Here is a 144,179-nt window from a genome sequence, read left to right as displayed (position 1 = left end):
TATTCTTTATAGTTTACCTTTTTTCCTCCCCTTATATAAACGAAGGCTTGGTGAGAGCCTCTCATACAGAGGTAGAGAAAATGAATGTGTCAGAGGAAGCAGAATCCAGAAGACTATTATGTTGACTTCATCCTGAAAAGAGGTTGGGGATGTAGTTAAAACAAACCACAGCAAAATCCCCCCACTGATATGACCAGGATATTCCTTTGGAAGTTGTAATCATTTCTCTAATTACTATATGACCCTCATATTTTTGGCCAAAGCTGTCAGTTTGCCAAAGAGTTGGTCGGGGGCTGTAATCCAATAAGTGTTTTATTTTCAATTGCACATTCACAAATTAAACCACAGCTGCAACCCAGATCAACCCTGTGTGTTCAGAGAGGCATAGGAAAAGTCAATTAGTTTTTCCACTCTCTAGGGCCAAATGGACAATTAGACTAGGGAAAATGGGGGTGGGGTGTGTGTGTGTGTGTGTATGCCTGTGCATGTGTGTGTATGACTATTTCGTGGACAAAATAAGACTGAAGACTGAAATATCAAGTTCATGTGAATCAGTCCAACCAAAGCACGTTGCTTTCTACAAAGACATTTTTACTGTATTAGGTTATAAAATTCCAGAGGGTAAGATTTATAGAATGATCATCATACACTCATCAGTGTCTTGCAAAACATTTATTGTATAGAAGTTTCTTAAATATTTGTTGAACAAATGTCTGAATGATTGACTGATCCTCTGTGAAAACATGCATTCAGGTAATCATATTCATTTTATCACTTGCTCCTTTCCCAGTCCGCATGTATAGTTGTCAGATCACACTGTCCTATATTTGGAATAATAGAGAGCTGTCAATGTAGCAGATGTCTGGGTTAGCAATCCAATTGCCTCACTCTTTTGTGAATGCTGCCATCAAACAGTGGGTGAGTTCAAAATTAGATGAATCATCACCTCTCTTGTCACTTGGTTTGCCCACCTGCTGACAGGGAGCGATTCACCCTTAATGGGAATCATCCCTAGTGAAGATAACACACCTCCATTTCATTAGAAGCATTGTTAGATTGACCTGGGGTAGGGTGTGAGGGTGTTTAGTGTTTATTATATCATTATTTGCCCCAAACAAAGATAACCTGTGTTTGGAAATGATGTGTGGAAATGGCACTTCAGCTGTAGGCTTTGAAATATTTTTGTCAGTGAATATCGTAGCAACCACAAAATTGCCATGGACTTTTTGTTAATGGAGGATCATCTCCCTACCTTTTGCAAAACTTTTAAGAAGAAATCATTAATCATAAAATAAAGTCCTAATACAGCATGCCATTTGGGACTTTCTGTAATTGCTTGGCCTACAATCTCAAGAAACTCTCTAATTCAGCCACAATGGGCATGTTACATTTTTTTGTGCCTGTGACCTCCGTTTCCTAGGTTAATGACACTCTCTCTCCACCTGTGTTCAACTTTTCTACTAATTCATCAACCCTTAGCTTGGATCATCAGATTCTTAAGTATTTCTCTAGTCTCCCTGACCATTATTAAATTCTCCCTCTCCTGAGTTGCTATACATTATTTTGAAATTTCATTTTCTTGTTTATTACCCTTCAGTAATTGTCCATTACTTATTGTAGAAAGGAGTAAGTGACAGATTTGCCTTTTGTCATGGCTGATGGTGCAAGTTTTACCTTTGAGAACAAAGATTGTGCATTTTGGTTTTTCTCCTACTCAGTGCTTTGCACCACCCCTTTGACAAAGTAAGAATGCAGTAACTATTAGTTGAATTGAATTGTACTGAACTGGCCTTATGAAGCTTTTAGTCTAATTGGGTAAAAAGACAAGCAGATTAAGCACCATAAAGAGAATGGCAAAGCATCAGAATTAAGACTGCATAGCAATATGGGATAAAATGAATATGGTAATCAGGGAAGTACACTATAAAAATTATTTTAGCTGAGTAAGAGGCAATCGGAAAAGATTTAGACATACCTCTTGTGCTAAATCTTAGAGGATATTGTTATTTTTTACTCTAGTGACTAACACATTCAACAATTCATTTAAAAAATGAAATATTTGAAATTCCAGAAGATAAAATGAAGGAGACAATGACATATACATTTTATAGAAACATAAATTGGCATAAAGTTTCTGAAAAGTAGTTGGGTTTTATTAGGAAAATTTTGGAAAGTCCATAGTTTTGCTCCAATTATTTCACTTCAAGCGATCTATTCTAAATGCATAATTGAATATTAGAGCGAAGGTTTATATACAATGATATTAATCACTCTCCTTTTATCTATTACATGGGTCAGCCTTTAATTAATCACATTCAGGGTACTCTGGGCTGCCTCAGGACCTTCCCTTCAGCAAAAGTATTCTATCTCAACCCTTTTCTCCCCCCAGCTAAATCCTATATATCTTCACTTCTTACTAAGCTTAAATATCCCTTTGCAGGACTACCTTCCTTCTATTCACATGGAAGAAGGGAAGAAGAGAAGTTAGGTTTACTCCACAACCCACTCCCCCTCTACTATGTTTATATATCCCTCATATTGTCCTTATTCTCCTCCAAACATGTACAGACAAATATTGAGACTCTGTCTTTTCCATATATTCTAAATTCCATGAATATAGGACCAGGTGTATCTTTCTTATTGCCATATCTAAGTGCCAAGCACAGTGCTGCCAGAGCAGGCATGCTCGGCTAGTATTTGTTGAAAAAACATACAAATAATCTCAATAACAAAAGATTAAAAAGAATCTAGAAATCTAAAAGGTGGGTACTTGTTTATGGACGATGATATAGTCATAAGGTGGCATATGATAACCATTAAAACAATGTTGACATTTGATAACCTCACATAATAACAATGCGTACAATTGTAAATGAAAACAGAAAGATGTAAGATAACAAAAACATGATGATCATCACTCTGTGGAAGGTGTAGAAGTGTTTGCATGAAGTGATGCATCACCAGACTGTTGACACTGATTATTGCAGCCTGGAGGGGTTGTGGGTGCATCTCTTCATTCAAAGTACAGGCTTGGGCTCTGGGTGTCAGCAATAAATAAGACAAATGAGATCTTTGATCTCATGAACTGTACTTGTTCATGGTCCAGGAAAGTGATCAAGAAGTGAATAATTAAATATACAGAAAAGCAATTCCCAGTTAGAATAATTTTGGGGGACCATGCAAATAAGATAAAATGATGGAATACATCATTGTGAGGGCTCCTCTTGGGCTTCTTCTAGGGAGCAATGACCTACCCGAGACCTAGAGAGTGAGGACCAGCCAAGCTTGGGCACAGTGTCTCTGAGAGAGCTTGTTGTGTCTTCCATTTCCTTCCTTGTGCTTTACTGTATCTTAATTTTTCTATAATAAGCATGAAATTGTCTTATGGTTAGAAAAAAATAACTCAATAAAAGGCATATACCTAGTCACAAAATTTGCATAACATAGTGTGAGCCACATAAAAAAAATGCCCAGTTAATTTTCATTATTAAAGGAAGAAAGGAAGGAAAGGAAGAAGAAGGAAAGAAGGAAGGGTCATGCATCAGTTTCACCGGACTCAGCTCCCTAGTAGGGACATAACCTCAAGATCTTCCACGTTGTGAATACCCATTAACTTGGACCCCATATGTATTGAGGATGTCAGCTGGAATCTACACTGGGATTCCAATGTGGGAGACTAAATAATACAGTACATGTAAATTCCTAAAATAGTGCTTGGTACCTAGAAGGTAGGGTGACTTATTTGCCTCAATTTGCCTACAACTGGTCCCAGTTTTTTAAATAGTCCCTGACAAACCAAGGGGGTTGGTACTCTGTTAGCAGGTACTTTTAATGATAAAGCAATGAGTGGGACTACCAAACATTTCTTGAATGAGTGTTTTTATCTGGAGAAGAAAGGAGGTTTTTGTTCTGGCAGCTAAGAGAGAAGCAGGGCTGGTAGCCCACCATCCATGTACGTCTCTTAGACATTAGTTCCCTACGCTGAGTTATGTCAGACCCCCACATAAAGGGGCTGTGGACAGAAGCTGAATGGGTGATTTTCACAAAAGCCTCATGAGGTAAGCAAGGCTTTGGCGACTGATGGGGTTGGGAAGGGAAAAATATTCCCAACTTCTATAGGGAATACTGCACAACGTTGGTGAAGAGAAAACACACGATAAGTTAGGGGTACATCAACTGAATATTTAGTTTTGCTTCTTTTGAAGCTGCCCAAATATTTGAAATTTAGGACACATGTATTTTCACCTTAGTGTAGTTTTAGTGATTTGTTTGTTTGTTCATTTATTTTAAGCAGATGATATATTACAGCAATATTAATGAAATTGAAGAAAATTAAAAATACACAGTCACAGGATTCTAACATAATAGATTTTATATATCGTCCTTCTAATATTTTTAGTATGCATTTTAAATAGTCCTAAATATAAGATGCATGCAAGTTAGCTATATGTATTATGTATACAATCCTTATCTTTCTTTTAAAATATTTAATTTATTTATTTGAGAGAGCACAAGCAACAGGGGAGACACAGAGGGAGAGGGAGAAGCAGACTCCCCACCGAGCAGGATCCCCTGTGTAGGGATCCCTACGCAGCCTTGATTCCACGGTCCTGGGATCATGATGTGAACTGAAGGTGGACACTTAACTGACTGAGCCACCCCGGTGCCCCAATCCTTATCTTTTATTTTATTTATTTTTTTAAGAATTTTATTTATTTGTTCATGACAGACACAGAGAGAGAGAGGAAGAGACGCAGGCAGAGGGAGAAGCAGGCTCCCTGGGGCGGGGGAGCCCAACGTGGGACTCAATCCCAGGACCCTGGGATCATGCCCTGAGCTAAAGGGAGACACTTAACCACTGAGCCACCCAGATGTCCCTCAATCTTCATCTTTTAAAAGCAATTTTAGGTTTATAGCAATATTGAGCAAAAGGTACAAAGATTTCCAATAAACCCCCTACTCCCACATGTGCATAAACTCCCATATTATCAACATTCCTCACCAGAGTGGTATATATGTTACAATTGTTCAATCTACACTGATACACCATGAACACCCAGTGTCCATAGTTTACATTAGGATTACTCTTGGTGTTGCATTTTCTGTGGGTTTGGACAAATGTGTAACGTACATTCATCATATAATCAATCATATTGAATAGTTTCATTGTCCTGAAAATTGTCTGTGCTGCACCTCTTGATCCCTGCCCCTTCACCTGATATTTTTACCATCTCCAAGGATTGGTTTTTCCTAGACTGTTATATAGTTGGAATCACACAGTACATACTTTTCCCAGATTGGCTTCTTTCATTTAGTAATATGTATTTAGGATTCCTCCCTTTCTGAGTCTTTTCATGGCTTGACAGATTACTTTTTTTAGTACTAAATAATATTCCATTACAGGATACATAGTCTGGATGTACCACAGTTTGTTTATCCGTTCACCTACTGAAGAACTTCTAGATTGTTTCCAAGTTTCGGCAATTACGAACAAAGCTGTTACCAGCATCCATTGGCAAGTTTTTGGGTGGACATAAATTTTTGACATCTTTGGGTTAATACCAAGGAGTGCAATTGCCAGATTGCATGGTAAAGTACATTTAGTTTTTGTTTTGTTTTTTATCTTTTTCAGAAACTGCCACACTGTATTTCAAAGTAATTGTACCATTTTGCAGCCTCACCAGTAGTGAATGAGAGTTCCTCTTGATCCACATCCTCACCAGCATTTGATGTTGTCAGTGTTTTAGATTTTGGTCATTATTACAGTTATGTAGTGGTATCTCAGTGTTTTAATTTGAATTTCCTGGTGACATAGGATGTGGAGCATCATTTCATACACTTATTTGCCATCTTATGTCTACCCTGGTGAGGTTTCTTGAGATCTTTAGCCAGTTTTATTTGGGTTGTTTCTTATTGTTGATTTTTTAAAATTCTTCGTGTATTTTGGTAACAGATCTTAATCAGGTATGTCTTTAGCCAGTATTTTCCCTCACTCTGTGGTTGGTCTTTTCAATTCCTTGACAATGTTTTTTTTTTTTTTTGCAGAGCAGAAGATTGCAATTTCATAGAATCCCACTCTTAATTCTTTTTTTCATGGATTGTGTTTTTTGGTGTTGTATCAAAAAGATATTGCCAAACCCAAGAACATCTAGATTTTTTTTCCTATATCATATTCTAAGTGTTTCATAGTTTTGAATTTTAGATCTGTGACCTAAATGTAGGTCCATGACCCATTTGGAGTTAACTGTTTATGGAGAGTATACAGTTTAGGTATAGATTTATTTTTTTGCATGTGGATGTTTAGTTGTTCCAGCTTTCCATATTTTTATTTAATATATCATGCATATTATTTCTGGTTCTCACATAACCTTTACTACCATTATTTTTAATTTAATTTATTTTATTTTAATTTTTTAAAAGATTTTATTTATTTATTCATGAAAGACACAGAGAAAGGCAGAGACACAGGCAGAGGGAGAAGTAGGCTCCGTGCAAGGAGCCCGATGTGGGACTCAATCCTGGGTCCCGGGATCACACCGTGAGCTGATGGCAAATGCTCAACCACTGAGCCACCCAGGTGTCCCTATTACCATTATTTTTAAAGGCTACGTAACATTTCATCATCAGTACTGTACTAGGGGACACTTTTATTTCTTATCAAAAGTAACAACATTTTTGCACATAAGGCATTTGTATTTCAGACCATTTTCTTAAGGCATATTTATAGAACTGCAATTATCTGGTCAAAAGGAAGAGCACCCTAATGTCTTTGATCTATTTTGCTACTTACTTGCCAATGCCCGTTGGTAATTTCAAGCACCAACAGTAGGTTATGACACTTAAAGACAAAACAGAACAAAAAAGTCTGATGTTTGATTCTGCTTGTATTCATACTGAACATTTTTATCATATTTATTTACTAGTTGTAGGTCTTCTTTTGTAAATTTCTTTTCAAATTTTTGCCCATCTATCTTTCAGTGAATTGTTTTCCCTAACAAATATTCTATTTTTAATAAGGTTTTTTAGCTCTTTTCTCATCCTATTTTGTAAAAACAGTTTCTACTCTGCCCTTCACCTTTACATTTTGTTATAATTTTAACCTGCATAAAGTTTACATTTTTACATTACAACCTATTGAAATATATTTTTCTTTTTTTTATTTCTTCACTTATCCATTTAGAAACCTATTTACCTTCTATGTCTTTAAAAAATATTCAATTCTCTTTCTATCTAGTTTTTATTGTAAAATATATAATTTACTTTTTTACATAGATTTGATTTTAAGTTGTTCTGTGGAGAGATAAGAGACATTAACTTTTTTCTTTTCCAGTCTGTTATCCTTTGTTCTACTACATACTTTACTGTGAACTCAATGATATTTTAAAATACCATAATTGGAGTTCACATTTACACCTTATTTACTACTGTTGAACTATGTTTTAAGCTAAATTAATAAAGCAATGGTTATCTTGATAAAACAAGCAATTTTATAAATGTAATTTGAATATTTTTGTATACATTGGATTACATACATAACAAATTTTGGAAAGAAATATCTGTCCCAAATTTGATAGAGAATGGCAAATAATTGTTTTGAGATTTTAGGTTGCTTTATGTTATTTCCTCCCATCCTTATTGTATTTGATGACTCCCTGATTCAAAGCAGATGTGAATTTTAATATATTTTGCAAACTTCTCAGTAAATAAATGAACAAAAAGCATATAATGTTCCATGCCCAGGGTGGGAGGGAGTGTAATTAATGACAAGACATAAGGCTCTGCTCATATGAATAGTATAGAAGAAATATATAAATTTTTCTTTAAAAATGGATCAAGGGACCATAATATAAATGAATAAGATTATAGGGGCTAGAAAGAGCCTGAGGGTACATCTAGTTCAACTGGCTCATTGAATTGTAATAAAAATAATAGAAGTGAATATTAATTTGACTTTATAACACAGAGACTGTACTAAGTGCATTATCTCATTTATTTATCAGAATCCTCTGTGTACTCCCAGCTTACAAATGAGGAAATTTACATGTGACGCCATTGCTTCAGCATGATCATGAAGAAACTTCCAACAAAGAGAAGTGACTTTTCAAAAATCACAGAATTGAGTCAAGACTATCAAACTCCCTGAGATATGCCAGTTCCTGGTACAATTTTTATTTGATGTGGTTTGTGCAAGACAGTACACAAACACACACACCCACACACACACATTTTCTAATAATGTCATTTATTTTTTTGCAATAGAATGTTTTCTGAGTCTCACTTTACTCTAAGTACACAACATACAACAGTACATTATTAATGCATTTATATTCTTTTAAAGATTCCATATTGTAAAGTTATTTGTAACTGTCACAATCATGACAGGGAGAAGTAAAATGAGTAATCATAATTAGTTGTTATGCTCATGCTTTCTTGCCACATCTGCTCAATGTAATTAGATTGTGCTCCTTGTGCTCCACTTTTCTGTGATGGGCTCAAATTCTGGCTTCATGTGGTGTCATCACATCCTGTAGTTATCATTGACATTTTCTCCATTAGCATAGCTCCCTGAGGGAGTCCCCTATGCCGGGCATATCATTCTATAAATTCTACTTTGTTAGTGCTGTCAAGGAATGCATCACTACCGCCTTTGTTCCTCACCAAAATACCATGAATCGCTGTATCCCACATATGATTTAAGTGGAGAGAAGATCTGGAGTAAAGAAACTTGTGGTTCATCTTTTGTCTCTCCTGCAAATAAGTGTATCACTTTTGGGCAAGTTACTTAATCTTTGTAATTCTCATTTTACCTGTCTGTAAAATGGGGGTGTGGATTCACAGAGTCTTAGGGGTTTTCTAAGAGATTTACATTTACAGCATGTAATTGTTTCTCAAGAAATATTGTTTGTTTTCCAAAGGCAGGTCTCTTTTCATAGACATTGGGCAGCTCTTAAGATCTTGCTTGCTTCCCTATCATGGCTGAGTTTTTAATTCAAGAACTTCCTTTACCCTAATTCCTCCTTGCATATTAATATAGCATTATTAGGTCTTAATTGCTTTGGGAAAGCTAACAGTAAGTACTAAGCTTTCACATAACACAATTTAAGTTTGCATATTAGTCTAGAGAAAGACAGCTATAACTTTCCATTCTTCTCTGCTGATTTTCCCCCATTAACATTATTTGTTGAAGATGGAATTTCATAGTAGGAACTGAAGGGGAAGGAAAAGAAGTATTTCAGCTTATGACAGTCACAGAGCCATCTCCGAAGACCTTGGTTTTACGCGTGTTAGGTGCCAAACTTTGGTCTTCATTCTGAACTTTCTTACACATTTACAATGGCGAAATATGATGGAAAAGACTCTGGGCTCATCATTCAGAGAAACCATCTGTGCCAGAGTAACTGTCTGTGGAGAGGGAAAAAATAAATCATTTTCAAAAATCCCATTGCTCCAAAATCTGGTCCAATGCCACCGTCTTGAGTGCCAAGTATTCCATCTGGCAAAAGCAAGTCATGGAAAAGCACAAAGGCAATTTACCCAATTGGCCTGGGCACAAAGTTTATTCTTCAATTATTTTTTGCAAGTCTTCCCTCGGAGTGTGGTTCAGACAGTTCTGCACTAGGATCCACGGTCGGGCAGGGTTCAAGTAGGCAAAAACACAACCCAGTGGGAGTACGAGTAGAATTTGCAATAAGTTAGTCTCACAATTTTATTGCTCCTGTTTAAAAATCCTTCCTTCCTAACAGGTTAACCCTATTTAGGGGTTTTCAAAGAGGAGCTTCCTGATAGTATCATAGAACCAGATACAGAGTAAGTTGATATTCAAACTTACTATTGTGAAGTATCAAGACCTTTGACAATTTATAATCTGACAGCCTCACTTCTTAAATGGGCTGCTGTGGTAATGCAATTAATTGGTAACTTCCTTATCTCTATCATCTTCTATTATTTTTAGGTAAAGGCTTCATTTTAAAACGAGTCAACTTTCCCTTCGGTATCCTTGGAAACCAACCAATCCAATGGTTTTGCTGCGTTGGTGAGACAATCTATTTCTTGGGAGATTGCCATTTAGAGGATTAAAATGATAAGGCCCCAAAGAAGGAATTTTTCTGACAGCAAATCAATTCATGTACCTTTCAGAGAGTTTTCTAGAAATTTGCTTCAGAACAGTTGAATAAAGGTAATGTCATTTCAGGACTAGAGAGCTTCTAACCAGCATACTTTCAGAGCTATCACCAGCTGGTTATTTGCACTCTGTGGAATGCATGTTCTGTACTCTAGAGACATGAATCACTTGTTCAATTAAAAATAGTATTTCCCTAGGAATTATTTGATCAAGAATGGGAATAAGTTGTGGGTGAAATTGTGGCCATTTACATTTCTCTCTTGGAAACAGGCCTGCAGTTTCATGACAGTATATACACATATTGATCAACTTCTCCCTCTGAAACATCAGCTGTAGAATTAATGACTGTGGATTTTTCTAGGATTTCCTTAAAACTAGGTCAAGCCTTTCCAATGTGGGAGTTAAATGCATGCTTTTCATTGTAGAATTTTGGGAAAAATTGGATGCCAAGAGAAAAGTGTATTAAGCACCTGGTCACAAGCAATTCTTTACCAAATTGTATCTGAGTTTTGTTTACTCAAAATGAATGTAATCACTCTGTAGGATTATAGTGTGGAAATTATCTGATCAATGACAACTTCCAATGTCGCAATCCAGCTTGAGGAATCATTTTATCTACATTATCAGACATATTCATCCTGTCAATTACTGCATTAATTTTTCAAATCTTTACTAGATATCTCCAATGTGTCAGTTACTCCATAAAAACTGGGGATACCCCAGTGTGATATAAAACTTTAAAATGTTCACCATTTTAAAGATGCATATAAATTAATACTTATAAAACAAAGAATATAAAATTGCAAAGGAAATGGAGAATAGATTAGCTAATTTTCCTGTTTAGATTTGATTTCAGCCCCTACATCTGAATCATGAAGGGCATCTGGGTGGCTAAGGGATTGAGTGTCTGACCTTGGCTCAAGACATGATCCCAGGGTCCTGGGATTGAGTTCCACATCAGGCTCTCCACAGGGAGCCTACTTTTCCTTCTGCCAATTTCTCTGCCTCTGTCTCTGTGTCTCTCATGAATAAATAAATAAAATCTTAAAAAAAAAAGATTTGAATCATGAAAAATTAAAAACAAAGAAAAAGAAATGAAGGTAATGCTAAACAAAGATAGGAGTATGCAAAAGTTACTGACTTGCGAAAGCTTGGAATATGGTGGGAAATATGTATATGGTGCAACATAACTGAGTGTGGGGATAAATGGCTGTAAAGGAAGTTAAAGGGGACTTTCTGTGTTAAGCAAAAGTGTTCTGATTTAATTGTCTAGGTTGTAAAAACTTATGGAAGGATTTTAAGCAGAAAAGTGCTAGGATCCCGTTTGCATTTTAGAAGAATAAGGTACAAGAAAGAGCTTTTAGAGGGAAGGCAGTGGAAGCAGAATAATTTAGACAATAGGAGCCCCCAGAGAATGAGGATGGGACCTGAAATTAAAATTTGGGCAGATGGAACCTAGAGAAATGATGATGAGGATGTGTGTCATTGCTGATGTCATTAACAGAAGGTAGAGAATAGAAGAGTCAAAATAGTTCTTTGCTTTTTGTCTACTCTTTGCATCCTGGCTTACTTCCACCACATAGTTATTTCCCTATTAATATTCATTTATTTATTTAGATGGAGGTGTTCTAGCATGAAGCCAGGTGGAAAGAGGGGAAATGATGTACAGTTTGGGCAGAAAAGGGCTGCATTATCCTTGTGGATAGCCATAGTATTCCTAACATCCCATGTCTGGGCAGTGAGTATTTTAAAATCAGAATGTTGGATTTTACATTTGGTTTCTTGAATGTCACCATTCCAGTCTGATGAGATTATTTGGGATTTTGATTCTGTTGTGTCTAATGTCCGCTGTATCTTCCAACTTCATGTCACAAAAAAGTGAAGGGCAGTATTTGTGCATAAAGATTTTCTCCAAGTCACAATACAGCTTTTACTGGATGATGCCAGGAAGACTGTGCTGTTGAACAAAACTAATTACTTCACTCCACAGAGACACCAAGAAACTAATCACTTCTTTCAGTGGAGTTATTCAGAAGTCGTAAATCTACAGCAAAGTGTTGTGATTTAGACCAAGGCTATAAAGGGAGATTATATTGAGTGTGTTTTGCTTAAATCAATAGCTTGTAGTTTCAGATTATATCTATAAAAATCCAGGACTGGTAGCTGTAAAAGTACCTCACATACCTATTGACTGCTTATAGCTTAACGTCCTTATGTAAAGTCAGGATGATATTTCTGCTTTCAATATTTATCTTTATATGGTATATTAACATCAGGGAAATCAGGTTTATTGTATTATTTCAAAAATGGTTAGGAATAAAGAGATACTTATATTGTAAGGTTGATCCAATGATCATCTAGTCATGCTACATTTTATTAATTAACTAAAATTAGCTGCAATCAACTGAATGCTTACCACTTTAGTTATTAATCATTTAAATTGGTGATTTCAGGTAATTTTCATAATAATGGCAAGATTTTAGCACTGTAAGCAGTCCGATCACATGGAGAAGGAAACTTACACTTAGGATATGGTAATTCCTCAAGACTTTTAGGTAACTCAGTATATATTTGAACCGAGAGCTGTCGATCTATAGAACCGGAACACTTCACTGAATAGTGTGATGACAACTGTTAATAATTCCATAGGAATAACAAATACATTTATTTTTCAGAGTTTCTGAACATAAGAAACTTGAAAACTCAAAGCCTAAAGTCTGACAAACACAAAATGAATTCACATACAAGCAGAGAGTGAGATAAAACTAGCTCTTTTATTGTGGATTTTAAAACCACAATGGGAAAATACTGGGGGCAATGAAGTTCTGCCATAGAAAATTTCCGACTGAGAAAAGAAGGCATTGGATTTTCTGTAGGCAAATGTGTTTCCAGTTGTTGACAATGTCTGAGGAAGTTAGCTCAACTGGACACTTTTGAGACTTTGTTCTTTACCTGGTGTAAATTCGATTCAACATCTATCTCAGCAGGGATTTGAACCTGCAGTACTTAACTGATTAATGCTCCTGCTCCTAAATATATCATAAGTCTTTGTTCCTACAGACTGAGTTTTGTAGAATTTTCTCAGGTTATACACTTCGCCTGTTACTCAAGAGGGGATTGGTGTGGATGGTATGATAGCTTTGTGGCTACTCATGAGTCAAGTGTTCAGAAGTTGTCTTCAGTATTTTATTTGAAGCTGTATCTTATAGCACAGGCCTATAAATACATTCATATTGTAGTGAAAAACCAAAGTTTTGTCCAAAACCAAAACTTAGAGAAATCTCATGCATGTACCTTTTCAATAACTTACTCCTTTTCATCTCTCCTTTAGAGCAAACAGCCAAAACCTTACTGGTGTTCATGTTCAGTGTCTGTGAAATTGCAACACGTATAAAGAAGACAACAGATCAATACCTACTTTCCCCAGGGCATATTTACTTTAGTTTAAAAAAATACCCTAGGGTGTTTTACTATTTCTAGTTTTTTCTTGTAAAGGGAGAACTTAAAAGAAACAAATCTGAACCACTGTGGACCAAAGAGGAAATAGTGTTGAGAAATTGCAGACTTTTGAGGCATTAGGCAATGAGCTGTCCGGAAAAATAAATAAATAATTTCACAAGGAAAAAAAAAAAGTCCTTGGGAATTGAGATGTATTAGACAATGCATCAAAGGGGATAAAAGGAAAAGAAAGTCAGGTAGTTTACAATAAGATCTAGGAAGATAAAGTCCCGAATGTCCCACTTCTCATGATTAAGAAATAAGGAGACAACATGAGGTGTCCTGCATTCAAGATACTTCATGAGGACAAACAGAAAAGTGTAGAAAACAAAACAACACACCTCAGTCCCAAGGCCTTATTTCCATCTGCTCACATTGCTCCCACCTGCTCTAGTTTATCAAAGTCACTCAAGTGTCATGTGAAGGGCACCCTTGTTGCTTTGGCTTGGCCAGCACAGAGCCATGTGACATGTTGGAGTGGTTTCAGTCGTTCTTAGCTTCCCAGTGCGATTTTGGAGTTACATTCATAACATTTAAGACAGACTCTCTTCCATCAGAGTTTTCCTCATAGATTTATGCCTTTGTTCCTTTCCTTTTAAAGCAGGAGTGACTTTAGCAGTTCTTCAGATCTGAGTTTTTCACACACCCAGAATTTGCTTTGGTAAAGACAGCCTGGCAAGTCAGGAAGGAGACCACTCGACACCTAAAGAATGTCACACACAGTTATCTTCCTACTGGTAGGTATCATGTCTCTGAGGATCACAGAAATGAGGATAATCTGACCATCACATTAAAAAAGAGGACAGAGTTTGTTCTTCAGAGAGGGTAGGGAATAAATAGAAAGTTATGACCAAGAATCAGAAGATCGGGCTTCATTCACAGCTTTATCTCAAATTGGGTGACCTGGATCAACTACCTTACGTCTCTGGGTTTTAAGTTTCTCATCCTTCCCCCCCCACCCCTAAAAAAGGACATCAGTATTTTTCAACTAGCCCAATTCAATTCCCATCAGACTCATATATTATTGTAGGTATAGACCACACAGATGTCACAAATATAGAGCTACATAAACATCAGGGATCAAGTTCTCTCCCAAGATTTTAGATTTAATTGGATATTAGGTGAAGTCCAGACATTAGAGATATTTGGATTTATTAAAAGCTATCCAAGTGGGGCACCCGGGTGGCTCAGTTGGTTAAGCATCTGCCTTCAGCTCAGGTCATGACCCGAGGGTCCTGGGATGGAGCCCCACATTGTGTTCCCTGCCCAGTGAGGTGTTTGCTTCTCCCTCTCCCTCTGCTCCTCACTCTGCTTGTGCTCTCATTCTCTCTCTCTCTCAAATAAGTAAAATATTAAAAAAAGAAAAGCTATCCAAGTGACACTAATAAGGAACCATGGTTGAGAGCCACTAGTATGGATAACATCTAAGTAACCCCCATTCTCTAGGTACAGAAACTATTTAAAATAATTTTTAGGGAATTTTCATGTACATGGCAATGAGGCAGAGGGAGGAGGAGAAGGAAGGGAGATGAGAAGAAAGAAGGGGGGTGGGAGGAGGAGAACTGTAAATCATTATTCTTGACCTTCATATTCTCATAATCTGTTAGGGAATACCCAACAATACCCACTACTGCTATAGCACAGGTTATGTTAAATCAAAATGACCAAATCCTTGAAAAAAATAGAAGTGAAATTAGCCATGCATAAGAGTTTTTATAAAGGTAGAAATCAACAGGAATTACAATTAGGGCATGAAAGAGACATGTAGGTGGGCCTTGGAGGACAGGTAATATGTGTTTAGCAGGTGTGAAAGAAGGCACTGTAAATACACTGGACTCTCTCTGTCCCAGATACACCATGGAGAGTCATGCCCCCAAGCCTTTGCTCACAACATTTCTTTATCATCTACTCTTAGATGTCATTTCCTATTTGTATATTTCCCTACCTCTAAAAAGATATGATTACTCCTTGTTTTTTTGCTCAAGGATTTATTCAGTTGACATTTTTAAAAATCACCTACTACATTTCATTATAGTTATTTGTTTTCAAATCTGCCTCTTTCTTTAGAGACTTTTAAGTGCTCTAAGTTTCTCTTTTATTGTCAATGTCTAACACAGTATTTTAGAGAAAGTGTTCTTGAGTTAAATAAGTATGGATAGAAGAACAAGAGTAAAGATTTTTACTTGGGGGATCCCTGGGTGGCTCAGTGGTTTAGCGCCTGCCTTTGGCCCAGGGCGCGATCCTGGAGTCCCGGGATCGAGTCCCACGTTGGGATCCTTGCATGGAGCCTGCTCCCTCTGCCTGTGTCTCTGCCTCTCTCTCTCTCTATGTCTATCACAAATAAATAAATAAATAAATAAATAAATAAATAAATAAATAAATAAATACATCCTTTTAAAAAAAGATTTTTACTTGACAATGGTTAGGAAATAAATATGGACACACAGTGAGGACAGAATATAAAATTTTTGGGTTCTGAGTAGTGTCATATTTGGAGACACACAATGAGGGGGAATAATTTGAAACCTTTGCAGTTGGAGTTCTCTGAGCAGGAAAATGACAGAGTTGGAGGCTTGATTGGAAAGGGAAAAAAATAAAGGTGAGAAATGTTCAAGAAGGATCAATAGGAATTGGTGATTGATTAGAAATGGGTGGAGGTCCGTCTGCAATTTTTGAAGCTGAGGGAACTGTGGCCTCATTAGCCCAGATAACAAGAGAGTTAAGAGTGAGAGCTACAGCTGAATTAAGTGTGTGATTGTCTGTCAGATAAAGTTGATGTGCTTATCTGAAGCACAGAAAGAGAGGATGGGGTATCTGCAGGAAGACATTTTACAGACACTGAAGGGGTGAAAATAGAGGATGAATTTTGCAAAAGAAGCTGAGGCTGGAAGTGGGGCTCTGAGAGCCATTGACACAGGAGTAAGGACTAAAGATCCAGAAGCCTAATAGAAAGAAAGAACTTTTAACAATTTTTAAAAAGATTTTATTTATTTATTCATGAGAGACACACAAGGAGAGGCAGAGACACAGGCAGAGGGAAAAGCGGGCTGCCTGAGGGGAGCCTGATGCAGGACTCGATCCCAGGACCCTGGGATCACGACCTGAGCCAAAGGCAGATGTTCAACCACTGAGGCACCCAGGTGTCCCACAGAAAGAACTTTGAGAAAGATAAGCAGAGGCTTAAGCATCTTTGGGAAAGAGCTTGGAGAAAGAAGAATCACCACATGAGATAGGAAAGGAAAAGGCAAGAAGAGAAATAGATAAGCTGAAAAACAAAACAAAACAAAAACCCTGGTTTTGTTTGTTCACATAAATTGAGTACAAAAATAATAAAAATTATTTCTAAATGAACCCAAATTCCACTCTAGAGAGAGAACAAAATTACTAGGAAGATAAAAATTATTTTCTGTCCATTTTTTTCTACTTTCCTTCTAATCTGGTGGTTCCCAAAGGGGAAGGGGGGAAACAAGAAGAGAAACTTAAAAATGTGGTATTAGAAGCTAAAACGAAGAAAGTTTCTAAACAGAAGAAGTGGTAAAGTCTATTTACTTTCCCAGATAGGGAAAATCAGTTTAGAGAGAATGCTGTCATTGGTTTAAGCTAAAAGAAAGTTCCAGAGAACCCGTGAAAGAGCTGCCATTTTTGTGCAGAGGGGAGAGAAGCTCCCAGGGATTCAGAAGTCAATTGGGTAAATCTGCTGAGTAACAGAATAGAGAGCATTGAGATTAAGGTTGAACCAGAAGTGAATTATTTTTCAAAGAAATGGGAATGAAATTTATCTAAATATAACTAACAAAATAAACATTTTGTTTCATCCATCTATATATATGTTACATTGTTAATACCACAAAGCCTAAATTATGAATTTCATAGTAAAGTTAAATATGGGATGTGTGTTCTCCAACTTTGTTTTTATTCTTCAAGTTGCTTTATTCTAGGCCTTTTGCATTCCTGTGTACATTTTTTATCAGTTTTCAGTATCTACAAAAAAATATGGAAGGATTTTTATATGTATTGTTTTCAACGTGCAGACTGATTTGGAGGAGAAATGATAGCTTTGATATCAGGTCCTCTCTCTGATCAATAAGTATATTTTCCACCTGTGTCATTAATTTTTGAAATTTGCCTTCTCACATTAATATTTTATGGTTTTGAGCATACAAGTATTGCACAACTTCTTTCAAAACTATTTCTAAGCATTTCTTGATTTTTTGTTTCTTTCACTAGAGTTAATGACTCGTCACTTATATAACACCCAGTGCTCATCCCAACAAGTACCTTTTTTGATGCCCCATCCCCCATCTAGCCCATCCCCCACCCACACATTTCTTTTTAATGTTACTGTAGTTTTTGATACTATTTTCATTTCTTTTTTTAAAAATATTTTATTTATTTATTCATGAGAGATACACAGAGAGAAGAGAGGTCAAGACATAGGCAGAGGGAGAAGCAGGCTCCCTCTGGGGAGCCTGATATGGGACTTGATTCCAGGACTCCAGCCTGAGCTGGGGACCTGAGTCAAAGGCAAACACTCAATCACTGAGGCACCCAGGTGCCCCTCATTTTAATTTCTAATTGCTCATTGTTATATAGAGAAATGCATTTTATTAGCCTTCATCCTCCAACATTGCTAAACTTAGTTGTTAGTCCTGGTAACTCTTTGGTAAATTCTCTGGGGTTTTTTATGCAAATTACCATGTATTCTGTAAAGAAAATTTCATTTTATATCTTCTTTTCCAATCTATGTACTTCTGTTTTCCTCATTTTATTAAAGTGGTAAAACCATCAGTACAATTTCAAATAGACAATATTGTTTTCATCTTGGGAGGGATATATTTAGTCATTCTCCATTAAAGTGTCATGCTTTCTGTAGGTTTTTTGTAAATGTCCTTTATCAAGTTGAGGAATTTTTGTCTATTTCTAATTTGTTGAGAATTTTATAATAAGTACACAATTTTGTTGAATGTTTTTTCTGCATTTATAAATGTGTGTTGTGTAATAAATATTTACTTTGCTTAAATAGCCTAGGACATTGGTTTTGTTAATATTGAACCAACTTTGCATTCCTAAGATCAACCCTAATATGTTCTATTTTGTTATCTGTTTTTTGTTATTGAGGGATTCAGTTTGCTCATATTTTGTAAAGGATTTATATCTTTATCTTAATAGAAGATACTGCTTTGGGCTTTCTGTTTTGTTTTGTTTTTTTTTTGTAATATCTTTAATTGGTTTTGTTAATGGAAAACTGTTAGCTTCATAAAATGAGATGAGAAGGGTTCTCTCTTTTATTTTCTGTATGATTGGTATTATTACTGTTGATTTTTATTGTTTGATAAAATTTGCTGAGGGAGCCATTTGGGCCTAGAGTTTTCTGTGGGGGAATATTTTAAGTTATGAAATGAATTTCCTTACTGGATATTGATCTAGTTCTTCTTGAATAAGCTTTGGTAGCGGGGTCTTTAAAAAAAAGTCCATTTCAGATAGGTTATCAAAGTTCTTAACATAGACCTTCTTATCTCCTTAACTTTTTAAAGTCTATAGAGCATGTAGTGATAAGCAAATTTTTTTGGCTCTAATATTGGTAAGTTATACCTTATTTCTACATTTTTTGAACAGTATTTGCTTTGATCTCTTAAAACAGTTCTTAGTTTCATTGAGTTTTTGATTGCTTATCTATTTTTCTTTACTTTGACTTTTGCACTTTTTAATTTTTTAATTTTATTTAGAAATTTCCTTTATTGAAGTATAATTGAGATACAGTGTTATATTAGTTTCAGGTGTACAATATAATAATTCAACAATTCTACGTATTACTCAGTATATATCATGAAAAGTGTAATTTTTTTTAAAAAAAGATTTATTTATTTATTTATTTATTTATTTATTTATTTGAGAGAGAGAGAGAGAGAGAGATCACAATCATGGGGAGGGGTGGAGAAAGAGGGAAAGAGAAACATGAGCAGAATCCTTGCTGAGTTTGGAGCCCAACTCAGAACTTGATCTCAAGACCCTGAGATCATGACCTGAGCTGAAACCAAGTGTTGGGTGGTTAACCAACTGTCTCACCCAGGAGTTCCCATGATGATAAGTGTACTATTAATTCCCTTTATTTTTTTTAAATCTATCTCTTATTTTTATTATTGATTTCTTCTGCTTACTTTGGGTTTAATTTGCTCTCTCTTTTTCAAGTTTCTAAGGGGAAACCTGGACCATTGTTTTGAATCTTTTTCATTTTCTATAAACATTTACTGCTATAAATATCCTCTAAAGCACTGCTTTAATTGCATCCCACAAATGTTAATAAACTGTATTTTCATTTTCATTCAATTCAATTCAGTTTCCTAATTTTCCCTGTGATTTCTTTGACTCATAGGTAATTTATCTTTCTCTTACTTATTTTTAGTTTAATTCCTATGTAGTTTAGAGGACATATTTTGCATGATTTCAATTGTTTTAAAGGTTTTGATATTTGTTTTCTGGCACAAAATGAGTTTTACCTCTGTGGATAATATATTCTTAAATTATAATTTGCATTATGCTATTGTTGGATGCTATGTTCTTTAAATGGTTATTAGGTTGAGGTCATTTGTAGTGTTGTTCAAATCTTCTCGTTTTTTTAAAAAAATATTTTATTTATCTGAGAGTGAGAGAGCACAAGCTGGGGCGAGGGAGAGGCAGAGAAAGAGCGCGAGAGAATCAACTATTCTATATGTTACTCAGTATTCATCATGATAAGTGTACTCTTTTATTAAAAAAAAATATTTATTTGAGAGTAAGAGAGAGCGAGCATGGGAAGGGTGGAGGAAGAGGGAAAGAGAAACTTTAGCAGAATTCTTGCTATGCTCAGAGCCTGGCTCAGGCCTGAAATGGGGCTCGATCTCACAACCCTGAGATCATGACCTGAGCAGAAATCAAGAGTCAGATGCTTAACAGACTGCACCACCCAGGCACTCCCATTGAATCTTTTATCTTTAGCATCACATCTGCTGAGAAGCTCATGGAAGTTTTCATTTCCAATATTATGTTGTTTATCTCCTACGCTTCCAGCATTCCCATTTGATTCTTTTTATACTTTCTCATCTGCCCAAACATGTTGTCTATCTTTTCCATTAGATACTTTAACGTATTAAATCATAGTTTTCAAAATTCCCTGTCTGGGATTTCTCACATTAGTCTAATGTCTGGATTTGGTTCTGCTTTATCCCTTCCTTCATTCCTTCGTTTCTTCTTCCTTATCTCTCTCCCCCCCACCTCTCTTTTCTTACAATTCATGTTTGAATAGTGGTCATTGCTTATGTAACCACAGACTGAGGTAACTAGTATGTATGGCCTAAAACAAGCACACCTGTTTCTCTGACAGGGGATTAGCAAGGGCAGTTGAGTCAATGCAGTTGGTAATCGATTGGGCTTTGCTGCTGTTAGCTACCTTAAGTGCATGCAGACTTTAAATTCCTTCCACGGTAGGTGGCCTCAGCCTAGTGCCCTGTGTGGATCCTGCAGTGCTGGATGGTTTTCTCAGGACTCTTGATCCAGCCTAAGCTTGCAGCAGGTCCTGCATGGCTTCATCAGGTGACAGTTCTCTTGTCCCTTTCCCGGTGATAAACTGCTATTGTTCGCTACTTGGTGCAAGACTTGTGGTGGGCCCAAGTTCTCTGTTCCCCTGTGCCTGCCTCAGAGCATGTGCCTGCCATTTGGGGATAGGGTTTTGCGAGCATTCCTGCTCATCCACTACGACATGCAAGCTTCACCTTGTATCTGTGGAGGGGAAGGTTCTTGGGTAGGAGGGATTTTCCTGTCTCACTCTCTCCTCCAGAAATGGAGGGAGTTTTGCTTCTATTTTTCCTCAGCAGCACTATGCCATTGCCTGAGACTGGGGGTAGAAATGGTAGTACCCTTCCCGCAACTGTGGACAATGTTGCCCCTACCTCAGGAGCAGACCTCTTACTTTTACTCCTCACTCAGTAGAGGTATACGTTTGCTTTGAACTTTAGTAGCTGATGCCCTTTGCTTTGTTTCCTCTCTGAGGCAGTGAATCTTTGTTGGAACCTTTGAGAGAGAAAGGTTGCCTGCCCCAGCCCCAGTGACTTAGGACCTTTGCTTTGGAGAAGAGAAGTTTCCAAGAAAGTGGATATGGCTTCATGCTGAAGGAGACTCTCGGGTCACTTGCCTTATCCCCTGGGTTTCTCGTGAATACCAGTAGAGGTCCATGAAAGAGAGGCTGAGGGCAGCCCAGGTGGCTCAGTGGTTTAGCACCGCCTTCAGCCCAGGGCGTGATCCTGGAGACCCAGGATAGAGTCCCACATGGGGCTCCCTGCATGGAGCCTGCTTCTCCCTCTGCCTTTGTCTCTGCCTCTCTCTGTGTGTCTCTCATGAATAAATAAATAAAATCCTAAAAAAAAAAAAAAAAAAAGGCTGCATGTGACAGTGGATTCTCCTCAGGTCTAGGGCTCCTGGGTATTTTAAGGTGACATATTAACCCATAACTGGCTTTTAGGTATTTGCTGAAATTTTGCCTGTTTCTTCTTACCTGTAATTATAGATGATTGATACAACATAGATGATTTATACATCTACAAACATTGATGATTTATTCAATGAAGTAATTGACCTGAGGCTTCTGGCCATCGTCTGCTGCCCCAGGTGAAACTGTTCTTCACTCTCTCCTTAGAGAAGCTATTATCCTTTGGAATTCAGTTCACTGGTTATTGTGCAGCCTCTGTTCTCTGATAAGGTCAAGAAAGGTTATGACTTTATAAATTATCTGGCTCCCCTCCCTTCAGTTTGAGAGTGGGAACAATATTCTTCTTTGTAGTCCCTTAAGCAGAGGCAGAGCACAAGGTTTTGATATTCCCTTCTAAAGTTTATATTTGGTGAGATCTGTCAAACCTGTCAGTTTACCTTTATGACTTTGTTGTGTGTGTGTTTAATTTTTAATGTCTCTTCCACATTCTGAGAAATAAATATTACAGTTCAATTTTTTATTCATCACATGGTGTTCTTTAGTGTAGCTGGATTTCTTTTTCCTAACAGTTAAACAAAGACTTCAAAACAATTTATTAAATACATCAGTTTCCCCAAGTATTTGGCTCCTACAATTTAATATATACTAAATTCCTACATGTATTTCTTCCTTTCTGTGTTTACACAGATGTATGATATGATAGGTGTGGTCAATTGTCTGCAAAGATGGCTGCCAGTAATTTCATTCTAATACATGGATGTTGCTCATCTACCAAGAAATGGAGAGTATTTCCTCTTCCCGTGAGCATTCTCTGGCCTGAGGATTGCTTTGATTGTTAGAAATTAGGAGTTAGACACACCACTTCTGGGCCTTGGGTTTAAGAAGCTTGGCAGACTCTGCCTTTGCTTGCTTAGGGTCTCGATCCACCATAACTGGGTTTGGCTACCCTGCTGGAGAGAGCAGATGGAGAGCATGACCTTCTGAAGGATGAAAGTCAATGGGGGAAAGGAGGACCTAAAAGATGAAGGACCATGAGAAGAGACAGACCTTAGTTTCCTAGCTGAGGAAGCAGGCATGTGAAGGAAGATTTTGAATCTTCCAGCCCAGATTGGGTCCACCTGACCAAGCCTACCTGTCCATCCAGGGAGAAGAAAAAAAGCTTTGGAGCCATGGCAAACCAAAACATAGAAACCTGAGCCAATTTAGATGGTGGTTGTTTTAAAACACTAAATTTGGGGGGTGGTTGTTATGTAACAATAGATTACTGAGATCAATCCAGGTCACATCAGTTAAAAACCAAAGATTTGTTAAAAGTGAGAGAAGGTGAACCAATTCTAGGAAATTAAAGAGAATTGAATGTGCTTATGATTAATCGTGGGGAATTCCCTAGAGGAATTTAATAGGAGATAAAGACCCACTACTCAGCACTAATGAGAGCTCATAGAAGATAGACAGCATTTATATGTAAAAGATTGGTACAAATTTTGGGGTCAGTTATATTGAAATATTCAACTGAAATAATTGAAATTATTTCAAGAACATCTTGAAACCAAACACACTTGCACTTGGTTTTTACATCCTCTATCATCAGGGAAGTCCTTTTTCAATTTGAAATCCTGAGTAATTCCCCACAAATACGGGCTTTTTTTTTTTTTCTTCCCCAGATAGGGTCTTACCTACTGACCACGGATGTCAGGCCTTGTTCTCACAATAATTGGGTGGGGTCCGTCCCTCTGCATTCAATGACCTTTTTAATACCAACTGTGTATTAGAATACCAGGCAAGATGGTAATTGGGTCATTTACAACTGTTTGACTCCCTGTTAGAGACTCAGCATCATTGAGGGATGGAAAGGCAAAGACAAGAGTTTATGAAGGCAGGTTTAGGAACATTAACCTCTCTCTCTCTCCCTGTTGTGTCTACTGTTGAAATTAGACAGCAGCCCTTGCAAGGCAAACCCCAGGCGGCAGCTGTCAGTATTGGACATCTGGCAGCTGAGCTGTGCTTTGGCACCGATTCACCTTCTCCACCTCCAGCCCAGCCCGGAACTTTCTGAAGCCGAGTATCACAGATGCCTGTTCTCTATGTATCAGTCTTCTTGCAAAGCAGCCCCAGAGACACAAAGGGAAGAACGATGTGATGGGGGAAGTGTTGGGGGAAGGGGTTGTCTCATGAGACATGTTCTGCACACAGAAGGTGGGACGGCTGTGATGTTTGACATCACTCAGGAGTTATTTCACATTTGTAAGCCTGTGATCAGATCCTGCTCATTTATTTCTACCTAAAATGACATGACAGGAACAGAGACTTACAATGGAAAATTTTCTACCTGGGTCTTTTATGATTTCAGCAGAGATATAAACATCCTCATTTTTCACGGGAGAATAAAAACTGTTAAACATACATCCAATGGGGCTTTGTGGCCTTTCAAGTGGAGCACTAGAAGCAAGTTTCTGCTTTGGAGTCTAAATCTTTTAAACCTGAAAGCTGACACTCGGAGGTGATCTACTTTTCATGTTAGTGAAAGCCTGGGTGAATCTTTAAAAGTAATAAAACTTGAATAGTCCCACTGGGAACTAGGGAATGGGCTTTCAGGGCAAGTTGATTCATTCAATTTCAGTCATGTGAAGTTTAAAGAGAAAGCAAGAGAAGGGAGCAGACAAGATGAACAGAGAAGGCATGGCTGACTTGAGAGGAATGACCCCTCACAAGTCATCCCCTTAGATGCAATTTCTCTTGAACCTATGAAGAGAGACCTCAAAAGCCATGCCATTGAAAGGCAAGTTCAGGTAAAACACACCCACAGTAAACTTCTCCCAACAACCACAATTTGTGCATCTTACTTTATTTTTTTTTAATACAAAAATGAGGAGAGCTTTATGGAAGACCAACACTTGTCACTTTGTGGTTTTCTGAATAAATTACTTGGATAAGGGGGGTGGGGGGCTAGAGCTTGATGCTTCATAATTCTTTAAGAAAGTAAAAACCCAAGTAGTCTGAGAATATAGTTCAGACATTTTTAGGTCGATTTTCGGTCCTTTATTAGCTACTTAATATGACATTTGTGAACATAAAAGTTTTTTGGGGGGGATAAACAAAAGCAAAAGATTTTTTTCCACTTATGTAGCCAAGTACCTGGATGTGAAAGCTACACGTGAGCTGGAACCCCAAGCTCAGTGACAAGCTGTGGATGGGAGGGTTTAGTGTCACATGCCGGTGGCTACACAGCTAGGCTCACCCCCAAGGACTCTGGCTCCCATATCTGTTCCCTTTATGTGACCTTTCGCTATCAGAGGGCCATGCTGGGAGAGAGTCAGAATATTATTTTGAGACTTGGGATTAGTACCTAAAACAGCAAAAGAGGAGCTGGAAATATTTGATTTAAACTTCATTGGCTGGAGGAGTCTCCTCTCCAAGAACTGTGAGTTGCCAGTGGCTTTAAGCTCTTTCTACTCTTAGCTCTATGTAACACAAATATGAACATATTTCCATTTCTTTACCCCTTGGGCTTATTTCCTGCTAGAGGGAAAGTGCTGACATTCAGAGACCTGGAGGAAATATAGAAAATTGGACTTTAATATCTCTCCGTTGCCCTCCTACTTCTTTTGCAGAGGTAATCTATTCTTTTCCTTCCACAGACTTTCCGCCTTCCAGAGGAGTAATTTTACCATATAGAACACAGAATACATACAATAAACATTCTATAGGAATGTAGAATAAATCAGTCTATATGAAATCAAGACAGAAAGAATTGTTAATATATATGGAGTATAGAGTAGACCTCCATTCTTAGGCTGCCAACTTTACTTTATGGCTAGGATTTTCTTTCACTCTCAAATGTGCTCACCAGAACCCTTCCTATTATCCCCATTTTTCAGAGGAAAACAAGACCCACCAATACAGACCATCAGATTTTACTGCACGTAACTCACATACATGTATAATTTGAGATTTTTGTCTCAGGCTGAATCTTTTCCACTTTGGTACCATTAAACTTGGTAAAGGCAAAAGGGACCCCAAAAGTAACACCTGCTCTAGTCTCTTTTCCCCTTCCACAGCAGATAACACCCCTGTCAAACAGAAGGAATCCATTCTGTGTTGAGCCAGGGCCTGGGAACGTGTAGACTTTGAGGTTGCAAGAATAAGTACTGATTTTTGTAGATGGACTGACTTAGTGGCTCCAAGTTGCTAGACGTTTGTCTAATCTTCCCTTCAGGGAAGGGCCTTGATTTACTTGCTGTAGGCTCAACCAAGTTTTAAACTTTGAGACCGTAATCCTGTGATCAGAAATCTCTTAATTGGCATACATCCCCCAAAGATCCTATAACCCTGCAGTCATGTTTGCATTCTAAACAGAACATGTGTTTCATACCGTGTGAAAATGCCAACAGAAACTGCCTGCTTAATTTTATCAACCTTCTTTTTTAGAGGGTGCTGACAGCCTTGCAGAGAGGCAGGCCTAGCAGCTTGGCCCGGCAAACCTGCATTCTGTGGCTTTTTTGTTAAGTGGTACATCAGGAGATTAATTCAGCCCAAGTTTTGCATTTGTATTTTGTACCAATGCCCAGAGGTCTTCGGAGCAAAAGCATATTTGATACCTATTTATCGTCGTCATGGGAGCCAAGGTGATATTGACTTTAGTGAGGTCCTTTGAGGAGAGATGATGAGGAACTGGATATATCTGCTCGGTTCTATTTTCACATCTATCTGCTGTTTGCCAAAAGGTTAAGTTTCTCCCACCTCTCTGTCAGCACTTCCCAACCTTTTCCTTCCAGTGGTATGTTTGGTATTACCAAAGGAGTTAAGGCATTGCTCATGGTAGTGATGACAAACATGGCAGAGATATGTACTTGTGTGTCCACTTGCTCTAGTTGAAGATTTCTTTCTGGGCCTTTTAAAATTTCTTATGTTGGTGGGTTGTGGCTTAGAAGGAGAAGCCTGAGTCTTCTAAAAGAATAATACCTGTGGCACCTGGGTGGCTCAGTGGTTGAGTGTCTGCCTTTGGCTCAGATTGTGATCTGGAGATCCTGGGACCAAATTCTGCATCAGGTTCTGCACAGGGAGCCTGCTTCTTCTTCTGCCTATGTCTCTTTCATGAATAAATAAAATAAAAAAAAATCTGCCTATTGTCAAGTGTGAGAGCCCAAAGACAGGTAATGAATGTCAAAGAAGTAAGGAAGCAAAAGAAGTATATGGAATCCCAAAAGAAAGAAGACCTCTAATAGCCCGGAGCCATCTATGAGGGCAAATACAGAAACCATGGGAAAGTGATGGTTTATTGACCAATCACTTGGATTCTAAGTCTTTTGTCATTTGAAACCTGTTATGGTTTCATCCATTACTTTAATACACTGCTGGGAGCAAAAAAGAGAAATGTATTTAAATGAAGTGTTAAATCTCAAGTTCCAAATTTGTAAATGAGCTTTCCAATGCTATATTTCCTAAGCTTAAAAATATCATTTTTCTGAAAGCAATGCCCAAGATAATTATAACGACAGATTTTTTTTTTTCCTGAAGCACTCTGGGCTTAAAACACACAGACACAGACACATACAGACACACACACAAACACACACACACTTGCCATCTTCCTTTTTCCTGATCGGTTTTTCTTTCCTACCTCTAAAGTTTGAGTTCCTAATAAGTGCCAAGCACCGTGCTAAACATGTTAGCTAGATTCTTTCAGTAATCCTAAAGTTAATACTGTCTGTATCCCCATTTTACAGGTGAAGCAACCTGTCATGGAGTCATGACACAACTAAAAGTCGAGATCTGTTCCCTGAGCCTCTGCTTTAACTTCCATCTTGCTGTCCTTCCCAGCTAATGAGATTAAATAATAATACATATTCTATAAGCTGCACTTGTTTTTATTCATAGCCACATCTTTTAAAAACAATTTAAGTAGTTTTGGGCAGCCCGGGTGGCTCAGCGGTTTACCGCTGCCTTTGGCCCAGGGTGTGATCCTGGAGACCCAGGATCGAGTCCCACGTCGGGCTCCCTGCATGGAGCCTGCTTATCCCTCTGCCTGTGTCTCTGCCTCTCTCTCTCTCGGTCTCTAATAAAAAAAAAAAAAATCTTAAAAAAATAAAAAATAAAAACAATTTAAGTAGTTTAAATGTTTTCCTTCTATTTACCTGGGGAAAACTAGATTTTTAGCCAAATTCCAGTGATGATTTTTTTTTAATGGTAATAAACTCTGTGTATGATTAGGTATACCTATGGGTAGACATATAGATATATAGGTATATTAAAGGATACAAAAGAAACTGTGATTGCCTCCAAAGGGGGGGGGGGAACAAAACAAGTAACATGGTTGAGGTAAGAACTTGATCTGTTGAAATTTCTTATATGTACTTCTATTACCTAACCAAAAGCCATTTTTTAAATCTAATCCAAATAAACAAGAATAACAGAAACTTATTCTCCTGGAAGAATGTTGGCTTTCAAGTGGATAAGCAATTACTTGTGAAAACTCTTCTGTACCATCAACAGAACATTATTAGCCACATCCTATTTTCTGCCAATTATTACCATTAAAAATTATTTCAAAGCCGGTGATCTGTTAATTACATTCAATTCCTCTAGCATGTGTCATAATTTCAGCCTTTAAATAAAAATAGATGGGTTTTATTTAGATGCATTGATGCATTCTCCAAGGAATTCATGCTTTCTTAAGTCTTAAAGGAAGGTAAAAGTTTGAAAGATCAACCTTATATTTTGGATTTCAACAAAGCAGCACAGACTGTGTGTAGTAGCAGGACAAAGTCACGACTGCTTTTTTTGAGAGCGCTAGCCAACCCCGAGATGCTGTATTTTGGATCTGGGCAACACTATTCACTCGCTCATCCATTCATTCCTTGAATTGTGCTCCATGTTAATTAGGTCCTTTTCAGATGTCCGGTTTCCCTCTGGTGCTGACGATATTTGAAGAATTATGGGAGCAAAGGAAGGCATTTCAACAGAATAACACAAAAGCAGTTCTAGTAACCTATTCAATTGCTAGAGTCCCAGCTGCTCATCACTACCGACAAAATTGTGGGCATGGCACTCTTGATAGTTGCACAAATGCCAGGGATTCTTGTAGACTCAGATGCATCTTAGTTGAGGTTTGTATTTGATCACTGAATCCTTTTTTTTTTTTTTTTTTTTTTTTTGTAGCCAGCTGGAGTTTTTGGCTATAATATGTAAACAATTCTTGGATGAATCATGCTGTGGTCATTGTAGACCTCTCACCTGATTGAATAACTAGATCTGTTTTTGTTTCCTTTTTAAAATGGTGAATGACACATCGGTTAGCATGCATAATCTGTGCCTATAGATGCATAATAAAGTACACATGAATAAAATATTCTGCAGGCAGTTAAAACAAACTGCAGGTCTGATTGTCAGGGGTGGCACTACGTAAAATGGCTAAGACTTTGAGCTCTAGGTTTTACAGCCTGGATTTGCCCCTAGTTAGTGCTGTGTCCTGGTGTAGGTTCATTAAATCTCTCTAAGCCTCCGTGTACTCTTGTAGAAAAGGTTTGTTGTGAGGATTAAAGTAAATAACACGAATAAGCTCATAGTACAGGGCATGGTGTTTGGTAATCAATAATGTGAATTTTTAAAAAGGATTTATTTGAGAGAGGGAGACAGAACAAGCAGGGGGAGGAGGAAAGGGTGAGAATCTCAAGCTGATTCTGAGCACAGAGCACCACAGGGGGCTCGATCTCACAACCCCAAGGTTATGATCTGAGCTTAAATCAAAAGTGAGATGCTTAACCGATGAGGCCGCCCAGGCACCCCATAAATGTGCATTTTTATTTTTGTGTTTGAGTCCCTCAGTGTTGCTGAAGACAGGCAGGAGGACAGGGGTAATGGAGGGACCCACGTAGCTGCTCTGTATGGGTGGGCTGAAATAAAAATTTCCTCTGAAAGTTCAGATTTCACCTCCTGCAGGCAAAGTCCTCAGGAACACATTCCTAATCTAGACTTCTACCTCCTTCCCTGCAGAAGCCGTCTGCTTTCCTACGAGGCCCTGAGGTCTGCTCTCTGAACTTTCCCTGGAGGGGGAAATGTTATGCCTTCTTAAACCCCGCCGGCCTACAAAACCAGCTCAAATTTCATAACCATGAAGATCTTCCAAGAAATTACATCCATCCCTCTCTTTTCCCAAATGCCAAGAGAAGAATTAAGTAATTTTTGCCACTCATCTTGGTGGTACATCAGTACTCTAGGCTGCTATGACAAACGGTCACAAGCTTTGTGGCTTCAAGCAACATAACTATATAACTATTATTTTATGGTCTTGTCAACTAGGAGTCTGATATGGGTCTCTTGTGGCTCAGATCAAGGTATCAGCGGGGCTTTTCTTTCCTTTGCATAGAAATCCTTTCCTTGCTCATTCAGGTGTGGGCAGGATTCGTTTTCATGCAGTTGTGGCATTAGGTCCATTTCCTTCCTGGCACTGGCTGGAGGTGGCCCTGAGTTCCTAGAGGGCTCTCTCGGGCCCTTATGCATGGCCTCGACATGTCAGTACACCAGTGGTCTTCTGGAACACTACTAGCCTTTCTATGTTGCTCTCTTTAGACTCTACTTTCTGCCTACTTCTTCCAATTTTAAGAAGTTGTGATTAGATTGAAAGCACCAGGCTAATCCAGGATAATCTCCCCATCTCGAGATTGGTCACCTAGATCACACTTGAAAAGTCTCTTTTTGCCATGTTAGAATGTGGACAATTTTGAGGAGTCCTCATTCTGCCTGCCTAGGTCTTTGACAAAATCAGTTTAGGATGGTAATTATACATACACATGCCTCAACTATATACAGTTTTTTTCCCCCCAGTTGTCTGTGTCTTGCCTCCTTATCAAGATTCTGGAAGGTAGGGAGGAACAAGGTGGGTGCCTCTTACTATTTTTCTGTAGCCCCAACCTGAGCCACCCCCGGTTTCTCAAAGCAAGACAAATGATGGAGAAGACACCTGACAGATTGCTGAGTCATTCGTTCAAGAGGGTCTTTGTAGTCCTAATCTTGTATCGTAAGTAGTCAAATTTATAAAGGATTTATTTTTAATTGGAAGACTGATCTAAGAGATTCCCTCTGATACAGATTCTTCCTTAGGCAAATGCCATGAACTTGACTGACCATGCTTGGAATGATCTAAGTAACAGGTGTCCTGATCTTGAAGCTGAGCTTCAAGGTTAAGTTTGTTGGCTTAGAAATAAAGTTTGTCCTAACAGCATTTATTAAAATCACGCATTCCAGCAATGGCAAAGGAGACAAAGTGCCCTTTGCACGACAGACATTTGTTCTCCAGGAAACAGTATTTAAATGTCCTTCATGTTTACATAACTTTATGAGTGGGGTGATTACTTTTTTTTAACCTGTATAATCTATTAAAATATTAGAACCTCCCCTCTTAGCTTTCTCTGATGATATTCGCTCATAATTCTTCCTACATCTATCCTGTTTTTCTAAGTAAAGCAAATTTTTAAAAAAGCAATTTCTAACATTTGCACATTTTTTTTTTCACTGGAATTTTCTTTCATTTCTTACTGGGAAATTGTCTAATTATTGAAACTCCACTCAAGTTCTTCTACAAGGAAGTCTTCCTTTATCCCTTCTCACCTACATGAAGCATGAAGCATGTCAGAGTATTTTGTATCCCTAGTAATGAGTGCTATGGTTGACATCCTAAAACTAAAATATGTGTATATCAGTTGACTAATAATGGCAATCACAGGAAAAAAAATGAAATGACAAGGTTACATCTTTGGCTCTAGAATCTAATCCTAATCAATTGCTCCTTCCCTCTCACCCCAGCACAATATTATTTAGTTTTGCTTGTTTGTCCAATATTTATAATGACTCTGTGGTATCTGACAACTTTGACTTTTTTTTTTTTTTTTTAAGATTTTGTTTTTTCATGAGAGATACACAGAGAGAGGCAGAGACATAGGCGGAGGGAGAAGCAAGCTCCCCACAAGGAGCCTAATGTGGGACTTGATCTCAGGACCTCAGGATCACGACCTGAGCCAAAGGCAGATGCTCAACCACTGAGCCCCCCAGGCACCCCAATGACTTTGACTTCAAAGAAACCTTTCTTCTGTTGCAGACCTCATAAAAACATTATTCTTGAAAGCCCTTTCTTGTGGTACAAATGAATGTTAGAATCCCCAAGTAAAAGTAGAACTATTTCACTCAAAGCTAGTGAGGAATTCTGACATTCAGCTGACTGACTCTATAACTCGAAGTCTCCACAGCGTGCTGCACCCCACTTACTACATCATGTACAAACGGTCTGCTTCATTACAATAGCCTTTATCACTCCAAGAGAACTAGCAGACCATGTCTCACAATGGTATTATCTACCTTTGGTCCCAGTTTAAATTTAAAAAAGATGGCTTTGTCCTACTACCAAAGCATCATTTTGCATCCTCCAAATGCAAACTACATCCACCATTTGCCTTTACAACGAAATTTAAAATTCTCTCAGTAAGTAGTAGTAAACCTTACATAAAGCCTGGGAGGTAGAATGGGGTAAGGGGTCACCATATATGAATGTGCTTATTCACCTATTAGTTTCTGTAGAACATTCTGTCCTGAGGCAAATCCTCAATATAATAAAATCATTTAGGAAAAAACAACTACCACCAGCCTGCACTTGGCTACTGATCACGGATTTCAATATTGTATTCTCCCGGAAACCAAAAAAAGAAAAATGATCTCAGAAAGGCCTGTTGTTTTGGCAAGCAGTGAAATGCAATTGCATTTCTACATATTGAGTAGCAGTTGGAATTTTATAAATGGTTAATGCTGGGACGACTCCAGGAGGCATTAGAAATATTAGAGTGGGTAGCGCATTACAGCTCAGCAATTCTGCACAGAACTAAATGTTGAGCAGCATCCATAGAGAGTATTTATGACGTAACCAGGCACTTGAGAATATGTTTTTGGAAGCAAAATGAGTTGATGATGAGGGAAGTTATATAACAAATGGTGCCAAGGTAGGTATAAAGGAAAATTATTCATCAGGAAAAACAAGTGCTTTTGGGTATGGAAGACATTTCTAACAATCTCTCCAACTATAGAAAGGAAGCCTGTTTAGACTTTAAGAAGAATGAAAGGGTATTAACAAAGGCCATAAAGTACAAGTCTAGTTGGTATTTGGTCATGCTTTTCTTTGAATCCTTCACTTTGGACCTTGGTTAGACATGTACACACACACTACACACCTATATACATATGTACCTGTGTTCGTGTGTATCATTATACAGTTTCAGACTCCTGGATCTTTATAATGAGATCTATCTTTTTTTAAGATTTTTATTTATTGGGCAGCCTGGGTGGCTCAGCAGTTTAGTGTCGCCTTCAGCCCAGGGTGTGATTCTGGAGACCCAGGATCGAGTCCCACGTCGGGCTTCCTGCATAGAGCCTGCTTCTCCCTCTGCCTGTGTCTCTGCCTCTCTCTCTCTCTCTCTCAGTCTCTCATGAAAAAATAAATAAAAATCTTAAAAAGATTTTTTAAGGCCTTATTAATCTTAAAAAGATTTTTATTTATTTATTCATGAGAGGTACAGAGAAAGAGAGACTTAAGCAGAGGGAAAAGCAGGCTTCTCTGCAAGGAGCCCAATGTGGGACTCAATTCCGGGACCCTGGGATCATGACCTGAGCCCAGAGGCAGACACTCAACCACTGAGCCACCCCAGTGCCCTGAGGGTTTATCTTTTTAATTGTTAACTGCCTATCTCCAATTGTTCCTTCTCCAATCCTCCAAATACAGAGATACACTGAGCTGCACACCTCTCCTGTTATTCCTTTGGCTGGCTTGGAAGCTTGGCTGCTTTCACGGCTCCAACTGTCCAGAGTGCGGATACTAGATGGCTTCCTGTTTGTTTTCTCTGGGACCTGACATCTCTCTACCACTTTTCTTCTCTGTATTCAACTGTCCATCTACGGCCTTTACAATAGATTCCCACAGCAAATTTCCATAATCTTTCTTCCTCTTGGAGATTTCTATGCTAGATTTCCCCATTTGGCTTCTTTTTCCCAGGTATCCAGGCTCAAAATCCTCACATTTTTAATCCCTTCCTTTCTCCCCCCAAGGACAGCTGTCTCGCTTCCAGAATCCCCTGTTCTCTCCCACATCTGCCTAGTATCTTTCCTTGCAAGTCTCTAACCTACAACTTTAGAGCTCAACTAGAGCAGCAGCAGCAGTATGATGATTGGTCCGTTTGGCTTTCTTCTTTCCCCACTCACCTTATCCTAGGCATTACTACCAAAAAAAAAAAAAAAAAAAAAAAATAGGCAATTACATGGGTCACAACCCCTGTGTGACAATATCTTCAGTGTTTTCATGATAAATCCAAATCTTGCCTGTCCTTTATCAGATGTACACCTTGAACTCTACTCTACCCTTATTCAATATATTTGGGGAGGGGCTACAAAATTCTGTATTTTTTGCTCATGTAATTCATCTTCCCTGAAATGTTTTTCCTCACACATCTTTATCCAAGTCCTACCCTTTTCCACAAAATGCAATTCAAATTTGATCATGTTTGAGGAAGACCAAAATAATTTCATTCAGTTTAAGTTGAAAGTATTTTTTAAAGGCCTTATTAATCAGACCCTTCACGTAGGAAACTTTTTCATAGGAAAACAAGCAGTGGGAGAAGTAGGGCAGTTGTTGTGTGCATCTCAACGTGGGAGGTGAGTAACTTGTATGGCATTTCCTGAATGGTGGGTGGCAGATGACCAAAGTCTAGGTCTTTGGACTCCAATCAACATCTCTACCTTACAGTGTGAGTGGAGGCATCGTGGCATACTCATGAAGTGCAAATACATAGCTGTCAGGCGGCCCGGATTTCCATCCTGGCTCTGCCATTTATTAGGAATGTGAAGTTGGACAAATCAGTAGACATATCTGTTCCATTTCCTAATCTGTGAAATGGGCCCAGCAGTTTTGTGTGAGGTCAAAAAAAGGTAATGCAGGTAAAGTATTTAGCACAGTGCTTGCAGTGAGGAAAGCTTTCAGTAATGCAGCTGCATAAGGCCCTAACTGGATAAAACGGACTTCTCCAAAGACTAGAATGACATCCCCAAATACCAGTAGCCTAAAGGTGGAGTTCTTTTCAACCTCATAACTCTGATTATGCATTAAGACTCAAGATGCTTTCCCCTCCCATTCTAGATAGGATGGTTTAATTATACCACTGCAATCAAATGAGATTATACAAGTCCATCAATCTATCGTCTCTTTGATATGTTTTCCTTGGGTAAACATAATTTTCAACAGTATTTTCTTAGTGGTTAACAGTGTTTTACTCCTATAACTGAAATTGTTTCTTTACTCTTTAGGTCTCTCACCAGGCCAGGAAAATTAGAGCTTCAGCTCACACACACTTCCAGAAAGCACTATTTCATACCATAGATCATTACTTTGCCTGGAAAGCCCGCAATTTAATTTTTGGATTAGCCACACTAATCATCTCCCTGAGAACCAGATGCCCCACTGCCAAATTGTACCAACAGAGAGAAGTAACATTCAGCTTTTGGAGAAATTCTAAGTAGTTCCAAGCAGTTAGCAGTAAGCAGTATATGCAATGGCTAAATGCTTCATCTGGACTCAACTTTCTGAGTTGAAATCCTGCCTCTTACTGATATTGGATCTTGAACAAGTCTCTGTACCTTTCTGTACTGGTTTTTATTTCATTTTTTAACTTGGAAGATTACTGTAATACATAAATGAAACAATGCATACAATCATTCAGATTCTGTTAATAGAAGCACATAAAACTTAAATGTTATCAATGTTAGTGTTATTATTTTGATTTATCCAAAGATGTGCTCTCTCTGATAGCAGCTTCTCAACTCTTTCCTCTGTGCTATCGACTTACGGGCTTCTCTCTTTTGTCTTTTGTTCAAGTAAACTGAAAAGAATTTGGCAAAGTTACAAGTGAGTAAACCCCAATCTATCAGAGGGCAGTGGTGGGGAGGATGTATAGCAGTGGGTTGGAGGTCTTCCTCAAAATGTCCATGACTAAAATATTAGCCATGGTGCTAAGTGACTTCCAAAAAACCTGAGATTGCACATACGATCCCAACTTGTAGCAGCTGCCAGGGATGGCATTTGAACAAGTATCTACTGAAAAATGACTAGAATGTTCTTTGCTTTTCCATAAAGGGAATCTTGTTAAGTGAATTGAATAACTCCTAGGGGTGTAATAAGACCTGGCAAATCAGTGCTCTTCTGGAGAACGTAATCATGCCTTCTGGAGCTATACCACAGGCACTCAATTATTTAGAGGGATCGTCGGGCACCCAGCCCATCGACTCTTGGATAGTGTTTTAGAAGTCATGAGGGTTGCCTATCTGAGCTGCTGAAAAGGGGAATGTCCTACATCACACTTTAAAATGGGTAACGCGTAATGCACTGGAATTTCTCCCGTCACCCTCTGGTCTAGCCTTTGCCTTAAGTCTGTAGAGACACAAAGATAAGAAGATACTTGCATGTGGAATTTGCAGTGCTTTCTATCACATGAAATTTCTCCTGTTACGTGTACTTCGGGGGAAATGTATTTCTGTAGAACTGTATCTGCGATACTAAAAAAATAAACTGTTACTAGAAATAGGATAGTACAGGGAAAGTAATCATGATCATTTTATGAGTATACTTTCGGTGGCCCACAAAACCCTTGAATATAGGAGTTCATTTGATTCTTAACTTTTGGATATGCACCAGGTGACTTGCCAAGACCACACAGCCAATAAATGTGAAACCGTGACTTGAATCTAGGACTTCTGACTTTTAAATTAGCTGTGCTTTATAATACAGTGTTCTACTTAAGCCGTAGATTATGTCACCCATAGAAGTTAAATTAATATTCAATTATTCAGGATTTTTATTTACTAAACAGTGTTTTTCAGCATACAGCATGTGCCAGTTTCAAATATCTCTCCTCCCCAGTTCCCTGCTCTCTTAATTGCCAGCCCTAAGCACTCCATTCATTTGGCCACACCTTTTCAGTGCTCCAATGGTCCTGAAATTTCATTGTACAGGAGACAGCCTTAGAGTGCTTAATAAACGGCAGGTGTCTGGGACTTTATGCCCAAGAGGCTGTGATCCAGGCTGTCTAGTACCATATTCTGAGCAACCTGGCACTCAGCTCGGATTCCAGTAGCTATCTAGGTCTTTCCTCCATGTAGATTCCTAAGCCAGCCATTGAACATTACCATCGTTCAACTCTCTATGCTCCTGATCTTCAACAACACAAACCTATAAACCTGGATCATCCTCTCCTCCTTCTTACCTCTCTTCCTCCTCTTTCTTCATCTCCATCCTAATATCTTAAAACAAAGCACCTCCTGAGAAAGATAAATCCAGACTCTACCTGTTGCAAGCAAAGCCCTATCAGCTCAGTATCATAGCTTATTAATTATAGTGCATTTATTATTGGCTTCAGAGTATCTTCCCCCAGGAGCCTATCTTCTCTTCCCCTGGGCCTTCACTAGCTCTACCTTAGAGGAAGGTTATTCTAGGGCTTCTTTTTAGGTTCTGTTGGAAGGTCCATGGAATATGCAACCTTTATTAGACATTACACCAAACTCAGAGACGCACAGAATTCTCAGCCTTAACTCTTGGACCACTCCAATCCTGGTCACAAAGTTTATGGTGTGTCCCAATTAGTCTAGTTTCCCTCCCTCACTAGCCTTTAGTCATTCAGCTTAGATCACAGGTCCTTTATTTGTGTGTTCTGCTAGACTGTAACTAAAACTGTTGAATATGTATCTAATAAACTGAAATGACTGCTGCTGTCTGTAGGTTATGGCTCTTGCAATTGCCGACCTGTGGGTCATCACAGGAGTAAGTCAACAACTTCATCTTACCAGTTAGAGGGATTTAGAGTTCTATTCCTAGATTTTAGGACATCCCAACATAGGCTGTGAGCATCTTCATGCCCATTGCATCACAGCCAAGCCATCATCTGACGTAGTAGATTGGTGATCTGACTAGATTTCTGCCTTTATATCTCTGCCTGGTACCCCCTGGGGCTATTTTTGGACCTTACTAATGACACCTGATGATTGAGCTGTGAGACGCTCTACCTCTCTGACTTTGGCTCTAAGCTACAGACTGCAATCATGTTTTTAATATCCGCCCTAAGCAGGTATGACTTCATAGATCAACCTGTAGTGACCAGAGATCTTCAACTTCTTCGTTTAGCCATGTCTTACATTGAAGATTCTGGCAATTCTTGTGGGGTCCTGCTTTAGACCCAGGTTAGTCTCCTTGAATCCTACCCTACCCAGGTTTCTTTTCTTTCCAAGTACCCAGAGCCTAAGAACACTTCTCATCTAATACACTGAATTTTGAGAGAAATCCTTCATCTTTCTCCTCCATCACCAGTAGACAGCATCAAATTTTGACTAAAGATAATTGTGTAACTGAAGTCTAATCTCTTCCCTCTAGCAATGGTGGGCTGAAGGTTTGGCCCTGCCTCATGTTCCTAGAGCTAGGATGAGCGTACATTTGGTCAGCTGATCATGGCTAAGAAATATGGAACAAAGGGCAAGTTAATTTATAGCCCAAGTGTGTGGGTGAACTGAAGGGCAGGGTAAATCTAAATCCTCTAGGGAGGAGGAATGAGTGAAATGCCAGAAAGGCATCTGAAACACATGGTTGGCTAAAACAAATTGAATTGCAACCTGAGGGGGAAAGGGTGGGTTTATAAGAGTGGATTTTGAAGCCAGTGCAGAAAGTTCCAGAAAACTAAAAAATCCGGAGGACTTTTAGCCTTTTATAAAATAGTCATGGCTGCACCTATGATCTGGGAGGCACAATTCAAGCACCATGACCAGCTCAAAGAATGCTGGATTGCTCTACTCTCATAGAAACATCCAATCGTTCTAGAGCTTTTGGTTACCTGTCCAAACTGACTTATTTCAGCTGAACAAACTATACCACTGGCAAGGGTACTTGAAAGAGCTCACTAAAACAATGCATGGAGTACTCTGGATTGAGTAAAGAAGTTTAATGTTTGATTAAGCTATAACTCTACAACCTTCTGGTACTTTGGTAGTGATATGCTTAGTAATTTTCAATGCAATGTTCTTGTGAACATGATAACTAGATTTATTTTTCTCTTCATTTGAGATGAATACTCTTAATATATCTTTATAAATTATTTTCTCTAGGATTATTGACTCCCTGTCCTCTTGAAAAATATATCAACAACTAGCAAAGAATTAAAATGTAGGAGCCATTAATCTCCAGAGAGACTACACACAGACAATTCTCCTCTTTCCCCTTCCCTCAAGGGACTTGAACATGAGGGGTTAGGAAAGAGCTACTAGTTTGTGCATGCCTTTATTGCTCTTTGTCTTGACAATATCTACCTATTTTATCACAACAGGTTCTTCACATCTGTGTCACCTATCCTAATTTCACTAGTAAAGGCTGCTTCCTCGGATTTCTAGCTCAGCCCTTTACCCTTTGCAAAGATCTTCTTGATCATTATAACCTCTTGGGGGGTATTTTTCTAAAAGATGTAGCTCACTCCCCAAAGTGAAAACCCAAGGGGAAATCTACCAATAAGCATTACACTCGTATTTCCTAGTCTCTTAAATTAATTTGCCAGAAGAGAAACTTCAATGGCAAAAACAATTAAACAAAAATGGTGGTGGGGGGGATGAGAATGGAGGTGAGTATATTTGTTTCCTATTGCTGTTATCACAGATTACCAGAAACCAAGTGGCTTAAAACAATATACTTATTATCTTGCAGTTCTGAAGGTTAGAAGTCTGGAAAATGGATCTTTTGGGCTAAAATCAAACATAACAAAACTGCATTTCTTCCAGGGACACGAGGAGAGAATCTGTTTCCTTGTCTTACCTAGCTTCCAGTTGCCACCTACATTCCCTGATATGTGCCCCTTCTCATCTCTTCAACGTTCTTCTGACCAACCTGTGCTTCCATCTTCAGATCTCCTCTCTGCTTTTGACCTTCTTGCTGCCTCCTTATAAGGACTCTTATGATTACACTGGGCCTACCCAGATATTCCAGGATAATCTCAAGCACTCAGTATCCAGAATTAATTCGCCCCTGCAAAGTCTCTTTTACCCATCAGATCAGGTCATATATTAACAGGTTCCTGGGATTAGGGTGTGAACATCTTTGAAGGAGCTATTTTTCAGGCTACTAAAGGGAGATTTTACATATAAACAGTTTTTGATGATATAGTTGAGCCCTTCAAGATTTATTCTCCTATTTTCATTTGATTCCATTGAAACCCAGAACAATTATAAATTGGGTCTGCCAGAAAGCCCAACTGGACCTTGATGGGGTTCAGGGCTCAGTGTTCAATTTACAGTAAACCACTCTTTTTCCATTATAATACAACTCTTTCATATATGAGACTTCATGCAAGCAAACTAACTTTGTGTAGTCCTTCCTGCTTCCCAAACTGACTTTGTGTAGTCCTTCCTGCTTCTCAAACTATAGGTAAATTTCTAAATAGTCTACAAGTTGCAATTTAAGAGTCTTTCATTTCCACCGTGCACCCGTCTCCCCTCTTCTCCCCTACAAAGAGCAATTAAGCAATTCTCAGAGCTCTTTGGCAACCCCCTTCCCATAGAAGACTTAGAGGTGAAAACATGATTACGGTTCGACATGACTCCTCGTACTCCTAGGGGTCCTCATAATGTCCCCTTTAATGTATAAAACTCCTTTTCATTATAAAGTGAACTACACAAAAATTATTTTTCACTATCCATTTCATTCTCATATGATTTTCTTTTTTTTCTCATATGATTTTCAATTCTTTTTTGTTCTGTACTGAGTTTTTACTAAAATATATTACTTTTGTAAATTAAAGGCAATAAGTGTATTTTTCAAAATCCTCTTCAAACCGAGTCAACATCTAATGTTTCAATTCTTTTCCCAAAGTGTATCACATCAGACTTTAATGATGTTAAATATAATGTATGTGTAATACTGAAATCTGAGAGGACTTAGTAATATTGCCCTGTGTAGACCTAACAATAATAAATCCTATTGTAGACCAAATAGCCTTCACCCTACAGTCTGTAACTTTTAAGGAAAAACCTAAGGAACTTGAGATGCAGATGATCCCAGATACGTAAGATTCTTGGAAGATGAACAGTCAGCCTTTCAAATTAAGAGATTTCTTTTCCAAAAGGAACAAAGATAAACCTGTCAGAAGAATCCAAAGGGGCCTAATGTCCTATTTCACTTTGCATATCATTTATGAGCCTCTCCTACTCTTGCTAACTCTTTCTCCCCAACCTTGGGATGGTAGTGAGATCAGTGATAAAAAGCTGAGAGATAAAGCTGAGAGATATGGTGAGAGAATCTCTCCTATACAAATTCTCTGTAAAACTTTGGAAAATTAAGAATCCAATAACTTATGTTTGGGCCATGTCAAAATGTCCCCATATAAACATAGAGACACCATGCCAATCATTAAAAAAACCATGTATCCCTTCTCATTTTCTTGTTTAGCCCATGTTTGCCACAATGCAAGGTACACAGGAGATGCACAATTAACATTGCATGAGGTTATAAATATCATGCTTGCATTGTTGCAAATTACTTGACATTACTGGGCTATAAAAGACACAAGATAGTAGGATTGTGTAGATTTTGTGGCAAGGTCTGAGCCGGAAGATCTATAGCAGAATCAGTTTGCAAGATTCCTTAGGCTTCATATTTCAGGATTTGGTGCTTTATACTGAAAGTAATTAAAAGTCAGAAGGGATTTGTAAACCAGAATCCCATAGCAGGGCAGTTAATACATTTGAGGAGGATGGGGAAAGAATGGCCATAAGTCTGCATTTCAGAAACTACTGCAATAATTCCCCAAAACTGCAAATATGTGATCTCTGAATTTAGCTTTTTGGAATATGTGCCACAACAAAGAATAGATATTCTTTGAATACTAGGTCCTTAGTTGCATTTCACTGAAATAGATCAATGATTAGGTGCTAGATGTGGAGCGGAGCCAAGGGCGGGGGGGGGGGGGGGGGAGGGTCAGGTTAATCAACCTATTATCTAATTATTCTATAGCATTTCCTCCCTGCACAGAACCTTGTTAGTGTGAATAATCAGTAGGTTTGAATCTATGTAAAACCATGTAAGAGCAGAAAAAATGTGTGTGTGTGTGGTTCTTTGTGCATGTGTGTCTGGATGTTTGTGTATTTCTGGGAGAGAAAGGTCTACCTGAGGCAGAAGGAGGAAACAATATTAAGGGTCAATGTCAAATTCTTACTCCCATTTTAATGTTGATTGACGATTATTAACACAACTCTGCCTTAGTATAAACACAGTCTGATTTTAACTGATTTTTATAGAGAAATTTTTCCCTAGTAGCTTTAAATCAGATTATACTTTATTCTTCAAACTCAGTGGCTGATCCACTAGGGATATTAAATTCACTTCTATTTGCATTAAAACCAATGGGACCTATTACATATAAACACTATTTCTTACCGATTAGTGTGAAGAAGGTAAGCCATTTCGGTATGCATCATCTAAAATGACTTGAGTGGGCCCTAAAATCTGAATATTAGTAATCGCAGGAAAGAAAGAAGATATTAGTGACATCTGTGACTATCTGGCGAAGGGTGGGATCATATAGAGCGGCTCTCGTCTAAGAAAAATATTGATTCATTTAAACATATCCTCCCACCTAGTCAGAGAGCAGTGCTAACTCTCAGATGTGTAGATTCAACACATCAAAGTCTGATCAGGAAGCCGTGCAGACAGCTATTCCTGCTCACTTACTGCTTGGGGTTCAATTGTAGATCTCTTTATTACAAAGAACAGCCAGGCTACTGTTGTATCATCAACAATCACTTGCTTTTAAAAAAACGTCCGTGCATATGCCAGAGACGCAATAATAAAGAATCTGACATAAGCCAAATCTTCCCTCTGCTGGGAGTTAATGTCTGAATCTGCAGTCAGAAGCAAGACAGGGGGCAGGTGGAGGCAATGCAAATGCAGCACCCCAGTGCCTTATTATAAAGGAGACCCCACTAGGGGCATAGGTGGCCTTAGTCTAAAAAGGGAAATAAACGAGTAAGTGATTTTTAAGCAAGGTCCTTCTTGTGCTACAGCTAAAGGATGAGAATGGGACATATATCTTTGCAGTTTTATATATTTCATTTTGCATCTAGTCCCAGCCATTGATGTTAGAATGTGACACGATCCAGTCTGCTGGAAAATACAGAGAACGATCTGCCTCTTTCTCTACTTAAGAATTGCCCTCGAGACTTCCGCTTTTCTTACTGTTACCCAGATTGCCCAGTCAGGAGCAAAAACACCTGCTATCTATGTGAGTTTCCCCAGCTGGAGAACACTGGATCTGTTAGAGGAAGACCATTTGCATCTCATGCCAGTCATATAGAGTTTTTGAGGGTTAAACGATCAAGGTACAACAGGATGCAATGAAATGAAATCTGTGTTTGCTGAAATTGCTGAATACCATAATGGCATTAGATGAACAGAGAGCTTTGATTAAAAAAAAAAAAATCCAAGATCAAGCCTCTTCCAGCACTTTCTCCTGTTCTATAATTTCTTGCTTGTTGCCTGTGATGCCAATGCCTTTATTTCATGCCAACATGGCAACTGATGGTAGTTGAAAATTTTCAACGATTCCATTCATTTTCATGGCCACTGTTGGATGTGAAAACCCAAACAGAAACATGTCAGCCTCTAATAGATACCTCATCACCCAAAGCACAAAGGTAGTATGAATTCAGTTACAATAGCAGCAAAAATATTTCGTAGAGGAAGGTGACCTGCATTCTGAGGGGCGTGTGCCAAGAGGAGGTGAGGTCCCTGGAACTAACCAAAGTCTTTCTTCAAGGGAGCTCATGTTCTCACCATTAACCAGGAAAGAGTTTACAAAGAAAAAGGAGGGGAAGACCTCTACTTTAAGATAGTTCACTTTTTTTTTCCTGCCCTTAAGTAAATTTTAAGTAACTTGATTACTTTCAGATATTTGTTTGCCTGAAAAATGAGCATCTTTTCGTGTGATTCTGTACTCTGTAAGGGGGCCTTCTTCTATCAACAGCCTGAAAGGTAAGCAGGATCAGCCTGGAGTTGGGTTTCTGATACAGGTTAAAAAGCCACAGCTCTTCCAGAAGGTGGTAAAACAATTACTGGCATATTTTATTACATACACCTAGGAGTTTAGAACACAGCAGAGACACTTCCTACTTCAGACTGCTTGGAGTTTAAAGGGACCCAGAGCTCCTAATCAGGGTGAGGAGATTGTCTGAAACAAGGCAGCGTCAGAGAACCCGCATTGCCACTCACCTGTATCAGGTTATAGCTCAAGCAGAAGAAGATGATGCACTAGATTTCCTGAACCAATGATGAAAAAGAGTTAGCTTGCGGCTGTGCCCAGTCATGCCTGACCTGTGTACAAAGAAAAGAATTAGCCTCCCTATTAGTCTTTCTCCAATTTCCTGGAAAAGGGTAACTTCTTGCAATAGAAACATTCAGGTTTTAGTCATGTTAGCAATAATTGTGGCAAAGATCCTATTAATATGTCCTACGACTTGGGGCAGTAGGTAGACCATGTCTTCTTTCGGTGCTTTTGTTTGGTTTTTTTCTGTTTAACTTTTCCTATCCCTTCCTGTGGTTATCTTTTTAAAGTTTCCAGTTGTTCTCTCAAAGCCTAGAGCAACAAAAGCAACAAGATTAAAGAACAAGAAAACAGAAAGGCAAGTCTATTTTTCATCTATGTCCCCACTGAAATACCACAGTACTTCCTGTAACAGGTTGAACGAGCTAGTTCGTGTCCACAGAGTTTCTAGTGCTTCGGGTTAGAAACACTAAATCATAAAGTAATTTCCCTTCGGTGATGATAATTAAATAACTTTACAAGAAGGAGATTTCTAACAGAGGAAGACAGCGGGAGGTGAATCCTTTGTCCATCCCTCCCATGTGGCTAACATGGCAACGATGTTTTCCTGATCTCCGAGAAGTGAGATGCTGTTATCATTGTTAGAGATTTTTTTTTCCCCATTGTTAGAGATATTAAGTGACACTTTGGATTTAAATCTTCCAAACTAATTGACAAGCTACTTATTCCTTAGAAGGCAAACTGTTAAAAGAGAAGGCAAATAGGTATAGAGATTTTCGTTTGGTTAATCATCTATAGTGAAATACTATTCAGTTGATAATGGGCATCTTTGAAAAAAAAAATCTTACCTTTTTACACAAGTTAACCGAATTCAATTTGCCACTCTGTAGCAAATTTTAAAATTAAAATCAGGACCCAAGTGTAGATAAAGAAGGGCCACTTCTGAGTAAGAGAAGTTGGCTAAGAAATACAATTTTGCTGAAATTGGGCGTGCTCTTGGCTTATTTGAAAACACTCAGGTCCACTTGAAAATATTCTATCTGGAAGCATTCTATATCCATGGATGCCACAGTCACATGGATTATATTCTATATAAAATGCTCACATTCACAAGAGTACCATGAGTACACAGATCAGGGATTGGCAAACCACAGTGCATGGGCCAAATCTGGCTTGCCACCTGTTTCTGCAAATAAAGTTTTGTTGGATGAAAGCTCCGGTCATTTGTATAGATGTGCTCTGTGGCTGCTTTTGCACTACAATGGCAGAGGTGGGTAGTTATCACTGAGAATATACATGGCCTAAAATATCCATAATCTAGCACTTTACAGCTAAACATTGCCCACCCTGTGTAGAAGGCTTCAAGTTGTAGCATATTGTTTACTATTTCTCTTTTCCCTGGGCAGAGATGATGGCAGAGGAGCCCTCCTGGCTGCGTGTGTATACACGAGGCAGACAGATGCATTGATTAGGGCCTGCCACTTAGGAGTGAGTTGATAAAATTAGTCGTTGTCACAGATTTTATTTCTTCCTGCTGTCCATATTTCACTGATTCATGCTGTTGCACAAAGGGAGTACACAATTAAACATAATTAGTTGCCTATAGAGTGAGCGACCCTCGCTTAGATGAATGACTTGAATTGCATATTTATCCCGAGCTAGGATCATCGCCAGCAGTATGCTATTGTGTGTAATGAACAAGCAGAGCATCCTGGGAGTCTTTAGATCATAGCAAATAATTGAACCATGGTCCAAAACAGAGTTCCCAGATGCCTAAAGTCAGGGCCTCCATCCACCATTCTTCAGACACAGCATGGCGCTCGAAGCCAGCAAAAATAGGTAATTGTTGATTCTGCCTTAAAAATAAAAGTTTAACTTTAAAAAAAAATTTTTTATTTAAGAACAAAAACTTTATTTTTTTCTTTAAGCTCTAGCTCTATGCCCAACATGAGGCTTGAACTCACGACCCTGAGATCTACCCAGGAGGCCTCACTCTCCCCACTATATTATCATGGTGCATAATTTTGACACTGCCAAGCCTTATTATACGTATATAATTAAGCAGTTACTGATTCCACTTGCTCTGCTGCAAGCCTGAGGATGGCTATTTAAACAAGAGTGTGAAGCTGTCATTAACACTAAACCAAGAGTAAACACAGGGAGATGACAGGTGGTTTTGGGTGCCGGTAGTGATGGATCACTCAGCCATAGTTGAGCTTTGTTTTGTTTTTAATGTACATGAAAGCGTAAGTGATTATCTCATGTAGACTTCACCTTAACTCTGAGAGGGAAGAGGAGGGCAAAGATCAGCATCGCTGGTGTCTGTTCATGGGACTCATTTACTCATCAACACTTTACAGTGAAATTGTAAACAATCAAAATATTGTAGAGGCGGGGCACCTGGGTGGCTCAGTGGTTGAGCATCTGCCTTTCGGCTCAGGTCATGATCCTGGGGCCCTGGGGTCGAGTCCCACATCGGGCTCCCCACAGGGAGCCTGCTCCTCCTTCTGCCTATGTCTCTGCCTCTCTTTCTGTGTCTCTCATAAATTAAATAAAATCTTAAAAAAAAAACACAAAAAAAACTATAGGGGAGAACTCACAACTCAGAATCTAAGATTTTATGTTTATTTAGTCTGCAGAATGACAGGATTCAGTGATCACTCAAAATCCTATAGTTAGGAACTGGCTCAGCAGAGATTAGAATCCAGGTAACAAGCTACATTAGCCTATGTAGCTAATGTCTATACTGACTCAGAATGACACCTATATATGGAGCACTTACTGGTTATTCCCCTCCAAACCCCATTTATTAGTTTCTGCTGTGTGCCAGGCATTGCAGGGAGGGCACGGAAGATGGAGCAGTAAGAAATGCATTAACCACACATTTATTTATTTAGTTACTTTTAACCTACCACAACTCTGATGGCTCTTGGAAGAAAAAAGAACAGGGTGCTACCAAACACGTAGCAGGAAGTCCTTACGGACGTCAGAGGAAGTAAATTTTCAGGTACGTCTAAAGGATGACTGGGAGTTTTGAGGAGGTTGAGAGGAGGAAGATGCGTGGATACAGAAAGAACATTCCAGGCAGAGGGGGCAGGAAGTGTGAACACTCCGGACATAAATAATCATGGTGAATACTCACCCATTCTCCCTGAATTCAAGCTCTACCCAATGCTGATTTCCTGGTTCTTGACACACATTCTTCCTCTGGCCTCTTTATTTTCTTCTCTTCCTACTTCATTTACCCCCACAGGGTCCTTTTTCTCTGTTTCTTTCTTCCTTTCTTTCTTTCTTTCTTTCTTTCTTTTCTTTCTTTTCTTTTTTTTTTTTTTTTTTTTTTTTAGATTTTATTTATTCCTGAGCGACAGGGAGAGAGAGGCAGAGACACAGGCAGAGAGGGAGAAGCAGGCTCCATGCAGGGAGCCCGATGTGGGACTCAATCCCAGGTCTCCAGGATCACTCCCTGGGTGGAAGGCGACACTAAACTGCTCAGCCACCCAGGATGCCCTCTCTGCTCCTTTCTTAATGTTGTTGACCCTCAGGGCTCTGTCCTTGGATTAATTTGTTCCTTGATTTTATTTTTTTGATTGTATTATCCTCCATGGACTTAATTACTATCTCTATAAGTAAGAACCAACTCTCCCTATCCAACTCTTATTATTTTTGAGAGCAAATCCTGTATATTTGGCTGGCTACAAGAAGATGGTTCTCATTCCAAGTGTTACGGGTATCTTCACTACCACTTGCTCCCCAAAAAATTATTAGTCCCCTCCAAAACTGTTCCTGTTCACTGCTGGGTACAAACTGACCTCACCTGAAACCTGAGCATAATGCTTTTGACTCCTTTTAACAGGTTCCTCCCCCCCTTTTAATGCAGTTCTGCTAATTCTGCTTTCCAAGCTTCTCTTGAATGTGGCCCTTTCTTTCTACCCCCATTGTAATTCCCTTGAGGTGCTTCCTCTGTGACACCTACATGACTACCTGTATCACCCCCATACCAGTCATCCCCACCACAGTCGGAATAATCCACCAAGAACACAAATCTGAGTGTCATTCCCTATTTACACTTCCATTGCCCTTAGGATAAGACGAGCACAGGACTCCATTCTGATTCCCACCTTTCATGACTTCAGTCTCATTTCTTGTCAGGCCTACATTCCATATATTCTCAACCACTTATCAGGCTGTGCTCTGGACTGTCTGCTACTCATTTTCCACGTTCTGCACTTGACCTCAGAGCATCTGTCACTCTTTAGTAGGTCAGACCATTCTATTGTGGCTCCATAGCTTTGTAATTCCCCTCCAATGTTGCACCCCTCACACTTTATAATGCTGCTTATTTGTGAATCCAGGACACCCACCCCTCTAGCTTATCATTATAACTACATCATCCAGCATGGTGCCTGGCATATAGTAACCATGTTATCAATACTTGTTGATTGACATGAATGGATACTATAACTTTGAGAATCATATAATTATAAAATCAGAATAACACGAGATTTCAGATGAAGGACAAGCCTGAATCTTGGGTTTGTTCCTTATTTTTTGTATGCTTTTGACAAGTTACTTCAAATTCAACCTGTAAAATAAGTTATGTCCAACTCCTAAGGATGTTAGAAAAATTAATAAGATCTATAAAAGACTGGGCACATTTAAGTGGCTAACAAATGGAAGCTTTTAGCTGATTAATTTATTGTCTTAGGAAGTGGAACTTGCATCAAATGCCCATGAGTTTGGAGAGCCCTGGTGGGATCTGACATGGCATATACCTTCCCCAGCTACTTAATTTCTTAAACTCTCAATTTTAAATTTGATTTTCTGAAATCTTCTGTCCAATCTGCCAAGGAAAATCTACTCACAAGGAGTCACATCAGATACCACAGATGTTTCTTACATAGAACTTACTTCACAGTTAGAAATCCCTTTGCCTGGTTAGTCACAATATTAGTTTTCGATTGCTGCAATAACAAAGTGCCATAAACTGGATGGTTTAAAGCATAGTTTTGGAGATGAGAAGCCTTGAAATCAGTTTTACTGGGCAAAAACACTGCATCAAGCAGCACTGAGCTCCTTCTGGAGGCCTGTGGGGAGAATGGTTTCTTTATTTTTTCCAGCTTCTGCTTTCCTAGGCTCATGGTTTGGTTCCCTTCAGACCTCAAAGTCTGTAATAGTGGATCAAGGCTTTTTCATACTGTCTCCTTCTGACATGGACTTTTCTGCTCCCTTCTTCTACATTTAAGGATCTCATGATTCCATCTGAGATCTGAATGACCCATGATAATGCCCTTCTCTTATATTCATTTAATTAGTAACTCTAATTCCGTCTCCAACTTTAATTCACCTTGGCCATGCATAGGGACATAGGAATGGGTTCTAGGGATTAGGATGTGGACATCCTTGGGAGGACATTAATCTGCCTACCAGGGCCACTCTATCAGGCACTGTACTAAGGGCTTTGGAAGTCCAGTTAATGCTCCCAAATGTACTAGGAGGTATTATTCCATTTTATGGATAAGGAAATGGAAGCTCTGCAAGACTTGCTTTCTCATCAGTCCTATCTGGCCATTGGCAGAACAGGATTCTGAGTATCTTTCTACCACCTGCCATTGAGTTGTGTTGTTGCATTAGGTCCTGAAACTTCTCTTGTAGAACCCTGATTCTCTCTTCTCCGCAGGGACAGACTCTAGAGGTTTGTCTAGGTCACTGTGAGATGAATTTATCTGTGTAGACTCTTGGCAGGTCACCTGAGATACATTTTACTCACTCTGCTCTGTGATACCAGCACTGGTGAAAGGAAATACTCAAGCCAACTCCCACTTTCAATAAGAAACAGGAGCATCCCTGGTACAGAAATCCAAAAAACAAAATCCGTAATTTGTGAAAATGGAAGTAGCTTTAAAGCCTGTAAATGGGTTGATCATTTTGAATACACACATGGCTACCCTGAAAAGACCCCTATTTCATATACTTCTTAATGTCAACATGATACTGAAAGAATTTCCTCTATAGGAGCAAAATTACTCCTCTCCTATATACTGAGTTCTGTGGTCAATGTCATTGGCATGTATTTCAATGTGTTTGACTCGTTTATGGAGGTGTTGAAACCCTGTATTTCATGAATCTGATGTTACTGTGTTAATAAGCTCGATGGCAATAAAAATCTAGGTCTGGAAACTTAAAAACACAGGAAGAAGATCTAAATCAGTTTTACTGAGTGACCTCTTACAAGCAATCCAAGTTCTGTTTAATAAACCCCTGCACTTTTTTTTTTTTTATGGGAAAAGTAAGGCTGAGTTCTATTCTCACACCTCTGAGGTGATGCCACAAATGAAACCAAGTTTGCATAGTTCAGAGTAGCCGGGGAGAATTAAAACTTCCCTTCTCCCACCCAATTCATTACGATTTCTGTTCTAATTCCTTTATCAAATGCTTCCTTTCCCAGGGTGCAGATATGATGCTAAAAGCTTTGAAGATAAACTTTGTTTTAGTCCATATTTCCTGTTACCCTTGAGGTTTGGGGGCTGTAGTAAGGTAAAGGGAAGAAAGGGAGTCAGCTCACAATTATTCTAACGGACGTAAGGACAGGTTTAATCTTGGCTCCAATCAAGTTCACCCAGTAGAATGATATTAAAATACTTTTCTTTCCATTTCTTTCTTAGGAAAAAAGAAAGAAATAATGTCTCCTTGCACTGGAAAATATACAAGTCCTCTTGGGATAACAAACATAATTCATTCTCACTCAGGCAACCGGTGAGATCACTTCCCGGTTGCTGAGCTTATAGGTTATTGAAACCACTGGGGTTTTGTTAAAAATAGCCATCTAATAAATCTGCCCCTTCTTTTAACTAGGATAATGGTGATAACTTTCTTATGGGTTATTTCCTTCCTTTTAGGACAACTTTTTAAAAAATCCCCAATAATGCATATGTCCTGTAGAGTTGAAGGAAATTAAAAAAAACCCTGCTGTATTGATTTTTGTGATTGGCAAGTGAAGGTGCTAAGTAATTCAAGTGTAGTGACAGGGGCTCAGTCAAGATCATGCAGTGTTTTCTTGAACTGAGTTTAAACTTTTCTAAAATCCTGGCCCATCCTGAGCTAAACTTATCTCTTTAAAACCTGATTGAAAGGAAAAAAGGCATTTTCCCATATGTTTTCAGACCAAATGTAGGGGTTGCCTTCCTTTTACACTTTAGGGTTCTTCTGAAAATTATGTTAAGACAGAAATAAACTCAAATGTCTTATAAGAACACCAGAACACTTATTTACAGGAGACAAGTGATAAAACAGAAAATTGAATTCTTAGGCAAAGATCACTGGATTCCCTCTTTGTTAGTCTGTGTTGCAACAAAATAAAGCAAAATCAGAGGACACTGGGCCTCAAGTCATGGTTCCTGGATCCAACTCCTGGGAATGCCTGTCCCACATTAGGGACTTGAGTAATGGCTAAACCTCGTGACCTTTCAATTTATTCAACTGTCAAAGGTGAATGATAGTACCACTCTCAGTTTTGTTGTGACTTACATCCATATGTTCATTTACTATGAATTGAGCAGATAATAAAACAGTAGTAGTAGAAACTAAGCTTCATGGAGTTTTCTGTGCACTTGGCACATTCATGGCCTAGAATGGGTACAAGCATGCCTAGATATTAATGTTTTCTGGCCCCTGGGAAACCCAAATGGTCAGATAGCTTGCCTTTGACCTCAGGCAGCAGCATCTTTTCCATAATGTGTGTGGTATAAATACCAATTTATTTTTAAGATTTTATTCATGAGAGACAGAGAGACAGACAGAAACCTAGGCAGAAGGAGAAGCAGGATCTCTGTGGGGAGCCCCATGCAGAACTCAACTCCAGGACCCCAGGATCACGACTTGAGCCAAAGGCACTCAACCACTGAGCCACCCAGGCATCCCTAAATACCAATTTATATACTATTTATGCACCAATAGCATTCATATACCAATCCAATTCTCCAATGTTCCAAAGCACAGAAGATTGAGAAGCCTGATAACACATACTATCAGTTAAGTTTATTATAATGCATTTTAGAGTTCAGGGGATAAAGAAACATAGTGAACTTAACTAAATTGACCGAAGTCACATAAGTAAGAGGCAAACTTGTCATTTGATGACTCTAGGTTTATCTGATTGTGATGGGTCATTTTTTCAGGGTCAGCTTGACTGGGCTAGTGGATGCCCAGAGAGCTGGTGAACATTATTTCTAAGTGTGTCTGTAAGAGTGTTGTCAGAAGAGATTAGCAATTGAATAAGTAGACCAGGTAAAGATTTGCCCTCATCAGTGCAGGTGGGCATCATCCAATTCATTGAGGCCTGAAAAGGACAAACAGGGTAAAAGAAGGGTAAATTTTTACTTTCTCTTCTTGAACTGGGATGTTCCTCTTCCCTTGGCATCCTACCTTGGAGCTTCTGATTCTCAGGACTTTATAGACTCCAGAGCTTACACCAACAAGGCCCTCTGGGTCTCAGACTAGGATTTATACAACTGGCCCCCTTGGTTCTTAGGCCCTCATAAGGACTGAATCATACCACTGACTTTCCAGATTTTCCAGCAGTTGGTGTGACTTCTTGGCCTCATAACCCAGCGAGCCACTTCCTATAAAAAAAAAAAAATAATCTGTGTGTATGTATGTATTTTGTTTCATTTGTTTTTCTGAAGAACCCTAACACACTGATTAAAGGCTATGCTCTTATTTATCAAACTCTACTGCAATTGTCAGTAATATTTAATAATAATTAGTAATAATTCCAGTTCACCATTGACTCACAAATTGGCCGTGTACACAGAGGACAGGGAGAGACTGAAGAAAGAGACTGCCACTCCACATGGGCAGGTGGCAGGTTTAAAAAGAAATGTGACTTATATGCGAGTCTTGTCTTGGGTGGCCACAAGACAAAGCAGACCTCTGCACCCACCCACCAAGTCTTAAAAGTTTATGTAGAAGGTTTAACTGGGCTCAGTCATGTTCAGTCCAGATGGTCTCAACAACACCTTACTCTCAGGACTGTTCTTGGAACAGCTCCCACTGTGGAAACGGTAGGTAGAGCATAAATTCTAAGAACAGGGGAGGGGATGAGGAACTGCTGATTGCTCAGGCCCAGCTCCTGGGTCAACCAGCAGTCATGTCCTCTCAGTGACCTCCTCCAACATTCAACCTTTTTTGAAGGAACATGATAAGATTTCATTTTCTTGTTCTCTTTTGAGGTTAGGTATGGTCAGTGATGTGCTTTGGCCAATTAAGTATAAAAGAAGTAACATGATTCAATTCTTGGTAGAGGTTTCAGAAGCCTCCTTTCTCACTGTGGCAGTGATTACAAAAGCCCAATCAAGATGAGGACTCTGCCAACCCAAGTGTCACTAGAACAGACCATAGCGAAAGAAGCCATCTTATGTAGTATATGTCATGTGAGCTAGAAATACATTTTGGTTTTGTTAATACACTAAGATTTGGAGGAGGTTTATAACCACAGCATAACCCAGTCTCTCTTGATACAATTAGACTGCTGCCAAATATGTAGTAAACTGTTCATGGTGTGCTGGGAAATTGCCTCTTGGAAGATGGAAGAGGCCTTCATTTGTAATGCTGGGTGAATTTTGCAGTGTAAATACTCCCAGTATGGCCAATTTTAAGCTACTTACATAAGAGCACTGAATGTAGGATTGAAACCAAATGGACAAAGAGAACAGATGAACAGAGGGGAAGGGAAGGAAAAATAAGATAAAAACAGAGGGGTCAAACCATGAGAGACTCTTAACAATAGGTAACAAATTGAGGGTTGCCAGAGAGGAAGTGGGTAGTGGATGAGGTAAATGGGTGATGAGCGTTAAGGAGGGCACTTGTTGTAATGTGCACTGGATATTATATGCAAGTGATGAATCAATAAATAATACCCCTGAAACTAATACTACACTATATGTTAACTAACTAGAATTTAAATAAAATCTTGAAAAGAAAAAATAGAAAAAGAAAGAAACCAAATGGGCAAAATTAGTTCTGGCAAGCCAGTAGGAGGCCTGCTTTAATATATCACTTTCTCAGGGTATATGGTAGCGTGTGAAGTTGTGAAGTAGATGTGATTCCACATTTCATTGAGCTTGCAGCCCAGAGAATTGACATTAAATGGTATAATAAAGAAAGATGTATATGTATATATATATATTCCATTTTGTCAAGAATATAGTGACTGAAGTAAGGATCTTTTCTATTCTTAAGCACAAATCTTTTCTAATCTGAAATACACCAAGAAGAAGGTGTTAGGATGCTTCCACATGGCGACCAACAGCTACGTGACTGATGGAGTCTGTGTCATTTCCAAGTCATAAGATTCACTTTTTGAAATAAGCATCAATCCTAAATTTAGAGAATTCCATTAGAAATATACAGTACAATAATATATACTGTAACATTTATATACGTTTTCATGACACCAAATTCTCTTTTGGATCAATCCAATTTCCCTCTGACAGTCTCGTTCAAATTATAAGATTTTGAAATAATTTAGCATCCTTAAAGACATAGGATTACTATACACATAGTCCTCTGTGGCAAAGACTAGTAGATGTTTATCAATCCTATTCTATTTTTCTAGACACACTAGAAGACTACCTTTTTCAGGCTCTCTTGTGGTAGCTTTGAGACTAGGGACAAAGTGATATATACCATGTCCAGATCTAGCCATACTTGATTTTGCTTGTTCTATTTGCCAGTTGGCTGGCTGATTACAGGGAACTGTAAAGGACTCCAAGCAGACTGGAAGGTAATGAGATAAAAACAGAGTGGGGGGGGGGGTGTCAAATCATGAGGGGAGAAAAGCCAGAATTCTTAGGTTATTGGTGTAAGCCCAGCTGCTAAATGCTGACTGCACTTTCCGCTGAATTATTCTATATTGTAGCAGCTAGTGTTAATTACTCTGGTATCTCTTCTTATCCGGGAATCTATTATATTTGTGTGCAACTAAAAGCATATTATTTTGGATTTTTATATGCATGAAGAAATTGGAGCACAGACTATTTCAGTGAAACAATCAGATAAGCCAAAACACAATTTAGATTATCTAAGCAGGAACAGAGGTAACCCAGAAAGAATATGACCTGGCTTTATCCCGAGAATTACAGATTGCTGAAGATAGAACTGAATAATTGTTTCATGCATCTTCCAAGTAGAGGAGTTGAGGTATTTCCTCCCTCTTCATTCTTAACTTCTAAAAGATTAGCCACGGAACTTCCTAATAGGAAGTTATTTTTAGAAATATTTCTTTTAACAATGATTAGGAGAACACTATGGACTATTGTTGAAACTAGCAAATTTTGTTTAGATACAAATGCTCCAATTCTGGATATATTAACTCCTCACAGCCTCCTTCTGTTTAATTCTTTGCATGCTTAATGTGAAAAAGGTTTTAGCAAATGTTTGCTAAATTTCTGTGATAATAAGGATTTTTAAATCAAATGAGTAATTAATAGTCTGTGGTAAGCACAGTGTTGTACCATCCAGAAGATTCCTGAAGGAAAGACCTGCTGAAAAGAACATAATCCGCAAAGGCCCATTAACTCCTTCAGTGTCTTCCTTAGCTGCAGAAGGCTGTTCTGCCCATGGTCAGGCAACGCCTGAATGTCACTTACTCAGTGACCCTCACTGCTGGGGTGACCAGTGATAGTCACTCCTAAACTCCAGGTGAAGCTTTATGTTGTTAACATCTGGGCTGATTTCTCCCTCTGCCCAGTCTTGCCTCCTGCCCCTTCATTTCGAAGGGGTTGATCCTAATTAAACATCATTCATCCTAAACTCTATCTTTAGCATCTTCTGGAGAACCCACCTTGTGACACAGACCATTGAAGGTCTAGCCAACTGATAAGAATAGACATATTTAAATGCAAATTTAAATAGAAGTTGCTCCATGAGAGGACACACGGGTCTGGTTATCTGCTAATGTTTGCTCTGGGAATGCACACTAGAGAATCTTAATGTTATTTCAAAATTTCTGACTGCTTTTTTTTCTCATTAGCACTTCACAAAACGAGGCATTGGAATATGTGGAATATGTACATATTTTTTAAAATGTCTAGCAAAGGATATTTTTTCTTTCTGTATTCCAATGGAGGAAAGGAAATTAGTTGATTAATTTCATATAGCTCATAACTGTCAAACATAGATATACCATTTATTGCTGTATCTCCTCATTTTTTATACAAAACACAACTTTGAGCCCATAGATGTTGACGAGAATCATTTGCACTTAGATCTGTCTTTTAGTTTCATATGCCCACTCCATATATAATGACTGAATCTAAAAATATAAGACAAAAGTAATGTCTTTTAGTATCTGTCTTTACCATGACTGTAAACATCCATTCAGATCTTTCCTTAAATATTTTATTTGAGAGGATGTGAGCATGAAGGGGGGGGGGGAGACAGAGGGAGAGAGAGAAAAGTAGGCTCCCCACTGAACAGGGAGCCCGACACCAGGGCTTGACCCAGGACCCCAGGACCATGACCTGAGTCAAAGGCAGACCCGTAACCAACTGAGCAACCCAGGTGCCCCCATCCATATAATCTTATATGACGCAATTATAGTCACCAAAGCCTGGTATGACTATTTATTAAAACAATAAATCCACTTTACCACAGTTTCTATTATACATTTCTGAAGGTTACAGCTGGGGCCAACTAAAATAGAGCTGAGGATTAGAACTACGTTATCAGATGGAAGACACTACGAAACCTCTTTGTGAAAATATCTGATTTGTCTGTCCTAGAGGCTGGCACTTACCACTAATGACTTAGTTCTTCAGATTATAAATGGTGTTTTGTGTATATCATGTTGAATTATTATGTATATTGTTTAGTGTATATTATAGTCGCTTGCCGTTATATCTTACATGAATATGTCCCCAAAAACTTATAGGAAGGCCATTTTTTTCATGGTCATCTTATTTCACTGCTGAGAAAATTGAGGCCCACAGAGAAACCCCCTCCCCAATAATGTGTCTAAAAGCTAATACAGATAAAACTGGGATTTATACCGAAACAGGCTCTTATTCACTAGGTTGTATAGATAAAATTTAAGGTACTGGTTTCCAGGGGCCTCCGGGAAAGAATAAATATCAGTCAAAAAGACAACTCCCTCAGTTTTTAGTTGTACTTAAATCCTTGTTATTTATTTATAGGCCTAGGAAATTGATACACCAGTTAGAATTACTTCTGTCAACTTCTCTAGCATTGCCTTGGGAGACTGGGTCATAGTAAAAGAGTATATAATCGAGGGAATGAAGAGGAGGAGGGATGGATCTCGAACAAAGATTGCTGTTTTGAAAGGGCAGTTTGGAATGGGGAGCCACACTAGTGGGTTCCTTGGGACCAGGGTAGAAAAGCAGAAAGATAGCAGCCGTCTTGTGACGTGGGGGTGGAATCTGGTGCATAGAAAGATAAAGCAATAAGGTGCCAAAGAATGATCTTCCCTCTGGCCGGTCTTTTCCAACACTGTTTTAATTTCTCTCCCTAACACTGAAGCACCAGTGACAGTGTGCTAATCTACTTTGAATTTTCAAATGGATTCAAATATGTTTGGAAGTCGAAAACCCTAGAAAAATGTGTTTTTTTTTTAACATTTAATTTTGTAGATAAACAATTTCCTTTGCCTACAAGATGGTAGAAGTTTGGGCATACCATGGTTAATATTTAGGTAACAAGAAGTTATCTGCTTAAGGGATTTAGTTTCTAATCAAAATTCAAAATGTAAGTTCTATGGATTTTTGTGTGCTCTTATTCAATATATATTCTTTTATGAGCCATTTCTGTAATTCTTTTTGAGTTCCAGCACTAGATGAGTCACACATTTTACTAAGTGTTTTAATTTTTCAACACACTGAATCCTTGATAGAAATTGAAAGTATGATTTTTTTTTTCTCTTCTGTAATCAAAGAAAACCAAATTCAAAGGCTTTTCTAGAATAGGCTTTCATATCTCAGATCATCACTTATCTACCCTACTCAGCTCCAGTTCTGTTTTCCTCAAAACATTATGATTGGGCAAGTCCTGTAATAACTAGCTTTGTGAAGGGCGGAACTTCTTTTGCATGGGCCGATTACAATGTTTATGTAAATTGCTTCGAAGTTTGGCAGATCACTTTCTAGAGACAGGGACTCTTCCTGTTATTATTCCGCCAAAATCTGCTCGACTCTCTGATCTTTGTATTATAAAAACAAAATGCCTTTACTGAATCCTGACATGTCATGAGCTTGACAGTACTAAATCGCTTCTCAAAAGCAGCAAATGTTTCAGCCTGTCTTCTTAAAAAAAGAAAAAAAAATCTGTTCTAATTTCTTAACCGCTGAAAAAGAGCAGAGCTCACATCAAGTGTGACTCATGATAACAAATCCGACACTTCTCCCTCTCCTCCCCTTGTCCCTTTAAAAATTGATCATGTACTCAGTTGCCTTCTGACTCGTTCAAAGTATCCTAAAATTCTTGAGCAAGAGAGGAAGGAGTGTTTGGCTCAATTCTGGGTGATGATTCATTCAACCAACCACTCCAAGAATCGGGGAAGAATGTCCATAATTGTAAAGTACGATGGTATTGCAATGTATATACCAGTCATCTCTCACCATTTATTTCTGTATTACCAATTAGCTCTAAAATTAGCAACTGTTAGGAAAAAAAGAAAAGAAGAACAGCCCCTCATTAGGTTTAGAGAACCAGTTACTGTTCTAAGCTCAGGTCTCTAGAAATGCAAATTTCTGTGGCAAATAGTTAAAACCACCTTCCCTCCCTCCCCTTCTTCAGCTATTGTGTCCAGAAGTACTGACACCTGTTCAAACGGACAACTGCTTTTCTACTCCCAATCATGGAAGTGGTATGATGGTTTAGGAATAAAACCATGGGTATGCCTCCCACAATTCTGGGATGGGTGGATGGTAATTCTGATAGGTAACCAAAGCTACTTAAAAGGTCTGTCTTCTATTGCAAACAGGAATTGGTGTTTTATCTGACCTTTGATCAGAAAGTTGGGTATGGCACATGAATATGCTCTTTCCATTTCAATATCAGATCGGCCACGCTTTTATTTTGACATATAATTAATGCAATTCCAATATTTAAAATTCAACTAATACTTACTGAGTTTTTACTGGATGCTAGTCCAAGGCTAGACCCTATTGACACATAGGGTCAATAAGGGTAAGTTAGACATGTTCTCAACTTAGTTTCCATGGATGACTCTTCCAAATCTACTGAATCCACCTAAGGGATTATAAGCAAGGAAAGGACTTCCTTTTTGGTGTGGAGGGAGGCATTTATCATGTCTAAAGGCACTTTTGGTTGTAATGACTGGTGAGGGGACGGTACTACTGTTTTTGAGGGGGTAGAGTCCAGGGATGCTGCTAAGCATCCTATGATACACAGGACAGCTCCCTATAACAAAGAATGATCTGGCTGGACAGGTCTGTAGAAATGAGGTTGAGAAAACCTGGCATAAAAGAACTCCGTAAACAAGGAGTGAGGTTTAGAAAAGAGTACCTGGCATTTCTCCAAATAAGTTGTTCTTTTAAAAGAATAAAACCTTATACTTCTTAGAAGACCAAAGAGAGGACAAGTTGGCTGGGATAGCTCTGAGTATAATTGAGAGGTCTTTGTGTGTAGAACAATTCTAAAGAATTTTATCCTCTTGTTTTTAGGGCCCACAATGGTTGCAGGTAAAACATACTGGTCCTTAGGATAACAATAGCCACAACACCAACAACTAACCCATATACAGCCCTTGGGAACTGACCACTGTTCTAAACATTTTTCATATTAAATTCACAGCTACACTATTGAAGTGGACACTATTATTCTGCATGTTTTAGAGATGACAAAACTGAGTACAAGAGTGGTTAATTAGGTGGTCCTGTGGTCACTCAGCAGTATGTGGTAGAGCCTTGATTGGAACCTAAGTGGCATGGATTCAGAGTCTTTGTTCTTAACTAGGAACAACTAAACCACCTATTCCAATGTGAGCTGTCTACATTTTACTCATCTCAGCTACCCTCCAAGTATGTCTTGGGTCTTGGGACACATTGTTTTCTCCATGCTTCACGTTTATCACCTATAAGGCGGGTCTACTATTTGATTTGGGTTGTGATAGAGTATAAGTGAGTTAGTGTATGGAAGGCATTTAAAACCAAAAAAGAAAGTTCTCAAAAAACTTCACCCATAATGATGACAATGATTCTTCTCTGGGGCACCTGCATTTTAGGATAGGCTGATGTTGTGTGGAAAGGGTACTGCAGTCCAGTAGAGTTGGTCTGCATCCTTTCACTGCTTGTAATTAGCTGTGGGACTTTGACCAAGTTAAGAAGCTCTTTGGGCCTTGTTTTTCCCTTTACAAAAACAAAACAAAACAAAACAAAACAAAGACAGTTGCTAAATGGAAATAATCCTTTGGAAAAAATAAACGTAAAATTTACTGAGGAAATGCATAGTTCAGTTTCTAAAAGAGAAATAAATGAACAGAAATGAAATTTTAAAAACTGTGAGCCTGTGGGAAATCATAATTTCATATTAGCTTTCCTACGATCACCTGATCCCTGCTGTTCAAGTATATTTCATCCTTTTGTAAAATCATATGTGTTAGGAGAAATTGCCTTCTGTGCTTAGGTAGCCAGCTTAAGTCACTAAGAAGTTTTGCACTCATGGTAAATCTAGTGTGTGTGTTGTGTGTGCGTGCATGCACACACATGTGTGCATGCATGCATGAATGTGTATGAACAGGCATGTGCACATGGAAAACCAAAGAGGACAAGGATTCAGCCTACTTTGTCTACTTGTCTACTTTGTTTGCACCTGTAGGCACATACCCTCTTACCAGGTGATCTAGGAGAAGACATGATAGAAAAAGCTGTGGGCTGTGAAAACTTGGTTGTGAGGGATGGTTTGAGAGCACATTAGCTACGAGAGCATATGGTCAGTATGGTTGGAAACCAGGAGTATATAAACAGTATCCTTAGCTTTTATTGATTAAAATGTTGTCCATGACCTGGCATTTGTTCTGTCTTAAACAACTGTTATTTTTCACAATTCATTTCTCTTATATACTATGTGTTTTGCTCTCTAAAGATATTTAAAGAAAACTGTCTTTCTCTGAATATGTGTCTTAAAGCAAGGTCCTTCTAGGAAAGCAAACTACTATTGGCTAAGATGGAACTGTTTGACTTGGAATCCACATGGTACACAAAGGCAAGATACCTGGGACGTCAATGACTAACACCAACTCTTTTATAAATCAGTATTTTGGCAGTGAGGAGTGAAGGATAGGATACAGGGTCATGGCCTTCTTGGGTCATTAAGTGTTCTTTGGATATGTTCACTGTTTCCAAAGAAATGACAATTTTACTCAGATATAAGAGATCAGTAACTAGGAAAGTTAAGTTACAGGATCAGCTATATGTTTTTTTTAAAGAATGTATCTACTTATTTGAAAAAGAGAGAGCATGAGAAGGGAAAGGGGCAGAGAAAGAATCTCAAGCAGGCCCCTCACTGAGCAGGGAGCCTGACTCGGAGCTCAATCCTAGGACCCTGACATCATTGCCTGATCCAAAGTCAGATGCTTAACCAACTGAGCCACCTAGGTGCCCCTGTATGTCATATTTTTATTAATATTGATATATTCTGTTTTGATTAGAGGCTGGGATTTCTCAGTTTGATTTTTTTTTTTTTTAATTCTTTCTTCTGGTGACACCTGGGTGGCTCAGTGGTTGAGCATCTGCCTTCCACTCAGGGTGTGATTCTGGGGTCCTGGGATCAAGTCCCTCATTGGGTTCCCCACAGGGAGCCTGTTTCTCCCTCTACCTATGTCTCTGCCTCTCTCTCTGTCTGTGTTTCTCATGAATAAATAAGTAAAATCTTAAAAAAAAAATCTTTATTCTGCCTTTTTAGAAGACACCTGATTAATTCTATTCCAGTGCCCAAAGTTTAAGGTAAATCCTTAAATCAGTTTTGTAGCATATTTTGTGAATGTTAGGGCAATGTAGCCATATTATTCTGCAGCTTCTAACTAAGGGGTTATGTAAATGAGTAGATCAGTATAATGCAAAAGAGGTCGTTGAACAATGAAGTCCTGGTTTTCACAGTAGTGTTTTCTTTATTTTACTATGCAGTCCTCTGCTTCTACTTCTGAACCTAGTCAGGAGTCCCAAAAGACATCAGATTTAAGAGGCACACTATCCATATAAGATGGCTTCTTGTGTCACATCATCCTTATGAGATGGGTTCTTGTTTCTCCTAAAACTCTAATTATGATTGATTTCCTGTCTTTCCTCCAAGAGTCCCTCGGGATGAATGGCATCCATCCCAACAGGCAGCAGATAACTGGGTCCCTCAGATATCCATCATGAACTGGATATGTATATGCCTCAATCTTCCTTCATTCCATTACCCTTCACTCTGACCTCTAGAAATTTCTGTTGCCTTTGGTTAAACTCCTGTATGTTAGTCTTTTCACTGAACATTTCTCTTATGTTTCTGTTTTAATGCGACCCTTAACCTAAGTTTCCCAGAATCATCTAGAATATTTGTTAAAGCATGGATCGAGGGGCTCTACTCTCCAATCTCTGATCCATTAAGTCTGTGGTTGGGACCCAGAATTTGCATTTCCATCAAGTTCCTAGGTGGTGCTGATGTTTCTGGTTTGGGGAACATACTTTGAGAATCAGTCCTCAGACAGAAACTGGTGACCCCTGAAGAAATGATTTCCCTTATATTCCTTTCAAGTGGTGACTGTTGTACCATTCACTCATCACATACAATTATAACTTAAGATGATTTTGGTGTTTGCCTTGCTGCTCACAACAGCTGTTTCCCTACTATTTCTCTTCACTCCTTCCGGAAATACCCTACGAAGTCATCAGATGTTGACACCTGCAATGCTTCTTGTGGCAGTTCCTACGGACCTCCCAGTCACTCCCCCTTCCTCACTGAAAAATTTTATCATCTGGCCAACTATTGTTCTCTCTTTTATTATGCCTGCCAACATTCTTGGTGTCTTTGCCATCTACGTACGTGATCCATGACCTTTCACTATTTCTCTATTGCCCCATCCACCTTACTTTCCTCATTTAGCTTAGATCCCAGACCCTCAAACACCAACTTTCTCTTCGAGCAAAACCTTCCTATATTTTCCCTCCAAACCCTAACCCTGCAAACTTAAACCCAACTTTGCCAATTCTGGGCCTGGACCCAAGAATCCTTACACAGCTGGAAAAACAAAACAAAACAAAACAGAGAACCAAGCTGCCAGTTTCCACTTTAAATATACGATTAAGAAAAATTCAAATGGGCTTTCCAAATGATCACAGCACAATTCTCTGTTTTGGCAATCAGTAACTGGGTAGAAGTTGAGAAGGATGTTCAGAGTCTCAGACAAGAGGAAGAATCCAAGTTTGGATTTTGGAGTCAAGCATATCTTAAGTCTGTACTTGTCTCTGATTTTTACCAGTTGAGTGTCCTGGAGCAAGACATTTTCCAAAGCTGTCTTTTTACAGCTTTGTTGCATCTTCTAGAAAATGGGGGGAAATAATAGCAGAAATTATAAACTTCAGGGGTTTTCTTATGAAGATTAAATTATATAAAGCATATCAAAGATTTAGCGTACATAGTGCCTGGTGACCAGGAAGCACTTGGTAAATATTAGCTATCGTCAATGATGTTATTGAATTTATAACCCATCACTTAATTTTGACTAAGGCAGACACATCTTTGGATCATAAAGTGTCCACAAATGAAGATCTTTCTATGTTTCTTATTTTTTCAATACTGATTCTCTAAGTGACATTTGAGTGAGTGTATGTGTGCATTGTCACAACATGGATCTAATCAGCTAATCCAAAGAATCAAGTCACTTGGTTGTCCTATAGATCTGAAGTCAAACTTGACTCTCCTGAAATAATCAAGTTGTAATCTATTGGCACCTACATGAATGTCTTTCCTGGAATAATTAAATGTTTTCCAAGTTCACCCATGCCCTTGTCCTCCACCTCCTAACAGAGTGAAATGAAAACAGTTTAGAGGAGCTGTAATGTACAAGTAAGTCTTTGGTTATGAGGTAGTAATTCTGGTTTCCTTAACAACCATTAAGTGATCCATTCATGAGATGTGGTCAGTCATTATGGAGAGAGCTGACAACCACGTGCAGGGCTTTGTTTCCAGAACTCAGTCCATCATGACAAAATCAGATTATTTTTAAGTCAATTAACAAATGACATAGAAAATGGGACAAGGGAGGGATTGAAGGGCAGCTAAGAGTGAACAGGGGTCTGGTAAAAATATTTTAAAAATTTATCGAGGGGTAAAAAGCAAATCAAGAAAACACTAAAGGCAAAACTACAAAGGGTCACCATTGGGAAATTCCCATTAGTGATGGCAAGAGAAAGATGAAGAAGGTAATGATTAGCAAGTCCATAGCCATTATCACTAATGGCTGTTCTCCCATCTGTCCCCAATGCCACGAAACCATAAATATCTAATTATACTAAGTTTAATGTCTTGATAAAAAGCGCTTGTTTATTCCTTAGTACTTTCAGAGAGCAAATATTTTATTTGAGCAAAGGTTATTATGAAATTGAGATCACTATGGATAGTTTGGTTAGGCAGCAGATTTTCTCCTCAGCAACAGATCCTTTAAAAGAAAACCATTACCAGCTGAAAGATTTAATGTAATTTAAAATATCACCATATTATAATTTATAGATATAATGTGAAATTCCTACAATATACAAATGCCTCCTCTGGTTTTGAAACAAAAAGGAAAATAAAACCCCCAAGAAGAAATAGATGGGCAAATAAGAGGAAAGCCAGTGAGCAAACTCTTGTATTCAGAACAAACCATTTTTTAAGGATTGGTTGGTTGATTGATTGATTGATTGATTGATTGATTTGGCACACTGAAAGAGAGAGAGAGAGAGAACAAGCAGAAAGCAGCAGAAAGAGAGGGAGAAGCAGGCTCCCCACTGAGCAGGAAGCCCTATGTGGGGCTCGATCCCAAGACCCCAATCATGACTGAAGCCAAAGGCAGACACCTAACCAACTGAGCCATGCAGAGACCCCCAGAATAAACCATTTTTAGGGATACTGTGAAATAAGATAAATGGTTACCAAGAAATAAAAAGAAATTTGTGAACATAATTTTCATAACTGTAAAATCATTGCTATACATGTAAACACATTTATTTTGTCATAGATGTTTAAAAAAATTAAGTGTCCTAAGTATATCGAATCAATGTAAAACCAGCAAGAGCAAGTCTACTGGTACCTTTGAAGCAAATTCATATATTCTAGGATTGTTGTAAGGCTAAGATAATGTATGGGACTACAACATTGCTTAGTATAAATAAAATGTTCCATAAATGTCATTAATAAAGAATAATGATCACCATCTCTGTGTCCATGATTATTATATACTGTGAAAAGTCCATGTGTCCTGGCTTATCAAATAAACCAAACAATTACCAGCTTTTAAAATTCTTTTTTTTTTTTTTGAGAAGTAAAACTTTTTATTCACTGATGACATGATCCCATATATAAAAATTCTAAGTAATCTATTTAAAAATTACACTAATTAATTGTTTGGCAAGGTTGCAAGATATAATATTGATATACAAAATCAACAGTACATCTTATATGACAGCAGAGTAATCTGAAGTGACATTAAGAAAATAATTCCATTCACAAGAGCATGGAAATTAATAAAATACTTAGGACAAACTTAACAAAAAATGTAAAACTTGAACAATAAAAACTACAAAACATTTCTGAGAGAAATTAAAGAAAATCTAAATAAATGGAGAGGTACTGGATTAGAAGATTCACTATCACTTATGTGGCAATTCTCCCTAAATTGATCTAGAGATTCAATGCTAACCTTATCAAAATCCTGGCAGGCTTTTTTTTTTTTTTAATTTATTTTTTATTGGTGTTCAATTTACTAACATACAGAATAACCCCCAGTGCCCGTCACCCATTCACTCCCACCCCCCGCCCTCCTCCTCTTCCACCACCCCTAGTTCGTTTCCCAGAGTTAGCAGTCTTTACGTTCTGTCTCCCTTTCTGATATTTCCCACACATTTCTTCCCCCTTCCCTTATATTCCCTTTCACTATTATTTATATTCCCCAAATGAATGAGAACATATAATGTTTGTCCTTCTCCGACTGGCTTACTTCACTCAGCATAATACCCTCCAGTTCCATCCACGTTGAAGCAAATGGTGGGTATTTGTCATTTCTAATAGCTGAGTAATATTCCATTGTATACATAAACAACATCTTCTTTATCCATTCATCTTTCGTTGGACACCGAGGCTCCTTCCACAGTTTGGCTATCGTGGCCATTGCTGCTAGAAACATCGGGGTGCAGGTGTCCCGGCGTTTCATTGCATTTGTATCTTTGGGGTAAATCCCAAACAGTGCAATTGCTGGGTCATAGGGCAGGTATATTTTTAACTGATTGAGGAACCTCCACACAGTTTTCCAGAGTGGCTGCACCAGTTCACATTCCCACCAACAGTGTATGAGGGTTCCCTTTTCTCCACATCCTCTCCAACATTTGTTGTTTCCTGCCTTGTTAATTTTCCCCATTCTCACTGGTGTGAGGTGGTATCTCATTGTGGTTTTGATTTGTATTTCCCTGATGGCAAGTGATGCAGAACATTTTCTCATATGCATGTTGGCCATGTCTATGTCTTCCTCTGTGAGATTTCTGTTCATGTCTTTTGCCCATTTCATGATTGGATTGTTTGTTTCTTTGGTGTTGAGTTTAATAAGTTCTTTATAGATCTTGGAAACTAGCCCTTTATCTGATATGTCATTTGCAAATATCTTCTCCCATTCTGTAGGTTGTCTTTGAGTTTTGTTGACTGTATCCTTTGCTGTGCAAAAGCTTCTTATCTTGATGAAGTCCCAATAGTTCATTTTTGCTTTTGTTTCTTTTGCCTTCGTGGATGTATCTTGCAAGAAGTTACTATGGCCGAGTTCAAAAAGGGTGTTGCCTGTGTTCTTCTCTAGGATTTTGATGGAATCTTGTCTCACATTTAGATCTTTCATCCATTTTGAGTTTATCTTTGTGTATGGTGAAAGAGAGTGGTCTAGTTTCATTCTTCTGCATGTGGATGTCCAATTTTCCCAGCACCATTTATTGAAGAGACTGTCTTTCTTCCAATGGATAGTCTTTCCTCCTTTATCGAATATTAGTTGACCATAAAGTTCAGGGTCCACTTCTGGATTCTCTATTCTGTTCCACTGATCTATGTGTCTGTTTTTGTGCCAGTACCACACTGTCTTGATGACCACAGCTTTGTAGTACAACCTGAAATCTGGCATTGTGATGCCCCCAGATAGGGTTTTCTTTTTTAAAATTCCCCTGGCTATTCGGGGTCTTTTCTGATTCCACACAAATCTTAAAATAATTTGTTCTAACTCTCTGAAGAAAGTCCATGGTATTTTGATAGGGATTGCATTAAACGTGTCTATTGCCCTGGGTAACATTGACATTTTCACAATATTAATTCTGCCAATCCATGAGCATGGAATATTTTTCCATCTCTTTGTGTCTTCCTCAATTTCTTTCAGAAGTGTTCTATAGTTTTGAGGGTATAGATCCTTTACATCTTTGGTGAGGTTTATTCCTAGGTATCTTATGCTTTGGGTGCAATTGTAAATGGGATTGACTCCTTAATTTCTCTTTCTTCAGTCTCATTGTTAGTGTATAGAAATGCCACTGACTTCTGGGCATTGATTTTGTATCCTGCCACGCTACCGAATTGCTGTATGAGTTCTAGCAATCTTGGGGTGGAGACTTTTGGGTTTTCTATGTAGAGTATCATGTCATCGGCGAAGAGGGAGAGTTTGACTTCTTCTTTGCCAATTTGAATGCCTTTAATGTCTTTTTGTTGTCTGATTGCTGAGGCTAGGACTTCCAGTACTATGTTGAACAGCAGTGGTGAGAGTGGACATCCCTGTCTTGTTCCTGATCTTAGGGGAAAGGCTCCCAGTGCTTCCCCATTGAGAATGATATTTGCTGTGGGCTTTTCATAGATGGCTTTTAAGATGTCCAGGAATGTTCCCTCTATCCCTACACTCTGAAGAGTTTTGATCAGGAATGGATGCTGTATTTTGTCAAATGCTTTCTCTGCATCCAATGAGAGGATCATATGGTTCTTGGTTTTTCTCTTGCTGATATGATGAATCACATTGATTGTTTTACGGGTGTTGAACCAGCCTTGTGTCCCAGGGATAAATCCTACTTGGTCATGGTGAATAATTTTTTTAATGTACTGTTGGATCCTATCGGCCAGTATCTTGTTGAGAATTTTTGCATCCATGTTCATCAGGGATATTGGTCTGTAATTCTCCTTTTTGGTGGGGTCTTTGTCTGGTTTTGGAATTAAGGTGATGCTGGCCTCATAGAACGATTTGGAAGTACTCCATCTCTTTCTATCTTTCCAAACAGCTTTAGGAGAATAGGTATGGTTTCTTCTTTAAACGTTTGATAAAATTCCCCTGGGAAGCCATCTGGCCCTGGACTCTTGTGTCTTGGGAGGTTTTTGATGACTGCTTCAATTTCCTTCCTGGTTATTGGCCTGTTCAGGTTTTCTATTTCTTCCTGTTCCAGTTTTGGTAGTTTGTGGCTTTCCAGGAATGCGTCCATTTCTTCCAGATTGCCTAATTTATTGGCGTATAGCTGTTCATAATATGTTTTTAAAATCGTTTGTATTTCCTTGGTGTTGGTAGTGATCTCTCCTTTCTCATTCATGATTTTATTAATTTGAGTCTTCTCTCTCTTCTTTTTAATAAGGCTGGCTAATGGTTTATCTATCTTGTTAATTCTTTCAAAGAACCAACTCCTGGTTCTGTTGATCTGTTCCACAGTTCTTCTGGTCTCGATTTCGTTGAGTTCTGCTCGAATCTTTATTAACTCCCTTCTTCTCTTGGGTGTAGGATCTATTTGCTGTTTTTTCTCTAGCTCCTTTATGTGTAAGGTTAGCTTTTGTATTTGAGTTCTTTCCAGTTTTTGAATGGATGCTTGTATTGCGATGTATTTCCCCCTTAGGACTGCTTTTGCTGCATCCCAAAGATTTTGAACGGTTGTATCTTCATTCTCATTAGTTTCCATGAATCTTTTTAATTCTTCCTTAATTTCCTGGTTGACCCTTTTATCTTTTAGCAGGATGGTCCTTAACCTCCATGTGTTTGAGGTCCTTCCAAGCTTCTTGTTGTGATTTAGTTCTAATATCAAGGCATTATGGTCTGAGAATATGCAGGGGACAATCCCAATCTTTTGGTATCGGTTCAGACCCGATTTGTGACCCAATATGTGGTCTATTCTGGAGAAAGTTCCATGTGCGCTTGAGAAGAATGTGTATTCAGTTGAGTTTGGATGTAAAGTTCTGTAGATATCTGTGAAATCCATCTGGTCCAGTGTATCATTTAAAGCTCTCGTTTCTTTGGAGATGTTGTGCTTAGAAGACCTATCGAGTATAGAAAGAGCTAGATTGAAGTCACCAAGTATAAGTGTATTATTATCTAAGTATTTCTTCACTTTGGTTAATAATTGATATATTTGGCAGCTCCCACATTCGGAGCATATATATTGAGGATTGTTAAGTCCTCTTGTTGAATAGATCCTTTAAGTATGATATAGTGTCCCTCTTCATCTCTCACTACAGTCTTTGGAGTAAATTTTAGTTTATCTGATATAAGGATGGCTACCCCTGCTTTCTTTTGAGGACCATTCGAATGGTAAATGGTTCTCCAACCTTTTATTTTCAGGCTGTAGGTGTCCTTCTGTCTAAAATGAGTCTCTTGTAGACAGCAAATAGATGGGTCCTGCTTTTTTATCCAGTCTGAAACCCTGCGCCTTTTGATGGGGTCATTAAGCCCGTTCACATTCAGAGTTACTATTGAGAGATATGAGTTTAGTGTCATCATGATATCTATTCAGTCTTTGTTTTTGTGGACTGTTCCACTGAACTTCTTCTTAGAGGGGAATTTTAAGAGTCCCCCTTAAAATTTCTTGCAGAGCTGGTTTGGAGGTCCCATATTCTTTTAGTTGCTGCCTGTCTTGGAAGCTCTTTATCTCTCCTTCCATTTTGAATGAGAGCCTTGCTGGATAAAGTATTCTTGGTTGCATGTTCTTCTCATTTAGGACCCTGAATATATCCTGCCAGCCCTTTCTGGCCTGCCAGGTCTCTGTGGAGAGGTCTGCTGTTACCCTAATACTCCTACCCATAAAAGTCAGGGATTTCTTGTCTCTTGCTGCTTTAAGGATCTTCTCTTTATCTTTGGAATTTGCAAGCTTCACTATTAAATGTCGAGGTGTTGAACGGTTTTTATTGATTTTAGGGGGGGATCTCTCTATTTCCTGGATCTGAATGCCTGTTTCCCTTCCCAGATTAGGAAAGTTTTCAGCTAGAATTTGTTCAAATACATATTCTGGCCCTCTGGCCCTTTCGGCGCCCTCGGGAACCCCAATTAAACGTAGGTTTTTCTTTCTCAGGCTGTCGTTTATTTCCCTTAATCTATCCTCATGGTCTTTTAATTGTTTGTCTCTTTTTTCCTCAGTTTCCCTCTTTGCTATCAACTTGTCTTCTATGTCACTCACTCGTTCTTCCACCTCGTTAACCCTCGTCGTTAGGACTTCTAGTTTGGATTGCATCTCATTCAATTAATTTTTAATTTCTGCCTGATTAGCTCTAAATTCTGCAGTCATGAAGTCTCTTGAGTCCTTTATACTTTTTTCTAGAGCCACCAGTAGCTGTATAATAGTGCTTCTGAATTGGCTTTCTGACATTGAATTGTAATCCAGATTTTGTAACTCTGTGGGAGAGAGGACTGTTTCTGATTCTTTCTTTTGAGGTGAGGTTTTCCTTCTAGTCATTTTGCTCAGTGCAGAGTGGCCAAAAGCAAGTTGTATTGGGAATAAGAGAAAAAGAGAGGAAAGAAAGAAGGAAAGAAAAGAGAAAGAGAAAAAAAAGGGAAGAAAAAAAATCGAAAAAAAAAAAAAGAGAGACGAAAAAGAGAAAGAAAAAGAAAGGAGAAAAAAAAGGGGGTGGGGGAAGGAAACAAATCAAAAATCAAAACAAAACAAAACAAAACAAAAAAAAAAGATAAAGAACCACGGGGGAGTATCTTCTGATTCTGTGTACTTTAAGTCCCTTGGCTTCTCCTGGAAGTTGTCCGTCTAGCTGGTGTTCTGGGGGAGGGGCCTGTTGTGCTGATTTTCAGGTGTTAGCAGTTGGGGGAGCTGCTGTGCCCCCGCCTGGTGCAGGGCTCAGTGGGGGTTGTTCACCCCGTGAGGCCGCAGGAGCAACAGCCCCAGTGGCGGGGCAGCTCTGGAAACCTGGATTCAGCTCCGGCAGGAACTCCGTCTGCAGGGCCTGGAGGCTCCGGGGCGGGGCCGCTGCTCTGCTCAGCTGGGGCAGGAGCGTCCTCGCTGTCCTGGGCCCTCCCGGCCTCTGCCTGTCCCGGGGGAGGCGGGATCCTGGGCTGTGTCCCGGCGCCCTGTGCTCCGGAGCCTGCGCTGTTGGATTCGCGCTCCCGGGCCGCAGCCCCCTCCGCGGAGCTGCCGCCCGAGCCCCTCCGAGCTGCTCGTGGAACCGCGCAGCCCCCTCTGCACGGAGCCTCTTCCTCTGCCCGAGCCCCTCCGAGCTGCTCCGGTCCCGCCGGGTCCCCCGTGCGCGCTGCAGCCCTTAGGGAGCTCGGCGCATCTCCCGCGGTGCAGGTGTCTGTTACTGTCCCCGGGAGCCCGAAGGCATCCCCGCCCTCCTGGGTCCTGCTCCAACTCCCCGCGATCCCCTTTCCCCCGGGAAGGTCGGTGCAGCTCCTGCGTCTCCGGGACGGGGCTCTCCTGTCCTGGGGACACTCGCCCCGGCCTCAGCCCGGCTCCTCGCAGGCCCCTCCCCATCGGAGGCCTTTGTTTCTTTACTTCTTTTTCCCCGTCTTCCTACCTTGATAGAAGCGCGAACTCTTCTCACTGTAGCATTCCAGCTGGTCTCTCTTTAATTCTCAGCCCGAATTCATAGATTTTCAGGATGATTGGAAGGTTTTCTAGGTAATTTGGTGGAGACAGGTGATTTGGAGACCCTACTCTTCCGCCGTCTTGCTCCTCCCCCCAGCTTTTAAAATTCATGAGAGTATGTTTTCCTTTAGCTATGATACTTTTAAAAATTAAAGAGAGTTAAGGAAGGACTGGTGCAGTAGAAGTAAATCATTTCACAGACTTTTTACAGGTGAGAAATAAATAAGCAGGAAAAAAAAAAAAGCAGGTTATACTGCCAACAGGTACTATTTACAATACCGGTTCTCAGTATTTTGAGCAATACTTGACGGGATGTGAAATACGTTGAGATTCACCACCAATTGTTTTTTTAAGTAAAGTCTGATTTTCCAATTGTAGTATCAACTACAATTTCAGAAAATCGTACAAATCACAAGTAGGCAGTTTAATGAAATTTTACAAGATGAAGCCATGAAACCATGACCTGGATCAAAATGTTAAGCCTGGAAATTCTCTCTGATTGCCTTTCTATAATTTCTTCTACCCATAGATAGCCACTATATTAATTTGTAGCTCATAAATTAATTTTGCTTGTCTTTAAAAAAAATCTTCAGATGAAATATTTTGGGTGAGACATCTTTTCTCAACATTGTTTATACCACTTTATCATAGATTTTTCATATCCATTGTGATAAGGTATTTTCAATACATTTCTAGTTGGAGTATTTTATATCTTTGCTATTTTATTGCTCATTTGTATATTTACCATGTTTTCTCTTTTTCTTTGGAATGATCAAATACTTTTTTTTGTTCTCTATTAGCTTATTACTTGTACAATATGTTATTAATCTACTAACATTCAGAGTGCAACATGCCTCTCTAACTATGAGTAAGTGCTTTTCTAAGTGCATAAAGCAAGGACTCCAGAATACTAACTCCATTTGCTCCCCCACTTCCGTTTTTTCTTATACTCTGTCATGTTTTTATTTCAAGTATATTTGAACTCCTAAATGGCATTGCTAAAGTATTTAGACTTATTCATGTAATTACTCTTTTGCTCTGTTTAGTGTTTCCAGCTAGATTATGTTCTTTCAAAGAACATAAGAATGTCCCTAATATTTACTTTAATGTTGATGGTAAGTTATCTTGGTATTTGTTGAAAATGTATTTACTTCACCTTCCTTTTTGAAAAAGTTTGCTCAACACAGAATTAGAGGTTAACTTTTCTGGAAAGGGTCTTTTGAATACTATCTTTTCCATTGAAAAGTAAGATATCAAATTAATGTATTTTTGCTGAAGGGTATTTTGTCCAGGTCTCTAGGTGATTTTAAAGTTTTGTCTTCAAATTTTTTTCAGCAGTTTTTATGATTAAAAAAACTGATAGAACTGTAAATGTTTTTTCTTGTTTGGGGTTTGTTAAATGTTTGAATCTGTGTGTACTAATCATTTTTGGAAAAGCGTTGATCAATATTCCTTCAAATATTGCTTCTGACCTTGTTATTCATGGAATCAAATTACATATATTTTAGTACTTTCTACCATGTTCCTTGGATCTTCTATCTCCTTTTCAGTATGTCTTTCTGGGTTTTAGTCTGATGTTTTACATACCTTATAATTGAATCCTCCTCTCTCCTGTTCTATCTTATCTAAAATCTGTTGAGTTCTTAATTTCACTTTCATTTTTTTTTCTTCTTCAGGTCAGGGCCTTCCATTTGATTTTTCAAATAAGTTCCATCTCTTTTTTGAAATTGTCTAGTTTTCTGAATATATTATCATTAATTTTCTATCTGAAAACCCCAATGATGGATCACCTCCAAATCTATATCTATTTTCTGAGATTTTATTTTATGATCCTATTTTATGGCATATCTCTTGACTTTTTTTATTGGATATTGGCTATTGTATATGAACAATTATTGAGGCTTTGGAAGATACTTTTTAAAAAAGATTTCATTCATTTATTTGTTTATTGAGATAGAATATACAAGCAGAAGGGATGGGGTAGAGGTGGAGGGAAAGAGAATCTGAAGCAGACTCCAGGCTGAGCACAGAGCTGGACATGGGGCTCAACCCCACCACCTCGAGATCATGACCTGTGCTGAAATCAAGAGTCGGGCACTTAAGCAACCGATCTACCCAGGTGGCTAGATATTATCTTTCTACAGAAAATATTTAATTTTCTCATTGGAGCCTAAGATGTAGCATTCATGAGAACTGAGTTGGTCTATTTCCAGAGCATTCATTCTCCTGTTGTGCAGACCTTGAGGGGTCTCTGATAAAGCCTGGTCTAAACCCAAATTGTTATCTCTTTATGCCATGAGAATGCTAATAGCTTGCTGCTATATAGCTGAGCCTGCCATTTTATGCTTGATTTCTCAGGCTCTTTCCCTGCACACCTTTTGTATTAGCAAATGTCTACGGAGAATATTGATGCATAATGTGAAATTCTGATCTCTATGTGCCCTTTCTCTGCCTTCTCAAGTCCTTGCTGCCTTGGTAGTTCTGAGTTCCAGTCTTTGGCTTTTATTTTAATACTAGTAAAAGTTCTAAGTCACTCTTGGTTTTTCTCTTTGCCCCTCAGCTGTGTATGGATAAGCCTGAGATAGAAAAGTGGCCAAGAATGTCTGATTCACTTCGGTGCATGTTCTCTCACAGCATCTTGAATCTTCAGGTTCTTTCTGATTTTTTTTTTTCTCCTTGAAACCTTAAAGATTTTCTGTTGTTGTGAAATATTGTATAGTTTTTGTAGTGGTCATCAGTGGAAGGGTTTTGTTGATGCAAATCATCCCATTCTACCTGACTTTGATCTCTGAATAAGAATAATTTTGCTATCTGAATACACATGCTAAAGGGCAATGTCTTTTATATTGAGAAGCAAGCATAACATTGAGTCTGGACAAAGGAAAAGCACAAAGGCACATAAGAGTTGTGAATCCTGAATGTTTAAAAGAATGGCATTAGTGTGAATAATAGTTTTACTCAAAAAAAGGTGTAGTGCCCAAGGAAAACTATGTGAAACATGTGAACTGTTAAAGACCCTGAGGAATGTTAGTGTTGTAGCAGCAACTGCTATAAATATGGCTAAGTAGTAGTCTCCATCTTCAATGACTTTGTGTCAAGAAAAACTCAGCTGTTCAAAAGAGCACCATGGAAAATTAGTATGCAAGAATGAGTATCTGTTTTAAATCAATGTCATAATGTGGAAGAGTATATATGATAAAGGAAATCTCAGGTATCTAAAGAGACAAAGATTTTACATAGCATTCTAGGAAAATTCATTGGGAGGGACAAAAATAAGTGGAGATATTTTATCATACACTGAGATAAAGTTAAAATGATGGATAAGATCTCTGAACTTAAATAATTATTTCTTAAATTCTAAATGTCTATCAAAGTACCACAACAAAGATGAATTTGTATGCTAAAAGAATGAATCATCTGAAATGGCAAATAAATGAAAAATTTTTTGTTATATATAGGGCAATAAGAAATTTTCACAATAAATGTGGAGCTCATACAAACAATGAATAGAAACATTCAGTGGATAATAAGATGAAGGTCGTAAGAGATTCATTCTCTGTAGAGAGATCTAATCACTGTAAAAATGAGTTTTAGGAAGGTATTTAATAAATGGCATTTAGCTAATAAAACATCACAACTCTACTCTCAAATTAGTAAAAATCTAGAAAGATAAAAATTATTAACAACTATTCATGAGTGTATGATGAGATACAAAATAGGCACTCTTGGGATGCCTGGGTAGCTCAGTGGTTGAGTATCTGCCTTCAGCTCAGGGCGAGATCCCAGGGCCCAGGGATCAAGTCCCACATTGGGCTCCCCAAGGAGCCTGCTTCTCCCTCTGCCTATATCTCTTCCTCTCTCTATGTCTCTCATGAATAAATAAATAAAATCTTAAAAGACAAAAAAAAAATAGGCACTCTTACAGCAAAAAGCATATAAATATACCCAATGGCATAGTAAAAGAAATGTTCAGTGTAGGTAAAGAAAAAACTACAATGATTAAATAAACCACGTAGCCTAAATAATGTAATATTGTTCTTGTAATGGTGGCTATTAAGATTATGTTATACAATAATATCTATGTTATTATAGTAAAAGCAGAGTGTAAATCTGTAATTACAGTATCCAATTGTATAAAATTTGCAGAGGTAAAAATTAACGGAGGCAACCTGAAATAATACCAGTTGTTTTCCTTGTATCATAAATATTATTTTAAACCTCTTATATATTTTTGGTTATTTACGTATTTTCCATATTAATTATATTTAAAAATCAATGTTTTGACAGCATTTTTTCCCAACAACAGCATACCCATTATCCAGAATAATACTACATCTTAATGCTCATACCCAGACATATGTGAAGACTGCCCTCTGAGTTCTCCTGATGAACACAGTTAGGATTCTCTGCCTCATAGAATGGATCTGATTTAGTATGCCCATTTTTCTGAGTCCTTTCTTCCCTCCAATGCATTGCTGAGCTTCCAGGGGGCTTTCTCAGCTGTCTATCAAAACTAGCTACACTGGTTTCCAAGGCCCTTGCCAAGGCATTAGATCCTGAATCGTGGGAGTACATCCTATCCACAAACTCTCTCCCAATCAGTTTTATATTGTACCTTTCTTCTTCTATGGGGCATGCTTGGGTTAGCTTCCAGACCTGTTCTCCCATTTTGAGCTGTAGGTATTAGTAGACAGTGAAGCTCAGTTTGTGTAATCCCCTCCTTGCTTAGCAGGACCCACATTTTCCAATCAGGCCATGCCTATGTTTGGCCCTAACTAGACAGGTCCTGTTACCAGAGGAGAGGGAGTGTGGGTAAATCTTGAGGGGAGCAGGCATTGACATTCAAGGCATGAGGTCTCTGCTTCAGCTTCAGGTGAGTGGATGGTCGTCTTTAGCAAAAGGAAGGGAGCCAGCAGTCCCTGAGGATCTGGGATTCAGATGCTGGCATGCAATGTGATTGAGGGCATCTACCTAGGTAGCCCATCCCAAATTTCAGGATCCTGTTTCTTTGCTGTGGGAAACTTGGTTAGCCTGGCTAGAGCATGTTTCAATTTTTCTTTCTCTTAAATAAATCCTTGATCCAGCCTTTGGCTTCATCTGCTTCTCAGCTACAAAAAGGACGGCTTCTTTTAATACTGATATAGAGGTTTTTTGACTTTCATACCAGGCTGTAAGTTGGTAATTGGCTAACCTGAGCTTGACATTTTTTTCCCCTCAATGCCTTAATAGGATTTAGCAACATACAACAAATTTCACTGTCCTTATAATTATTGACCCTTTCTCCATACTTCCTAAATGATCAAAATATTGTAAAAAACCAGTACAATGAAAACTCATTTTATGTGAATATAACGTTTTTATGAAAACCTGTATTTTCCAAACAGTGAAAAGAGAAGCATTGTTTTACCTCCCACCCCCCCACAAATCTCTGTAATGTTTGACTTAATTGAAAACATCTGTATTCTTATACTACTTCTATGGTCAATCTGTTGTGATATATTTGGGTAAAAATATATGAAGAAAATCACACTATGTGATCAGAAAGGGGAGAATAATTTTAATAGCCCTTTGAGATAATTAGGAATATGATTTGATCTCATACCAGTATTTAGCAAGTCGTAATTTCTCAAAAGTTATTTATAACATAAAGGCTGAAACCCTGTCAATGAACATTTTATGTTCTGTAATGTTAAAATCCATTGTCTATCCTGCCCCTCAAATGTATCTTTTACTTTTGCATAGTTTTCTAGCATCTTGCTTGATCATTTGGAAAATATTGGTTCACAGCATTACACAGGCCTTCTAAATATTGACACATTTTATTTCATAACATAAAAGCATTGTTAATGTCATCAAAATCCATAAGCGTCTTAACTATTGTTAAGCTGCAAACTCACAGTGGCCAATATAAGGTTTCCAAAATTCCAGTTTTCTCATGAAAGCTCAAATTTTACCACTGGCAGCAAATACTGCCAATTTAATTCCTTAAGCTGACAGGCTTACTTTGTTCATTTTCAAAAAAAAAAAAAAAAAATCCAAATACCAAAGTCTGAATAACCATAGTTGTCTGTCAATTGTTCTTTCAAGTAAAAATAGTGTTCCCTGAGAAAAGAAGTTAGTTCAGCTCATCACTCAAACAATTGCATAAGCATAAGACAACAGTGCTTTGGTAGACCACTGAAGTGTTTTAGGATGGTTTCCTGTTCCATTACACAAAATAATTAAAAATACGTATGTTGACTGCTGAGAATTTAATAAAATTAACAAATTTTACTGCTTCCTCCAGGATGTTCCTAAGTGAAACTCTCATAAACTGTCATTTTTTTAATGCATGTGCATGTACGGTCGTGAAAATATAATGGCTCCAAGTACAGTTGAGTTCCTCAGTACAAATTAGGCAGAGGCATCAGCAGCTTTACCCCCCCTTGATTTTTCCACCATGGGTGGAAAACAAATAACATCTTAGTGGTGTCATGAAAATATTTGAGTCTCTTGGACCTCATGAAAGAGTCTTAGAAATGCCCAGGAGTCTGCAAACCAAACTTTGAGAACTGCTATAATAACTTACTTAGTTCCATACTAATATCCCTATTTAAAAGATGTACTTCTCCAATAAGTGTTCATCACGCACTCACACTCACACACACACGTGCACACATATGGATACCAGGAAACTCTGGGAGGTATTGGATATGTCTATGACCTTGACTTTTGTGATGGTATCACAGGTCTTTGCAAATGTCCAAATTCATCCAAGTATATGCATTAGAAAGTATGGTTCATTTTATATCAATAGCTTAAGTGATAAAAAAAAACAAGATTTTAAACCAGGACGTCTGATATTACTGTCTATACTATTAACTATTGTACTATATAACTAGAGTAGAACCAAGGGTTTCAAGACTGAGTTAGGGAGCTGTGTATCTCAGGTACAGGTCATGGCCTGTAACCCTCAAAGTTACTGCAGATAATCATAAGGGACTTGGCATAGAAGAAAAATATGAGTTAATTGCTGAAATAATGAAAGAAGGTGGAAATGTATCTTGGGGCCTGGTGCTTCATAATAATCAAATGGTTAAAGACTATTTTAACAGCTGCTGTAGACTTCACAAGAGGAAAGATGATTGGGTTAGAGCACTGAAATAATTATAAGTAGGAATAAGGCCTGAGCAGACCTTTTCTCTCCCCAGGAGATGGGGAAAATAATGACTTCATTGGAGAGGGTAATACAGGTTTTCTTTGGAGAGGCACATTCCAGGTATCATTTAAAGTGAAAGAGTTGTTTCTCTGCAAAAAAGGTCCTGGACAAAGGATTTGCCCAAACTAGAACAGGATATAAATGACAGTAACACAGTATATTGCACAAATGACATGTATATATCTCCATCTCAGAATACTTGGAGTGTTTAGTGGGAGGTTTTGGGTTAAGAGCAAATAAGCAGAAAATATTTAACCTCAAGGAAGAGAACCTAAGAATTTCGGTATCTTAAAATGTGTGTTTCTGAGACTAAACAGCTGATAAACCAATTCTCTTAATTATATACAAACTAGCTCATAATTATATACCCACCAAATCCCAGGTAAACTTGATAGACCTTTTGGCTTATGGAGGTATATTACACAGAGGTTCTGCCTTTTAAAAAAACAAAACAAAACCCCATGACTTAAAAAAAAAAAAGTTTGAAAATTCCAATGATCTCCTTGTTCCCTCATTTATTTTTCCACAATCTGTGTCTAAACTCAGTTATCAATTTACCATTTAATGATATGGTCACTTAAATGTATCCTGACCCTGACAAACAGACCTTCATTTCAAGCTTGTGTTACACATAGTTTCCGATGACTTTTTTTTTCCCTTGCCCTAATGTTTCCAATACTGAAATTTTGCGCCCTGTAGACTCCAGTGTTACGAGATTACCTACACTAGTGGGATGCTTTTCCCAGATTTATCTTTCTTAAAAATTCCATTTGCATTGTATAATTCCAGTTGAAAACTTACAACAATGTCCATTTCTTAACTTTAAGACTTTAAGTTTTCCCTTGGGCTTTTAATATTGGCCATAATTTTGCCTTGAAAATCTATCTGGCATTATTTTTATAATGAACTTTTTTTTTTTAATCCTTACTAATGTCCTCAGCTTTCTCTTCCTCCCTACACCAGGAACATTCATTGCATCTTGTTATGCACATTCTTCTTCCATTGGAAACTTTGATGACAACATCTTGACCTGACTTCTCTCTCAAATCAAATTTTCACTTTCATTCTCTTTGACCTACTTCACCCAGGAATGCTTGCCTCAAATTTAATTGAGAGCTCAGATTAATTACATGCTACTCTCTCATTTTCATTTTCATATATTTTAAAACTTTTAAGCTACACTACGTGTGGCCATGTACTGGAGCCCCTGTCCATTTCTTCTCTCTTTTTTTTTTCCTTCTTTGCTCCTTGGCCCCTATAGAAATTGGGTCCTATTAGTCATGGCCTACTATGTTTTCCCCTCCCTGGCCACAGATGCCCGGATTGAATTTGACCCTTGGCCAAGACCAGGATAATCAGATTGCTTCCCATGTAATTTTGAAATTGTGATGAGCTACACTAGTTGGTCTGTGATGGTTACTAGAAAAAAGAATTTGCAAACTCAGAAGCAGCGGTACGGTGGCCCTATTTCATCATGGGAGTACTAAAGAAAAAGCTTACTTTCCAGAGCAAAGAAAATAAGGCATGGATGAACAGAATTGAGAAATTGGCAGACATTGGCAAGATGTTGGGTCGTTTTCTGATTTTTGTTTGAAGTCCTTCTGAGTCAAACTGCTTTCTTTTATGTTCATTGAAAGCACCATGGGAGCAGAAGGATTTTTTTAAAAGATTTTATTCATTTATTCATGAGAGACACAGAGAGGTAGAGACACAGGCAGAGGGAGAGGCAGGCTCCACGCAGGGAGCCTCATGTGGGACTCGATCCTGGGACCCCAGGATCATGACCTGAGCCAAAGGCAGATGCTCAACCACTGCATCTGTAACAGCTGTTACAGAAGGATTTTTGAGACCAGTTTCTATCACTTGTCAGCATGTTCCTCTTTAGGACAAAAGGGATTTTGTCCTTTAGGGTGTATGTCCTATGTTTCTTGTTTGTGTGGCTTTTTGAATCAGAGTAAGTGTTCCTACAGATATTTAAAATCTGGAAAGAAAAAAAAAGTGGTACTTTTTGTTACAAAGATCTCAGGCTAACTGTGGAATACCCATGAGCTTTGGAGTCACAACGCTTAGATTTGAACTTCTGATCTGCTGCTTCCTAGCTGGGAGTCCCCTAGGGAAGTGACTTTCTCTGAGCCACCAATTCCTCTTCCTCATTTATGCTGTGCCCTTAGTCTTTAGCACATCACTCGTCATATAGCTAGTATAGTAGGAACTCAGACACAAGGACACTGGATTTGCCAAGTCTGTTTTGGGCAGATGTAAGCACATTTTAACTTCCGTGCATGTTTTGTCTATTGGGAGAAAAATAACAGAAATCTGAGGGATTCTCACAGGTTTCTGCTGGCGAAAGCTTAGCAAATGATGAAGAAAATGTACAGAACGGTATGGGGCAACCCACAAATAGAATAGATGTTAAGGCAGAGTTAGCTCTTGTCAGGGCATTAGTAGAAAAATGCCATTCACAGAAGTAGTGTCTCCTACTTGGGAAATCATTGATATCCTGAATAACTATAGGACTTCCAAGGAGATTTTTAATGTATTCCTCATTTTTAGCTTCTTAAAGATTTTTGTTTGAAGTCTCCAAGTCAAACTGCTTTCTTTTATGTTCCTTGAAAGCACCATGGGAGCAGAAAGATTAATGAACAAGCCCTATTTGATAAGAACAGACAAAAGATTTGCTTGATCTATGAAGCTCATCCTTACAGAATAGCGATTTATTCTTTTAATCAGAACACGTTTCCTCCACTTGTCATGACCTGCTCATTAGTGTGAATTTGTTAATGTCCACCCAGATACCCCCTTTAGACTAGAAGCTCCATGAAAGCAGGAATCATTTGCAGGCTTGTTTAATGTTTTATTGTCAGTGCTGCCAGAGTACTGGAAACATAATAAGTATTCAATAAATACTAGTTGTTGGGCGAATGACTGAATGAATGAATGAGTTTGAATTTAGGAGATGGAATTACATCTTTTTTGGTCCTCTGGAAAATGCATTAAATTCAAAGATGTGTATATAATTTATTCAGATTTATTAAGCTGCTAATACCTGCCCAAGACAAAGTCCTTGCCTTTTAAACTTGGCCACAAGTAACTTTTCCCAGAAAGGAAATTTTAATAATTAGTTTTGCTTCATACATCTGTTAAACATATTTGTATAAAATGGTGCATGCATTTCAATTTTTCAAAATCTTCCTTAACGTCACATTTTAACATGTGTTAGTTGGCATTAACTACTTACTAGTTTTACCTTATCTGTGCCCAAAGTTAGGGCTAAATGGGTTTAGAGACCACATCTGCCCCCATATATTTTTGCCACTTTAAAAGATACTCGAGTGATGAATTAATTAAAATAATTTAAACCTATAGTCGAAAAAAGAATGACGAAAAAGCAAATTGTGTATAGGAAAGGATGGAAACAGATACAGAAATAATGTAGTTGATGCCAAAAATATGGATGGGAGTTAAACCATTATTTTCAATGGTCTAGAGCCAAAATACCATATAAAACAGACTCCTAGATTGGCAGATTTATGAGAGAGTCATAAAAACTAGTGATCATAAAGTTGTTAGAGGGGGGAAAAAATCTAAACACCATTTACTTTGATTAGATTCAGGATTGAACTAAACTAAATCTCAGAGGGGAAGAGGAATTTTGTGGTCCAGTAAATAAATGTCTTCGTATTATTCACAAACTGTACCGGCCTTTCCGGGAAAGACAAGTAGTGGGAGATGTCATCTTATCACCCACTTCCTTAAAATGATAATAAGAGCTGATACTTAGGGAGTGTGAATTTCAGGCCAGGATCTTTAGTTTCAGTTTTCTGTATATCCCCACCTTGGACTGGACCCCATCATCTCTTTCTTGAGTTACTACAGTAGTTTTCAACATGTCCCCTGCTTCTGCCCAGCCTGTCCTGTCTTTTCTCAAGATAATAACGAGAGGGATCTTTTAAAAATCCTAACTCAGATCATGCCTTTGCTCCGCTAAAACCTTGTGATTGTTTCCTCTTTCACTCAGAGTAAAATCAAAGTCCTTTCGATGGCCTTTGAAGTCTGTAGGATCTGACTCTCTGTTTGTTCTTTGACTCTGTCTCCTCCTGCTTCTTTCTCCCTTGGTTCCAAATACCTTGGCCTCCATGCTGTTCCAGAAACAACCAGAGTATGTGTGGAACTTAGATCCTAAGTCCTGGTTGCTTTCTTCACCCAGAATGCTCTTCCCCCAGATATCTTCATTGCTAACTCTCTGATCTTGCTAAATCTGTTTGGATCAACTGTCACCTTTCAGAAGGGTCTGTGGCAATTAAAAAACAAAAACTCCCCTCTTCAACCTATCTCAGACATTCCCCATGACCGCTTATCCTGCTCAGTCTTTACTTGCCACCCTCTAACGTGCTAAATAATCTACTTATCTATTTGTTTTGTAACTACCTTCCAGCTCCCACCAGAAATCTGACTCCATCAAGGACAGGGAACACATGAGTTCACAGATCTATCCCAAGTGCTTGAAACACTAACACAGAGCGTGCTCAATAAATATTTGGTAGTTATTTTCACTGTCTCACTGGAATCCTCACACCAGTTTTGTGGGAGGTTTTAGGGTTCTCTCACATATGGTTAAGAACCTGTAGTTGGGTTTCTTGACTTCCCATTGATTTTTTAAAAATTAATGTCTAAAATTCACATCTATTACAAATTATTTCTATGATGCAGTTTTAGGAGAAGATTTGGTTTATAGTTTAAGGAAACTTTTGAAACTTGAGATAACTTGATATTTCAACTAATTATTTTTGCCATAAATAGATTTAAAATTCCTGAAGCTAATATTCAGACTTTTTATTGACATTTTTGCTTTGAAAATTATAATACCATGATAAAAATTCCTTTCAAAACATTAGAATCCATCCTCTATTTCTGTTTATGTCTTGGAATTCCAGTTCATCACTTCCACTAAAGACTGCAGTCATTTGCTTCTAATTGGGCTGCGTGTGCACTCCATCTCAATTGCAGGGCAAAGCTGCCTGAAGCATCTCATTAGTCAGAGGCTGGCAATAAACATCTTCTGCAGCCTACATTTCTGCCAGGAAAGGGCTTTACTCCTCTGTCCAGCTAATGGTGTTCTAGGCTCCTAATTGTCTCACATAAAAAATCCCCCAATATTTAAGTGTCCTCATCAGAAAAACAAAAAGCAACCATGGTGTCAAACCTAAAGCTCCATGACATATTCTAGAATAAGGGAACCCAGCTGGTTCAGCAATCAGCCCCAGAGAGAAGAGGAAGCATCCTACCAGTTTGCAAGACTCACTGGGGAGATACTACTTAAGAAGACAAGCTGATTCCTCCTTCCCTCCGACACCTCTCCATTTCTTTCCCTTTCTCTTCCACTTGAAGATTTTGTGGTTGACTTGAAGGCCAGAGAGGAGGTCAAGGAATTTTCTTAAGTTGCTACCACAGATGACAATCAATAAAATGTAATTCCCAAACTAAGAGAATTTTCAGGAAAAATCCAGGAGCAACTTCCCCATACCCCAGCCAGACAGGCTCTTATGAGATGTCAATGTCACCTAGAATGGTTTTGGAGGAAGAAGTTCTAGGCCAGGGACTAATTTTTATTTACTGAGTACAGTAGTAAGGAGTCTTAGTTCTTAACCTGGGACCACATACTGTTCGTTCAGTTTAAGTTGATATATGTATAATAGAACAGTGACTCGAACACAGTGAATAGCCAGTAAACATTAGCTATTATCAGTAATAGTAGTTTTAATGTTCTGACTTACCATTATTAAATGCTAATTACTAGGAGGTAGATCTCACTTAACACCATCAATAACCTTGTCATGTAAGCACTATATCTTCTCAATTTACAGATGGGGGAACTGAAGTTTGATTGGTCATGTAAGTTGCCCAATGGTTACTCCATGTGAGGATATTGGTCATACTGCGGTAGTCACATTTCTGTAAATAGATTTGATGCACGGATGCATTTTATTTGGTTCACAAATAAAAAGAATTTGTGTTTCAACACTTTGAGTCAGTGTGAAATTTGGATGCCTTGCTAGTCACTTCCTATTATGGACCCTCGCTTTCTTTTGTCATTTTTGTTTGCTTACCCTGTCTCTATTTTCACCAAATATTTACTAAGGGCCTCTTGTGTGCTGGGCACTGTAAAAGATGGGAATGATGGTTTCGAACACAACAGAAAAACATACTTTTAAGGAGTTTTCAATCTCTGTTACAGAGCATACACTAGTTGATGATGGAGATATGTGATGGTGAATTATTTACATAGACAACACCAAATCTGCTACCTTTCCAAGATAAAATTAGAAGTTGGTATATCTTTGAGAGTTTCTCAACAGCTTCTCTTAAACAGAAAGCACAGTTGGCTGCCTAAGGTCTAATTTGGGAAACATCAGAAACAATTTTTGTCCTTAAATAACTTCTGGACTTGTACAGCACTAAAAATCACCACCTCAAAACTCATTGCTTCTGGTTAATGCAATGTCTCTTGATATAATCGTCATCTTACATATTCAATGTTGATATGTTTGAATAGATCTGGTGAGTCTAGGGATTTAACCTTTGTACAATAATTATAGGGTAGATCTGGTGAGTCTAAGGATTTAACCTTTGTACAATAATTATAGAACCCCATTATCATAAATTGATCACATTACGTGACAAATACTTCCTTCAAAAAGATTTACTTTGCCGTTTTTATTCTTTTTTTCTTTAAGTAAGCTCTATGCCCATTATAGGACTTGAACTCATGACTCTGAGATTAAGAATTGCATAGTCTACCTACCCAGCCAATCAGGTGCCCAGGCAAATACTTTTGATGGCAGAATGAAATGGGAAAATTTCAGGCTGAATCTGGGGAAATTGAGTTGCTGGGAACTCTTGATGGGATGGTCCATGGAAACCCCACAGCCAGCTGCAGAGGTGAGAACTATAGCAATAGTCTATATTTGTTTCATTTCTCTCTTATCTCTGGTACTTTAGGTGAACAAAACTGGTAGGGACTAAAGTTTGAGATTTTAAGTGGCATTATATCCAAATGACCATTGCTCATAATGATGCTGAAGGGGTCTGTGGATACCTTTGGTTGGGGCCCCATGTTTTTCTTCAGGAAGACGATGAGGGCTGGATGTTGAAGGCAAATCAAGTAGAGGGCAGATGGCTTTTTTTGGTACCTCAAGATCCAGGACTCCCCACTGTACACATGCTTGGTGCTTTGAGAAGATGACTTTTGTAGCCCTCATCAACTTATGTCCTTAATAGTCTGACTTTCAGGTGGGTTCAGCCCATGAGGGCATTAACCTGTGCTCAGAGAGATCAGCCGCTACTTCCTTTGGTAGTCTCTCTGCCAAGTTTTATAACAAGTTTATGCTATAGTTAGCCCTAGGGTACGTCACCATCCCTGTGAGTTTCCCTTAACCTCCTATATCTCTGTAAATACTCCCCTTTTAAACTTTTCTTAATTTCTCCATATTTTCAGCTTTGTCACTGATTAATTCATACCATGTTGATCACAGCTAATACTAACTATTCCTGATAATAGTGTATTCCTGTTAATAGCTAAATGCAACAAGCACATGCAGTTTGATATTTATGTACTCTCTTTTCCCGGACATTGTTACGTACTGTAGTGTCTCCTTTTACTCTAACAGCTCATGGAAAAGTTTGATTAGTCTCCCCATTTTCCACTTGAATAAACAGAGGCAAGTTAAATAATATGCTCAAAAGGAACCACATTGTTAGGAGCAAATTGTTGAATCCAGGAAGTTGTGTACCAAGTACACTGATTTGTAGAGGGCTTTATACAAGTATAAAGGGAGGGAGTAATTCTAAAAACAAAACAGAAAATTAAAGGAGCAGGGCCAGCAAATGGTGACCTATAAAGGAACAAGAGGCTAAGTTTATAAGACAAATGAAAAGCATTTCCAGCACCCGTGTAAATGAGAAAAATGTATTAACGCATTAGAACGAATAAGCTAAAAGGTGCTCAAGTGCCAAGTACTTCTGAAGCAAGGTCCTCTCTGATTTGAAACTCTATTTGTTGCATAGTATGCAATTTCCAAAAAGAAGTATTTGCATGATCCCAGGACCAAAATCTTACTTGAGTGTCATTGTCACATTTTTGTTCTTTCTAAAAATGTCAAATTCTCTACTTTTCCTGAAACATCTTCTTTCTCTGCCTGATGGAACCAAAGGGAAATGGGAATTTACCAGATTTAATTCAAATTTAAGGACAGTGAACCTTTTAACAACACCAATTTGAACGCATTCCATTATATGCTGATTTTTTTTTTTGGTACAGTATTGTGAATGTATTTTCTTACCACTTTCTTTCCACGAGCTAGCTTTATTGTAAGAATACAGTTTGTAATACATATAGCTACATGATATGTGTTAATTCAACAAAAAACCCCAAACTAAGTAGAACAAACTGGTGGTTGCCAGAGGGGTGGTGCTGGGATGGAGGGAAGGCAAAACAGATAAAGGAGAATAAGAGTTACAGACTTCCAGTTGTAAAATAACTGGAAGGAAATGGAACTTTGTACTTAGCAAGAATTAAGAAGAAATAATTCTGCTTCCTTCCTGTCAGATATTTTAAGTTATTTATAAATGATCTTACCTCAATAATTTCAGTATAATAAACATAATTAAATCTGGTTTTGATTTTTGAAAATGTTTAGTGCTTTAGGAAAATTACAGTTTGGATGCTCACTGTTATAAGGAAAGCAATACATATAAATTCTATAAGAGACAGAAACAAGCTCTAAAAATACACACTGAGTGTCATTGAAGGCTTTTTGATTTGTTTTGCACATATTTAAATGATTTCTTAAGCCCAATATTTCATTAATGAAAATTCACATTGCAAATTTCTTTTATTAACTAATAAATACAGTGATCACAAACCATAAATTTATTCTATGATTTAATATTTCTTTTTGGTTTGTCTCCATATTTATTAAATTTAATTTGTACAGTACCTTGTATGAGGTTAAAAGTACTATTGAGTCTATTTTTCTCTCTTGTGTAAAGGCTGCCAGTTAAGTCAGTATCAAGTTAGAATCTTTACTCTCTACAGTTGACCACTGAACAATGCAGGGCTTAGGGGTGCTGATTCCTGTGCTGCCAAAAATCTGTGCATGACTTTTGACTCCCCCAAAACTTAACTCCTAATAGCTTACTATTGACTGGATGGCTTACCTGATAACAGAAACAATCCACACATATTTTGTATATTCTATGTATTAATATACGGAACAATTACAATAAGGCAAGCTAGAGAAAAGCAAATGTTATTAAGAAAATCATAAGGAAGAGAAAATACATCTATAGCACTGTGCTATATTTAGAAAAAAATCCACATATAAATGGACCTGTTCAGTTCAAAGCTGTGTTGTTCAAGGGTCAATGCTGGTTACTTATATAATTCTCTCACTATCTCTGCATGATTTAGAGATTTTTGGCAGCAATTAACATAAAATAACTTGAGTCCTCTTGAGCAAGAACATATGAAAGGGTTTATCAAATACCTCAGAATTAGTGATAGTATTGGGTCTCAGCAAAGGGCATATACTAGAAATGTCTCAAGGTTCTGTTCAATGTTTCTGGAACCTGCTGCTTCTCCTGAGCTGCTTTCTGTCTTCACTCCCTACCGTATCCATGCCCTTTGACTTTTCTCTCCTTCTTGCTCTTTACTTGGGATAATTCTAAGCTAGTGGACATCCTCTCAGTCCCAACTCCAAATTCTATGCAGAGATGTGGACTGACTTAGTTTGGATCAAGAAGTTGCCTGTGGTCCATTCAGTTATGGCCAGGTCGTGAAATAAAGCAACATCCGTGAGGGGTCACCTCTCATGAAAAAGGGAAATTAACAGAGAAAAAGGAGATTTGGGGTGACCTGGGAAGACACACAAATCTTTATACCCATCCATTTGTTAATGGTTTCTGAGCTCAACCAAAGACTGTTTATTTTAAGTGCCCTGCTTTAAATATGTTTTATTGCCTGTCATTTAAAATTGCTTTTGATTGCTTTTGAAAATAAGAGGGCTATAAACCTTTTCAAAGCAAAGGTTAAATAGGATCATCTTGGATTTCAAGCTGGAATATTTGAGGAACGAGTTCTTAAATGGGGGAGACTGGGGAAGGTGAACATATTTTTATTGCTATGAATTCAGCGTTCTCTCCTGAAATTCATTGTTTTCTTTATTCTTATATCTGCTCACCCAATCCTGATTATTGGAATTATAGTCCATTATAAAATGCTATATTTTATTATAGAGAATATTCTAAAAATATAAAAAAGTACATACCAAGGAAAACAAACATAGCCTCCCACCAAAACAAGCAATACATATAACCCTTGTATCTTTCATCCAATGGAGCACCTGCTGACATTTGAAACAGTCAATCCAGAAGGTCCTTGCTTGAGTGTGAGCTGCCCTAGCTGAGTAGATTCAGTTCCAGGACAGTTTCTAACCCACTCTGAGTGGTTCCGGTTGCTCTTTGGATTTGACCATAGAATTAGAACTGTTTGATTCTCAATTCTTAGCTTCCTTTGTGGATTTTTGTTTGTCTTCTTCCCCAGGTCACCTGGGTTTATACTTCTTTTGGTAGGATTGCATCCAGTAGCTGGATCCCAGCCCTACATTTGATGTCCCCACTGAAACAATTTAGTTCTCCAAGAGGAGATTGGGATATATTTATATTTTTGGTGGTATATTTCACTCCAGTCTTTAGTATCCAAATAGTTTCTCTTTATTGTGTTACTTGGGTTTATGTGGTTTATGCTGACTTTTTTTTTTCAATTTTATATTCCATTGCACTAATCAGATTCTGTGTATGCTGTCTTCACATCTATATTACCTGACATAAACTTCGGCATCTCTCTCCACACTTTGCCTCAAACAATCTAATTACATAAAAGAAAACAAGATAGACTATTTTAATGACAGGTGGAGGCAAGGACTTCCATTGTACTACACGTTTGAAATGCTTCAAATCTTCCCCCACATTAATCTCCTCAATCTTATCTTTGCCATTCAGAATTTCTTCTCTCCCTTCACCACTTCCCAACCAAGGCAATACTCAGGTTATCCAGCACCCTCTTTCCAGTGCCTATCTTTATTTTTTTCTCCTCTTTCCTGTTTAGAGAAATTTGATTAGTTTTACATAAATACACTTTTCCGGAATACAACCCTTCACTTACTATTACTTAAAAATAAATGAGGAATTATAAGTTAAATTTTTTTTCTTACATTCTAGGACTTTAAGAAACACCATTTAAATGGCTGATTAATATTATTCACAATTGACTTATTGTTTATTGAAATCCTTCATTACTTCACCTTTAAGATGGTTTCCTTTTTTGACTATGATGTGAAATAGTTTGTACAAAGTTTTCGCTCTAGCTTTTGATTTTTTGTCTTAATCTCCATTGACATACTAGATCAAAACTATGAATGCTCTTAATAAAAAATTCCAAAAATAATTCCTTTATATTTTTGGGAGCAATATATGAGGGCCTATTTTACTATACCTAGTTAGATATGCATATTATAGATTTTTTCAAAAAGGTGTTAAATAATTAAAATGGCTTATAATTTGCACATTTCTTTTTAACAGGTCATATTGAATAACTGTTTACTAATTATATTTCTGAATTTAATTATAATTTTATATTTGTGTTTTGAATAAGTCATGAGGGATTGGGTCATGCTGTGAAAATGTACTAACCCCAAAATATCAGTGTAAAGCCATTTTGGATTCAACAGCTCTCCTGGGCACTTTCTTCTAAGATTGGCACAGGACATGCTGTTCCCCTTGCAAGTCTACCTTGCTTGCCTTTATGTAATATCTGGAACCCCGACTTCCAAGGGTTAGTATGTCAGCAGAATAGGTCCCATCCAGATTTTCACTGCCTCAGCCTGCAAAGAACATGCTTCTCTTCCTCTTACAGTTCACTGGTCAAAACTGGTTGAATCACTCCACTCAGACATAAGAGCACAGAGAGAGAGGAACCAGATATTTCTGAGAACCAGCAATCTCCCAACACATGCGTAGTCTATCCTTCATCCTTGTACTGATTGTTAGGCAACCCAAAGCATACAAACTCTTTGTTTAATATAAAAACATCAGCCTCTGATTCTCCCTTGCTGCAGACTTTTTTAAGTTTTCTATTTGCCTTTAAATTGTGGCCTATTCTGTATTTGCCAAGAGTTTTCTGTCACAAGTATTGAAATTGCTTAGGAAGAATCAAGAAGTGTCATTATATTATTTGTAAAGAAAATGTCAGAGAGAAACATGTCAAACTTCGAGTCTTTCTCTAAAGATCGCTTTATCAGTTAAGTCCTGAAGGAAGTAGAGGATCTAATCAAAAACAGCTGACTTAGCGATTGTGATGGAAAAGAGAGAAGTACATAAAAAGAAAACTATTAGATGAACCTTTTTACATTAGGGTATTTGATTTGAAAAATGAGCAGTTGAGGTACTTAATTGCTCTAGTGGTTCTAGACCTTGCTTTGCTTTCATTATGGCTAAATTTTCCCAGGAGATGTTTGGATTCTATCTTCTCGGAAGAAGAGCACCCACACAAGTGAATTAAAATATAAGCTAAATTCAGCTTTGTTCAAGTATGCCTCCACCTAGTGTCTCTGCTCTGCTCCCCATCCTCCGTCCCACCCACTCCCCCAGGAAGAAAGAAAGACAATATGAATTTATTCATGCTTAAAGGTAAAATGAGCTATAAGATTTTTGTTTACTTCATTGATGTCTGACTAATAGTATGAGGATTGTCTTACTACAAACACTTATTGACACTCTTCAATAGCCATGGCTCTGTGATCTGTCTGGAATCAGGCATGAAATTTGATATAAACATGATTTCTGAATTATATAGATAAGCTTTGCTAAAGTACTTCTCCGTGCTTTCCTTCCATTTCTTTTTTAGTTCCTCCCAACAAACATTTTATTAACTTTAACATCTGTCATCTTTCTGCAAGATTTATTATGCAGGTCAAAATCACATGCCATTTTTTTTTTTTTTTTATTGAAAAGAGCAATTTCAGCTGACACAATCCAACGCATTTATTCTGGGTTATTTTATTGCAGAATTTTGACTTGGAAAATTTTTAATTTGAGTTTAGATTGAACTCTTTGTTTCTGAAATTGCTTCCCTGTACTTCTTTATATAATCTTTCCCTTGATTTCTATTACTTCTGTGGTTTCATTTGGTACAGATTTTATAGAGTTAGAGAAATCAAGGATCAAGCATCTCTACCCTGCTTCCAAATGTAGCTCATAACTGACTCAGTTTTGCTAAAGGGATGATTGTTAAGCAGGAAAAAAGGAATGAAATCTCAGCAAAGTAATGATTCACACCAGTTAGTACAAACTTAACCAGAAGAAGCGACCTGATTAAAATCAGAGTTGTTATCTGCTAGTAGGAGGTGTAGGTAGGAAAATGGCAGTTTCCCTAATAAAATGGAATTTATTAAGTAGCTAAGTCTCATAAAAATCTGTTCTGCTGAAATATGCTGCATGTATTTACAACATTAAAGGGAAAGTGATCTATGATATTCTAACTGAAGAGCATCAATGCTAAATTTTAAAAGCCTGATACGACAGACAAGAATGGAAAGGAGGAATCTCCAATATATTCATTTTGTGTTCAGAAAGGAGACCCTTTTCCTGTGAAGTGAGTCATGGATGTCTGTGGGTGATCTTCTTATATAAATTACTATCAGACCAGCCTCCCTGGAATACGGTAGGGTTAGGTAGGGTGTTTAATGTGGAGGAAGCCACCAGGTGTACAAGGTTTAGCTAGTTAGGTAACTAGTTCTGAAAATACAGTTCCTAGACTTATACTTCACGGAGATTAAGTTTAGGAAGCTCATTAAGATCTAGGATCCTAGTAGAAAGAGTAAGAATACAGAAGTTTGTAAACTTGCCAAATTCCTAAGTGTTTTTAGCTCTTTGGTGACAAGAGGGGAAGAGAGTTTTGTTCACAAACATATGGCCAAAGTTGATAAGATCTAATTATATGTTTGCAGCTGTTTCGAATCTGTAAATATCTGAAGTTGGTCAACATTATCGACGCATGACAAAAGCAGTATAAATAAAGGAAATTAGCTAAAAATTGAAACAACAATTCCTTTTGAAGGGAGGAAATTAGGAGCTGAGTTTTCTAAGTGTGACTTAAACAGGATAAAGATCGGAACAACAATGCTCTACGTACATAAAAAGTTTACACCTCATTAAGGAGCTCTGGAACCAATTTCTCTGTACTGGAAAACCTCTGACAAAATTCTCACCAGTTTGGACATACTTTGAGCAAATAAAATTCATTAGTGTTATAAGGGACAGCTTTGGTCATTTAGCTAAATTAGAAAACTCTTAAAAACAAGTTAAGATTTTAGAACATTTTTATTGAATGGTTTTAAATAGATTGTAAAAAAATTAGGGCAAAATACAGTGTTTCACTGGAAAGGATAACTGTGAATGGATCTAGATTTGCCAAGAGCAATAGTTCCATACATAAGATGATCCGTTTTCCAAAGAACTTCATCATAAGAACAAAGAAATTACAAATAAGGAGCCATTTGTATGTTTAAAGGCAGGAGTATGGGTGGGAATAGTTGGGGGAGTTGATGGATGTTGATCATTCAAATTCTAAAATACAGATTAATCAAACTAGGTAATTTTATATTAAATAAATGAAATATTTGAGGAAACAGAGTAATTTATATGTTAATTTTTTCACCCTTAACATCTACTACCAGAACCTGTTTCTGTACCTGAAACAGAATATTCAATATGTTTGCCAAATAAAGGTAATACTCCCATTGGACCAACAAGTTTAACGTCTGCTCAATACTGCTTTTACTGTGTGTATAAATGTGCAAGTATATGTAAGCACATATTTGTGATATGTTGCATGTTTAGGTACATATGTTTTAATGGCAGGGGTACAAGGTACAACAACTTGTTATTTACATGAAAGGGAAAAAGGTAATATTCAGGCATGATTCAGACAATTGGCCTGATGAGGCAGTTCCCTAAATATTTGTGCATCTACCACCTATCATTTGGGGCTTGTGTTTTGCCAGGACCATTTAACCACTTCATGTTAACCAGCTTCAGCTAGTATGCCATTAACACTACAATTGGCTATTGTGGTGTTCTGCAGAATGTCAAGATGACCGAGATCACTTATCACAGAACAGAGTCAATAGGATATTTTTAAAAATTCACATTTACTATACCAATAGCTGGATGCCAAGTATTCATCTCTTCCAGTGAAGATAACTCATCCCACCCCATAACTATAACTGAGTCTTCCATTTGGTTAAATTCATATATGTCCATTATAATCCTATGTATTTGATTTCCATAGGGGTTATACTACTGAGGTGAACAAGGATCTAATAGGGATCACCAGTATCATTTAAGTCCTTGGGGAGTATTGCTAATACTGCATTCAACTTCGTATCTTGGCTAAAGGAGAAAAAGTTGTTTCAGGGACTACACTTGAAGGCTCTTATTCTACAAGTTGAGGGTTCTATCAGCTCCTAGGTAGATCCAACCTAAATATGCACTTGAGGACAGGGGGAGTAATCACAGGATGAATTTTCTGACATATTTGAATCACCATCACATGGACCAAGAACAGATTTTTTTTTTTCTGGAGCCCATAAACCTTCACTCTGACCAAAGACTATGATGGAGTATTGAGTCTCCTACTAAGCTCATGTCAAAACTTGCATCTATCATGCTTTAAGAAATCTGGTCTCCTTGAAGGAAAACTTTAAGCAGTGAATTCAATTCCTGTGAACTGACTTGGATCTAGAAATGTTACAATGACTTTATCAGTTCTTGATTTTTTTCTGGCCATATAAGGCAAGTAATATAATTTGATGTCTGTCTATCTTACTCTGGAATACTACATTCTGTTAGTTTTCACCATAGATGCCCATGAGTCCGGTAACCTGATGGCCTCTCTGTCCTTATTGCTCATTGAATGGATTGACTACCTTGCCTCTGTGAATGCTGGGAATGACCCTGAGTTTTCAGCCATCAATAAAATGGGACCTAAATCTCTATAATCACAAGGAACAGATGAAGTGTATGAAATATATAAATGGATGATGCACACATGTATGTGTGTATGTGTATCTGAATAATCTTAAAAGTTCAATTATACATCTGTCAATGTTATCAAATCCATAGGATTTTATTGAGAGAACATATTAAATGTCCAAAGAAATGGCAATATATTCTATAAAGCAAACATGGAATCAGTGTTATCTAATTAAATGTAATACAGCTGAACATTAATAATAAATAGATTACAACTTCTTCCTAAGCTTGTAGAAATTAGAAAATACTTGTAAATGACTCTCAGATCACTGAGAAGTTAAAGCTGCAATTGCAGTCTATTCTAGTGATGAGCAGCAGTTAGAACACTTTGAACAGTGTGGGCTGCAACCAACATTAAAATTCATAGCATTAAGCCATTTCCACTATTAATTACAAAATAAAAATTAAGCATTTATCTGAGGATTAAAAAGAAAATATGAATAAAAAGGTAAGGGATAGGGTGCCTGGATGTGGCTCTGTCTGTCAAGCATTGGCCTTTGACTCAGGTCATGATCCTGGGGTCCTGAAATTGAGCCCCACTCAGTGTCCAGCTCCCTGCTTAGCAGAGGAGTTTGCTTTTCCCTCTCCCTCTTCTGCTCCCCCTCTCATGCTCTCTTGCTCTGACAAATAAAATCTTTTTTTTAAAAAAAAAAAAAGAGTAAGAGATATGGAGGAAGAAACTTATAAAATGAGAAATTAGTGGTGTAGGTCATACAAAAATGGAATTCCTAAGAAAATCCCTTTGTTTTTCACTTTTAGGTATACCAAAAAAAATTTAGGAACAAGAATGGTGGCAAAACTACTGGTAAAATATTTTTCAGAAGTATAAGAGACAATGTGTAACTTCATTGGAAAATGTGATTGCACAGGATTATCACCGAGGAAAATATAAATTTTATATGAATGACATAATTGCCTCATTAAAATATGAAATGCTATTAAACAAGAAAAATGAAAAGGCAACAGGGGGAAAAAGATCAATAGGAGAAGAGCAGTAGATACCAGATCAATTTTCCTCTAAAGGAACTGTCCTCATCTTAATTTATAATGAAGTGATATTAAGACCAGGGAATATATGACTTGCACACCATTCAAAAACTCTCATGGCATGAAAGTCAGGCAATATTCAAGCACTAGCCTCTCAAAGACAGAGGATTTCACAAATGTTGTGATATTGTATTGTTTGAAAAATAATTTAAAATCCCCTTCTAATTTTATTTCCCATCGGTTTTCCATACCAGTTTTCCATTTTAGACACCATAACTGTAATCAGCCATGTTCATGCAAGTACAAAGGGTGACAAAGAGACACTCAGATATATGAAGGAAATGAGCTCAAGAAAGGAAGCAACTTTTACCATTGCCTCTGAGAGGTCATATCTTATCCTTTACTACTGATTAGATATTCAATAATTATTGAAGTGCCTATAATGAACAAACACTGTGTTCAGTGCTAGAGGTACTCCCCCAAGAGAAATAGCTGGAATGGTATTGAAGTTGCACATACTGTCAAAAGAGTATTTGTTCTCTTGTTCTTAAACTAAATTTCTGTAGAGTATTTGTGACCTAGGACTTGGAACAGGGACTATGTTTTAAAAACTGAAGGATGATGATCCAAGTCACACATATGCCAGTAGAAAGTACAACTGACCCTTGAACAACTTGGGGATCAGGGGCACTGAACCCTGGTACAGTAAAAAATTCAAGTATACTTTTTCTCCCCACACCTCAAACTTAAGTACGAGTAGCCTCCTGTTGACAAGAAGCCTTCCCAGTAACCTAAAAATCAATTAAGACATACTTTGTGTATGTATTCTATACTGTATTCTTAAAGGAAGCTAGAATAAAATGTTAAGAAAATCATAAGGAAGAGAAAATACATGAATAGAACTGTATTTATCAGAAAACCCATATAAGTAGACCTACCAGAGCTCAACCCATGTTGATCAAGGGTCAACTGAATAGTAATCACAGTGCTAATGGGAGAAAGGTGGCACATCCAGATTGGACAGATAGAATTTAAAAATGGAGGAGGGGAGCTATTTGCAAAGGTAGGGGTCAGGTTTAGAAAAAGTAACAAGGAGTACTGCCATACACTGAGGATGCTAGGGATCCATAAGTATGTATGTTACCTGAACATAAAAGGGGGAGGCGATGGAGCCATGACCAGATTCTGACTCAAGAGGAATAAAGTGGGGCTCCTTAAAGAAGCTGCGAGCTTCAGTAGTTAGATGCTGCCGGCCTATGGGAACATGCCAGAGAAGCGGACCACACTCCCCCTTCCCTGTTATGTCCTATGTCGTCAAACCCAACCAGAAGCTAGATGTCAACAGAATCCATCACTAGTCTACATGGGTCTGCCCCCCTAGTGCATATAGCAAGCTGGACGAGGGTAAATAGTAGGTCTGGAACAGCAAACAATATCTCAAACAGAATATTGGGATTTTGTTTTTCCTAAAATGTAGAACCGGCTTCTACTTCTGTATTCTATAAGAATTGGTCTGATTTGTCAAAAACTAAAGCAGCATAAGCACAACATCACTCAGCATCAGGGAAATACAAATCAAAACCACAATGATAGAACATGAAAGACTCCTAACTCTGGGAAACGAACTAGGGGTGGTGGAAGGGGAGGTGGGCGGGGGTTGGGGGTGACTGAGTGATGGGCACTGAGGTGGGCACTGACGGGATGAGCACTGGGTGTTTTTCTATATGTTGGCAAATTGAACACAAATAAAAAATAAATTTATATAAAAAAACCACAATGAGGTATCACCTCACACCTGTCAGAATGGCTAAAATTAACAAGGCAGGAGGTAACAGATATTGGCAAAGATATGGAGAAAGAGGAACCCTCTTACACTGTTGGTGGGAAGGCAAACTGGTATAGCCACTCTAGGTTCCTCAAGAAGTGAAAAATAGAGCTGCCCTATGACTAAGTAATTGCACTACTAGGTATTTACCCCAAAGGTACAAGTGTAGTGATCTGAAGGGGCACCTGCACCCCAGTGTTTACAGCAGCAATGTCCACAATAGCCAAACTACAGAAAGAGCTGAAATGTCCATTGACAGATGGATAAAGAAGATGTAGTACTATGGAATATTACTCAGCCATCAGAAAGGATGAATCCTTACCCTTTACATCGACATGGATAGAACTGGAGGGAGGGTATTGTGCTGAGAGAAATAAATCAGGGAAAGATATTTATCATATGGTTCCACTCATGTGGAATATAAGAAACAGCACAGAGGATCATAGGGGAGGGGAGGGAAAATGGAACGGAAAGAGGGAGACAAAACATGAGAGATGCTTGACTGTAGAAAACAAATTGACGGTTGCTGAAGGGAAGGTGGGGGATGAGGTAATTGGGTGATGCATATTAAGGAGGGCATGTGATGTGATGAGCACTGGGTGTTATATGCAACTGATAAATTTTTGAACACTACATCTGAAACTAATGATGTCCTATATGTCGGCTAATTGAATTTCAATTAAAAAAACTGGCATAAAATAAAATATATAACATATTAATATTTAATGATTTTGTGAAAAGGCTATCCTGTCCTCCAATTGCCTGGCCACATGACATAGTTAGAGTACTGGCTTATACGTTTGTAGGCTTGCATCCTTAGACCTACTCTTTAGAGTATGTCTTTGATACCAAGCTCACTTGGAACATTTGCAGCACCTGAAGCAAGAGTAAAAAGAGAGACTCACATACCATATGTCAAATATTTAAAAGTTACATATCAAGCTAACAGACTGTTAAATAAAATCTGTTCTATTCTCTCTTCTTGGCAAATATATCTTCATAATTATAAAATTGAAAGATATGTTCAAAGGCTTAGCTTTTATGTGACCGAAAGCTGGCAAAATACCAAAGATGAGTGAATTTACTTATTACTCTGCATGCCTGGTGTTCTGTTCATAAGCCAGCAATCTTTGGATGAGTAATGAAATAGATATACACAATTCATAAATGATTGTATATTTTAATAACATTTATGTTTATTGCTTTCATTCTAGTAGGATCAGTGACGTTTATGTAATCAATATTTTCACCTAATTGGTATACTATTGATAGATAAGATTTAACATTTTAAATATAAATGTAGTGAAAGCATTTAAAATTATGTCTTAATCTACTTTTAATTATTCAACAACTATTTTAGTTAATAACCTTATATTAGTGAAATCTAAATCTATTATAAGTAAAATTAATTTGTAACACATTCATAAATTATTTCTCTTAGATATTCAAAAGCTAATTTATAAGTAGTAAATATCACAACTTCAAGCAGAATTCCTTAAACAGAGATGAAATTGAAATTTGTATTTTGAAAATTTAAATTATGTTAAATTTATAAAATAAAACTAGGGATTTAGCATTCAATGCCTACCTGATAATGGAGCTTTCAAGTTTCACAATTATGTCTAAGATGTAGATATTTGGAAGTTTAAAAGTAATAACTTTAAGATTTATGCAACTGTGATGAATATCTCCAGGCTTGTGAATTACAACATGAGAAGCCAGAAAATAGTATCTCAGCATTACTGAGAGAAAAAAAAAAAAAACACTTTAACCAATAATGTAATGCTCTCATGCTATCTCAAAAGGGAAATTTGATGAGGTGGTTAATTTGTCTTTTTTGTGTGTGTGAAGCATTTCGAGCATTCAAGCCCTCTCCCTACTCTGAAACAGTGTCTGCCTCTTATGTTGGCAGGGACCCAAACCCAAAGATCAATACATTTGGTCTCTGGACTTTTGATACAAGAATAGAGTATGAGAGATGTGAAGATGTGTTTTCTGAGCCTGAAAGGGGTTAGTCATGAGCACAGGTGTTCAGAAAACGCTGTGCCTGTGAGTGCTCACTTCTGAGTGAGGTGCAATTGTGCTCTCTAGTCAATCATTCATTGTCCTCGTGCTATGCAGAACCGTTTGAAGCACGAGGCCAGCAAGGGCCACATCAGCCCAGATCTAAGGGTGGTTCTGCTTGATCCTTAGGTAGAAAATTAATTTTTTAAAAAGACAAGAAGATGTGCATACCAATACACATGCCCATGTTCCTCCATGCTTTCTTACACACCTACTATGCCTCCAGTGAGGTGTGGGCGCTCTTTATGAGCATGTACATGCAGATTTATCTGACAAATATGCTTTATCCTTCAGATATAAATCTTATTAAGACTTCTTGCAATATTAGAAATATGGCAGCTATGAAATGAGTTTCCATCTCAATCATGTTCCTAATTCAGTTCAATGAGTAATGCTCTTAAAGAGGTATAAGGTGTGGTAGGGCCTGTAGACAATGATCTCTAGTGGTAATTGCTCAGAGCCTAAATTCTTCTAGTTAGAAAGTTAGGAGTGATCCTATTGGAGAAGGAAAATAGATCCATCAAGCACTCATGGGAAGATTTCTCCATTGCAGAGCTGTTTGTTTTTGTTTGGTTGTTTTGTTCCTTTTTTGTAACTAGAATTGTGTTCTTCAAATTTAGAACTTACTCAAAATTTGTATATTTAGTTACAACTCAAAAACTATGTCTTGCAATGTTCAGTGTCTCTCTTCCTTAGGATAAAAACTACAAAAGTTGGCATAAGCGTTCCATTTTTCTCTAGTCCTCTCAAAGAGAAATCTTCGAAATTACTTAAAATGAGTTCTGACACTTATATTTCACTCTTTAAAACTGTAGGTTATCAGGGCACTTGGGTGGTGCAGTTGGTTATGTGTCCAACTCCTGGTTTCAGCTCTGGTCATGATCTCAGGGTCCTGGGATTGAATGCCTTATAGGGCTCCTTGTTCAGCAGGGACTCTCCTAAATTTTCTCTCTCCATCTCCCTCTGCCCTTCACCTCTGTGTTCATTCTCTTTAAAATAGATAAATCTTAAAAAAAAAAAAACCTGTAGGTTATCATTGCAAACATTTTGATTTTAGTGGAAGTCTCTCACTCTTAAAAAAATTGATAATTTGTTGAACCTGAGCTGAAACTATAGCTTGTCATCTTTTCTGTAGATCTATGAAAACAAAAGCAAATTACTGATAAAAGAAAAAAGTTACAAAATACATCACTAATCAACAATTTTGTGTATTTATAAAATAATCAGTTCCTTAGCTATGGTGTGGAATTCACTTAATCTGGAATCCCACATATGAGTAGTTCAAAAATGTACTTTTGGTTTAGAAGGTCATTTAGGGATTTGAGGTTGACCCAAATTTCCTAGTAAAACTCTCCCTTTTCACTGGTTTTACTCCTTTTTATGAGAAAAAATAAACTAAAGGAAAATAGAACCAATACGATGTAAATTGCATTCTATAAATCTCAATCTTTTTGGTGATGGTGACACAAACCATAAATTATATTCATCAATGAAGAGAGTTGAACACAAATTTAGTGTTCTTTTATTACCCAGAGTTCATGACCAGTAGCTTTTCAAAGTTCTCTATTATGTAATGGAGGAGGGGTAGAGAAAAAGTTGAAAAAAATAGATCTAATTTTGTGTGGACTTCCTTGCTGACAAATCAGCAATCCCAGACTCCTGAGCATTTTTGATACATTTAGTTCATCGCTGCTGAAAACACAAACTCTGTGATGGTTGGAATGGATCCCATGTTTCCAAATGAACCAGGTAATCCTGTGCAATCATTAACAAGGCTCTCTATCAATAGCTGGATATATGTGTGATTCTAACAAGACACTAACATTTAAAATAAATCAAGTTTGAATCACTTGAACTACAACTACACAAATCATGGTAAGTTTTTATAGGGCTTGTATGGTTTCTTTTCCATTTTAATTCCTTAGAAGGATATTTGCTGCAAGTTTTGGAAAGTGGTACTCTATTGGCTAGAGTTTTCCAGTATTCCTGTTTTGTTTGGTTCTACTCGGCTTTAAAAAAAAATAATGAATTTATATGCCTTTAGATAGTGCTGCAGTCCCCACAATGCCCTATTTTATAATATCAATCCCATTGGAAATTTCTAGCAATTATCTGAGTTTTGTGAGTTTTGTTTTTCTACCATGTTCTCCATTCCCTTTTTATGAAAGCCTGTGTATCTATCTAGGATTCTCTCTTCATGTCTTGATTATTTGGAGAAAAAAATCTATATTCAAATAAAATTTCTTTATCTCTGTCCTCCATTGTGGGTGAACATTCTTTGTATCATTCTTTCATTCTCAGATTCTCTTTGAAAAGGTACTATTTCCGAGTACACCTTTCTACTGTGTCTTTTGTTTAATGACTGCCATTTTAATGTCCATGATTTTCCAGTTGCTTATTTTTTTATGGATACTTATTGTTTCACTTACACCTGTACTTTTTTTTCCCACAAAAATGTGATTATTTTACTCCATCTCTAAAAAGTTCCTGAATTCTTTGGGTTGCGCTAATCCAGAACCTGGATTTATACAGGCAATTGAAATACCTCATTACGGTGATAATGGACAGATTGCAGGCTATGTGAGTAAACTGGTAGGGTAGTAGGCCCAAAGCACTTATTTTGAGGCAATCCCAGTTTTCCTCCTAAATATACAGCATTGTATGCTGTAAATCTCATACAGGACAATTATAGGCCATGCTTACCTTACAGGAATTGAAGTTCTCATTTGCCTTTGCCTCGATGCTGACTACACTCCCTTTTGCAGATGTTAGCCTATCAAATATTCTAAGATTACCTTTAGGTCTCCCCTATATCACCTTTTCTTTAAGCCATTGCTAGTTGGGTTTTTTTCCCCCCATTATTTTCCATTTGATAATTTCTGGTCCAACTGGTCTCCTTTAGAAAGATTTCAACATAGGGGCATCTGGGTGGTTCAGTCAGTGAAGTGTCTGCCTTCAGCTCAGGTCATGATCTTAGGGGCCTAGGGTGGAGCCCTGCATTGGGCTCTCTGCTCAGTGGGGGGTCTGCTTCTCCTTTTCCCTCTTCCCCTTCCCTCCTTCATGCTCTCTCTTAAATACATAAAATCTTTTTTAAAAAAGAACAATTTCAGTATGTTTATATATTGGGAGTTCCAGAAGTATTACCGATTAATCCAAAAAACATCCTATTGGCAAATAACTGGAGTTATTATAAATACTATATTTGTAAAATGTGATAGAACATGCGATGTATTAATAAAATATTCCAGATGGGGCTTAAATTATACAAGTATTGAATGTTGATTAGAAGGATAGGCTGAGGGGGAGGAGCAAGACGGCGGAAGAGCAGGGTCTCCAAATCACCTGTCTCCACCAAACTACCTAGAAAACCTTCAAATTATCCTGAAAATCTATGAATTCGGCCTGAGATTTAAAGAGAGACCAGCTGGAATGCAACAGTGAGAAGAGTTCGCGCATCTATCAAGGTAGGAAGACGGGGAAAAAGAAGTAAAGAAACAAAGGCCTCCAAGGGGGAGGGGCCGCGAGGAGCCGGGCTGAGGCCGGGGCGAGTGTCCCCAGGACAGGAGAGCCCCATCCCGGAGGAGCAGGAGCTGCACCGACCTTCCCGGGGGAAAGGGGCTCGCGGGGAGGTGGAGCAGGACCCAGGAGGGAGGGGATGCCCTCGGGTTCCCCGGGACAGTAACAGACCCCTGCGCCCCGGGGAGAGTGCGCCGAGCTCCCTAAGGGCTGCAGCGCGCACGGCCGGACCCGGAGCAGCTCGGGGGGAAGCTCGGGGGCGGCTCCGCGGAGGGGGCTGCGCGGCCCCGGGAGCAGCTCGGCCGGGCTCGGGCAGAGGAAGAGGCTCCGTGCGGAGGGGGCTGCGCGGTTCCAGGAGCAGCTCGGAGGGGCTCGGGCGGCGGCTCCGCGGAGGGGGCTGCGCGGCCCGGGAGCGCGAATCCACCAGCGCAGGCTCCGGAGCACAGGGCGCTGGGACACAGCCCAGGATCCCGCCTCCCCCGGGACAGGCAGAGGCCGGGAGGGCCCAGGACAGCGAGGACGCTCCTGCCCCAGCTGAGCACATCAGCGGCCCCGCCCGGAGCCTCCAGGCCCTGCAGACGGAGTTCCTGCCGGAGCTGAATCCAGGTTTCCAGAGCTGCCCCGCCACTGGGGCTGTTGCTCCTGCGGCCTCACGGAGTAAACAACCCCCACTGAGCCCTGCACCAGGCGGGGGCACAGCAGCTCCCCCAAGTGCTAACACCTGAAAATCAGCACACCAGGCCCCTCCCCCAGAACACCAGCTAGACTGACTGACAACTTCCAGGGGAACCCAAGGGACTTAAAGTACACAGAATCAGAAGATACTCCACTGTGGTTCTTTTTTTTGTTTGTTTTTTTTTTGTTTTTGTTTTTTTTTGTTTTTGTTTTGTTTTGCTTTTTGATTTGTTTCCTTCCCCCACCCCCTTTTTTTCTCCTTTTTCTTTCTCTTTTTCTTCTTTTTTTTTTTCGTTTTTTTTTCTTACCTTTTTTTTTCTCTTTCTCTTTTCTTTCCTTCTTTCTCTCCTCTCTTTTTCTCTTTTTCCCAATACAACTTGCTTTTGGCCACTCTGCACTGACCAAAATGACTAGAAGGAAAACCTCACCTCAAAAGAAAGAATCAGAAACAGTCCTCTCTCCCACAGAGTTACAAAATCTGGATTACAATTCAATGTCAGAAAGCCAATTCAGAAGCACTATTATAGAGCTACTGGTGGCTCTAGAAAAAAGTATAAAGGACTCAAGAGACTTCATGACTGCAGAATTTAGAGCTGATCAGGCAGAAATTAAAAATCAATTGAATGAGATGCAATCCAAACTAGAAGTCCTAACGACGAGGGTTAACGAGGTGGAAGAACGAGTGAGTGACATAGAAGACAAGTTGATAGCAAAGAGGGAAACTGAGGAAAAAAGAGACAAACAATTAAAAGACCATGAAGATAGATTAAGGGAAATAAACGACAGCCTGAGGAAGAAAAACCTACGTTTAATTGGGGTTCCCGAGGGCGCCGAAAGGGACAGAGGGCCAGAATATGTATTTGAACAAATTCTAGCTGAAAAGTTTCCTAATCTGGGAAGGGAAACAGGCATTCAGATTCAGGAAATAGAGAGATTCCCCCCCTAAAATCAATAAAAACCGTTCAACACCTCGACATTTAATTGTGAAGCTTGCAAATTCCAAAGATAAGGAGAAGATCCTTAAAGCAGCAAGAGACAAGAAATCCCTGACTTTTATGGGGAGGAGTATTAGGGTAACAGCAGACCTCTCCACAGAGACCTGGCAGGCCAGAAAGGGCTGGCAGGATATATTCAGGGTCCTAAATGAGAAGAACATGCAACCAAGAATACTTTATCCAGCAAGGCTCTCATTCAAAATGGAAGGAGAGATAAAGAGCTTCCAAGACAGGCAGCAACTAAAAGAATATGTGACCTCCAAACCAGCTCTGCAAGAAATTTTAAGGGGGACTCTTAAAATTCCCCTTTAAGAAGAAGTTCAGTGGAACAGTCCACAAAAACAAAGACTGAATAGATATCATGATGACACTAAACTCATATCTCTCAATAGTAACTCTGAATGTGAACGGGCTTAATGACCCCATCAAAAGGCGCAGGGTTTCAGACTGGATAAAAAAGCAGGACCCATCTATTTGCTGTCTACAAGAGACTCATTTTAGACAGAAGGACACCTACAGCCTGAAAATAAAAGGTTGGAGAACCATTTACCATTCGAATGGTCCTCAAAAGAAAGCAGGGGTAGCCATCCTTATATCAGATAAACTAAAATTTACCCCAAAGACTGTAGTGAGAGATGAAGAGGGACACTATATCATACTTAAAGGATCTATTCAACAAGAGGACTTAACAATCCTCAATATATATGCTCCGAATGTGGGAGCTGCCAAATATATCAATTATTAACCAAAGTGAAGAAATACTTAGATAATAATACACTTATACTTGGTGACTTCAATCTAGCTCTTTCTATACTCGATAGGTCTTCTAAGCACAACATCTCCAAAGAAACGAGAGCTTTAAATGATACACTGGACCAGATGGATTTCACAGATATCTACAGAACTTTACATCCAAACTCAACTGAATACACATTCTTCTCAAGCGCACATGGAACTTTCTCCAGAATAGACCACATATTGGGTCACAAATCGGGTCTGAACTGATACCAAAAGATTGGGATGGTCCCCTGCATATTCTCGGACCATAATGCCTTGAAATTAGAACTAAATCACAACAAGAAGTTTGGAAGGACCTCAAACACGTGGAGGTTAAGGACCATCCTGCTAAAAGATAAAAGGGTCAACCAGGAAATTAAGGAAGAATTAAAAAGATTCATGGAAACTAATGAGAATGAAGATACAACCGTTCAAAATCTTTGGGATGCAGCAAAAGCAGTCCTAAGGGGGAAATACATCGCAATACAAGCATCCATTCAAAAACTGGAAAGAACTCAAATACAAAAGCTAACCTTACACATAAAGGAGCTAGAGAAAAAACAGCAAATAGATCCTACACCCAAGAGAAGAAGGGAGTTAATAAAGATTCGAGCAGAACTCAACGAAATCGAGACCAGAAGAACTGTGGAACAGATCAACAGAACCAGGAGTTGGTTCTTTGAAAGAATTAACAAGATAGATAAACCATTAGCCAGCCTTATTAAAAAGAAGAGAGAGAAGACTCGAATTAATAAAATCATGAATGAGAAAGGAGAGATCACTACCAACACCAAGGAAATACAAACGATTTTAAAAACATATTATGAACAGCTATACGCCAATAAATTAGGCAATCTAGAAGAAATGGACGCATTCCTGGAAAGCCACAAACTACCAAAACTGGAACAGGAAGAAATAGAAAACCTGAACAGGCCAATAACCAGGGAGGAAACTGAAGCAGTCATCAAAAACCTCCCAAGACACAAGAGTCCAGGGCCAGATGGCTTCCCAGGGGAATTTTATCAAACGTTTAAAGAAGAAACCATACCTATTCTCCTAAAGCTGTTTGGAAAGATAGAAAGAGATGGAGTACTTCCAAATTCGTTCTATGAGGCCAGCATCACCTTAATTCCAAAACCAGACAAAGACCCCACCAAAAAGGAGAATTACAGACCAATATCCCTGATGAACATGGATGCAAAAATTCTCAACAAGATACTGGCCGATAGGATCCAACAGTACATTAAAAAAATTATTCACCATGACCAAGTAGGATTTATCCCTGGGACACAAGGCTGGTTCAACACCCGTAAAACAATCAATGTGATTCATCATATCAGCAAGAGAAAAACCAAGAACCATATGATCCTCTCATTGGATGCAGAGAAAGCATTTGACAAAATACAGCATCCATTCCTGATCAAAACTCTTCAGAGTGTAGGGATAGAGGGAACATTCCTGGACATCTTAAAAGCCATCTATGAAAAGCCCACAGCAAATATCATTCTCAATGGGGAAGCACTGGGAGCCTTTCCCCTAAGATCAGGAACAAGACAGGGATGTCCACTCTCACCACTGCTGTTCAACATAGTACTGGAAGTCCTAGCCTCAGCAATCAGACAACAAAAAGACATTAAAGGCATTCAAATTGGCAAAGAAGAAGTCAAACTCTCCCTCTTCGCCGATGACATGATACTCTACATAGAAAACCCAAAAGTCTCCACCCCAAGATTGCTAGAACTCATACAGCAATTCGGTAGCGTGGCAGGATACAAAATCAATGCCCAGAAGTCAGTGGCATTTCTATACACTAACAATGAGACTGAAGAAAGAGAAATTAAGGGGTCAATCCCATTTACAATTGCACCCAAAAGCATAAGATACCTAGGAATAAACCTAACCAAAGATGTAAAGGATCTATACCCTCAAAACTATAGAACACTTCTGAAAGAAATTGAGGAAGACACAAAGAGATGGAAAAATATTCCATGCTCATGGATTGGCAGAATTAATATTGTGAAAATGTCAATGTTACCCAGGGCAATATACACGTTTAATGCAATCCCTATCAAAATACCATGGACTTTCTTCAGAGAGTTAGAACGAATTATTTTAAGATTAGTGTGGAATCAGAAAAGACCCCGAATAGCCAGGGGAATTTTAAAAAAGAAAACCATATCTGGGGGCATCACAATGCCAGATTCCAGGTTGTACTACAAAGCTGTGGTCATCAAGACAGTGTGGTACTGGCACAAAAACAGACACATAAATCAATGGAACAGAATAGAGAATCCAGAAGTGGACCCTGAACTTTATGGGCAACTAATATTCGATAGAGGAGGAAAGACTATCCATTGGAAGAAAGACAGTCTCTTCAATAAATGGTGCTGGGAAAATTGGACATCCACATGCAGAAGAATGAAACTAGACCACTCTCTTTCACCATACACAAAGATAAACTCAAAATGGATGAAAGATCTAAATGTGAGACAAGATTCCATCAAAATCCTAGAGGAGAACACAGGCAACACCCTTTTTGAACTCGGCCATAGTAACTTCTTGCAAGATACATCCATGAAGGCAAAAGAAACAAAAGCAAAAATGAACTATTGGGACTTTATCAAGATAAGAAGCTTTTGCACAGCAAAGGATACAGTCAACAAAACTCAAAGACAACCTACAGAATGGGAGAAGATATTTGCAAGTGACATATCAGATAAAGGGCTAGTTTCCAAGATCTATAAAGAACTTATTAAACTCAACACCAAAGAAACAAACAAGCCAATCATGAAATGGGCAAAAGACATGAACAGAAATCTCACAGAGGAAGACATAGACATGGCCAACATGCATATGAGAAAATGCTCTGCATCACTTGCCATCAGGGAAATACAAATCAAAACCACAATGAGATACCACCTCACACCAGTGAGAATGGGGAAAATTAACAAGGCAGGAAACAACAAATGTTGGAGAGGATGCGGAGAAAAGGGAACCCTCTTACACTGTTGGTGGGAATGTGAACTGGTGCAGCCACTCTGGAAAACTGTGTGGAGGTTCCTCAAACAGTTAAAAATAGACCTGCCCTACGACCCAGCAATTGCACTGTTGGGGATTTACCCCAAAGATACAAATGCAATGAAACGCCGGGACACCTGCACCCCGATGTTTATAGCAGCAATGGCCACCATAGCCAAACTGTGGAAGGAGCCTCGGTGTCCAACGAAAGATGAATGGATAAAGAAGATGTGGTTTATGTATACAATGGAATATTACTCAGCTATTAGAAATGACAAATACCCACCATTTGCTTCAACGTGGATGGAACTGGAGGGTATTATGCTGAGTGAAGTAAGTCAGTCGGAGAAGGACAAACATTACATGTTCTCATTCATTTGGGGAATATAAATAATAGTGAAAGGGAATATAAGGGAAGGGAGAAGAAATGTGTGGGAAATATCAGAAAGGGAGACAGAACGTAAAGACTGCTAACTCTGGGAAACGAACTAGGGGTGGTAGAAGGGGAGGAGGGCGGGGGGTGGGAGTGAATGGGTGACGGGCACTGGGTGTTATTCTGTATGTTAGTAAATTGAACACCAATAAAAATAAAAAATAAAAAAAAAAAAAGAAGGATAGGCTGAGGGATCCCTGGGTGGCACAGCAGTTTAGCGCCTGCCTTTGGCCCAGGGCACGATCCTGGAGACCTGGAATAGAATCCCACATCCGGCTCCTGGTGCATGGAGCCTGCTTCTGCCTCCGCCTATGTCTCTGCCTCTTTCTCTCTCTCTCTCTGTGTGACTATCATAAATAAATTTAAAAAAAAGAAGGAAAAAAGAAAAAGAACCTCAGTGCATGCTAAAATTAGTGCATATGACCTTAGGTTTACGTGAGTAGAACTGATGATTATCTGCTTATCAGCAGTGTTAGCACTTTCAGTGCTTCATTCTACAGATGAATAAACCTGAAGCCCAAACAAGTTATTTAGTGACAAAACTAGAATCAAAACCAAAGTCTACTGAATTTGAATCATTGTTTAATTAAAAAAATCAGATAAATGAGATTTAATGTTCTATATTCAGACAAAATGTCTGCTTTGCATAGATTTCAAAGGACATTATGACAAAACATGTCATTGGATGTTGAGCCTTTTACATTTTCATATCTTTTTCTAAAACCCCAAACATAGGGATCCCTGGGTGGCGCCGCGGTTTAGCGCCTGCCTTTGGCCCAGGGCGCGATCCTGGAGATCCGGGATCGAATCCCACGTCGGGCTCCCGGTGCATGGAGCCTGCTTCTCCCTCTGCCTGTGTCTCTGCCTCTCCCTCTCTCTCTGTGTGACTATCATAAATAAATAAAAAAATTAAAAATAAAAATAAAAAATAAAACCCCAAACATATGATTTAAATCTTTTTTTAAAAGATATTATTTATTTGAGAGACAGGAGAGAGAGCATGAGCAAGGTGTGGGAGGGGGTGGAGGAAGGGGCAGAGGAAGAGGGAGAGAGAGAAGTAGACCCTCCACTGAGTAGGGAGCCTGACACAGGGCTTGATCCCAGGATCCTGAGATCATGACCTGTGCAAAGGCAGATGGCTAATCGACTGAGCCACGTAGGAGCCCCTAAATCTTCTTTTTAACAAATAATGTATGAAACCACTATCTTCATTCCATCTATGATAGTCACTTGGGGGTTATTCTTGAATATCATAAATGAGGGATGAAGTAAGGTTTAGAGATGGTCTGAGAGTCTAATTGGTAAGTTTTTATTGATGCTAACCATATGTTAACATAACCGTACATTAACATAAAAAGCTAAAAAAAAAAACCATAAAAAGCTTAAAAGGTAAGAGTCTTGATGGGAGTGGGGTATCAAAATAGAGTCAATATAAAAACTGTCCTATTAAAATACCACGTCTGTGACTTTTATAAAATATGTCAAAATAATTTTAATAGTTAAAATATTGATAATTCACGAATTAAAAAATATAATAAGGCCTAGTCATGGAAATCAAATTTAAATCACCAGATGACTCATAACACATACTTTCCAGAATGACAGAAATTTAAAAAAAAAATGATTGCACTTTAGATAAAATTGGAGAAATAGAATGGAAATATAAATATGAGAAATCCTATCGTATTTTTGAGGATTAAAAGCTGGTTCATGTATTCCTTAAATAGATAATGATGTATATCAAATCACCTTGGAATTTAGATTCTGTAGACAAAACGAAAAGAGTGGGGTTAGGGTGTTAAACAATTAATATTTACAATATACCAAAAATATATTCTATCCCACTCCTTAAGATTTTGATGAAAACTTACATGTATCAACACATCTACTTAAAAATGGGGGAGAGAATTCATAGTTCTTTAAAATTATTTCAAGTGATACTGAAGCAAATAATTTTCATGGAGGCTAGCGCCCCACAAAGAACTCTGGCTAGAGGTAGCTTGTGAAATGTTGGCCCACTTTGAAATGCTGGCCTCCTTCTCGATTATGCCCTCAACAGCAACTGTAACCCATCAGCTGCCTGTTTGAACCATGTGGACAGATGCCCATGAATGCCGGAAGAGGCCTCCTTGGTATTTTATTGGCAATAACTCAAAGCTTATTAAAGTCCAGATGGAGAGGGACCTGCAGCGTATTTAAGCCCATATGCCCAATTGGGTTCTACACTATTTAATTGCTTGCATTCTTATCATGATTCCTTTCTCTTGTCCTACTTTGATTTTCTCCAAAGTGTTTAGTATCTTGAAGTTGGTGTCTCCTCATGTCATCTTTAAAACTGGTTCTAATGCCCATCTGTAAAGCACTTAGGTTAAATTCTATGCATGATATTTTTACTATTTTTATATTGGTGTTAAATAAACATTGAACCATGAAGAGGCAATTGGGTGAGTCATTTATGACTCTTTGTATGTAGCTCTATTAAATTAAAAATGTCTGGTTTTTAATCCAATAATATTTTCCTAAACACATTAAGGCTATTATGCACACATGGCATGCCATCTCTGTAAGATGAATTCTGTCCTTGTAAATATTGTGTCCATTAACTGATACCTAGAACTTACCTCATGCTAGTCAAGCTAGTAGTGCTATTTATGGTTTTAAAGGCATGAAATCAAAATAACTATAAATAAAAACAACTCTATTTGTCTCAGTGGCCAGGAACTGAGACCTCATAATTCTATACATAGCCATTGGCCTTATTGTCTTCATCTGTTGCCCACTGACTCAATCCCAAATTTCTTAAGTTCTACTTCCTGTCTTAAATCTTTACAATAGTCCAGGGCTCTCCTTTCTCTTAATTCCTATTACATTTAAAGGGTCTGGCCACTCATTTTACACTTCATCTTGTACTGTCCAGAATTGTTATTTACCACTTCCTGACTTTGTCTTCTCTCCCACATTTATAAGCTTAAGGGGGGAAGTGATCGTGTCCTGGTTTTCTGTATCCCACACCATGCTTATGTGTTCCGTGCCTTGCAAACCTTGTGTGAACATGTCCTATTCAGTGGGTTTCCACAGCACAAGATTCATTTCTAAAATAGCTTATATTATGCTGTATTGTAATTGTCCATTTATTACTCTGCAATGCTCATATGATGGCATGTTTTTAAGAACAGAGCCCATGTGTGTGTTTAAAAGTTTGTTTTCCATTATGATATCAGTAGGATTTAGATAGCCCCAGAGATGGAAATATGGGCTACACTTGTTTCTCAGGCATATCCTAAGTGAAGGAACATAGGCAGCTATGGGACTTTGGTAGATTTCCTTTTCTCATTACAGACCAATTACTGAGTCTCCTTGAATATGTCTCACTGCATTAATCTTCACTATGACCATTTGGAGAGTTTAGTCAGTAGGTAAAGTCTTCCTTGAGGCCTAGAGTGGAGAATAGTCTCTTTTGAACTCAATTTTGAAATTCTCATTTCATTTGTTTCTAATTCTGACATGGTACTAATTGAAGATACATGTTAGAGAAACTTCAGAACCTAAACGACTCACAAGAATGGGGTAATGAGAACACTGGCATTGAAAATGTAATAGAAAAGCTTACTGACCTAAAGGTCACGTTACCAAAATTTTGCCGAGAAAGAGAAAAAAAATGTCTAAAATAGAGGTAACAAAGTCCTTGCACTAAACCCACAGAAAATTAAAAGTAAGCAGTTAAGAAAAACAAGAGAGGTAAGAGGGGAATTGCTAGACACAAGCATACTGACCACAGTCAGGGATTATGACTAACTGCAATTGGGTTCGCTAGACATGTAAGTTTTCTTTTCCCTAAGTGTGATAGAATTTTAAAGGCACATCGGTTCTCCCTACAGGGTAGCTATCATCTTTGCCTATAAGATCTTAGGTGGGTAAGGGGTGCACGTGTCCCAAGGAATTGGGACTATATGCTAATAGATATCCCTCAGTTTCCCCCAAACCTCTATAACCAGGTGCTAAAAATTCAAATTCATATGCTGAAGCCCTAATCTACAATGTAATGCTGTGTGAAGATGACACCTTTGGGATAGTTAGGATAAGATGAAATCATGGTGGTGGGGACCTCATGATGGGATTAGTGCTCCTTTAAGAAGAGACACCAGGTCGGTCTCTCTCTCTCTCTCTCTCTGCCTTATGAAGACACACACACAAAATATAGTTTTCTGCAAGCTAGAAAGAGAGCTCTCATCAGACCCAACCATGCTAGTACCCTAATCTCAGACTTCTGGCCTCCAGAACTATAAGAAAACAAATCTCTGTTAATTAGCCACCCAGTCAATGCTATTTTATTATTGTAGTCCAAGCTAAGACAATGGGTGACAATGGATAATGATGATCTATCTTCTATCTGTGTCTCTAAGTAATGAGATCCTTCCTCTCGTTTCCAGAACTATTTCCTTTATAGAGCTTACAACACTATGGTGCACACAAGGACTACATTTTTAATTCCCTTTGAGGAAAAGAATCTTGGCATATTCATGTTTGCTTCTCTGCAGCAAGCACAGTGACAGAGCTTGATAGAGTTTTTACTGTGAAATATAACACTGACACAGAAAACCACACAGAACAACTGTGTAGCTTAATGAATTATTAAAAGACAAGCTTTCCTTCTCCCTTATTACCTTACAATTTATTGCTAAAGAAATCAGATCTTTGGACCCTATACTTCTCCACAGTCCTGATTTTGCATGTCCCTTTGCATTTCCCAAACATTGGTGGTTGGGTTTATAGTCTTGATCAGATCCTGGTTTGATGATTTGGGCAATGCTACTTCATTGGTGATGTGGTTATTCATCAGGGCAGGAGAGTCACAATGCTGGTTGTTCGCTCTCAATTTCTCTCTCTCTCTTTTTTCTAGTTGTCCTCTTTTTACAAGACTTTTTAGAGAGACTCAGTGGAGCTGCTCTGAGAATTTTTATTTATGTATTTTTAAATTTTTAAAAAAGATTTTATTTATTCATGAGAGACACACAGAGAGAGGCAGAAACATAGTTAGAGAGAGAAGCAGGCTGCATCCAGGGAGCCCAATGTGGGACTCGATCCAGGGACTCCAGGATCATGCCCTGGGCCAAAGGCAGACACTCAACCCCTGAACTACCCAGGCATCCCTACTCTGAAAATTTTTAAAGTGAAAGCCACTTTGGTTCGTCCTTTGAAGATCCAGCCTGGTCATAACTGTAAAAAGTAATTTGTCGTTTCTAGTTTGGAACTATTGCAAATAGTGCTGCTATGAAAAATTCTTGTACGTGTCTTTTGGGGGACATGTGGGCTTTTTCTGTTTTTTATTTTATTTTTATTTTATTTTATTTTATTTTATTTTATTTTATTTTATTTTATTTTATTTAAATTCAAGTTACTTAACATGTAGTGTATTACTAGTTTCAGGGGTAGAATTTAGTGATTCATCTGTTGCATATAACACCCCGTGTTATATGAGCTCATATGAGCTCACATCAGGGCTCATTATGTCAAGTGCCCTCTTAAATGCCCATCATCCAATTACTCCACTCCCCTTTCTCCTCCCCTCTAACAACCATCAGTTTGTTCCCTACAGTGAAGAGTCTCTTAAGGTTTGCCTCTCTGTTTTTATCTTATTTGTCCTTCCCTTCCCCTATATTCATCTGTTTTTTTTCTTAAATTCCACATATGAGTGAAACCATATGTTATTCATCATTCTCTGACTTATTTCTCTTAGCATAATATCCTCTAGCTTCATCCATGTTGTTACAAATGGCAAGATTTCATTCTTTTTGATGGCTGAGTAATATTCCACTGTGTATAGGCACCACTTCTTTATTCACCCATCAGTGGACATCTGGGATCTTTCCATATTCAGTTATTGTGGACATTGCTGCTATAAACATTGGGGTGCTTGTGCCCCTTTGAATCACTATTTTTGTATCCTTTGTATAAATACCTAGGAGTGCAAATCCTGGGTCATACAGTAGTTCTATTTTTAACTTTTTGAGGAACCTCCATATTGTTTTCCAGAGTTGCTGCACCAGTTGGCATTTCCACTAACAGTGTAAAAGGGTTCATTCATCATTCTCTCCATCCTCATCAACATCTGTTGTTTCCGGAGTGGTTTAATTTTAGCCATTCTGACCAGTGTGAGATGGCATCTCATTGTGGTTTTGATTTGTATCTCCCTGATGATGAGTGATGTTGAACATTTTTTTCATATGGTAGCCATTTATCGTCTTTGGAGAAATGGACACGTCTTCTGCCCATTTGTTGAATGGATTTTTTTGTTTTTTGAGGTGTTGAGTTTGATAAGTTATTTATAACTTTTGGATAGTAGCCCTTTATCTCATATGTCATTTGCAAATATCTTCTCCCATTCCATAGGTCACTTTTTAGTTTTGTTGATTGTTTCCTTTGCTGTGCAAAAGCTTTTTATCTTGATGAAGTCCCAATAGTTCATGTTTGCTTTTGTTTCCCTTGCCTCTAGGGACGTGTCTAGTAAGAAGCTGCTGTGGCCAAAGTCAAAGAGGTTGTTGCCTGTGTTCTCCTCTAGGATTTTAATGGATTCCTGTCTTACATTTAGGTCTTTCATCCATTTTTAAATTTATTTTTGTGTATAGTGCAAGAAGCTGATCCAGTTTCATTCTTTTGCACATGTCTATCTAATTTTCCCAACACTATTTGTTGAAAAGACTTTTTTCCCTTGGATATTTTTTCCTGCTTTGTTGAAGATGAGTTGACCATATACTTGAGGGTCCATTTCTGGGTTCTGTATTCTGTTCCATTGATCTATGGGTCTGTTTTTTTTGCCAGTACCATACTGTCTTGATGATTACAGCTTCAGAATACAGCTTGAAGTCTGGAATGGTGGCACCTCCAGCTTTGTTTTTCTTTTTCAACATTCCTTTGGCTATTCAGGGTCCTTTCTGGTTCCCTACAAATTTTAGAATTGTTTGTTCCAGCTCTGTAAAAATGCTGGTGTTATTTTGATAGGGATTGCATTGAATGTGTAGATTGCTTTGGGCAGTTTAGACATTTTAATAATATTTGTTCTTCCAACCCATGATCGTGGAATGTTTTTCCATTTCTTTGTGTCTTCTTCAATTTCTTTCATAAGTGTTCTATAGTTTTCAGAGTACAGATCTTTTGACTCTTTGGTAAGGTTTATTCCTGGGTATCTTACGGTTTTTAGTGCAGTTGTAAATGGGGACAGTTCCTTGATTTGTCTTCTGCTTCATTGCTAGTGTATAGAAATGCAACAGACTTCTGTGCATTGATTTTATATCCTGTGATTTTACTGAATTCCTGTACCAGTTCTGGCAATTTTTTTGGTGGAGTCTTTTAAGTTTTCTACATAGAGTATCCTATTGTCTGCAGAGTTAAAGTTCGACTTCTTTGATGATTTGGATGCGTTTTATTTCTTTTTGTTGTCTGATTACTGAAGCTAGGACTTCCAGTACTATGTTGAACAACAGTGGTGAGAGTGGACATCCCTGCTGTGTTCCTGACCTTAGGGGAAAGGCTCTCAGTTTTTCCCCATTAAGGATGATGTTAGCTGTGGCTCTTTCATATGCAGCCTTTATGATGTTGATGTGTGTTCCCTCTATCCCTACTTTGTTGAGAATTTTTATGAAGAAAGAATGTTCTGTTTTGTCAAATGCTTTTTCTGTGTCTATTGAAAGGATCATATGGTTCTTATCCTTTCTTTTATTAATGTGGTGTATCATGTTGATTGATTTGCAGATGTTGAACCATACTGGCAGCCCAGGAATAAATCCCACTTGGTCCTGGTAAATAATCCTTTTAATATACTATTGGATCCAGTAAATACTATTGGCTAGTATTTTGTGGAGAACTTTTGCATCCATGTTCATCAGCAATATTGGTCTGTAATTCTCCTTTGTAGTGGGGTGTTTGGTTTTAAGATCAGGGTAATGCTGGCCTCATAGAATGCATTTAGAAATTTTCCTTCCATTTATATTTTTTGGAACAGTTTCAGAAGCATAGGTATCAATTCTTCTTTAAATGTTTGGTAGAGTTCCCCTGGGAAGCCATCTGGCTCTGGACTCTTGGTTTTTGGAAGATTTTTGATTATGGATTCAATTTCTTTTCTGGTTATGGGTCTGTTCAGACTTTCTATTTCTTCCTGTTTCACTTTTGGTAGTTTATAGGCTTCCAGGAATTTATCCATTTCTTCCACATTGCCTAGTTTTTTGGAATATGATTGCTCATAATATTCTCTTATAATTGTATTTCTGCAATGTTGGTTGTGATCTCTTTCATTCATGCTTTATTTATTTGGGTTCTTTCTCTCTTCTTTTTGATAAGTCTGGCTAGGGTTTTACTAATCTTATTAATTCTTTCAGAGACCCAGTTCCTAGTTTTGTTGACCTGTTCTACTGTCTTTTTTTTTTTTTTCTATATCATTGATTTCTGCTCTAATCTTTACTATTTCTTTTCTCCTGCTGGGTTTAGGCTTTATTTGCTGTTCTTTTTCCAGCTCCTTTAGGTGTGAGGTTAGGTTGTATATTTGAGACTACTTTTGCTTCTTGAGGAAGGCTTGTATTCTGATACACTCTTAGGCCTGCCTTTGCTGCATCCCAAAGGTATTGGACTCTTGTGCTTGCATTTTTGTTGTTGTTGTTTCCATGTATTTTTTAAATTCTTTTTTTTTTTTTTTTATTTCCTGATTGACCCATTCAGTCTTCTGTAGGATGTTCTTTTACTTCCATGTATTTATGGTCCTTCCAAAATTTTTCTTGTGGTTGACTTCAAGATTCATAGCATTGTGGTCTGAAAATATGCATAGTATGATCTCAATCTTTTTGTACCGGTGGAGTCCTGATTAGTGACCCAGTATGTGACCTATTCTGGAAAATATTCCATTTGCACTGGAAAAGGGTATGTATTCTGCTGCTTTAGAATGAGATGGTCTGAATATATCTGTGAAGTCCTTCTGGTCCAGTGTATCAGTAAAAGCCCTTGTTGCCTTGTTGATCTGCTTAGATTATCTGTCCATTGTTGTAAATAGGGTATTAAAGTCCCCAACTATTATTGTTTCATTACCATTGAGTTTAAGTTTGTTATTTATATATATATGTATACACACACACACACACATACACACACACACACACTTGGTTGCTTCCAAGTTAAGGGCATAAGTATTTACAATTGTTAGATCTTATTGGATAGACCCCTTTATTATATTTTCTTTCTTCATCTCTTATTTCAGTCTTTGTTTTAAAATCTAGTTTTTCTGATAGAAGTATGTTTTTCTGAAAGTTTTTCTGAAAGAAAGCCCCTCTAGCTTTCCTTTGATGTCCATTAGCATGATAAATGGCTCTCCACCCCCTCACTTTCAATCTGGAGGTGACTTTGGGTCTAAAATGAGTCCCTTATAAGCAGCATATTGATGGGTCTGGTTTTTAAATCCACTTTGATACCCTATGTCTTTTGATTGAAGAACTTACATTCAGAGTAATCATTGAAAGATAGGAATTTAGTGCCATTGCATTACCTATAAAGTTCCTGTTCCTGTAGATCGGGGAACATGTGTTTGTATTTGTGTTTTATGTGTCTGTGGTGAAATCACTGGATCATATGGTATGCTCATGAGATGCTTACTACCAAAGAGTTTTTCAGTGTGGTTTCACCAATTCGTATGCTTAAAGCAGTGTATGATTCCTGCCAGCTGTTCAAAATCATAACCAATAGTGGGTATTGAATCTTTTTTTTTTTAATTTTACACATTCCAGTGGGCATGCAGTGGTATCTCCTTTGGACATCAATTTCTATATCCCTCATGGCTAATGAAATTAAACATACCTTCATATGTGCGATCACCATTTAACATCCTCTTTGGTGAAGTGCCTATTCCAGGCTCTTACCCATTTTGCTCTTGCCTTCTTGGTCTTGTCTTTATTGATTTCTAGGAGTATTTTATAATTTCTTCCCCATTCCAAATCATGTGCAGACATACTGTCTAGAGGTCAAGAGAGATTATAGGGAATAAGATTAAATGGCAGAACATGAATGCACACTATCATACAAACACATAGAGATTTCTGAAATTTCAGTATGATCTCCAATTTATACCAAAGTTCATAAGGAGACAAAAAAGCTCAAATAGCATGTAAAGTCTGTAACTCATAGGTCAATGTCCAAATAAACTAATCTAAAATTAAAAATAATCTTATGCTCAATCAGCCAAAGGTTTACTTTGTTAGGAGGATAAAGTAGAGGCCTCTCCACCTCAGGTGGGTACCATTCTTTCTTTTCAGTGCTTCAGATGCTGGTTTACTTTAATAATGCTCTGAGTTCACAGAGGAGTTTCCAGGGCACCAACTGCAATCTCATAAAATGTAGAAAACAACCTCACCTGCAGCCTCAGAGCAGTCAGTGCAATGATATACCAAAATGGTATTTCATCAGACTCCTGTCATCCAATGCCAAAGAAGAGACTCTAGAGCTAGGTACATAGAAAAAATTTCTGGTTGTCCAGGATGTACCAAGATGCAGCCTGATGGTGACAGTTGTCTCATTTTCAGAGTTGAAATTAAACCCTGCTGGGAGAAATCTCCCATTCTTCTGTTAATTATGACACTATATATAATATGTGTGTGGGAAAGGGTGATAAAAATTAGTCGATGCATACTATTTCCTTGCCTAGAGGAGCAGTTATGTAAAATAATATAGCTCAGATTTAACAGGTGGCAGACACTAAATATCTTGTATATGTCTGCTAATGGCCCTTTAAGGAAGGTGGTTGTGTTAGTCCAGGCTCTCCAAAGAAATAGAACCAATAGGATATACAGACATAGATGAGAGAAGATTCATTATAGGAATTGGGCCATGAAATTATGAAGGCTGAGAAGACCCAAGATAGGCAATCTGCAAGCTAGAGAACTAGGAAAGCCAGTGGTATAATTCAGCCTAAGAACTGGGGGCAGGGGTGGGGGATAAGAAGGGGGTTGCTGGTGTAAGTCTTCTTCTCAAAGTCTAAAGGCCCAAGGTCTGAGGACAGCAGAAAAGGGGGTTCCAGCTCAAGAAGATAGAGAATTCGCCTTTCTTCTTTTTTTTTTTTTTTTTTCTTTCCTGTTCAACCCCTTGAGGGATGATGATGCCCACCTACATTGGGGAAGGCCATCTGCCTTATTCAATTTACTAATTCGAAGGCTAATCAGTTCTGGAAATACTCTCACTGACATACCCAGAAATGTTTTCCAGCTATCTGGGCATCCCTTAGCCAAGTGAGCTTAACATATAAAATTAATTATCACAGTACTACTCTGATTATCAACCCTGTCTTACGAATATGAACATTGAAGTGCAGATTGTTTAAGAAACTCACTCAAGGCTACAAAGCTGGTTGGCAGGTGACAGTTTTATACTGAAGTTACCTTTTTCCACTTTGCTTCTAAGCTCTCTTTCTGGTGCCCTGGTGCTGCAGTGTGTGTTGTCTCTCTGGGGACCCAGGATTTGTTTCCTCCCAGGAGCAGGCATTTTTAGATCTGTGTCACATTATCTGGTGTTCCACATTTGTCTGTGTATATTCAAGCCCATGAAACATACCTCAAAGCAAATTGGAGGAAAGGCTTTTTCTCACTGTATCCCTCATTTGGCTAAAGAACAATTACCCTCATGGATTCCTAAAGCCAGGCAGCTGGGGATGTATCTGCAGCTTTCATCCCTAGAGCCTGTTGAGGACCAATATTCCTGGCATGAGCATTGTAAAACATTGGCTGTCCTCACCTTTTGAATATTCTGGGCCCTGAAAGCATGTCTTCCTGCTATGTGTTTTCTCTGTGAAGGTAGTTTATATTCCTCTATTTAATAATGATCTAGCATAATAGAAGTTGCTTCTTCTAAACTCATCCTTTCTCCGTGGGGAGCTCTTAGTAAAAAGTGGAGAGCAGCCAAGATATATAAATTTCCCTTGTAAAAAATACATAAATAAATATCAAGAAAGACACAAATACACACATTGGTTAAGATCCCAATCCCAAATGCCAAAAAGAAATCAGGTGGGTAGCTAGAAGGTGATGACAGGCTGAAGGTTTTTGTTGTAGGTATTAATAACAGAAAACTGATCAACTGTAAAAGCAAATCAGTTGACCCAGGAAGTTTCATACAACTGAGAGTAGAGAAAATTGGCAAAGTAAAGTTACCTGGGATGTTAGAGGTGAACAGGATATCAGGCATAGTGAACTCAGCTCTTCCATTTGCCAAGGGGAAGAAAGGAATGATGATGGCATAGGGCAGATCCAATGTAATCAAGTTTACATAGTAGATGGAGCAGAGATGAAAGATTTCCATCTTAAGACTTCTAGTTTGGGTAGTAGCAGGTGAGATCCTCTACCCAGGGAAGAGGACTAGGGGGCAGGGCTTGCAGATTTGGGAAGCATCACACAGTTAAAAAAAAAATCCACTTCAATTCAAACAAAGTTAGTTAACCAGAGAAACCTAGGTAGAATTTATCATGAAAAACTAGAGAATTATAGCCTGCATGTAGAACATGTAAAACGTTATATAGCTTGTGCCCAATACTTGATTGAGTTTTAATTAACTTTCTTATATTGCTAGTTTTCAATGTGTTATCTCTCAGTTCTTAACCTTTCAGTGCCATCTTATGCTTCTTTGATAGCAGATGTTGGGAGCTCTATTAGGAGATCATTTTTGAATGTCAAATCCTGTGTGTCAATAGACCTAATTACCTTACAGAAAAGCAAGCAACCATCTGTGTAAGCCAGCCAGCAAGAAAGTGCTCCCTCCTCTGGCTGAAAATCTTCTCCTTACCTTCTTTGGCTCTTATAGTCCATTTCAGTTGAAGAGAGAATCTACCCTTTATACCTGGGATATGATTTATAACTTTGTGTTTCACTGGTCTGTTTTAATCTGAGATTCCGTATTTCTGTTATAGCCAAGTGGTGGTTATTACCCAGCTCCTGGGCAAGCCTCAGCTTAGTTCTGAATAATGGTTGTTCAAGAACAATACAGAGAAACAGTAGAGGCAGGGGATCTACCTTTCTGCTGCTTGCCTTGTCCCTCTAGGACAAGGAGTAGGTCCAAAGGACCAAGAGCTGAAAGTAACCACAACCTTCCCACCCCATAGGCAGTGTCCGCTGTCCATATCTAATAGATATAATGAGCTCTCACCCAGGCCTGTGCTTTCTAAGTGTTCAGGCTGCTCTCCTTTTAAGGGGAAGTTGGGGAGAGGATGAGGCTAGGGTGGGGGAAGGAAGAAAAATCCTGTTGTGTCCATCAACAGGTGAAGCCTAAAAATTTCACTGGAAAAAGTTATGGAAGAAGTAACAGCTGCAGGCCTGTTTGGAGCAAGTCAGCAGAGTAGTTTCCATCTGGCATCTGTTTCATCTGCAGAAGAATTTTTTTTTTCCTTTTTAAATAAGGCTTGAGCTGAAGGCCCACTTTATTTAGGAGATGTTAAGTCCCAGGATACCAATGGCTTTGCAAGCTGCCAGCATAACCTCCTCATCCCCTTCCTTACACACCTCCCACCAGCCTGTCATGGTCTTGCTCAGTGGAAAAAAAGAACATCCAGAGATTAAAATAGCTCTAGTGCAAGGTGAAAACCTTCAAGCCACACAGAAGTGTCAGCGAGCAGTGAATCGGACTGGATGGGAAAGGTGCAAAAGTTTACCTTTATAGTTAACGTATAGGGTCAGGTGCATAGTAGATATTCAATAAGCTTCTGTGTTTTGGAAAAAGTAAAAAAAAAAAACAAAAAAAAACCAACAAGCTCTTTGTTTTGTATGACTAGGAGGAAAGAAACAAGTCCTTCTGCAAAACTTAAAATAACTTTCTGGGGCCTCAGGGTCATGTTGTTCTCAATGTGAAAAGTGATAGAACAGCGTATTGGATGATCTCTTTAAGAAAGGGTTTTACATAAGAATAACCTGGTTTCAAAATTTAATATATAGAAGCGAAATCCAATCTTGATACAATCAGGGTTAAGTAATCATCACAAAAGCAATCATCACAAGAACAAGGATGCCCTTAAAGAATTTGGGTCTCTGTAGAAACGTTTACTACCTTATACTTTTCAGAATCAATGGAAGGCAAGAAATATCTCAAGAACTTAGATAAAACAGAAGGAAAGTAGATACCCCCCCCCCTTTTTTTTTTACAAATGTGAACTATGTTTATGGTTCTTGAATTGACCCTGAAATTTCTTTTTCATTTAATATCTGAGATAGCACAATGATAAATGCCTTACTGGATCTTGGTTAGGCATAGGTAATCTTTATTGTTGCTAACAACGAGAAGAGAGAAGAAGAAATAAGGCAGATGACAGATAGCCAAAGGGTAAGGGTAATCAGAGATAAAACTCCCATCGGATATGATATGGTGATATTTATTGACTTAGAATCTTCAAAATCCCCTATTCTTGAAAAATGATGACTGTTTTGCAGTCATTCTGAACAGGATTCTCTATACTAAGGGTATTACAGATAGAATTTTCCACATTCTTTCTCTACCTATAATATATTTATACTATAAGCAGGTCAAACTTTAGCCCCTTCCATTAGGATTTTCAAACCAAGCTGTCTCATAGCTTTGATCAGGGAAAAAAATTGAATCTAGCCTGAACTTCTTCTAAATGTAAAGATTGTCCTCCTAGCTTTGCTGGGATCCTAACACAGGGTCAGTGAGCAAGATAGAGGAAGAAGAAAAATTAATGGCCAGTAATTATTTTATTCAGTACTTAAGGTTCTACAACAGGCTCCAAATGATGATGATAAATGTCAGATAGAAATCTATTTTTCAGAATTCCTCTCGGGAAGAATATTATGTTTGTTTAGAAAATGTGTTTTGATAAGTTGTCTAGAGCTATGACTAAGACTGCAATTGCATATTAAAGTGAAAAAAAAAAAACAGCTGAGAAATAGTCAAAGGAGAGTGATGATCTTCCCTCTGTTTGCGTGGTTGCCATATTCTCTGGGGCAGAGTCTTGCTTCATGCATAGGCAACCCCCAGGGGTTTGTTAAAACATACATTTGGTCCAGTATGGCTGTGGTACAGCTCAGAGTCCTGGGGTCGATAAAGCACCCAGATGATGCCCAAGCTGCTAGCCCAAGGGCACTGAATAGCCACTTTGTAGAAAGCACTGATTTAATTTTCTCTGCACATTTTGGGGTAGACATTGGAAGAGCATGAATTATCCTGTGTAACGGAAGACCTATTCTGCATACTAGAAAAGCTAGAGAGATTTGGGGCAAGCCCACCAGAGCGGAATCACTGAAGAGGCTCAGTGGGGCAGCATTAGGTTACTAAGAATGTTTACTTAAGCTGTTGCTCTCAGGGATGCAATGGAAAATCCTCTTCCGGTTGCTCATAAAACATATTCAATTAAAGGTCCACAGCAAAACTAAGAGGTTCTCAGTTTTGCATTCAGGTAGGCCTGGGAGAAACCAAGGATAAAAGAGCAGGAAGCTAAGGAGCCCAGTGACACCTGAATGCCCAAACCAAAAGGGATAATTGCCAGCCATAAGCATATTTATCTGTGTCAGCCACCTAAGTTCTTTGCATGTTCTTCTATTACTATCGTCTTTTTCAATACAAGAAGACCTAAGACCCCTGCTTTCAAACCCTCACCTACAAAGCCCAAAGACTACATACAATCATCCAGGAGCTGAAAAAAATGTCTTTTTCTTTAGAAAAAAAAATTATTTTATTTACATTCAGTTAATTAACATATAATAGGTGATTATTTTCATTTTCAACCTGAAGGAGGGAAAACCAATCTCTCTCTGCATCCCTCTTTCTCTATGTTTTTCTATCTCCACCCCCACCTAATAATTTATGAGGAGAGTAAGCATTCCTGAGAGCTGTTTTGTTTTTTTTTAATTTTATTTATTTATTCATGAGAAACCCAGAGACACAGGCAGAGGGAGAAGCAGGCTCCATGCGGGGAGCACCACGCAGGACTCGATCCTGGATCCCCAGGATCACGCCCTGGGCTGAAGGCAGCACTAAACCACTGAGCCACCCGGGCTGCCCTGAGAGCTGTTTTTTAATTTATATTCCCTCACCTTTTATAACATCTTGAAATTCTTCCCCTTGTTTACAGTCACACCTCTCACTGCATTAACACACCTTCATTCTGTTAACTCCTACTTTGAGTGAGTCATCAGGCTTTTAAGGTGAAGTAAATTAAAGTGATCACAAAGGAATTATAGCAGGGTTTTTTTTTTTTTTTCTAGAGGAATTTCCTTTATAAAAAATTATACCTACCGCTCAGCAGAAGAAAGAGAATATGACCAAGAGCTTTGAAGTTCTTGAGTATCCTTCTCTGAAAGGTAACTGCTACCCTGGAATTTTGTATTCATTGGTCTCTTGCTTTCCTTTTAGCCTGCAAATAAATGTATGTGTCCCTAAAATAGGTGTTTTGCATTCTTTGTTTAGCATGTATCATGTTAAATGTTTTCTCCTGTAGTTTGTTTCCAATCAATATTCTGTTTGCGAGAGTCACTGATGCAGAGTAGGACGTTGCAATCCATTCATTTTTTCAACACTGGTATTTTTTCAAGACATGGTGGGACAGGATGTGAGACTGGTTTCCTGGTTGTTTCGCTTTTTCTTTACTATTATTAAAAATGTTTTCCTTAAATCCAGGAGTCCCACAACCTATTTTCTCTCTACTCACCATATTTTATCTATTCCCACCTTACTTTAGGTCAGAAGTTCTTATCCATGGCTGCTTATTAAAATCACCTGGGAAAGATTTTAAACCTCCTGATGTCCACATTGTGCTCTGGGCAAACTGCAACAGAATCTCTGGGGGTGGGACTCAGGTATTAGCATTCCGCAAGGTTCTTCAGGTGCTACCAACGTGCATGCAGACAAGTTTTTGTTTGTTTATTTATTTTTTAAAGATTTTGTTTATTTATTCATGAGAGACATAGAGAGAGAGAGGCAGAGACACAGGCAGAGGGAGAAGCAGGCTCCATGCAGGGAGCCCGACGTGGGACTCGATCCAGGGACTCCAGGATCACACCCTGGGTGCTTTAACCCCTGAGCCACCCAGGCTGTCCCAGACAAGTTTTTGTTTTTGTACATTGCTTTCGTTCTGCCTCATTTGAAAGGAAAAAATGTTTTACTGGTTCCAGCTGCATTTAATATAATTTCCTGGGAAGCTGTCCTCAAAAATCAGAAGCTAAATGTCCATCACAAATCCAGAAATCCATCCTCACTAGCCTTTTTTTTAAGCTTGATGGCTTGCCCATCCATCTACTCATGTCAACTGTGCCCAATTTTGACATGGTTTAGTAGAGTCTAAACAATGCCTGTTGGAGAAATATTAACTATTCATGGTTCACTCTGGGTAACTTTGCAAGGCCAAGCCCTTGTTTACCCTTAACCCAAAGGTTAAGACCCAAAATTTGACCCATTCTTTTAAAAATCCACATCATAAAAACAAAACAAAATACAGCTTTTTGTTCTGAAGTCAATAATTATTAAACCTAGAGTCACATGATCTGCCCTGATCCTTTTCTGGGAAATATGTTCTTTTGGCCACTATCCATTTCTTTAAGCAGAACCCTTGGTAGAGGATGAGTCAATAGGGTACATGGTGACTCAGGCTCTAAGTAAAACAGAATGAATTGATTTAATGCCTTGAGAAGTAGCTTGTTACCCAATTATGCAAAATGTAACCTGATATCCAAGAAAGCCATCATCTAGCAGGATCTATGAGCTGGGAGTAAACTCCTCATTACCCCAATGGGAAAATATTAGATAGAGAGCTATTATTCATTCTTTAGAGAGCTTGATAATAACAACTCAGAGGTGACTTGAAACAGTAAGCAACTAATACTCTAAGAGCAGAGCACAGTAAAATAAATCTGCTAGCTATGTCTGGTGTTTGGGCGGGGGTTCGTTAATGTTCTTTGTCAACCATGTCATGTATTTTCCCTGAAGGGTGCTACTACTGGTGTTAACAATTACTCTCAACCTTCCATCTATCTCAAACTCTTTTTTTTTTTTTAATTCCAAGCCAATTTTGTAAAAAGTCAATTTTTATATTCACTTATTTCTCCTTTTTTGTTTCAAATTTTTTTTTTAGATTTTATTTATTTAGTCATAAGAGACACACACAGAGAGGCAGAGACAGGTAGGTAGAGGGAGAAGCAGGCACTCCATGGGGAGCCTGATGCAGGACTCGATCCCAGGACCCCAGGGTCACGACCTGAGCCAAGGCAGATGCTCAACCACAGAGCCATCCAGGTGCCCCTTGTTGCAAATTTTTATTTAAATTCTAGTTAACAGATAGTGTAATAATGGTTTCAGGAGTAGAATTTAGTGATTCATCACTTATAACACCTGGTGCCCATCACAACAGGCTCCCTCCTTAATATTCATCTTCTAAGAATAAAAATTGAGGGGAAAAGAACTTGTGGAAAAATACAAGACTTAAATAATATCTACACAGCTCTCTTATGGTTATGGGAAGTTTACAGAACATTTAGGTCATGCTGAACCTAATACCTAGTCTAGGAGCTTATTCAGGCAACACTTTTTAATGCCGTTGATGTTATTTAGTGATAATGAAATAGTAGTCTGACTTCTTTTCTTGGCCAAGTGATTGTGGTTTTGCCCTTCAAATTCTCTAAGATACGGACCTTTGCAGAGACTGGAGAATGGATTCTTACTAAAATTTTCTAATTTCTGCAATCAAAATGGCATGTTGCCCTTGCCTATTTTCTTTGTAAGTCTACTTGTATTATCAGAAACTTAAATAAGCCTAGATTAAAGGTAGGTTTTATGGGCATACGTAAACTTCTTGGATAGATGAGTTTTGAGCCATTTTACACACTCCGAAATGTTCAGTTGTTGATGATTCTGTATTGGCAATAAAGAAGAAGAAAAAGAAAAATCACTTAGAAGCAGTAAAGCCAAAGGTTTTTGGTAATTAGTTTCCATCACAGGGAAATAAAGAAGCAAATAATCAGATTGATTATAAATTTTGTTAGTTACAAGTTACATTGCTAGGGGAGTGGGTTTTCTTCTTTTACATCTGAATGCCTCAGAACTTTTATAAAAGATCTGGTATCAGAGCCACACTTGGGTGAAGAATAGTAGGAAAAAAGTTAGATGGATAATATTCACATGTTTTAAATATTGAAGAGATGATATAAATTTATGTTATTTATTAAGATTCATTTATCTACAAGGGAGGTGAAGAATTTTTTTCTAATGAACATAAGAGGGGGCATAGTAGAAGAGAAAGAAACGTTGAAATAAAGATATCAGAAAAGGACAGTTCCTACTGACTAATTTTTCTTTATTTAAAAAAATTATATTTGTCTCTATTTCTTTACATGTAGCTTCTAGTTAAAATTTTTGGTGTTGGAGCATGAAGAATATTTCACCCTCTTGGAGGTTTATTTTTGTTTTGTTTTGTTTTGTTTTGTTTTTGTTTGTTTGTTTTTGTAAATATTAAGACTAAAGCAACCCCTACCCATATTTTTATCTGGAGGTGTTAGCATTTAAACTTTAACAGTGGACATGATTTCTATGCAAGAATAAGCAGAAATCCATGCTTATATTCAGAGTTTCCACTTAATTTCTCTGGGTATCTGCCTCTCTGTTGCCATGCAGTAGGATTATGATCACAGAATGCCCCAAATTATGCAATAACTTACATTCTTGTAATAACGTTTTACTGACTACATGAATGCCATGTGATCTATTAATGGGAAGATTAATAGTAAGCGTATTATTACAGAATTTGGTTTATATTTTGAGATTAGCCATTGATCGTTACATGTTTTTACTGACGTGGTTTAATGGCAGAAGACGTACAATAAATTGTAGCAAATCAGATTACTATTCTATTGCTTTTGGCCATCTAGCTTAGTTGAATAGGAAAATATACGCTGAGTATAGGGTTGCAGGTTCAATCCAGGTGTACCTCTCACCCCTGCTGGATGTTTCTCAGATGCAATCTTTGTTTTCCAAAGAGAGAATCCAAGGGAGAGGGCATAGATGGAGTAACCCACACACCCCACACGTGTACATAAACACTCCCCTTAAATTAGATATATTTTCTGATGGTTGATCAGAGCTGTAATCCATTTATATATGACAGCATGATTAGTGTCATGAACCATTGCTCTGATTTAATAAACGCACTCCATTGAAAAACAGAATCCAGCAGACCCTTTTAATTTGCTTTCCTTGGACACTTAAGACACCTGATGGAAACCTGGACATAGTCTCTAAATGCAAAATAAAATGGAAAATTGAGACTGATTCCAACAAAGGATATCGATCTTGGCATGAGTCCTCCCTTAGGCTTTTACTAATATCAAGACCAAAGTAATGCTATTTTGTCTTTCCTTCTCTTCCTCCTTCCCATCTTCCCTCCCTCTTGCTCTCTTGTATTCTCTTCCCCCCTAATACTTTATCCTAATAGTTAACAACAATAGCAAACACAGGCATTCTTATATTTCAGTTACTGCTCTAAGGCTGTCCCCTATTAAGTCAAGTGATCTTCATGATAGGGTTTGGATTAGGTATTATAATTATCTTTATAGATTGAGAAAGTGAGATCCAAACAGAAAAGGTAACATCCTTGGTGTTAAATTGCTAGCCAGTGTCAGAGGTAGGATTTGAATTCAGGTCATCTGATTTTGTCTGGCAGTAGGTGTGGTCCTAATCATTACAATCTCCTGTGTAGAGATAGGTTATAGACTGAACCACGAAATTAAATTTTACACCTAGGGCAGCCCATGTGGCTCAGGGGTTTAGTGCCGCCTTCAGCCCAGATCGTGATCCTGGAGACCCGGGATGGAGACCCATGTCGGGCTCCCTGCATGGAGCTTGCTTCACCCTCTGCCTGTGTCTCTCCCTCATTTTCTCTCTCTCTCTCTGTGTCTCTCATGAATCAATAAATAAAATCTTTAAAAGAAATAAAATAAATTTTACATCTAATTAATTTAAAGTGATATTTGAGATAGATATCCTGCTTGAATTACCGATGTCCATATGTTTAAAATATTTTTATATTTCATTTCAAACTACGCAGTAATTTCTAACTCTACAAAGTTAAATACAGTCATTGCCAAAAGCGTTATCTGCTAGACCTGCTTTGGATAAGAATAATTTTAAGGCTATATTCATTGTGAACATGTCATTGCATGTTATTAACTCAAACTTTAAAAGCTAAGAAACCTTTGTGATGGAGATCAAATGTCTCCCTGCCGTCTTCATCCTGCCTGCCACTGAAAACTATCATCTCCACGTATGCACAAAGGCAAATTTTTAGCCTAGCCTTTCTGAATTTTTATTTTTTTAATTAGCAAGATCCAAGTACATGAGATTAAACTTATAATTTTGCTATTGATGTTTTGGAGAGATCAAAAATACTTTAAACAGATCACTTAAAAAAATTCAACACTTTCCAAGTATCTGGAAAACCAAACAATTGTTGAGCTTTAATGATGAGTTCTTTCTTTTTTTTTTTTAAGATTTTATTTGTATATTCATGAGAGACACAGAGGCAGAAACATAGGCAGAGAGAGAAGCAGGCTCCCTATAGGGATCCTGACGCAGGACTCGATCCCAGGACCCCAGGATCATGACCTGAGCCGAAGGCAGCCACTCAACCACTTAGCCACCCAGGCGTCCCTTAATGATGAGTTCTAAGTAGAACTCATACACACACACACACACACGAATGCATATATAAATGTGTATATATATATAAATGTGTGTTTTTTCTCTTCTGTATATCATATACATACGTGTAATAAAGCAGTATGCTAATATGTAGTGGGCAAGCAACAGTTGTCAGAGGATTTCTAACTGCATCTGTGCAATGCAATTTGGCCATGTGAAACATTTTATTTTTTAATCTCATACTTAATAATGCCACATGGAATGAAAATGTATTCATTCCTTTTCTATACCTTGAAGCATGTATCCTGGAGTCACAAAACCACTTATTACCAGGGAGGTATTAGTCTTTGAAGTATGTATAATTACAGGAGAAGTTTAACTCACTCAACTTTACTGGGTTTTATGCTTTATAGCAGAAGATGATTGTAATTCTCTTTAATTAGCAGAATTTTAAAAATCCAGTAGCTTGAAGAATATTTTCTGGTTTTTGCTTAGGGATCATTGTCAACCTTCCAGCATGGTAATTTAATGTCCCCTGAAATGTTATATGCCAGAATGATTAAGTATCATTACAAGGGGAAAATTTTATACAAAGGCAAATACCATACCCGATCATGTTCACTCAATTACAATTAAAGTGAATGCACTTTAATAACACTCAGCAGTTTGTTTATCACGCAGAGGGAAACAGGTGCACTACGCTACAGCAATTCATCTCATTTATACCTGAGACATGTAGCTGAAATCACCCTTCTGTCTATCTTCTTTATTAGGGTTACATTTATTTGGTAAAGCTTTGGAAGGAAATAAAAATAGGCATATCACATAACAATGCCAACCTCTTTCTGCACAGACTTGAATAGTTTAAGCACCTCCATGTCTTCCAAATACATTCCCTGGGCAACATTTCCTCTTGAGTCTAATTAGAGTCTATTCTGTGTATTTACAAACAGGAAGCAACCAGGGCTGTGACCTCATAATCTTCACTCAGAGGCCTCCTCAATTAACCTGAGGTATTGGTGTTATTTGGGAATGGACACTGGGGTCATTGTAAGGTCTCTATGTGACAAGGGCAAACGACTTCCTTTTTCTCCCCTAAACATGACAATTATGTTGTTTTCAATGATTAACTTGACAATTAGAGGCATTTTCTAGAAATTTTAACGACCCAATTCTAATAGTCCTGAAAATAGGCAACAGGTAGTTTGGATTTATACTTTAAAGATCAAATATATGGATGAAACTTGAAGAAAAAAAAAAACTGACACATAACAGAGTAGAAAAGGTCCATTACACCAAGAGGGTTGTGGACAAAGGTAATTAATAGGTCCTAAAAAGCGTTCACATCTCCAAAGGACAAAGAAGTAGTGCCCAGCTATAAACTGATAACATTTTAGGGTTTTTTTGGGGGGAGAGGGGGGATAATGCTTATGTAAATGCCTATCTCCATGAAAAACAGATAAGGATTCTGAGATAATTAAAGACAAAAAAAGATTGTCTCCTTGTATGGTGTAGACCAGCACTATTTTAATAGAGTCCATTTCAGTTCTGTACAACCTAAAATATTATTATCATAATACCTCTTGATTTAACTGGGTGAAATTTTATCTTCACTTCCTTCTACATTTTCTTTTAGGTCACAGCATTCATAGATATTGTTTTTTTTTAATTCTTTATTTATTCATGACAAATACAGAGAGAGGCAGAGACATAGGCAGAGGGAGAAGCAGGCTCCCTGTGGGGAACACAATGTGGGACTCTATCCTAGGACCCCGGGGTCATGACCTAAGCTGAAGGCAGACACTCAACCCACTGAGCCACCCAGGTGCCCCTATAAATATTGTTTTGGAGAATATGTGTTGTTTAGCAGAGGAGGGGGTGGTATTAACAAGAATATGTAGCATCTAGGCATAGGAAAGCCCAAATTAGCGCTGCAGTTAACAATTATAGAATTATAAATTAAAATAGCCATCAAATAGGGGTAGTATTTATTATCACATTTTAATGATAGTATCCCTAAGAAAGCACCACAAGCTTCACACCAGCTTGTTCTCCTGTCCGTTCCACCTCAAAGAACAAATTAACTGGGCAGTGGTTAATTTGCCTACTACATAAATAGCCTAAATACTTATATATATTGCATTTGGTTACTGCAGGCAATGCTAGAGATGTAGTGTGGTTCAAAATATTGCTGAAGACTAGCAAGCATAAACGCTTTTTTAAATGTCAACTTGTTCTTTTTCTTAGTTGCATTTGTTGAAATCCCAAGATCCCTGAGGAGCTCAGGTCATGAATTTATTGCTAGTAAATCAATTTAATATTCAAACACATTCTACATGTTCCGTGTTGCTTGCTCTGAATTTGGCAGCTTAAGGACGGGTGGCACAAAAAAAGAAACCTTGAATTAATATCAGTTTCTCTTCTGCCCTCGCAAGAAAATTTCTACAGAAAAAAAAAAAAAACCCACAGGAGCCAAATCTATTTTCTCTTTATTATTTATATTACAAGTAACTGGTACAGAGAGATACTTAACAGATTTAAAATTGAAGATGCTGGCAAGGATAAATGTGCCGTTTCCCCAAATTTCCATGCATTGCAAATACTACCGTTATTAATAAAAACAATAAGGGTGTACTATGTGCCAGAAACTGCTAAATACTTCACAAGGATTTCCTTTAGCTCCATTAATCTATAAGATAGTTTCTATAGCTACCCTCATTGTAGGCATGAATAAGCTGAATTCTAGAGAGAATGAATTACATGCTCAAGATCACATAGCCAGGAAGACGCAAAACCAGGCATTGAATGGAGGCAAGAGAGATGGCAATCTCATTTTCTTGATCCTAGACTGTATAGCCTACTATTTTCATTGACTTTTTCTCAGAGTCAGTTCCTTCTCTGTGTGCTTGGCTATTACTTAACATGCTATGAGGTTTACAGAATTATCTTTCCAAAAGGCCGACCCAGAGAAGGAAGAAAGGGGGTTCCAGTTGTTGATATACCTCAAGATGAGTCCGGGACATTGGATGTGGGATTGAAGAGGTCAGCATAGAATACTACAAATCAGAGGAAGAAAGGTAGGTGCTTTGGAAGGTAAGCAGTGCTGCTGCGGATAACTAGATATTCGTATATAGATAAAGCAAACAATACCCTGGATACTCAGAATGAAGTTCTACATAGGAGGTAGTGATAGTCTTGAGTCCACTGAAAGGTGGCAAAGGGTTAGGAATGAGGTGGTGCTCTCTGGAGTTACAGGCAAAGGGTAGGGGGGTGGAATGCGACACAATCATTACATTCTTAGGAATGAATTTTGCACAGTATTTCCCTAAACTGTAGAAAGATGAGCAAATAGATACCATTTAATCTACTAATCTACTTAGTATCCATCAGGATTCCATGTCACAGTTCCCACTAGAACTGAGCTAAACTGTATATAAGGGTTATGAGACATTTATTTGAGATAAACTTCTATAATCATCACAGTTTGGACACTGTCCGTTGTAGGGCATTGATTTATTTAAACTCCTGTATGGCTGCACTGTTTTGAATCTAGAATCTGTGGAGCAAAAAGCATTATTTTGAAGGCTTAGTAGAAACCCTGTTTCTCCTGGGATGGATAAGTTAAACTATAAACTAGATCAAATGACATTTCTGAAAAGCATATGATCCAGAGAACTGATCCATGGAAATTACTCATGGAGAATATTTACTGTTTATTTTAGATAATCTTTGGGGATTTGGAGCACTTTGTGCTATATCAAGACTAGAGCAGTCCCACTGAAAAAGCTGGAGAAATATCCACGGTTTGGTTCTGGGTGGTTTAACCGGTCTGTTCCACTCAGTTTCCAGGATTTACAATGCAAATCCCCTTCATCCATTCACCTGGGAAGTCCCTGTTATAAAGTATATAATTACATAGTATTTTTTTTTTAGATTTTATTTATTTATTCATGAGAGACACAGAGAGAGAGGCAGAGAGAGAGAAGAAAGCTCCATGCAGTGAGCCCGACGCGGGACTCGATCCCAGGTCTCCAGGATCATGCCCTGGGCTGAAGGCAGGTGCCAAACCGCTGAGCCACCCAGGCATCCCTACATAGTATTTTCAGTGGAGAGTTTAAATATTTCCCAATAGTTGTAAAGATTTCAATGTACACTCAACTCTAGAACAAAGAAGGGATAGGTTAGGGGATACTGTTCTTTCTTCGTGGCCCAGGTGGGTTGAAAAAGGCAATCTAAAGGAATGTACAAGATACCAGAATCCTTCATCCCTGGGTCAGGAACCTCTATACTCCCCAAGATAAGGATTTTTAACACCGTAAGTACTGAATATCCTATGTGAGATTTCCAGACTTCTGAATTGTCACATTACTTCAGTCCTTCAAGGTAGTGTCCAAAAGAAGCTTTGAAAAGTGACATGACCAATTAAAGTGTAGAGAAGTTTCTTTTTCCAACTGATTTCCCATGTGAGCCTGAGATGATACAAGAGACCACAACTGGGGAATGATGGTAAGATTTAAATGTAAAGACTTCTTATAGATGTCAGAGGGCGGAGACGTGACCAGGCAATAAGTCACAAAATTGGAAAGACCATACACATAGGATTTTCTTTGTACGTAGAAACTATGGTCAGTCAGTAACTGAGGCAAATTATAGGCACTGTTTTAAGCAGAAAGAGGCAAAAAAAAATTGAAAAGTAGAAGAAATGTGGTAGCATGATTTGAGAAAAGATTTATGGAAATTTGATGTGGAAGATAATGTTTGATTTTATTTATACTCTTTGTGTTTGGAACTCGAGCCTTACTGGCTCCTGTGGCCTTCCCCCTGCTTAGGAAAAAAAATCATGTCAAAATACTCTATTTTAACCCCTAAGGTTAACTCCATGATTAATAGGTTTTTAATAATAATAAAAAAAAAAAACCCTAACTTTTCCCAGGCTTCTTTTGAATGAAGTGAAGCAGTTGGTGAAAGAGAAAGCAGAAAAATAAAGAGAAAGCCATATGTAGGACCTGTTGAGTATCGCCATTTGAAAATTTCCTTATAACTTCAAATGCAACGCATCCATCATTTACAATAGGGTATGCTTGATGGAATAAACTAATGACTCTTTTCCACTCTTTACTTGTGAAAATATTGAGCTAAGTAAAGCATTTGTATTTACTCCTTTTCCTAGTCTGTTATTAGGCCCTAATTGAGTAGAACCTTGTAGTTTAAAGTGAGAAGAAAAAAATCTGGAAGTGGCCATTACAACATGCTTCTGAAACCTAGTAGAGATACTACAAAGAGACAGCTGTATGCAAATTGTAGTCATTAGTCAGTGAGTGGGTTAAACTGGAGCTTAAGAACCCATACTGGAGTTTGAACTGCAGCTTTTCAACTTATTAGCTATGTGTCCCTTTGGGCAAATTCTCTAAGCTCCAGGTTAAAATTGCATGTGCACTGTATTATGGCCCTGTGATCTTTGGCAAGTCACCTAATTAATATCTTGGAGCCTCAGTTTCTTCATCTGTGAAATGGACATAATAGTATTCATCCTAGGGCAGCCCCAGTGGCTCAGCGGTTTAGTGCTGCCTTCAACCCAGGGCGTGATCCTGGAGTCCCGGGATGGAGACGCATGTCGGGCTCCCTGCATGGAGCCTGCTTCTCCCTCTGCCTTTGTCTCTGCCTCTCTCTCTCTCTCTCCCTGTCTCTCATGCATAAATAAATAAAATAAAATAAATAGTATATAGATAGATCTATAGATCTGTGATGTGGATGATATGAAGTGATACACTGAGAAGCACATAAGACTTTCTGTCCTATGATGTGAGCCTATCATGATTGAAGGTAACATGGCATAACGATTAAATCCTCTTCAAATGGTAGTCATGATAAATGCTTGAGGGAACTAAACATGGACATGCAATTCAACCAATGAAAAAAATGACATTAGAGGCTGCTCTAGATGAAAATGCAGGGAAGGCCACTCTGTGGAGGTGATATCTGAGCAGAGACCTGTACAAGAACCCAAAGAAAAGATGATCATCCTTGGTGGTAACCAAATAAAAGCAAGTGAAACCAATCAAAGAAAGAATAATTAGTCTATCAAATTGACAAAAATAAAAGGATACAGTGAGGGAATGAGAATACAAGCTCTTCTAGAAGAATTTTTCTAAAGAGCAGTTAAAATGTGAATATTCCTTGACCCACATTTATACTTTTAGAGTATTGTCTACAGACCCATCAGAACAAATGTTCACATTGGTGCATAGAGTTTTATGGCAATATTTCTCTAGCATTAATGCTTTCGTTTTTTTCTTTTTAATTTGTAAAGCTATTTATATCTTAAGAGTGTTTATATTAAAATGTGGAAAACCTAAGCATTCATCATTAGAAATAACTGGTTCACTTATACTACTTATTATGTGCAATGCAAATGTTAAAGCCATAGCTACTCAATATTCCACTACTATTCTTTTAGGTAGAGAGGGTTGCGTGATTCTTAGTTTTTTGACACACATGACATAAAATCATTGATTTGTGATTTTTTTCTGTTTGATAGCCATCCTAATGGATGATTAGAAAGAGAGGATATAAATTTGCCATTTTGGCTTATCTGTGCATCTCATCTCAGTGCTTACATCTCAGAACCAAGATGTTATCCCAGAACTGGATTTTGGCAGCCACTTTCCAAGTCATTGTCTGAGAAATGTATGTGATATACTTCTCTTGGAGACAATGGAACAAAAGTCAGGACACCTGGTTTTCCCCTTTCTACAAACAAGGCATGAGGTCATGGAGAAAGTCATTTTTCCAAAGAATCCTTATGCCAAAGTATGAGAGCTATGTTTTGACAGTATCCCACGAGGTTTACATTGCAGTGTCTGCATCTGGATTCAAGCCCATGACCTTGTGTGAAACTTGATTTGATGATCTTCAACTGATTTAACAAACATATATGAGCACCCACCATGGGTCAGGTGCAGTGCTCAGGGCAGGGGGCATCATCAAGATGCATAAAACACGATCCCTATCTTCAAAGGATTTCCAATTGAATGAGAATTTGAGTTTTATATAGGAAGTAAAGGCATTTTTGCACAGAGTTCTAGGTGCCACTAGCCATAATATTTTATCAGAATATCAAGTTTGCTTGATTTTCTGATATCTGCAATTGAGTTGGAGCAATGAAGTCTAGGTTTCCTGGTCCTAAATACAATGCTTTGTCCATCGAACTTGAATTAAATTGGAGTTTTCTAAGATTGGTGAGTTTCCTAAGATCGATCAATGATAGTTTCTTGATGAATGTATAATTTCTTAAATGATGAATCATGCCATTGTCTGTTGATAGGTTGCGATAATTTATAACTTTGCCAAACCAATTTTAACATCCTGGGACATTTCATATAACTGACTTTTCAATACTTCCTTGGCCAGAGACTTCCTTTAATTCCATATTTACAATTAAACTTTATCTTTAAGTTATTATAGATAGGGAATTAAAGAAACTGAATAAGTGTTAAAAAGCAATTACCCACTCTTATGGCTACACCTTAGATATTTGTTATAATATAAAACTACTCTACTTATAGATTCTTAATCTCTGATATCTCATCCCACCCTTGGGGTCCTCCTCGCTCTCCACATCTCTCACTTTCTGACCCCACCTGCTTTGCCATGATCTCTTATCTCATTAAATTCTTGTAGTAGTGATGTAAAGGGACAGATGGTAACCACACTTATGATGAACATAGCATAATGTATAAGCTTTTCAAATCAGTAAGTTGTACACCTGAAACTAATATAACATTGTGTGTTGATGGTACTCAAAAAAATTTTTTTTATCAACTTCCTCCTTCCCCAATACACCCAATCCCTGATGATATATCATGTCAACTTAGGTTAGGCCAATCATGTTTCCTGTTCCAGAAATAAAACCTCAGGTGATGATTCACAGGGAATTACAGTAAATGGCCTTTGGTCAATAAGGGTAAATTCTGAGAGTATATGAAGGCACCAACACTTTTTATGACAGGAAGTAACACATTTATTTTCCATGTATTTTCTTTTACCTATTTGGCAAATAATTTTCATTCAATTCCTACAAACTCTAAATTGAGCCCTTGGGATCCCAGCAAAGGGAAATCTACCTAAAATAAAAAGAACAATGTGTCAAACAATAAGGCTTTCTCAAGGGAGAATACTGTAGTCATACAGAATAACAGCATTGGCAGCAAGATAATTCATCTTGAACAGAATCTATATCCAAAGAATGACTCTTGTTAAAGAATAAAAATTAACTCACATCAAGAAACTATATAAAAAGTGTTGACATTTAAAACTCCCTCAAAAAAGGGGTCTGAGTTTGGACCAAAGGACTTCCTTCCAAATGTGACCACACAGGAATACAAAGCAAAGTCTTGTGACTGATATTTATTTGGATTGTAGAGGCTTTGACAAAGAGCAGCACTGAAGAGAAAATCAGACTTGGGATGAAGTATCTTTACAGTAAATACTGATTGATGCACTGTCTGGAAAATCTAAAGCAGCCTTTGAATTTTATTAATGAAGTTAGTACAGGTAAAACAAAAACAAAAACAAAAACAAATATAGGTACATAAAGAGAAGATGACCAAGCAGTATCACCAGTATAAAAATAGTGTTGTTGTTGCTATTGTTTCACATTTTGGTGTAATATTCTCCAAAACAGTCTTTCTTCTTTTCTCTCTTGTCCCCCAGCCCATCTCCACCATGTATGTGTGTGTGTGGGTATGTGTGTGTGTTTGGAGAGAGAAAGAGAGGGAAGGCATTGTTCTCTTTCAACATGATAAGTCCTTAGTATTATCTGGCTTTTAAATTGGGGAAACATTTCTTTTACATCTTGATTTTGGTTCTGTTCCACCTCTTTTCACCCTTTCCCTTAAGAAGGGTGATTTTTTGTATATCAGATCTATCTCATCAGGCCTCCATGTTTATCATGCTTTTCTAATAATCATTTTCTCTAGTTTCAAGTGGAATCAGTTGACACCTACCTTCCACATGATTTATTCACATTTTTAGGAAATGAATCCTGATCTTTGTTGTCAGTATCAATGTCATAATTCCCTTCCTCCCATTAATGTCCCTGGGGTTCCTTAACCCATCTATCATGAAGATGGGCCCAGAGAAAGCACAACTACTGTGACTGTGAAGGGGGAACGTGTAACAAATTCCAGGAATCCTGACATGAAGATAAAAGCAGAATCTGAAGAGATAAAGATTTTCGGGTAGAAAGAATGGTTGAACAAAGACCTAGAGATACAGTAACATCTATGAATTAAGGTAAGTCTAACTTTATCTATAATGTTAGGTGTATGAATAGAAGCAATAGAAATAAGATGAGGAAGATCTGGGCCCAGATTGTGAAGATAATGTAACATACTAAAAATACGAAGTACAGTGGAAAATGAGAACACAGATCCAAAGGTACAATAGACTCTATGGACGGTCTGTATGGAGGAAAGAAATGAAGAGACACTCCAAAAGCTGGGTGATTCTATCCTACCCACCCCACCCCCAGTTTCTCAAAGCAACAAAATACAGGCTTCCTCATATAAAGTTCTAACCCACCAGGATCTGTTCAAGAATTAGAATGTTATAATCACATAGGGGTGGCTTTCCAGTTGTAAGTTGCCAAATTTCCAGAGGCCCTTTTAAAGAATGCTGATAATAGGTATTTCTAAGAGATCACAGTATTTGTCTAGCCTAAACAAACAAACAGCTCTAGCAGTTTCCTGAGACCCCAACATTCTTCCCCTAACCAGTAGGTTACATTTCATCTTGTTCTGTTCTTTTGGGCTGACTTCTTCACAAAGACTAAGAAGTATACTTTTTATCTGAAGCTTAATCAGAAGCTCTCCTTAATGTATTTCTAATATCACATTTCAAAGATTTCTAATGTCCCTGCTATGATACACCGTACAGTCAAAATGATAACACAGGTACATGACTTCGACATGGTCCTTGGTATTCCTCCTCGAGAGTTTGTTTCTCTTTTGTAGAATTTACATCCAAGTCCTTACAACCCTTAAACCTCCAGCAGAAATAGGTATAAGCTGTAAGAGAAAATGATCCCTGAGCTCATCCCCTTTCATGGAAACTTTCTAAGGTATAAAAATAAAACAAGCCAATAGCATTATAGAAAATGTGATATCCAAATAGAATTGTTTATAAATAGAATGTTTTACAAAGTTTCCATGAGGGATCAGCTGTCCTTTAACCCCCTGCTTGCTGACTTTTTCCAGCCCACTAGCTAAATTAAGGCTTAGGAAAAAATTACCTATGCATTGTGTTTTTATGTGGCTGTTCATCTATTTTTATATGCTGTGGATATATGACATCAGTTCATTACAAACATATCAAGACGCCCCCACAGACACTACAACACACGTATATTTGCAGACATGAGGGGGAATATGAACTAATTCTTGCAGGTTTATGTTGCCAGATGAGCTGTACCCTAACCAAGCTCTAATAGGACTGGGGTGAGACAGTGTGCTTGGTGTTCTCCCCTTAAGCCTGTTGTCCTGATGTAGTTGACAATAGCACCCCCTTGTTTGCACTCAAAAGTGTCCCCTTCAGATGATAAATTCTGCGATCACTCCAAGTATGAGACAAGTTATCGGTTATTTGTGATTACTGTAGTACTCAGGAGAAGGTAGCTGAGAAATAATTCAACAAATTGTCTAGCAGAGACAGATACCACTCAGTTAAAACCAGATTTCAGGACAAATGGAATTATAAAGATTGTTTTGGTTTGCCCAAAGGGCAGCATCACTATTTCAAAATTAGCTATGCTATTTTCTTCTTTCTCTATCCTGTTTCTTTCTCTCTTTGACAACAAATACATAACATAATCCAGCTAGAGTATAGTGTGCTACACAACGATGATTTGACTTATATAATTATACTCTGGTAAATGTAAGAAGCCTAAATACAGGGAAAAGAAAACTGCTTTCTTAATATAGGAATGTCAACTGTGTTCCTATGACCCGGGTACTAACACCTTTCTTACTTCCAATTGACAATTGGCATTGAGATTCTAGACAAGTAATAGCAGTTCCAGGGCTTTACTTTTCTGACCGTGGATGTCTAAGGTAGAAAATGAACAGAAGTACTGGGTGTTTTTAAAAGCTTCTAAATGCTAGTTTCCCCCCTTATATCAATCTAAAATGGTTGTATATACTTATACATGAGGATATTGTACAAATACACCATAATCAAAAGGCATAAGTAGTTCATATAATTTTAATTCTTGTACTTTTTCAAAGGCATGTGACTTATTTATATAGTATTCATTGACTTGATGTTTTATTATTTTGCACTTACTGTATAACCCTTAGGAAATGAAAACATGCAGATGACAGCTTTGTGATAGTGTGGTAATCACCCCTGTGAATGATGTGTCCAGATAAAATCAATTTATTCTTAAGATAATCAGGAAAAAGCATGATTTCAAAGTCAGGAAGTCAAGTTACATGAATGGAAATATCACACATTATCCTTCTTAATTGCTGGTGGTGGACAGGAGACATCTCAATTTGCATATATAAATTTAGTGAGCAGGAAATGGTGTATACAGCACGCTCACAATTGGACCAAGCCATGCTGGAAAATTCAAACTTGGTGTCAGAAATAGAAAATGAAAAATTGACAACATAGGATGTACAGAATCTTTGGCCCTTCCATCAATCTCAGAAAAAATTTCATTTTGAGAGTGTGTCTAAGATGAGCATTTTATAAAACACATGAGGCAAGGAACACAGATGTTGGATTAAACATTTAATGAGTTCAAATCCCATAGATCCAAATTCACTAATCTTGTGCCCTTGAATCCGTTTGTCAACTACTATCAGTGTCCCCTGTAAAATGATTTAGATGAGTTATTGATCTAAGGCATTCAGTATAGTGCCTGACCTATAGTAAATCAGGTGAGTATCCTCTCCATTCACTTGTGAATAGAGAGAACCCTGCTATTATTGCAACAGACCTCCTAACTTTGGTTGCTAAAGGAGTTTGTTGAAACAAAGAATAACTAGAGTGTCTCACCCATTTAGGATTTCTTTTTAAAGCCAAACAGGTCAATAGATTAATACTCATTTATCTTTTAACTTTTGCCTGCCAACAGGATTAAACTGGCAGGCATATTCCTCCCTTACCATCTTGGTAGGCAAACTGATAGCTCCCTGAAACTGTTTCTATTTTCTCAGACATCTGCTTTTTCTATAATCATTATAATTATATTTGTTGGCAGATTTGGATATGACCTTGGCTTTGGGAAAGCAGATTTCAAAATATTCATAGAGAAAAAATAAGTATGATCCCATGTCAGAGAGATTCTTTGAAAAAAAATTCTGATTTTGAAATCAC

The 144,179-nt window shown here is 38.1% G+C and overlaps 1 long non-coding RNA gene across 1 annotated transcript; it reads left to right on the top strand.

The window, feature by feature from the left end:
- The first annotated feature begins 25,427 nt into the window (after positions 1-25,427).
- LOC119873422 lies at positions 25,428-134,879 on the top strand. Its single transcript, XR_005363994.1, has 3 exons — positions 25,428-25,503; positions 126,380-126,475; positions 134,756-134,879. It is a non-coding gene; the product is annotated as an uncharacterized LOC119873422 (long non-coding RNA).
- Positions 134,880-144,179: the final 9,300 nt, after the last annotated feature.

This window comes from Canis lupus, chromosome 9, assembly GCF_011100685.1.
Source record: "Canis lupus familiaris isolate Mischka breed German Shepherd chromosome 9, alternate assembly UU_Cfam_GSD_1.0, whole genome shotgun sequence".
Lineage (NCBI taxonomy): Eukaryota > Metazoa > Chordata > Mammalia > Carnivora > Canidae > Canis > Canis lupus.
This window is presented reverse-complemented; position numbering and strand designations above follow the sequence as displayed.